Raw genomic sequence first — 121,896 nt, 5'->3', positions numbered from 1 at the left:
GACAGCGAGGGAAGTACTGTCTAAACTCTTTAGACCAATTTTTTAAGTAGTTTCAAAGAATCTCCGGAACTTCCTTTGTTTTGGTTTTGAAGTTTTAGTTTGAAAGAATCTCTAGGAACCCTTTTATTTTCTTTTTGAAGTAGTTTGAAAAAATCTCGGGCACCTCTTCTGTCGGTTTTTCAAGTCGTTTGAAGGAGTCGTAGAGACCCGTTGTGCTTTGTTTTCGAGGGAACTCCTCTTGTTTTTGAAGTAATTAGAAAAAAACTCAATGTGTCTACTAGTGTTGGAGGCAAATTGAAAGAATCTCGTAATCACATGACGAGGAAGAACGGGATAGCAAATGCAGCATGGATTTATGGAACGGAAGGGATGATATACAACGCATGTGAAAGTATGGAAGGGATTTCTCCGAAACAGAAGAGACGACATAATATGTCCTAAATTTGACATAAATGACATTAAAAATTTTCCAAGGATCACCTTGAGATGAAGTAAAGGGCTATTTTACCCAATGGACAACGGTAGGAGTACGTATTGCATCACTTTAGTGAATACAAAATGAGGTTTTGTTGTATTATATATTTAATTTCACTTTGTTTAATATTTTTATCTCTTATCTCTCCTCAGCCTGTAGTTACAAGTCATCTTCATACAGAAACTACAAACGACTTAAAAAAAAATACACGGATCTATCGAAACATCTCGTTATCTTGAAATTCGCCCCAACCGCAGCCCTCGGCGCTCGTGCACCAGCACTCCTTCGTGGTAAATGAAGATGCAAAAGCCAGAACTTAATATGCGGCAGAAACGGCCTCGGTAAATTGTCTCGGTCTGGATTATTGATCTTTTAATGACCCGCACAGCGGCTATACCCATCTTATCAGGCAGACCCCTATTATAATAAAATGCATGGCTGTTCTTGCACGCTGTGTGCAAAGGACAAGATTCGAGTGGAAGAAGAGATTGTCGGTGTCGTGGTCGTTTTGGACAACTTTCGCTTTCGGTTGCAGTGTGATACGCCGAAGAGGTCACTCGCAGTGTCAGCCTGGTTATCAGGTGCACTCTGCTGCGATGGGTGCAAAGTTAAGAAACGATGATTAGTGACTCAAAATTTTCGGAAAAAATTCCACCGACTGGTGGAGACAAGGACCCCCAGCGGCGCCCGGGCCAAATAAACCCATTATAAATTTCGGCGATTTACGCGTCCACGATTTATCGGCTCCGATCGGCGCAAGTGACCCCCGACCTGCCGCCAATTAACGGCGATTGGGGGAAAGCCGATCGGGCACCGGCAGTCAGCGCCAGAAGTCTGATGGTCGTCGAGCGGCGCAGCAACAGCTCTGGTCAAGATTAGTCGGTGTTTGTGCTTCGGACGAGAGTGAATCGATAGGCGAGCGATGTGTCGAGTGTAGGATCGGTGATGAACTAAATCCGGGACACTTGGTGGACGTCTGCAATGTGGCTGCACACCGTTCTGTCCTTCGGGTGTCTGCTCGTCGCGGCTTCTTGCACGGTGAGGCTACTTCGGCACTGGAAAATCGGCCAAATTCTCGGGGGCCAGTTCTGCAACATGCTAATCGCGATGCTAGGAATGCTCGGAATTTTTAACTTAAACACGTGGAAAAAAGAGAGGACGGGCGGCGGGTCGGGTTGGCGGCGCGGCCGACCAGGAATTTCGGATTTTGGGAGAGGAGCGGTTTTTAATGATGTTGTTCGCTACTGGTCGAAAAGGACGAATTCCTGAAAATTTTTCACAATTCGCGGATTTTGATAACTGTTAACTTGTAAGTTATATATCTAGAATGTCAGTCTTCTTTTAACATAAATTATTGTTTATTGTCAAAACTGGCTGGTCGTAAATTCATTGAAAAACTTGTAAGGTCCGATTGGCTCTATTATGAGCAGTAGCACTATCGTGTTGGTTTATCAGTTTTTTGATTCAATATGTTGCCATTCTGGAGCAATAAAGCTAACATTTATTGGCCGTATTTTATCGAAGGGACGTGGAATCGGCCTAATAAAGCCGGAAATATATGTCTTGGTAAATATTGACTCTTGCCGCAAATTTCCCTTACAAAGAACTTCATCAGATTAAGCTCGGCACTAAATTAATGGCTGACCGCAAAATAGCTTTCCCGCAACCATATTTATTTAAGCTAATAGCAGGTGTTTAATCATCGTGGTCCAACTCCAGGGACTAATCCGTCAGAAGTCTAAAGTGAGATTACCGTTTTTTTTGGTTTTGTTGTCGGAAGTGAACTAAAGAGTGGTTTCGGACGACGTTTGTACTGGGTAATAGTCAACGACAATTTGGAGTCAACTTGTTTCTCTAAAATATCCAGTTTCGATTAATTTATGACATTATTTTGAGACGAATTCATAATTTAATTTCATAAATTAAAACGTTTTTTTTTCAAAAAATTTACTAAAACATGCAAAAATATACAATGTTGAGTCAAAATTTGCACAAAATGCAAATACGAGGCGCCAACTGCTCTTAATTATTTCAATTCATGCAGCTCCTAAATGACTCGACTGCCACATTAATATTAATGGTTATGCAAGTTGTGTATTTCAGACTTTGTTAAAAACAAATTGTTGTTGAAGTAGATTGTACAACAAAAGTTTGAATCAAATTTACAACATTTTTTGTTTGTTTTTGTTTTCACACGTCAAATTGTGATGAATTAAAAACGTCTTCAAGTTGGCGTTCGACGAACAGACTATTTTTCACATCCTCGTTGTACGTTATAGATAGACAGTGAGAAAGAAAATTTACGTACTTAGCACCAGCTTATTTTGTTGTATAATAGTAAATACAGCTTCTTTCGTTTTTTATAGTAGCTCTACTACGTTTCGTTTCAAGTGCTGAAAAAATCCCCGTTACTCCTCTGTTTTTCATTTTTAGAAGTAATATAATACAACTTGTTTTACGTGAAAAAATCTCGGGTGGCTATTTGTGTTTCGTTTTTTCGTACGTAGAAGAAATCTTGGGGTGCGATTTTGTTTCTCGATCGAAGTGATAAATTATCACTTGCGATAAATGTCATTGCGTCGCTTTTAAATGAAAAAGTTTGCATTTATTCTTTGCATATAAGCTTATTAAATGCTCAAAAGTTTGCAATTACCTTAATTTTAAGAACTTATAACTCAGAATTACAATTTTGAACTTCTATTTTGACATAAATTTCGAGGTTATGTCTCTAAAATTTATCACTCAGAGCTATCGACAAAATATCACTCCATGAAGACTTGATTTCGTGACAGAATCGAGAAATGTGACAGAAATGTAGCATCTCAACCAGTCAGCAAACGAGATTTTATCGCTATCGAGTTTTTTTCGATCGAGAAACAAGATCGCATCCTTGGTGTCTACTGTGTTTCATTTTTAGAAGTAATATAATTCGGTTTAGTTCAAGCGCTGAAAGAATCTTGGATACTTATTCGTGTTTTGTTTTTAGAAGTAGTAGTAACACGATTCGTTTCAGCTGCTGAAAAATCGTCGTTACCTATTTGTGTGTCTGTCACTTTTGGAAGTAATTTAATGCAACTTGTTTTACGTGCTGAAAAAAATTGTAACAATCCGTGTTTCATTTTTAGAAGTAGTATAATTCACCTTAGTTCAAGCGCTGAAAGAATCTTGATTACCTATTCGTGTTTGTTTTTAGAAGTAGAGAAGTAAATACAGCTTTTTTCGTTTTTTTATAGTAGCACTACTACGTTTCGTTTCAAGCGCTGAAAAAATCCCCGTTAACCCCTGTATTTCATTTTTAGAAGTAGTTTAATGCAACTTGACTTATGCGCTGAAGAAAGGTCGTGTAACAACCCATGTTTCATTTTTAGAAGTAATATAAAACAGTTTGTTTTACGTGAAAAAATCTCGGCAATTTGTGTTTAGTTTTTCTGTACGCTGAAGAAATCTTGCTGTCTACTGTGTTTCATTTTTAGAAGTAATATAATTCGGTTTAGTTCAAGCGCTGAAAGAATCTTAGATACTTACGTGTTTTTTGTTTTAGAAGTAGTAGTAACACGATTCGTTTCAACCGCTGAAAAATCATCGTTACCTACTTGTGTGTCTTTCATTTTTAAAAGTAATTTAATGCAACTTATTTTACGCGCTGAAAAAATTGTGGTAACAATCCGTGTTTCATTTTTAGAAGTAGTATAATAAAAATCTGGTACAACATAATCTGTTTTGCGTGAAAAACTCTCGGACGCTACTTTTAATTCGTTCTTCCGTATGCTGAAAAAGTCTTGACCTCTACCGTGTTTCATTTTTAGAAGTAATATAATTCGATTTAGTTCAAGTGCTGAAAAGAATCTTGGGAACTTTTTCGTGTCTTGTTTTTAGAAGCAGAGTGGTAAATACAGTTGCTTTCGTTTTTAGAAGTAGTAATACGATTCGTTTCAATTACTGAAAAAAATCTCCTTTACTCATCTGAGTTTCATTTTTAGAAGTAGTTTAATTCAGTTGATAAACGCCCCGAAAAAACTTCGTCCAGCAAACTGTGTTTCGTTTTTAGAAGTGACATAATACATGTTCCATGTTCTGAAAAATTCTCGAGTGCCTACCTGTGTTTCATTTTTAGAAGCAGTATAATTCGTCATAGTTGAAGCGCCGAAATAATCTGGTACAACATAATCTGTTTTACGTGAAAAACTGTCGGCTGGCTACATTAATTCCGTTTTTCTCGATGCTGAAAAAATCTTGGCCTCTACCGTGTTTCATTTTTAGAAGTAATATAATTCGATTTAGTTCATTTGCTGAAAAGAATCTTGGGAACTTTTTCGTGTCTTGTTTTTTTTGGAAGCAGAGTAGTAAATACAGTTGATTTCGTCTTTAGAAGTAGTAATACGATTCGTTTGAATTACTGAAAAAATCTCCTTTGGTCATCAGAGTTTCATTTTTAGAAGTAGTTTAATTCGATTGATGAACGGGCCGTAAAAACCTCGTCCACTAACCTGTGTTTCGTTTTTAGAAGTGACATAATGTTTCATGTTCTGAAAAATTCTGGAGTGCTTACCCGTGTTTCATTTTTAGAAGTAGTATAATTCGCCTTAGTTGAAGCGCCGAAAAAATCTGGTACAACAAAATTTTACGTGAAAAACTCTCGGACGCTACTTTTATTTCGTTCATCCGTATGCTGAAAAAGTCTTGGCCTCTACCGTGTTTCATTTTTAGAAGTAGTAAATGCGACTTGATTTACGCACTGAAAAAAGCTCGCGCAACAACTCTTATTTCGTTTTTAGAAGTAACATATTACATGTCTCATGTGCTAAAAAATTTTCAAGTGCCTAACTGTGTTTTGTTTTTAGAAGTAGTATAATACAACATGTTTTACTGAAAAAATCTCAGGGGGCTAGCGGCTATTCGTATTTCGTTTTGCGTACGCTGAAAAAATTCTTGGTGTTTCATTTTTAGAAGTAGTATAATTCGACTTAGTTGAAGCGCCGAAATAATCTGTTACAACATAATCTATTTTACTTGAAAAACTCTCGGCTGGCTACTTTTATTTCGTGTTTCCGTATGTTGAAAAAATCTTGGCCTCTACCGTGCTTCATTTTTAGAAGTAATATAATTCGATTTAGTTCAAGTGCTGAAAAGAATCTCGGGAACTTCTACGTGTCTTGTTTTTAGAAGCAAGGTAGTAAATACAGCTGCTTTCGTTTTTAGGACTAGTAATACGATTCGTTTCAATTATTGAAAAAATCTCCTTTGCCCATCTGAGTTTCATTTTTAGAAGTAGTTTAATTCAAATAATTAACGCCCCGAAAAAACCTCGTCTAACAATCGGTGTTTCGTATTCAGAAGTGACATAATGCTTCATGTGCAAAAAAATTCTCGGGTGCCTACTCGTGTTTCATTTTTAGAAGTAGTATAATTCGACGTAGTTGAAGCACCGAAATAATTTAGTACAACATAGTTTTACGTGAAAAAATCTCGGATGACTACTTCTATTTCGTTTTTCTGTATGCTGAAAAAATCATGTGCAAAAAAATTCTCGGGTGCCTACTCGTGTTTCATTTTTAGAAATAGTATAATTCCGCTTAAGTTGAAGCTCTGAAAGCATCTAGTATAACATAATTTGTTTTAGGTGAAAAAATCTCGGGTGACTATTATTTATGTTTCGTTTTTTTGTACGCTGAAAAAATCTTGGTGTCTACTGTGTTTCATTTTTAGAAGTAGTATAATTCAGCTTAGTTCAAGCGCTTAAAGAATCTTGAGCACTTTTCGTATTTTTTTTTGTAGAAGTAGAGTAGTAAACACAGCTTATTTCGTTTCTAGAAGTAGCAATAATACGCTTCCTTTCAAGTGCTGAAAAAAATCTTCATTACCTACCTGTGCTTCATTTTTAGAAGTAGTGTAATACAGCTTGTTTTACGTGAAAAATCTCGAGTTGCTATTTGTAATTCGTTTTTCCGTACGCTGAACAAATCTTGGTATCTACTGTGTTTCATTTTTAGAAGTACTTTAATTCAACTGATTAACACGCTGAAAAACCTCGTGTTTCATTTTTAGAAGTAACTAAATGCAACTTGATACACGCACTGAAAAAAGTTCGGTCAACAACCCGTGCTTCATTTTTAGAAGTAGTATAATTTGGCTTAGTTAAAGCTCTGAAAGAATCTAGTATAACATAATTTGTTTTACGTGAAAAAATCTCGGGTGGCTATTTATGTTTCGTTTTTCCGTACCCTGAAAAAATCTTGGTATCTACTGTGTTTCATTTTTAGAAGTAGTATTATTCGGCTTAGTTCAAGCGCTTAAAAAATCTTGAGCACTTTTCGTGTTTTGTTTGTAGAAGTAGAGTAGTAAACACAGCTTATTTCGTTTTTAGAAGTAGCAATAATACGCTTCGTTTCAAGTGCTGAAAAAATATCTTCGTTACCTACCTGTGCTTCATTTTTAGAAGTAGTGTAATACAGATTGTTTTACGTGGAAAAACTCGGGTTGCTATTTGTGATTCGTTTTTCCGTACGGTGAAGAAATCTTGGTGTCTACTGTGTTTCATTTTTAGAAGTAATATAATTCGCTTTAGTTCAAGCGCTCAAAGATTTTTCTTGTTTTTAGAAGCAGAGTAGAAAATACAGCTTATTTCGTTTTTAGAAGTAGCCATAATACGACTTGTTTCAAATGCTGAAAAAAATCTTCATTACCTAATTGTGCTTCATTTTTAGAAGTAGTGTAATACAGCTTGTTTTACGTGGAAAATCTCGGGTTGCTATTTGTGATTCGTTTTTCCGTACGCTGAAGAAATCTTGGTGTCTACTGTGTTTAATTTTTATAAGTACTTTAATTCAACTGATCAACGCGCTGAAAAACCTCATGTTTCATTTTTAGAAGTAGCTAAATGCAACTTGTTACACGCACTGAAAAAAGTTCGGACAAAAACCCGTGTTTCATTTTTAGAAGTAGTATAATTTGGCGTAGTTGAAGCTCTGAAAGAATCTAGTATAACATAATTTGTTTTACGTGAAAAAATCTCGGGTGGCAATTTATGTTTCGTTTTTTTTGTACGCTGAAAAAATTTTGGTGTCTACTGTGTTTCATTTTTAGAAGCAGTATTATTCGGCTTAGTTCAAGCGCTTACAGAATCTTGAGCACTTTTCGTATTTTGTTTGTAGAAGTAGAGTAGTAAATACAGCTTATTTCGTTTTTAGAAGTAGCCATAATACGCTTCGTTTCAAGTGCTGAAAAAAATCTTCATTACCTACCTGTGCTTCATTTTTAGAAGTAATGTAATACAGCTTGTTTTACCTGAAAAATCTCTGGTTGCTATTTGTGATTCGTTTTTCCGTACGCTGAAGAAATCTTGGTATCTACTGTGTATCATTTTTAGAAGTACTTTAATTCAACTCATTAATACGCTAAAAAACCTCGTGTTTCATTTTTAGAAGTAGCTAAATGCAACTCGATACACGCACTGAAAAAAGTTCGGGCGAAAACCCGTGTTTCATTTTTAGAAGTAGTATAATTCGCCTTTGTTGAAGCTCTGAAAGAATCTAGTATAACATAATTTATTTTACATGAAAAAATCTCGGGTAACGTTTTTCCGTACGCTGAAAAAATCCTGGTATCTACTGTGTTTCATTTTTAGAAGTAGTATAATTCGGCTTAGTTCAAGCGCTTAAAGAATCTTGAGCAATTTTCGTATTTTGTTTGTAGAAGTAGAGTAGTAAACACAGCTTATTTCGTTTTTCGAAGTAGCTTCGTTTCAAGTGCTGGAAAAAATCTTCATTACCTAACTGTGCTTCATTTTTAGAAGTAGTGTAATACAGCTTGTTTTACGTGAAAAATCTCGGGCTACTATTTGTGTTTCGCTTTTTCGTACGCTGAAGAAATCTTGGTGTCTACGGTGTTTCATCTTTAGAAGTAATAGGATAATTCGATTTAGTACAAGCGCTCAAAGAATCTTGGGTACTTATTCGTGTAAATACAGCTGCTTCCGTTTTTAGGAGTTTCAATTACTGAAAAAATCTCCGTTACCCATCTGAGTTTCATTTATTGAAGTAGTTTAATTCAGCTGATTAACGTACCGAAAAAGCTCGTGTTTCGTTTTTAATTGTGACATAATACAGGTTTCATGTGCTAAAAAATTCTGAGGTGCCTACCGGTGTTTTATTTTTAGAAGTAGTATAATTCGACTAAGTTGAAAGAATCTAGTGGAACATAATTTGTTTTACGTGAAAAAAACTTAGGATTTACTGTGTTTCATTTTTAGAAGTCGAGTGGTAATACAGCTTCTTTCTTTATTAGAAACAGTAGTAATACGATGGGTCTCAATTACTGAAAAAATCTCTGTTACCCACCTGTGTTTCAATTGCAGAAGTAATTTAATGCAACTCGTTTTACGCCCTGAAAAAACTTGTGGTATCCTTGTTTCATTTTTAGAAGTAATTTAATACAGGTCCTTCATGCGCTAAAAGTCTCAAGATCCTACCCGTGTTTCGTCGCCTCAGACTTCGAAATAATCTTAGTGTCCAGCGTGTTTCATTTTTAGAAGTAGTAGTTAGGAGTAGCAGTATTACGATTCATTTCAAGTGCTGAAAAAATCTGTGTTATACCTAGCTATGTTTCATTTTTAGAAGTAATTTAATACAACTTATTAAGATTATCAAAACTGACCCTTATATAATTTTTAGAAACAAAAAAAAATAGAACCATTTTCATTCAGAAAAAAACCTAGAGTACTGACCCATATTTCAGAAGCAATACAGTGTGGCTCGCTTCGCTCGCTCAAAAATTTCCTAATCCGAGACGTAACTCATTTTAAAGATAAACACGATACAAATAAAACCGGCAAAAAACAAATCGTTGTATTTATACATGTGAATAATTACCCACGGAAGTTAGTTGCGGTTTGCTCTTTGTTGCCGTTTATTCGTAACCACACGCTTCAATCATCGAAAAGTTGAACCCGTGCTACGATGAAACAATTAAATTAAAATCGCTGTTTTGAGCACTCACTTTGAACAAATTTCCCTAAATGAATCAGCCAATTAAAAAAAAGGAGTGACCTTTTCAGAAACGAGATCCTTGAGTTAATATTACATCCTTTGAAATCTCTGGCCGCCTACGAATCAAAACGTTGTCGATCGAACCGTTGCAGTATGAATACAGATCGCTTCGTTAAATGTAATAAGGAACACGACTACAAGTACGCAGAGACTTTTGACTAAAATAACATATCTAGAAAATGGTTCTTTTTGTTAAAAACCACCATGGAAAAAACGAAAGCAATCGTGTGTCCATTTACGGATTTGCGGATTTACGTCCAGACTTGCTGTAAGCACTTTAACTGTATTTTTAAATTAAAACGAACGACAACAGTATTGTCTCTGTTACAGCTAATATCCGAAATCCGTTATTATGCATAATAACTAGACATTTTAGGAATTATGCGTAATAACTAAACTTATCAGTTATTATGCATAATAACCGGAAACATTAGGAATTATGCGTAATAACTGTAATTTTCAGTTATTATGCATAATAACGGAAATGTTTAGGTAATATTGATAATAACTAACAGAGGAAAAGGAATTATGCATAATATTTTCCAAAAAGCTACCCATGTAGGGAAATGTACACATGTACAGAAAAAGGGACCAATTACAGTTATATAAACGTCATATTCCCATTGCTTTTCATTGATCTATGAGAACCTGAATTGCTCATCTTGTCCCGTTTTTTTGAAATCAGCTGTTATAAGCCAGTGCCGAAGCCTTTGAAAATGGTAAAAAGTGAAAAAAAATAGAACAGGATGATACCCATTGGAAAAGGAAGAAAATATAACAAAAATAAAGTAAAAAATAATTTAGGGGCGATCTGAGGTCCAGAAGGGAAAGAGGGTGAGCTTTTAAGGGTAGAAAACGGTTTATCACGATTTCCGGCAAAACTACAAGTCCTATCGCAAAAAGTTAAATGGCAAAGTTGTAGGTAATAAAAAGATCTACAACTTTTATATTTACACTTTCTCTTGACATAACCTCAAAATTTATGCGAAAAATGCAAATATCCGAGTTTTTGGTTTTTTAATTTTTTTTTCCCACAAAAATTTTTTTTTGGCGAAATTTGGTGAAAACTTACCTATTTATGTCCCAAACTCACTGTAATTTTTTTGATTCGAAATATTTATTTTTTTCCCTTATTTTGATTTAATATCGAAAAACCACCCTAATTTTTAATCGAAAATTCTCACGTCAAAATATTTGCTTTTTTAAAAAAATCGGTCTGCTTTTGTTCGCTGAAATCTCTATTTTCTGAAGGTGCAAAAAAAAGTTATACATTACTATGGCAAATTTTCACAAGAAATGCAAAAAACGAAACAACTCGAATTCAAGAATTTGTTTTTAATTATTATGTAAAATTTCGAGCTAGTTATTATAATGTACACGTTAATTCCTCGAAAAACGTAATATTCCATGTTACATTGATAAATTAAAAAATTGCAAATCGAAATATACCTACTACTATAATTAACAACCAAATAAGTTAATACACTTAATGCTTTATAAGACATCTGCAATATTTTGTTATAAAGTTGTAGGACAATTTTTAAATTATATGCATAGGTGCCTATTTATTGCTATTTTAAGATAACTTACATATCTGAATGGCCTACGGAAAAGTTTAGCCCATCAGAAGAATGAACAACATCGTCTATAAAAATACATGTGCAGGCTGAGTTACTTGAAGAGAATCGTGACGAATTGACTTATTTAAAAGAAACTTTTGGAATCTACAGTCACAAGGATTTTCCTGTAAACAAGCAGAAGAAGATGTTGATGCTGACATCATTAAGATCTCGATAGAAACTGCCAGAGATACTAATAAAACTGTCATAGTTGCGGGTCAAGATATTTTGGTCCTTTTGAACCAATTGAATTCAAATAATTATGAGTTATGACGTTTATTTTCTCAAACCAGGTTCTGGAAATGTCAAAGATCTATTTTTCACGTTCAATAGTTTCAAATATGAATCTTTCAAAAATATCGTTCCATTTCTGTATTATTTTTCTGGTTGGGATACAACATCTGAGTTTGCCGGAAAAGGAAAGAAAAACATCGTCTTCTAATATATAAAATTCTCGTGTCACAGTGTGTGTAATCAAACTCTTCCGAAACGGTTTGATTAATTTTTATGAAATTTTCTGTCTATATTGGGTAGGTCTGAGAATAGGTCGTAAACTATTTTTTATACCCCTAGGTGCTAAGGGTGGCCCACCCAATTTTTTTTTTATTTTTCGGCCAAAATTTGTTATTTTTATTTTTTTAAGATTTGGCTTCAAAAAATACATATAACCCTAAATTTTCGTCCTTTTACCACCAACCCCCATTTTGTAGTAACGATATTAGTATCTTTACTTTCATCCACAGATACGCAAGATGGCTGTTGAATACAATCATTGTCGTACGATAAATTTTTATGTAAAATTTATAATTTAATTTAATTATAATTTATTTATTTATTTATTTTGATTTAATTTTTTATTTAACTACTAAAATATTCACTAGAAATAATTTACATTGCGAAACAACGTTTGCTGGGTCTGCTAGTTAGACGATAAAAATTTATCAAATTTGGCCAATTTTTTTTATAAAAAACATGCAAACAAAGAATATATCGCAAAAAATGGATTAAAATTAATCAAATATATTTATAAATGTAAAAATGACAATATAACACTGAATCAATTAAGATTTCGAAAATCAATTGGCAAGAATTAAATCGTCTTTCATATTGAGAAATCTCCCACCAACAGAAGGCGTTTGTTTCATGGATTTTAAATTTTTGAGTTTATCAGTGTAACATGGAATCTTACTTTTTTCGAGTAATTAAAGTGTAAATTTTAATAAATACCTCAAAATTTTACATGATTATAAAAAAATCGAATTCGAGTTTTTCGGTTTTTTGGATTTCCTGTGAAAATTTGCCATAGTAATGTATACTGTTTTTTTAAACCATTAGAAGGTAGAGATTTCAATGAACAAAAAGTACACCGATTTTTTTAAAAAAGCAAACATTTTGACGTGAGAATTTTCGATTGAAAATTAGGATGGTTTTTTGATATTAAATCAAAATAAGGGGGAAAATAAATATTTTGAATAAAAAAAATTACAGTGAGTTTGGGACATAAATAGGTAAGTTTTCACCAAATTTCGTGAAAAAAAACTTTTTTGTGGGAGATAAAAATAAAAAACCAAAAACTCGGTTATTTGCATTTTTCGCATAAATTTTGAGGTTATGTAAAAAAAGTCTAAATACAATAGTTGTAGATCCTTTTATTACCTAGAACTTTGCCGTTTAACTTTTTTCGATAGGCCTCGTAGTTTTGCCGGAAATCGTGATAAACCGTTTTCTACCCTTAAAAGCTCACCCTCTTCCACTTCCCGACCTTAGATCGCCCATAAATTATTTTTCCTTTTATTTTTATCATATTTTCTTCCTTTTCCAATGGGTATCATCCTGTCCTAAATTTTTTTGTTCTCAAAAATTATCGGCCCTTGCCTATTAGGCAATATATTTAATGACTAATGTTTCAGGTATTATGCATAATTCCTGTTCCTCTGTTAGTTATTATCAATATTAACTAAACGTTTCCGTTATTATGCATAATAACTGAAAATTTCAGTTATTACGCATAATTCCTAATGTTTCCGGTTATTATGCATAATAACTGACAAGTTTAGTTATTATGCATAATTCCTAAAATATCTAGTTATTATGCATAATAACGTATTTCGGATATTAGCTGTAACATCTCTAAGAAGCTTAACCTAATCCTTTTCGGGACGCATTGATGTTATCCTAAATCGATGACATCGGTGGAAACTTTCTAATCTAACAAAGCTTAATACTTTTTCCGTGCCAGTAATTTAATATTATTTACGAGTGCCGCAGCTGTCACCTTTTAAGGCAAAAGCGTAATTAAGTTTTATTGCATGCGAATAAATTCGTCTTTTTGGACATATTTAAGTACAGTTGGTGCAACTTTCATAAAAAAAATCGTTGACGTTGAAGCACGTGGAAACAGTGGCCTATATATTCACTAGGGGTTTGGATTGCAGAAAAACGGGTGCTGTGTGTTGGAAACCGCTCTGTAACGATTATTGCATATTAATATGTCGGAACAGGTGATTCATACGGCTAATTTATTTAACTACACCTATACACTGTTTATAATTTTTAAATACCGCTAAATAATAGCGTCATTATTTCGCGACAACACGAACGGTAAACACAAAATCGATCAGCTTCGTTATTTTATGTATAAAATGAATACTTGTAGGTATACATTACGCATTTTGATTATGTCGTTAAAATAAGCGCTGAATTCAAAGATATCTCGCAGGATAACAATCTCGACAGCGCACATAATTTAGCCAGGCTTTGAACATTTGGCTTAAAATATGAATTCATTAACCGAACACATCTGCAAATTTTTTTCACTACGTACGTATTACGAGTGTCCTTAACATTTTTCCACGTGTTTATACAAAGTAGTCCTAGAGCCGGTTTCAGCATTTAATTATTGTTGCGACCGCCTCCGTTTCGGACTTTCGACGGACTTAACGACTTCATTAGCCGAAAATCGAAGAAAATTTTCGCACAGACGCTCCTTGTTTTGCCGGAGTCGGTTTGGACCTTTTTAGAGTGCTTGACAGCCGAGTTTCGCGCATTGTTGTGATGCATATTTAATGAGATGCAACATTCCAATCCTGACTTTGAGAAATGTCACCGCGGACTCGGCTCGGTTTTTTCGGCTTCTACCCGGAATAATAATAATGTTGGTGTTTTATTAACGCTTGTCGTTAGGTGGGTGCTCAATTGCGTAAATTTCGGCGAAATTTTCCACCGGAACTAAGTAAATAAGTTATTGCCGGGTATAGGCAGGTAATTAATTTTTGCCACAACAGACTTACACTATGTGTAAGCAGCGAGTAATTTATAAAGCTTTACTTCGGGAGCTACCTAATAAATTAACGCGGATTAATCAGGTTGTGAGGTACGGCTTAGCGTGTGTCGGGATAAATTGGAGCGTTTTCTTTAACCTTGTTGCTGCGAAATTTATGACCCTCTCAAAAGTTACGGAAAAGCATGATTTTAGCTTCTTGTTCAGTGTGGCGTGAAAACGCTGAAAGAGCAATTAATTTCGATTACGTTGTTGTGTAGTTTCCGTGCGTCTGTCTGTCGTACGTCTGTACGATAATTTGATTTTTTGACATGTAGTCATTATCTCCCATTCGGGCGATAAACGCATTAAGCCTGATTGATATTCAGCGTATGTCACACTTCTTTATTAAATGAATTGTGTGCTATAATTTCAACGATCTATGGCTATAGTTCGAATCATTCTTCTTTCTGTTTATCGTAGCCTATAAATTATGTTATTTTAGGGCGTGCATAGGTAATTATAGATAACAGGCACACGCAAAGTTTAATACGACTATTATACTGGTAGGTGGTAAAGTGGGCATTTGTATATTTGTTCACGCTAAAGACATGTTAAATAAACCGATTCCACCGAGAGTTACTTATTCCAACATGCTAAAAGGATTTAGCACATGTTCAAATTTGTTTAGCATTAGTTCGGATGGACTGTATACCGTGGGTATGTTTTGGTGTTATTGTCATTGTTTAATGTTGTCGGTTTGGATTTCTCTAAACAGTGATATCTAATTACTATTACTATTAAAAGGAAACACACACGAAGAATTTTGTAGCTGTTCTAGATTAGGTTAATCGAAGATTCAGTAAATTTGTCTTCAAATCTGGTGCAATTAACCATTAACACGCTGTATTTTTGGAATCAGGACGTCGAAATCTAAATCCTAGAATTTTGTGTGGATTTTTGAAGAACTTTTTCAAAAACGAAATTTTTTAATATTTGCCCAGCTTTTATGAAAATTTCGACCTTTCCTCGACTATCTTTCAAAATTAACCAAAGAGATTTTGCTGCAAGTTTTGACCTCTCGATGCTACTTTCGGCTTTATTTTTATATTGCTCCAAGATACGCAATATTTTTGGAATCAGCACGTCGAACTCAATATTCAAAATTCTTTGTTGATTTTTAGACGACTTTTTCAAAAGGTCAATGTTTCAATATTCCATCTGCTTTGATGGAAATTTCGCTCTTTTCTCGATTAATTTTCAAAATTTTCTAAAGAGATTTTTCGGTAGATTTCGACCGCTCGATGCTATTTTCAGTTTTATTTTTTCGAAAATTGTATCAGAATCGTCTGATGAAATTTTTAGTAACAAAAAAATGAATTTCAAATCGAATATTTCTAAATATTTCCCCAGAACCATTAAAACGCTATATTTTTGGAATCAGGACGTCGAGATCTACATCCCAGAATTTTTTGTAAATTTTTGGACAACTTTTTCAAAAGCTCAATGTTTCAATATTCCGTCCGCATTTATGAAAATTTCGACCTTTTTTCGATCACTTTTCAAAAAGAACCAAAGATATTTTTTTGCAAATTTTGACCTCTCGGCTTTATTTTTTCGAAAACTTCTATCAGAATCGTCCAATGAAATTTTTAGTTCAAGAAAAAAAACCGAGATTTTAAAATTCAATTTTTCTAAAATATTGCTCCAAGGCACACTATTATTTGGAATTTTTGGAATCAGTACGTTGAACTCTATATTCCAGAATTTTTTCTTGATTTTTAGACAACTTTTTCAAATGGTCAATTTTTCAATGTTCCCTCTGCTTTTATGAAAATTTCGCTCTTTTCTCGATTAATTTTCAAAATTATCTAAAGACATTTTCGGTAGATTTCAACCGCTCGATGCTATTTTCAGTTTTATTTTTTCGAAAATTGTATCAGAATCGTCTGATGAAATTTTTAGTAATAAAAAAATGAATTTCAAATCGAATATTTCTCAAATATTTCCCCAGAACCATTAACACGCTATATTTTTGGAATCAGGACGTCGAGATCTACATCCCAGAATTTTTTGTAAATTTTTGGACAACTTTTTCAAAAGCTCAATGTTTCAATATTCCCTCCGCATTTATTAAAATTTCGACCTTTTTTCGATCACTTTTCAAAAAGAACCAAAGATATTATTTTTCTTGCAAATTTTGACCTCTCGGCTTTATTTTTTCGAAAACCTTTACCAGAATCGTGCAATGAAATTTTTAGTTCAAGAAAAAAAACGAGATTTTAAAATTGAATTTTTCTAAAATATTGCTCCAAGGCACACTATATTTTTGGAATTTTTGGAATCAGTACGTCAAACTCTATATTCCAGAATGTTTCCTTGATTTTGAGACAACTTTTTCAAAAGGTCAATTTTTCAATATTCCCTCTGCTTTTATGGAAATTTCGCTCTTTTCTCGATTAATTTTCAAAATTATCTAAAGAGATTTTCGGGAGATTTCGACTGCTCCATGCTATTTTCGTCTTTATTTTTTCGAAAACTTCTACCAGAATCGTCGAAAGAAATTTTTAGTTAAAAAAACAAAAACAAGATCTTAAAATCGATTTTTTTAAAATATTGCACCAAAGCACGCTATTTTTTTGGAATTTTTGGAATCCGCACGCCAAAATCTATATTCCAAAATTTCTTGTTGATTTTTAGACAATTTTTTCAAAAGGCCAATTTTTCATATTCCCTATGCTTTTATGAAAATTTCGGTCTTTTCTTGATTAATTTTGAAAATTACTTAAAAATATTTCGGTTTTATTTTTTCGAAAACTGCTTCCAGAATCGTCCAACTAGAGTTTTAATAAAAAAAAAAACAAACATTTTCAAAACGAATATCCCTAAAATATTGTTCTAGGACCATAAAGACGCTGTATTATCGAATCATCACGTCGAGATTTACATTCCAGAATTTTGTATGGATTTTTAGACAACTTTTCGAAAAGCTTAATTTTTCATTATTACTTCCCTCTGTTTTAGACTTAATCGTCTTCGGAAGTAGTATTAAAAAAAAAAGATTTTCAAACCGAATATTCCTGAAATTGCTTCAGGATCATAAATATGCCATATTTTTGAAGTCAGTATGTCAAAGTCCATCTTCCAGTTTTTTGTACATTTTTAGACAACTTTTCCAAAAGCTCAAATTTTCAATATTGTGAAAATTTAGATCTTGTTTTGACCACCTTTGAAATTTACCTTAAACATTTTTTTTTTCTAATTTTCGTTCTACAGAAGTTATTTCCGACTTCATTTCTTCGAAAACTACTGCCATTTTTCCAAAATCGCTCAACAAAATTTGACAATTTTTAACATTTTTTCAAACTGAATAATTTTTCGAAAACACGATGCGTTTTTCGATTCAGGTCGTCGAAATCTGTTTCCGAAAATTTTTTGGGAATTTTAGACAATAATTTTTGATTTTAGAAACACCGTCGAAATTACCAAAGAATTGTCTTTGTTTATTTCGACTTCCACAAGATTTTACGGCTCCATTTTTTCGAAAGATTGTTTTTCTCTAGATTTAGACCTTTTTTTGACTTTATTTCTTCGGAAACTCCTACCAGAATCGCCAAATGAAATTTGTAGTTAAAAAAAAAGATTTTCAAATCGAATACTCCTGAAATATTGCTTCAAGATCATAAACATGACATATTTTTGAAGTCAGTACGTCAAAATTTGTATCCCAAAGTTGTATGTAGATTTTTAGACAACTTTTTCAAAAGCTCAATTTTTCAGCACATATTATGAAAATTTCGATCTTTTCTTGACCACCTTTACAATTTTTTCTCTAGTTTTCGATTTCCAGAAGTTATTTTCGGCTTCATTTCTTCGAAAACTATCATTTTTCCAAACTCATTCAACAAAATTTGACAATTTTTAGAATTTTTTTGTTGATTTTCAAACCGAAGATTTCTAAAATACCGAATGACTATTAATGTAGGTATTTTTTTGTCAGGTTGGCAATTATTTTTCAAAAACACGATGTGTTTTTCGATCCAGGTCGTCGAAATGTGTTTTCGAAAATTTTTTTGGAATTTTTAGACAACTTCGCCAAAAACTCAATTTCTCGACGAAATTTTTTACTTTTTCCAAACACCGTTGAAATTACCACAGAATTTCCTTTGTTTATTTCGACTTTCAGAAGATTTTACGGCTGCATTTTTAGAGAGATTTTTTTTCTAGATTTAGGCCTCTTTTTGACTTTATTTCTTCGGAAACTCCTACCAGATTCGCCATCGATCTTTTCTTGAACACTTTTGAAAATTACATTTTTTTGTAGATTTCGACTTCCCGAAGCTATTTTCAGCTTTATTTCTTCAAAAAGTTTTATCTGAAATTTTTAGTATATAAAAAAAAGATTTTCAAACCGAATATTTCTAAAATATTGCTTCAAAACCAAATAAGACATATATTTTTAGAATCAGTACGTTAAAATGTATATCCCAGAATTTTTTCTAGATTTTTAGATACTTTTTCGAAAGCCCAATTTTTTTCCTCCGCTTTTATGAAAATTTGGCTCTTTTCTGGACAACTTTCAAAATTACCTAAAGAGATTTTTCTGTGGATTTCGACCTCTCGATGTTATTTTCGTTTTTTTTTTTCGAATCGTCAAATTTTTAGTTAAAAAAAAAAGATTTTCAAACCGAATACTTTTGAAATTTTGCTTCAGGACCATAAATACCCTGGATTTATCGAATCAGCACATCGAGATCTACTACATCCCAGAGTTTTTTATGGATTTTTGACCAACTTTTTCAAAAGCTTAATTTTTCATTGTTCCCTCCCGCTCTTACTAAAATTTCGATTTTTTTTAGATCACCTTTGAAAATTACCTGGAGAGAGTTTTTTTTTCATGATTTAGACCTCTTGAAGCTATTTTTGACTTTGTATCTTTGATTTCACTATTTTTCCATTTTTTTAAATTGATTTTCAAGCTGAATATTTCTTAAATACTGAATGACTACGATTTTTTTGTCAGGTTGGCAACATACTAAAAAACAAAACTCCAGGGACCACCAGATGATTTCAATATTTTTTAAAAATAAAACATCAAGAACCACGAGATTTTTTTAAATTCTTAAAAAAAAAACACCAGGGGCCTCAAGATTTTTTCAAATTTATCCTAAAACTGAACATCAGGGCCCTCCAGAATTTTTTAAATTATTAAGAAAGACAAAATACCTCGGGTGTTATTAATTTTTTGAAGGAAACTGAAACACCAGGGTCTTCAAAATTTCTTCAAATTCTTCCGAAAATAAGCACCAGGAAGTCTAGTTTTCGGAAATAAATTTTATAATTTTAATTTGAATTATAAAAATCATTTGATCAAAAATTTTCCTGGATGATGTCATCAATTTTTAGAGGAGACAAGTAAATAAAATTTTGTCAATTTTCAATAATAATTAATAAACGATAAATTCTATCATATAGTTTCCTTCATTAATGAATTGTGAATTTGGATTCTGCAAACATTATTTTCTAGAATCTAGAGGTGTGTCCTTCATAAAAAAACGGTAATTTTTAATGTTTAAAATACAAAAAATTGTATTACAAAACGTGACTTACTTGAGCATTGATTTTTCTTCTGATTTATTACTCAAAATTTAGTTGTCTTTTTATATTTTTAAAAATATTTCAATATTTACCACACTGATAGAGATATTTGAAAAATGAAGCTGTAAAAAATGTAAAAAAAAATTTCTGGCCGTTAGATTTTAACGGGTTGAATCGAAAAACATTTATCATTTTTGTTAGGAACATATTTATCGCAACTCTAGAACCACTGGGTGTTCAAAAATTATAACGACCGATTTTTAAAATATTCATCAGTATATACCATTTCATTTTGGCGATTCTGTACAACGGTAGGAATTTTCAAACCAACGAAGCTTTCGGCTATCTGATTAACTGCCATCTGGTTTAAAATACGACAGTACCAATCCATTTTAAAGCCGCATACCCCGTCCTCCGATTCGTTCCAGTTTTGCTAACCGTACCCATGAATGTAAACATGAAGGTAACCGCAAAACCAGATTCGCCGACATGCTACACAGAAAAACCACCCATCTCTCGTATTTTCCCCAATGAACCCATTTTGTTCAATGCCGGTACTACCATTCATTGTTCTCCGACGTTGCTAATTCGCTCCTTCGACCGAATCGCGTCTCGTGAGCATTTAACAGTCCGTCAAAAGGCCTTTAGCGGCCGATGTTGGTCGTGGGAAGGTGTCACGGTCGTAACAAGTGGCCCACACTTTCCAGGGCAATTCGGGTAAAAAACGGTGCGGCACGGTACCAAATAACGCATCCCGATTGCCCAGGTGTTCGACTGACTGGGTCTGCATTCCTGTTGCTATTGTGAACAGGTGTTCACTCCGTGCAGCTCTGCCATTGTATTCCACACCTGTATCATGTCATATCTCATCTACCTGCTAACCATAATCGCCGCCGCGCCGCCCTTTGCTATCTACACCCGTGCGACTCACGGAAGAGGGCCGAACGAGGAATTACCAGTTTCCAGAAAATAAGGGCCGAGATGAAGTGATTGTTATTATTTGGACAGGAAAACCGGTAGTCCGGATTTGCGGCTAAAGCTATGTTTAAACACGGAAAAAGAAGTAGGCCAGTAATCTTTTACGAGTTATGACATGAAGCAGAATCGTTCTTCTAGAGCAAGGTCTTACGGCTAAAAGTGGTTCTATACTATGTGATTTTATTATCGAAAGAGAATATCTCAAGTGCAGTCATATTTCGCAAAGATTTTTTATTTCCCGGCTAGTTCTATGTTCTCTCGTGTTTCGTGACTCCTAGACTGTGAAAAAGTAGGTCTTGCGGTGATCTTATTTGATCACGTCCAACAATTTTAATGACATCACTGCAAAATTTTGTTCAGGAAATCCTGTTTAAATTTTAAAAAACAAAATTTTTGGAACAAATTTCAAAATTTTATTGAACACAGAGTGGTTTTATTTTAACTTTCAATAAAATAAAATTGAAAATTGAAAAAACGTGGGGCTTTTGATGTTTTATTTTTGAAAGAATTTTAAAAAATCTCGACTTCCGATGTTTTCTTTTTGAAAAAGTTTGAAAGAATTTCTTAGGCTGGTGTTTTTTTTGCTTTTGAAAGATTTTGAAACTATTTGCGGCCCCTAGTATTTTTTTAGAATAGGAAAAGATCTTTGAGAATCCCAAAGAATTCGAGAAACGCAAAGGAATGTGGATAATCTGAAAAAATCCATGTTCCCAGAGAATCCGAGAGAATACGAGAAGAATGCGAAAATATCCTGAAACAGTACAAGCGAAAATCCGACCAAATTCCGACAGAATCGGAGAGAATCAGGAAGAATACGAAATATTCCGAGAAAATACGAGAGAATGTGAAAGAATCCGAGAAAATCCTATAGAATCCGACTGAATCAGGGAGAATTCGGAAATAATTTGAAATAACTTGATAGAATCCTAAATAGTATGCAAATAATCTAAAAGAGTACGGCACAGTACGAAAAAATCCGAGATCCGAGAAAATCCGAATGAATTCGTAAAGTATGCCAAGAAATACAAGAGGACCCGAAATAATACAAGAAAATATGAGAGAATCCGAACAAATCTGACAGAATCCAAAAGAATTCGAGAAATTCCGATATAATCCGGAAAAATTCGAGTGAATCAGAGAGAATTCGAAAGTAATGCGAGAAAATTCGACAGAATCCTAAATAATACGAAAAGAATACCAAGAAATATAAGAGAAGCCGGAAGAACGCTGGAGAATATGAGAGAATCTCACCAAATTCCCAAAGTATCAGAGAGTATCCAAAAGAATCCGAAAAAATGCGAGAAAATAGGAGACAATGTGAAAGAGTCCGGATGAATCTGAAAGAATTCGAAAGAATACAAGAAAACCGATAGAATCCGGAAGAATCCAAGTGAATTGGAGAGAACTCGTCAGCCTGTTCTGTGTTAAGAAGAATTTCAAAGAATCTTGAGCCACTTGGTGTTTTCTTTTTGAAAGAATTTTTAAAAATCTCGTGGCCCCTGATGTTTTATTTTTGAAAAATGTTGGAATAATCTCACCAAATAATTCAGGGTGTTTTGTTTTTGAAAGAATTTGAAAGATTCTTAGGGACCTCTGATGTTTTAAAAAATTGAAATAATCTGGTGGACCCTGATATTTTCTTTTTTAAAAAATTTGAAAAAATGTTGGGCGTTCTGTGTTCTATTTTTGAAAGACTTTCATTAAAAAATCTTGTGGACTTCGTTGTTTGGTTTTTGAAAAAAAATTGAAAGGATCCCGTACGCCCCTGGTGTTTTTTGCTTTTGACAGATTTTGAAAGAATCTTGCAGCCCCTAATATATTGTTTTTTTAAGAATTTGAAAAAATCCAGGAGGACTGTGATGTTCTTTGTTAAGGAGAATTTAAAAAAAAATCTTGGGGGGCTGTGGTATTTTGTTTTTGGAGAAATTTGAAAGAATCTTGAGCCTCTTGGTATTTTCTTTTCCAAACACTTTTTTAAAAATCTCGTAGCCCCTGATGTTTATTTAAAAAATATTGAAATAATCTAGTAGCCCCTGGTGTTTTGTTTTTTGAAGAATTTGAAAGAATTCTGGGGGCCTGTGGTGTTTTGTATTAAAAAAAATTGAAAAAATCTTGGGTCTACTGGTGTGCTATTTTTGAAATAAATTTAAAAAATTTCGTGGACCTCCCATGTTTTGTTTTTGAAAAAAAATTGAAAGAATCTCGTAGGCCCCTGTTTTTTTTTTGCTTTTGACAGATTTTGAAAGAATCTTGTTTTTTTAAGAATTTGAAAAAATCCAGGTGGACCCTGATGTTTTATGTTAAGAAGAATTTGAAAAAATCTGGGGGGGCTGTGATGTTTTGTTTTTGGAAAAATTCGAAAGAATTTTGGGTCCCCTTGGTGTTTTTTTAAGAGTTTTTAAAAATCTCGTAGCCTCTAATGTTTTAATTTTTAAAAAATATTGAAATAATCTGGTGGCCGCTTGTATTTTGTTTTTGAAAGAATTTGTAAGATTCTTGGTGGACCCTGGTAGTTCCTGTTTGAAAAAATTTTAAAGATTCTCATGGGCCCCTAATGTTTTATAAAATTGAAACAATCTAGTAGCCCCTGGTGTTTGTGTTTTTTGCTTTTGAAAGTTTTTGAAAGAACCTCGCGGCCCCTAGCATTTGGTTTTTTAAGAAGAAAAATATTAAAATAGTCTCCAGATGTTTTGTTTTTGAAAGAATTTGAAACTTGGTGGTTCTTTGAACGAATTTTAAAGATTCTCATGGGCTCCTGATGTTTTAAAAAATTAAAAATAATCGGGTTCTCCCTGGTGATTTGTTTTTTAAAGAATTTGAAAGAATCTTGGGAGCTTGTGGTGTTTGAGAATTTGAAACAATCTGAGCAGCCTCTGGTGTTTTATTTTTGAAGGAATTTTAAACAATATCGTGAGCCCCTGATGTTTCAAAAAATTGAAATAACCTTGTGGCCCGTGATGTTTTGTTTTTGAAAGAATTTGAAAGAATCTTGGGGACCTATGGTGTTTTAAATTTAAAGAAAAACACGAAAAAATTTTGGGTCTCTTGGTGTTCTATTTTTGAAAGAATTTAAAAATAATCCCGCGGACCCCCAGTGTTTTGTATTTGAAAAAATTTGAAAGGATTTCGTAGGTTCCCCGCATTTTTTGCTTTTGAAAGAATTTGAAAAAATCTTGCGGCCCCTAATATTTTGTTTGTTTAAGAATTTGAAAAAATCCAAGGGGACCCTGATGTTCTGTATTAAGAAGAATTTGAAAGAATCTTGAGCCCTTGGTGTTTTCTTTTTGTAAGAATTTTTAAAAATCTATTAGCCCTTGATGCTTTATTTTTGAAAAATATTGAAATAATCTGGTGGCTCCTGGTGTTTTGTTTTTTAAAGAATTTAAAAGAATCCTGGGTGATTATGTGTTTTGTGTTTGAAGAAACTGAAAAAATCTTGGGACCCGTGGTGTTCTATTTTTGAAAAAATTTTAAAAAATTTCGTGGACCCCCGATGTTTTGTTTTTGAAAAAAAAAAAAATTGAGAGGATCTCGTAGGCCTCTGGTGTTTTTTGCTTTTGACAGATTTTGATCCCTAATATTTTGTTTTTTAAATTTGAAAAATTCAGAAGAACCCAGATGTTCTGTGTTAAGAAGAATTTGAACAAATCTTGGGGAGCCGTGTTGTTCTGTTTTCGAAAAAATTTGTAAGATTTTGAGCCTCTAAGAATTTTTAAAAATGTCTAGCCTCTGATGCTTTATTTTGGAAAAATATTGAAATAATCTGGTGGCTCCAGGTGTTCTGTTTTTAAAAGAATTTGGAAGGCTCTTGGGTGACCTTTGTAGTCCCTTTTTGAAAGAATTTTCAAGATTTTCGTGGGGCTCTGATGTTTTAAAAAATGAAAATAATCTAGTGGCCTCTGGTGTTTTTTTTTTGTCAAAAAATTTGGACGAATTTTGAGGGCCTGGGTTCTATTTTTGAAAGAATTTTAAAAAATCTCGTGAACCTTCGATGTTTTGCTTTTGAAAAATATTAAACGTATTCGTAGGCTCCTGGTGTTTTTTGCTTTTGAAAGATTTTGAAAGAATCTTGTGGCTCCTAATATTTTGTTTTTTTATGAATATTGAAAAAATCCAGGAGAACCCTGATGTTCTGTGTGAAGAAAAATTTGAAAGAATCTTGGTGACCTGTGGTGTTTTTTGTGTTTTTTTTTTTGGAAGAATTTGAAAAAATCACGGGGGCTTGTGGTGTTTTGATTTGAAACAATCTTAGCGTCCTCTGGTGTTTAATTTTTTAAATAATTTTAAAGAATTTCCTGGTCTCCAGATGTTTTAAAAAACTGAAATAATCTGGTGGTCCCTGGTGTTATGAGAACTTTAAGAACTATTATAATCTTTAAAAACTTTCAGCCTTTTGAAATTTTGAAAACTTCGAAAATGTCGAGAATTTCAAAAATTTTAAAAACTTTAAAAACTAGTTATTAGAAGAAAATAAAATTTCTCATTTTATTACAATGTCCACAATCTTTTAGGACAACATTTTTTTAACTTCCAGAACTTAGAGAATTTCGAAACTGAAAATTTTGGGACAATTAATCACTTCAAAAACTTTATGGACTTTGAAAACTTTGAGAGCTGTAAGAACAACTGTAAGAACCTTAAAAACTTTGGATCTTTTGAGAACCTTGAGAACTTTAAGAGAAATCCGTGAATTTCGAAAATTTAAAAATCTTCAAAAACTTTAAAACGTTCAAAAGCTGTAAAACCTTTGACTTTGAGAACTTTGAGTAATTAAGAACAACTTGAAAATCTTAAGATTTTTAAGGACTTTAAAAATTAAAAACATTAGACCTTTGAGAACTTTGAGAATTCCGAAAACTGAGAATTTTTAAACTTATAAGAACTTCAAAACTAAAATCTTTTAGAATTTTAAGAACAATTTTAAGAAATTTGAGAACTTTGAGAACTGTAACAACAACTGTAAGAACCTTAAAAACTTAGGGAGATTAGAGGATCTTGAAAACGTTCGAAAATTGCAAAATTTTCAAAAAACTTAAGTTTAGAAGCTGTAAGAACCCTAAGGACTTTGAAAGCTTTGACAACTTTAAGAATCTTATACTATTTCAAAATTTCAAAGACTTTGAAATCTATAAGAAATATAAACATTTTAAGAACTGTAAGAAATTTAAGGATTTTAAACACTTCGAGAACTTTGAGAACTTCGAGACTTTTCGAAAATTTTGAGAATTCCGTAAGCTGAGAATTTTTAAACTTGTGAAAATTTCAAAACTAAAATCCTTAAGAATTTTAAGAACAATTTTAAGAAATTTGAGAATTTTGAAAACTGTAAGAACGTTAAAAACTTAGAGAGATTTGAGGATCTTGAGAACTTCGAAAATTTCAAAATCTTCAAAAATTTAAGTTTAAAAGCCGTAAGAGCCCTAAGGAGCTTTGACTTGTTTTTGAAAGAATTTGAAAGGATCTTGAGGGTGTGTGGTGTTTCGTTTTTGACAAAATTTGAAAGAATCTTGGGGCCTCTTGGTGTTTTCTTTTTGAAAGAATTTTTAAAAATCTCGTAGCCCCTGATGTTTTATTTTTTTTAAATATTGAAATAATCTGGTGGCTCCTGGTGCCTTATTTTTAAAAGAATCCTTGAGACTTGTGTGTTTTGTATTTGAAAAAAAATTGAGAAAAACTTGGAGACTCCTAATGCTTTAGTTTTTAAAGTCTGGTGAAGCCTTTATGTTTTGTTTTTTTTTTTTTTTAATTAAAGGATCTCGTAGGCCCCTGGTATTTTTAAAAATTTGAAAAAATCTAAGAAGACTATAGTGTTCTACCTTAAGAGCCTTGGGTGGTGTTTTGTTTTTGGAAGAATTTAAAAGAATCTTGGGGCCCCGGGTATTTTGCCTTTTTTAATTTGAAAAAACCCCGAAGAACCTTGGGTTTTGTTTTAAGAGGAGTTTGAAAGAATCTCAAGAGCCCCTGGTATATTCTTTTTAAAGAATCTCCTGGAACCCTGATGTCTCGTTTTTGAAAAAATAACAAAAATAAAAAATAATCCAGGAACTTTTTTTGTTATATTTTGAAAAAATTCTAAAAAAATCGGAGGCCTCCGGTGCTTTGTTTTTGAAAGAGTTTGAAAGAATCTTGGAACCCCTGGTATTTTTAAAAATTTGAAAAAATCTTGGAAACACTATAGTGTTCTATTTTAAGAGACTTGGGGACCTGTCGTGTTTTGTTTTTGGAAGAATTTAAAAGAATCTTGGTGTTTTCTCTGTGAAAGAATTTTAAAGGGGTTTCTGGTAGAGCGAATTTCAAAGAATCTCCAGGTTTCGGGTATTTTTTTTTTCTTTTTAATTTGAAAAAACTCCAGAGAACCTTGGGTTTTGTTTTAAGAGGAATTTGGAAGAATGTCAAGTGCTCCTGATATTTCGTTTTTGAAAAAATAACAAAAATAAAAAATAATCCGGGAACTTCTGGTGTTATATTTTGAAAAAAATTCTAAAAAAATCGGAGGCCTCTAGTGTTTTGTTTTTGAAAGAATTTGAAACAATCTCGGTGACCTCTGGTGTTTTCTTTATGAAAAAAAAAAAAAAGCAGGGGGCTCTGGTTTTGTAGTGGTTTAGAAATTGAAAAAATCCTCTAGGACTTGGTGCTCTGTTTTAAGAGGAATTGGAAAGAATTTTGGGGATCTCTGGTGAAAATATTGTATTTGAAAATATTTGAATTCAGACAAATATTAATTACAATTGTACGACGAATACGTTATCATGAAATAAAAGCAACAGTTAAAGTATATTCCGAAAGTTCTCGTAAGAAGACAAATTTATGAAATTTTTGAAAATCGTAATGTGCTTTGTAAAACCACGTTATTTGCAAGTGCACCGTAATAACCTTAATTCGGTCTCGAACGTCAAGATTTTAATACCTATAGATAATGAGCCCTCTTGCTTACACAGCTTATAACTAATTGTTATCTAACTTGTAAATCCTATATTTACTCTCAGTTTACACCGCTTGCGTATGTAGATCTGAAACACCGATGTTTGTAAACACACAAAGTGCTACACGATGTCCTACGTCAATATAATGGTGCAGTGTAATTTGTGACCCGAGTTCGGAACCCCTATGAGTGTAGAACAATACGAGCTTTTGTGATTGTTGAAAAAGTCAATGAACGAGGGAACGAAATTCACTGTCGTGCCAAGAACGTACCTACTATTAAAAAAGTGTTTGAAGCAGATGACACATTTCCCCTTTTAACGAAGGCACCTACGACACATGACACCGTGTAAACTGATTTCCATTGCACTCAAGTGGCGTTTGACTCCATATTGAACAAACAGATTGACGTAATGTCCATTTGATATGTTGAATACGAACAAAATAGCATGTTTCGAGCACAAAACGAGTGTAGTCTTCAGAGTTTACACATAAGTGGTGCGAGACAAGGTTGCCTCTTAATCGCGGCGCTTTTTTCCTGATACCTCAGTGATCTTAAAGCAAAAAAAAAAGTCCAAAATCGTGAAAATTTCTTACTACGTTAGTTAGTTTCATTCATACCTCCTCTTCCAATTTATTATTTCCAATAAAAACCCCATAATGACCATCCATTTGGAAGGATTATGACGGTGTTTACCTTCCCGCACAAAAAATAAGACGGATTGTTCCTCTAACAAGCAATGAAACGGCCATTAGACACACCTTAAGTGACCATCATTACCGGCTAGTTTTTCAAATTGACAGTTACCTGGCGCGTAAAAAAGCCCCGTCTGAGCCAACCTTAAACCATGACTTACGATTAACCGGACATCGAATGTGATACGTAATTATTTACCGCATATATAGAAAGCGGAAAAGAACGGTCCATGAATATCGCAGGCGACAATAATCCGTAGAGGCGTGTTGCGGAGCAGATGCACGGCACGCCGCGATGCACGAGTCGCCGGCCAACTGCGATGTGATGGACGAGCAGTTTGTCAAGTAAAAAGCGGATAATCAGTAATTGAACGCCTTCGAAATAAACAGCACTTGCATAAGTGTAATTATACGGCGCTGTTTTTAATTAGAGAGGCACACCAGCCTAAATATTAGTTCAACGAGGGCACCGGCGGCAATTCAATTTGCTGCTTTTCGCGGCGGCCAATTTAGCGAATTACGCAGTTCGGCGGTTTGGCGGGCGGCCAAGGCGCGCGGCCCGTGGCGGAATGGGGCACCTCTGCGAGAGTAAACAGTCAAACAATAATAAAAAATCGTGAAAAACAAGTTGTTCAAACTTCGTTTTTGACTTGTTTTGATCTTGACTGCATTTTGCATAAAATCTAAGCTGGAGCCGGCCCTGAATAGATAGCAAAACAAAAAAATTGGTCTAAAGAGTTTAGACAGTACTTCCCTCGCTGTCGGAAACTTGACGACTGCATGCCTATTGTGTTTTTTTTCTCATTACATTTTTGTAGCGGGAATTTAAAAAAAAATTGCGATGACGTCATCAACATTTTTGCAAGGACACGTATATCAGTTGGGATAGATGTAGTGTAATACTAAGAATAAAATTATTATATTCTCAAATTTTCGGGAAAATGAATTGGGTCGTTTTGAATATTGATTTGTAATAATCAATAAAATAACGAAACAATTTACTCACGTATACGTATCAGAGGCAACTGAAAATCGTGTATGTATAAACATTCTTAATTTAAGATGACAGGCGTAACAGCATACGTGAGAGTCAAACAGAGAAACTGTAAACAAAACGACCGTCGGTTTTATTGCTTCGACTTCCGCTTATTATATAAAACATTGGGTTTTATTTTAATTCTTGACGGTGAAATTCACAATTGGTTGATTACAAACATGTCTATTTCACATTCGCGGAACCAAGTGAACGCATAAAACAAATGCAGGTCTGTAATGTTAAAGTCGATGTAAATAAGCGTGCTACCCTTATGTTTCAACCGAGTTTTTCCTTTAACAAATTTTGTGTCTACCAAATTGGGTTGGTTGGGGTGTAATACTAATAATAAGTGTTGCCTTTAATTTAATCAATAAAATAAATTGACTTCATTAATTTTTTTGAACCACCTCTTAAGAAAATCTAAAAAATATGAATGGAATGATAAATCACAAGTACAAACTCATCATATTTTTTGCATTTTAGATAGGATTTATTCAGCAAAATTTAAGGGTGACGTCATCAATTTTTTTAGGAGGGATGAATAAATACATTTTGAACAAAAGCTTACCATGATTATAATAAATTTAAAATATTCCCAAGATTTCAAAGCATTCGGTTTTGTAATTCCTGATTAAATCGATAAAATAAAATAAATTCACGCCTTCATTAATTTTTTTGAGTCACCCTGCATATGCAAATCCAAAAATATGAATGGAATGATAAATCACAAGTACAGACTCATCATATTTTGTACATTTTAGATACGATTTATTCGGCAAACTTTTGAGCTGACGTCATCAGTTTTTTGTAGAAGATAACCAAATATATTTTGACTAAAAATTTATTATGCTCTTTATAACCTTAAAACATCTGCAAGATTTCAAAGCATTCGGTTTTGTAGTTCCTGATTAAATCAATAAAATAAATTTACGCATTCATTAATTTTTTTGAATCACCCTGTATATGCAAATCGAAAAAATTTGAATGGAATGATAAATCACAAGAAGAGACTCACCATATTTTGTACATTTTAGATAGGATTTATTCAGCAAAATTTTGTGGTGACGTCATAAATTTTTTAGGGGGGACGACCAAATACGTTTTGATCAAAAATTTACCATGCTTATGATAATTTTAAAATATCTTCAAGATTTCGAAGCATTCGGTTTTGTAGTTCCTGATTAAATCAGTAAAATAAATTTACGCTTTCATTTATTTTCTTGAATCACCCTGTATATGCAAATCCAAAAAATATGAATGGAGTGATAGATCACAAGTACAGACTGATCATATTTTGTACATTTTAGATATGATTTATTCGGCAAATTTTCGAGCTGACGTCATCAAGTTTTTGGAGGGGATAAGCAAATATATTTTGATTAAACATTTATTATGCTCTTTATAACCTTAAAACATCTGCAAGATGTCAGAGCATTCCGTTTTGTAGTTCCTGATTAAATCAATAAAACATATTTACGCATTCATTAATTTTTTTGTGTCACCCTGTATATGCAAATCCAAAAAATATGAATGGAGTGATAAATGACAAGTACAGGCTCATCATATTTTGTACATTTTAGATATGATTTATTCGGCAAACTTTCGAGCTGACGTCATCAAGTTTTTGGAGGGAATAAGCAAATATATTTTGACTAAACATTTATTATGCTCTTTATGACCTTAAAACATCTGCAAGATTTCAGAGCATTCGGTTTTGTAGTTCCTGATTAAATCAATAAAATATATTTACGCATTCATTAATTTTTTTGTGTCACCCTGTATATGCAAATCCAAAAAATATGAATGGAGTGATAGATCACAAGTACAGACTCATCATATTTTGTACATTTTAGATATGATTTATTCCACAAACTTTTGAGCTGACGTCATCAAGTTTTTGGAGGGGATAAGCAAATATTTTTTGACTAAAGATTTATGATGCTCTTTATAGCCTTAAAACATCTGCAACATTTCAAAGCATTCTGGTTAGCAGATTAAAAATTAAATTTCAAAATGTTGTTTTATAATTTTGATTTTTTTTCCAAAAATCTGGACGTTTCGGGTGAAAAGTCGATTCAGAGTTGTAAACTACATGTGTAGGACTATGTTATTTTATACAATTGAAAACCCATTTACTATGTACAATTTTGAAGTGACGTCATCGCATTAGTGGTGGGGATGATTAGACAAATTTTTGTTAGCGTTTTACCATCTACATGATATTCTTAATATAAGTACAAAATTTCACAACAATCGGTCGAGTACTTTCGGAGATTATCTGTCTAATAAAAATCCGGGACAACAGACGGACAGACGGACAGACGGACGGACAGACGGACGGACAGACGGACAGACAGACGGAAATGGGAGACCTATTTCTTCGTCTTCTAGAGGTCATGAAAGATCGAGAAAACGTAAAAGTAGAGAGTCGGCCGACGGACTCGATTACAATACTTCCTTTGCTTACGCTCGGGAAGTAAAAGTGTAAAACTAAGTGGGATTATTGACGAAGATTGTAAAAATTGGAAGGAAAAAGAGAAGTCCAAAGGAAGACAAAAGAGAAAAGAGGACAGGAAGAGCTAAAGGAGGAATGATAATGGGGTAAAACAAGAAAGAAAACATTTAAAAGTGAACTGTAGTGAGGATTAATGATGTGGACCATCATAATAAAAGTAAACAAATGACACATTGCAACGATATATAGTAAGAACATCACAATTAAAGAAAAAATAAAAGACAAAACAGAAATAAATGAAAATTTAGGCGGAAATTTCAATACAAGAATCGGAGAATATTGAATAGTTGAATTATGAAAAAGCAAACAATTTTCAAGAGAATATTATAAATATTTTGACACTGAAAAATAAAGTTCTATTTTAATTCATCGATTTAAGTAGTGACGAGGATTAAAAAAAATGTGTACAAAATAAGAATATTGTTTGAGAAGTGCCAAGAAGACAGTTTTTTACGCCAAACACAAATTGAAGAAAGTTTTCTCGGAAAATTCGCAAAATCAAATTTTATAAGTTTTCAAAAAGCTGGGTATGTTTTATTGTACTTCAGGGGGCGAGGCAATAATAATGAGAAAGAGGAAAAAATAGATAATAAAATTCCTTCAGTTAACTTATTATCTAATACAAAATTTTATGAAGTAAGATTTAAGATAGGCAATTCAAAATTATAAAACATTTTGCAATTTAATTTTAAATCTGCAACACGGAATTCTTTCAAATTTTGCAGATGTTTTGAATTTATGATAAGCATGATATATTTTTAATCAAAATATATTTGCATATTCCCTCCAAAAAATTGATGACGTCAACTCAAAATTTTGCTGAATAAATCCTATCTAAAATGTGCAAAATATGATCTAGAAATATGAAAATAAAGAAACGAAAAATTGAGGAATAACAATTTTAAAAATCCAAATACCGAAAAATCGAGAAATTCAAAATCAAGAAATCGAGAAATTTAAAATCCAGAAATCGAAAATTTAAGAACTTAGAATACAAAAACTCGAAAATTCGAAAAATCGAGAATCGAAAATTGAGAAATAGGGAAATTGGAAATCGAAAAATTGAGAATTGAAAATTCGAAGAATACAAACACCCAGCAAAAAAAATCGAGAACTAAGAATACGTAAAGTTGAAAATTCAAAAAATCTAGGATCCCTAAAATCGAAAAGTCGAAAAATTGAAAAAACGAGAATTGGAGCAATCGAGAAATCGAAATATTAAAAAGTCGAAACATCGGTAATCCTCCGTACATAAAGATTATTATTATTATTAAATCAGAAAATTGAAAAATCGAAACATCGAAAAATCGAGAAATCCATATTTCCGAAATATCGAGAAATCAAAAAATTGAGAAATTCTAACATCGAACAATCGAAAATTGAGAAATAGAGAAATTGAAAATCAAGAAATCGAAAAATCTAAAAACTGAAAAATTGAGATTTGATAATTTGAAAAATTGAAACACCGAAAAATCGAGAATTGAGAATATAAAAACTCAAAAATTCGAAAAATCGAAAATCGAAATATCAAAATATAATAAATTTTAAAAAATCGAAAATCGAGAAATCAAGAAATCGAAAAATTGAAAATTGACAATTCGAGAAATCGAATATTTCAAAATTTGAAAAATCGATAATCGAAAATCGAAAAACACGAAAAATTAAAACTTTAAATATTCGAAAATCCAAAATTCGGGAAACCTAGAAATCGAAAATTAAGAAATTAAAATTGAATAAATGGAAAAATTAAGAATTGAGAATGCAAAAACTCGAAAATTGAAAAAATCGAAAATCGAAAATTCGAAACTTGAATAATTCGAAAAATCGAAATTCGAGAAATCGCAAATTGAGAAATAGAGAAATTGGAAATCAAAAAATCGAAAAATTGAGAACTAAGAAACTAAGAAAATTCGAAAAAACGAAAAATTGAAAATCAGAAAAATCGAAAATCGAAAATACCAAAAAGCATATTTTGTAAATCGCGATTCGAAAAACCAGGAAATCGAAAATTGAGAAATCGAAAAACGAAAAATTGAGAAATATGAACTCCAAAAATCCAAACACCGGAAAACTGAAAACTCGAGAAATGAAAATACGAAAAATCGAAATTTGAGTAATCAAAAAATTACGATTTTTCAAATGCTCAATTCTGATTTTTTTGGTTTTTCAATTTTTCGATTTTTAGATTTCTTGATTGTCGATTTCTCGGCTTCTCAAATTTCGATTTCTCGATTTTTTATCTTTTAGTTTTTTGATGTCCGAGTTTTTGATTTAGTTAATTAATCAAGACATTAAAAATTTGAAAAATCAAAAATCGGAAGTCGAAAAATCGAGAATTCAAAAACATTAAAAATTCGAATAATTGTGAAATCGAGACTCGAAAAACCAGAAAATCGAAAACTGAGAAATCGAGAAACGAAAAATCAAAAAATTGAGAAATATGAATTCTAAAAATCCAAACACCAGAAAACTGAAAAATCGAGAAATGAAAATACGAAAAATCGACAATCGAACAAACGAAAAACTCGAAAAATCAAAACTTTAAATATTCGAAAAATCGAAAATCGAAATTGGAGAAACCGAGAAATCAAAAATTGAGAAATAGGGAAATTGGAAATCGAAAAAATGAAACATGGGACATTCGAAAAATTGAAAAATTTTAAATGGGAATTCGAAAAAGAGTCTAGAAATCGAAAATTAAAAACATTAAAAATTCTAAAAATCGAAATTTGAGAAGTCCAAAATTGAAAATCAAGAAATCGAAAAATTGAGAACTGAAAATTGGAAAAATACAAACACCTAAATATCAAAAAATCGAGAACTGAGAATACGAAGAAATCCAAAAATCAAAACATTAAAAATTAAAAAAATCGAAATTCGAGAAATCAAGAAATCGAAAAATTGAGAATGGAGAATTCGAAAAATCGAATATTTAAAAAATATAAAAATCGATAATCGAAAATCGAAAAACACGAAAAACAAAAAAAAACTTTAAATATTAGAAAAACCAAAATTCGGGAAACCTAGAAATCGAAAATTATGAAATTAAGAAATTAATAACCAAGAAATGAAAAAATTAAGAATTGAGAATTCAAAAACTCGAAACTGAGAAAATCGAAAATTGAGAAATAGAGAAATTGGAAATCAAAAAATCGAAAAATTGAGGATTCAGAATTCGTAAAATCGAACATTCGAAAAAACACTAAATTGAAAATCAGAAAAATCGGAAATACGAAAAATCATATTTTGTAAATCGAGAAATCGAAAATTCAAAACATTAAAAAATCAAAAAATCGAATTTTCGAATTCTCAGTTCTGATTTTTTGGTTTTTCAATTTTTCGATTTTTAGATTTCTTGATTGTCGATTTCTCGCTTTCTCGAATTTCGTTTTCTCAATTTTTTTATCTTTTAATTTTTTGATGTCCGAGTTTTTTATTTAGTTAATTAATCAAGACATTCAAAATTTGAAAAATCAAAAATCGAAAGTCGAAAAATCGAAAATTCTAAAACATTAAAAATTCGAATAACCGTGAAATCAAGATTCGAAAAACCAGGAAATCGAAAATTGAGAAATCGAGAAACGAAAAATCGAAAAATTGAGAAATATGAATTCTAAAAATCCAAACACTGGAAAACTGAAAAATCGAGATATGAAAATACGAAAAACTCGAAAAATCAAAACTTTAAATATTCCAAAAATCTAAGTACGAGAAACCGAGAAATCAAGAAATTGAAAATCAGGAAATCAAAAAATTAAGAATTGAGAATACAAAAACTCGAAAATTGAAAAAATCGAAAATCGAAAATTCAAAACATGAAAAATTCGAAAAATCGAAATTCGAGAAACCGAGAAATCGAAAATTGAGAAATAGAGAAATTGAAAATCAAAAAATCGAAAAATTGAAGATTGAGAATTCAAAAAATCAAACATTCGAAAAATCGAAACACTGAAACACCTAAAAGTTGAAAAATTGTAAATGAGAATTCAAAAAATCGAAAAGAGAAAAATTGAAAAATTTGTAAATCGAGAATTCGAAAATTCGAAACATTAAAAATTCTAGAAATCGAAAATCAAGAAATCGGAAAATCGAAAATTGAGAAGTAGAGAAATTGTAAAAAGTCGAAAATTCGAAAAATCGAAAATCTAAAAATCAAAACAAAAAAAAATTAAAAATCGTAATTCGAAAAAAGTATTTGGAATTCGAAAAATACAAACACCCAAACATCAAAAAATCCAGGAACCCTAAAATCGAAAAATCGAAAAATTGAAAAATCAAAAAATCGAGAATTCAGGGAACCGAGAAATCGAAATATTAAGAAATCCAAATATCGGAAAGGGGAAATTTTCTGTATTATTATTAATTACTCATCTTATTTAAAAATAATAATGTAAAATGAAACCTTTTATTATTATTATTATTAATAAATCAGAAAATTGAAAAATAGAAACATCGAAAAGTCGAGAAATCGAGAATTCCAAAATATTGAGAAATCCTAAAATCGAACAATCGAAAATCGGGAAACCGAGAAATCGAAAATTGAGAAGTATAAAAATTGTAAAAACTCGAAAATTCGAAAAATCAAAAAAAAAATTAAAAAATCGAAATTCGGGAAATCAAGAAATCGAAAAATTGAGAATTGAGAATTCGAAAAATCTAATAATCGAAGATCGAAAAACACGAAAAAGCAAAACTTCAAATATTCGAAAAACCGAAATTTGATAAACCTAGAAATCGAAAATTAAGAAATTAAGAAATTAAAAATCAAGAAATCGAAAAATTAAGAATTGAAATTACAAAACTCGGAAATTCAAACCATGAAAAATTCCAAAAATCAAAATTTGAGAAACCGAGGAATCGAAAATTGAAAAATAGAGGAAATTGGAAATCAAAAAATCGAAAAATTGAGAATGGAGAATTCGAAAAATCGAACATTCAAAAAAAACGAAAAATTGAAAATTCGAAAAATCAAAAATTCGAAACATGGAACATTCGAAAAATTGAAACACTGAAACATCGAAAAATTGAAAAAATGTTTATGAAAATTCGAAAAATAGAAGAATAAAAAAATTCAAAAGCCTGAAATTTAAAAATCGAAAAGTCGAAAACCGGGAAATCAAAATCGAAAATCCACAATTTAAGAAATCTAAAAATTGAAATATGGAAGGGAACACTGAAGAATCGAAAAACAGAAGAGTCTAGAAATCGAAAAATTCCAAAACTAAAATGGCGAAAAAGTGGAAAATCGAAAAATTGAAAAATTGAGAATTCGAGCAACCGAAAAATCGAAATATTAAAAAGTCCAAACATCATAAAGGGGAAATCTTTCGTATTGTTATTTATTACTCATCCTATTATAAAATAATAATGTAAAATTATTATTAAAACAGAAAATTAAAAAATCGGAACATCGAAAAGTCGAAAAATCGGGAAACCGAAAAATCGAAAATTCGAAAAATCAAAATCTGTAAATCAAGAAATCGATAATTCAAACATTAAAAATTCACCATCGAAATTTGAGAAATCTGAAAATTGAAAATCAGAAAACCGGAAAATTCAGAAATGAGAATTGGAAAAAAATGCCGAAACGAGAGTAGGAAAAATTGAAATTAAAAAAAATGACAGCGTCATTTCTAAATTTTGCGAAATAAATCTTGTAAACAAATAAATTTATAAGCAACTTTATAAATAAACAAATCTGACAAACCAATGTATAAACAAACACATTTTTACAAAATTTAAACAATACAAAACTTTTAAAAAAACAAATCTGTAAATAAATAAATAATTTCATTAACAAGATTATGAAAAAACAAATTCGTCAATAAAAAAATGCTCAACCAATTTCAAAACCAACAAATTTATAAATAAAACTAATAAGCGAACAAATTTATAAATAAACAAATTCATTAACAAATTTATGAATAAACAAATTATCACAAATTCTCTAAACAATAAATTTAACAAGAAATCGAGAAATCAAGAATTCAAAATCGAAATCTAAAAACTGAAAATCAAGAAATCGAAAAATTGAAAAATCAGAATTCGAAAAATTGAAAATTCAAAAAATCGACAATCGAAAAATGGAAAAATCGAGTAATCAAAAAAAGAAAAATTGAAAATTAGAAAATTCAAAAAATGAAAATTTGTAAATCTAGAAATCGAAAATTTTAACATTAAAAATTCTAAAAATCGAAATTTGAGCAACGGAAAATTGAAGAAATCTAAAAATTGAAAATCAATAAATAGAGCATTGAGAATTCCAAACACTGACAATTCAAAAAATCGACATTCGAAAAATTGAAAAATCAAAAAATCGAGAACTTTGTCTCGAAGAGTTTGGAAATGGCGACAGAGAAATAGAAAATAGAAAGCTCTGCTCATCACAATTTAATAGGTCACTAAAATCCAAGTAGTTACAAAAATACCGTTCTGACTATAGCAACGTCCAATTAAAAAGCACCCGCTTTATCCTTTTAATGGCTCTTTTGTCCCACCCAGTGCTATTACAAGACACATTGTTTGTAAAACGTGAATGGAAGCTCGTTTGTATCTTCCATGAAACATGTCTGCCGAAGAATATAATAACCTGTGATAAGCCCGCTGTTGACACTGCACGCTTCATCAGTTCCCCTGAAACCTGCTGTTGAATTTTCTCGACCAGTAATCACTATTAGAATTTACAGCGCTTTAGCAACACTAAATAATTTTAATGGAGAGGTTTAACGCAGCAACTTTCCTCGCAAATATTTAAAACCGAACAAAAAGTCGCGAATTTTTTACAATAATGGCACGGGTCAAGAAAGATTAAACTTTCAGATTGCGAAATGACTTATTAAAACTACAATAAAACCTCATTACATCCGAATGGAAACACAATAAAACGTCCGCTAATTGGAGTTTCGATAAATTGCCTCTAATTATTACTTTATCCAGTGAATTAGCGCCATTTGCATCCTCTCAATATTCAAATTAAAAACTAGTAAGACACAAGCGCTCGACAACACGAAATGCAAATTAAGAAACGGCGTATAATGCAATTTAAGTGTCTAATTTAAATTCAGATAACGAGAAGTGAATAGGTAAATAGACTAATCTAATTAGAAGACGGTATTGAGGGCTGACAAATTGGCTCGAAAATCGTAAAAAGCAAAGCCCGAGTCCTGTGCTAAGTTTATTACGGCGGCCCTTTCGTTCGGGACCAGAACGCAGCTCGCAGAGGTCGTAAAACTTTTATTACGCTTTCTGGCGGATTCTTGTTGCACTGTTTGTATTTCGGATTATAAAACTGTAGTCTTTCTTTTACAATTTTTCACACCTTTTAATCCGCGGCTGCTGCACTCGCAGTGGCGTGCGTACGAACCCACGACTTATTTCCACCAAACTAGGAGTAGGTAACCATCATCAGAAAAAAATTCTTTGAAAGCACAGAAACGTCTAAGGAAATAACTAAATCATGCAATGCATCAAGAATGCAACCCAATAAACCGAGACGGACGGAAATGCCTGGACAGAGTTTTGTCTTACCTCCCTCATGTTTGATGAGTCGCGTGTCTTTAAATATTCCATTTCTTCGAATTTAATTAAAATTTTCAAACAGATCACTGATTTTTTTTAAACACTAATTTATGGTATGCATATTCGCGATTTGCATGCAGATTTAAAATTTAAAAGAAATAAACTCGTGATTTTATGTGGCTCAAACTGAGAAAGTTTCGTGACTACTCTGCGTTAAGATAAAGATTAGATTTATTAAATAAAGGGCGGATTACGTGCTTTCTTACAAAAAAAGGTTGCATGCTTCTTGAACTTGAAAGTTTGCTTTCTAATTAGGAAAATTGTGGGGTATAACGTTTCGGGGATTTAAGATTTAGGTTGTCTATAAAGGCGATTGTTAGTGTATGTAATTTTAAAATAGATCGTCCTGGAATCTTAAATGTGCTTTGGAACGGTAGTTAATAATAAGTGCGGCAATTATTTCTCTTTAATTAATAAACCTGCTGTGAATTTGAAAAAATTGGTCTAAATTTAGCTAAGTATGAGAGAAATGGTCTACGGTTTTCGTCTGTCTGGCGTCTGTGCCAGTTTTTATTAGATATATAATCTCCGAAACTACTGGACCGATTGACTTTGTTCGCTAGAAACCCAAGTTTTTGGAAAAAATTACAAAAATGCCAAATCGAACGATCTGAAACCTCACAAACAAAAAATGATAACGTTTTGGACGAAACTTAAACAAATTTATTTTATTAACAAATTTAAACAATTTATAAACAAATTTATTTAAAGGGTATAAATTTATCAATACAAAACGTACAACGAAACAAATTTCTAAATAAACAAATTAACAAATTATGAATAAAAATGTATCGACAAATTTAACAATAACCAAATTTATTAATAAATTTAAAATTAGGAGATTCATAAAAACTTTATCAAAAAATTTATAAATAAACAGATTTATAAGGCAATTTATGAATAAACAAATTTATTAAAAAACTGATTTAAAAATAAAAAAATTATAAAGAATTTTATCTACAAGTAAACAATAGATACATTGTTATTATTAAATTTATAAATAAAAAACTAATAAATGAACAGTGTATAAACATACAAATTTGTGAATAAATAACAAAATTATGAATATCAAATTTATAAACACATTTATAAGCATTTTGTAAATTTGGAAATAAACAAATTCATTAACAAACTTATGAATAAACAAATTTATAATCAAGTTTACGAATGAACAAGTTTATAAAAACACTTTTTCAACAAATTTATGGATAAACAAATTTATAAGTAAATTAATTTACAAGTAAACAAATGTATGAATACATTTACAAATTACCAAACTTATCAACAAATTAAGCAACAAGTTTTTAAAAATGAAAAATTCTTACAAATGGACAAATTTATAAATAAATGTGATTAATACAAATTAATCGACAAATTTAACAGTAAAAAAATTATCAAGGTAATTTATAAATACAAAAATTTCAACTAATTTTTTTATAAACTAATTTAACAATAAACAAATTATAAATAAAAAATGGACAACAAATTTAAAAAGGAACAAATTTCCAAATAATTTTATTTACAAGAACCAAAATTTGCCTCAAATTTAATAATAAACAAATTAAGAAAACAATTTTATAAATAAATTTAAAAATAACAAATTTCTAATCAAATTTAAAAACAAACTAAATTTATATTCAAACAAATATATCAACAAATTAAAAAAACAATGCAATATTATTTACAGGTAAACAGATGTATGAATAGAAAGTTTTATGAACCAATGTTTAAACACAATTATGAACAAATTTATCGGCAAATTTAACAATAAACCAAATTTATAAACAATTAAATTCATTACAAATTTAACAATAAACAAGTTTCTAAACGATAAATTCATCAAGAAATTTATAAACAAATAAAAAAATATATTTATAAAGAAATTTAAAAACAATAAATTTCTAACCAAATGTAAAAACAAACTTAAGTTTATAAACAAACAAATTTATCAATAAATTAAAAAAAATAATTTATAATCAAATTTATTTATAAGTAAACAAATTTATGAGTAGAAAGTTTTATCGACAAATATAACAATAAACCAAATTTATAAATTTATCACAAATTTAACAATAAACAAGTTCACAAAAAAACACTTTTTCAACAAATTTCTACATAAACAAATTAACAATGAAAAAGTTTATGAACTATTTTAACAATAAACAAATTTATAAACAAATACATGAAAAAATTTAAATACTTATAAACATATTTATAAACAAATTAATCTACAATTTAACAAATGTATTTATGAATAAAAATTAGTTACAAATGGACAAATTTATAAATAAATCTGTAAACAAATTCATTTTCATATTTATGAATGAACAAATTAATCAACAAATTTAACAATAAACAAGTGTGTAACAAATTATCAAGAAATTTATAAAAAGACACATTTATAATCTAATTTTTGGATAACAAATTCGCAAAAAAATTCAGCTAATTTAAAAATGAATAAATTCATATAGAAACAAATATATCGCAAATTTTACAATAAATAAATGTAAAAAAAATATCAAGAAATTTATAAATGAACACGGTAATCAGCAAATTTGTGATTAATAAAAATTCGTAAATAAAGTTTCAACGAATAAGCAAATTAAAAATAATAAAGTGAACAACAAATTTAAAAAGAAACAAATTTATAAACAATTTTATTTACATAGTATCAAAATTTATCGCAAATTTAACAATAAACAAATGAATAAATAATCATCAAGAAATTTATAAATAACATTTATAAACAAATTAAAAAAACAAATTTAGAAACAAATTTAAAAATAACAAATTTACAACAAACTAAATTCATAAACAAATTTATAAACACAGTTATGAACAAATTTATCCACAAATTTAACAAACTAAATTTATAAATAAATTTATCAACAGATCTATATACAATTAAATTTATCACAAATTTAACAATAAACAATTTTAAAGTTAACTAATATGTGAATAAATTTAGAAATTACAAACTTATCAACAAATCAATGAACAAGTTTATAAATAAAAATTACTTAGAAATGGACAAATTTATAAATAAATCTGCAAACAAATTCATTTTCGAATTTATGAATGAACAAATTAATCAACAAATTTAACAATAAACAAATGTATAAAAAATTATCAAGAAATTTGTAAAGCAAATTTGTGATTAATAAAAGTTCGTAAATAAAAAAAATTCAACGAATTTTATAATAAATTTTTTTAGCAATAAACAAATTATAAATAAAAAGTGAACACTAAATTGAAAAAGAAACAAATTTATAAAAAAATTTATTTATGAGTACCAAACTTTATCGCAGATTAAACAATAAACAAATGAATAAAAAATCATCAAGAAATTTATAAATAACATTTATATGCAAATTTATAAACAAATTAAAAAATCAAATGTATAAACAAATTTAAAAATAACAAATTTCTAATAAAATCTAACAACAAACTACATTTATAAACAAACAAATTTATGAATAGAAAGTTTTATCAACAGATGTATAAACACAGCTGTGAACAAATTTATCGACAAATTTTACAAAAAACAATAAAAAATTATCAAGAAATTTATAAAAAGACACATTTATAAGCTAATTTCTGAATAACAAATTCGCAAAAAAAATTCAACTAATTTAAAAATGAACAAATTGCAAAACAAATAAATATATCGCAAATTTAACAATAAATAAATGTATACAAAATTAGTAAGAAATTTATAAATAAGCAAATTTGTGATTAATAAAAATTCGTAAATAAACAAAATTAACGAATTTTAAGAGAAACTATTTTATCAATAAACAAATTATAAATAAAAAGTCAACAAGAAATTTAAAAAGAAACTAATTTATAAACAATATTATTTACGAGTACCAAAATTTATCGCAAATTTAACAATAAATAAATGGAGAAAAAACAAATTTATAAACAAATTTATTAACAAATAAAAAAAACTAATTTATAAGCTAATTTATTTACAAGTAAACAAATTTATGAATAGAAAGTTTTTTCAACACATGTGTAAACACAGTTATGAACAAATTTATTGACAAATTTAACAATAAACCAAATTTATAAAGAAATTATCAACAAATTTATAAACAATTAAATTTATCAAAGTTTAACAATAAACAAGTTTCTAAACGACAAGTTTAGCAAGAAATTTATAAACAACATTTATAAGCAAATTTATAAACAAATAAAAACAAAATTTATAAAGAAATTTAAAAATAACTAATTTATGAACAAATAAAAAAACGAATTTATATTCAAATTTTCAAATAAGTAAACAAATTTATGAATAGAAAGTTTTATTGACAAATTTAACAATAAATCAAATTTATAACCAAATTTATGAACAAAGTTAACAATAAAAAATTTTTAAACAATTAATTTATCAAGAAATTTTAAATAACAAATTTATAAGCAAATTTATGAATGAACAAGTTCACAAGAAAAAATAGTTTTTCAACAAATTTATACATAAACAAATTTGTAAACAAATTTAGCATTGAACAAATTTATGAATAATTTTAACAATAAACAAAATTATAAACAAATTCATGAAAAAATTTAAATATTAGCAGATGTATAAGCAAATTAATTTACAAGTGAACAAATTAATACACAAGTTTATAAATGAAACATACCTACAGATGGACAAATTTATAAATAAATCTGTAAACAAATTCATTTTCAAATATATGAGTAAACAAATTAATCAACAAATTAAACAATAAACGAATGTATAAAAAAACTATGAAGAAATTTAGAGACACATTTAATGAACAAATTTATAAACAAACAAATTTATCGCAAATTTGATAATAAATAAATGTTTAAATGTTTAATGAAGGAATTTATGAATGAACAGTTACAAACCAATTTGTGATTAATAAGAAAATTTCATAAATAAAAAAATGTCTATATATATATATAATTTTAAAATAAACAAATTTATCGCAAAATTTAACAATAAATATGTATAAAAAAACTATCAAGAAATTTATAAATAACATTTATAAGCAAATTTCTAATCAAATTTAAGGAAAAACTAAATTTATAAACAAACAAATTTATCAACAAAATTAAAAAAAAAGAATTTATAAGGAAATTAATTCACAAGTAAACAAATTTACGAATAAATTTATAAATTAACAAATCTATCAACAAATTAATCGACAAAATTTAACAATAAACAATTGTATAAAAAATGATCAAGAAATTTATAAATAAACACATTTATTAGCCGATTTCTGAACAAACTAGCGAAAAACAATTTCAACTAATTTAAAATTGAACAAATATGTATGTAAACGAACAAATTCATCGCAAATTTAACAATAAATAAATGTATAAAAAATTGCAAGAAATTTATAAATGAACAAAGTTGCAAGCAAATGTGATTAATAAAAATTTGGAAGTAAAAAAATTTCAACTAATTTTTAAATATACTAATTTAACAATAAATTAATTAGAAATAACAAATTAACAACAAATTTAAAAATACAAAAACTAATAATTGAAAAATGTATAAACAAAAAATTTATCGCAAGTTTAACAATGAACAAATGAATAAAAAACTATCAAGAAATTTATAAATAACATTTATAAGCAAATTTATGAACAAATTTAAAACTGACAAATTTATTCTAATCAAATTTAACAACGTACTAAATTTACCTATAAACAAAAAAATGTTTCAACAAATTTAAAAATAAACAGATTCATAAGGCAATTTATGAATAAACAAATTTATTAAAAAAACTAATTTAAAAATAACAAATTATAAACAATTTTATTTACAAGTAAACAATAAATACATTATTATTATTATTAAATTTATAAATAAAAAACTAATAAGTGAACCTATCTATATCTATATATAAAGATACAAATTTGGGAATAAGTAACAAAATTATGAATAACAAATTTATAAAAAAGCACATTCATAAACAAATTCTCAACCAATTTCAAAATAAACAAATTTATAAATAAAAAATGAATAAGTGAAAAAAATCTATAAACATTAATAAACTTGTAAAAAAAATTTAAACAAATGTTTCAACAGATTTATAAAAATTAAATTTATAAATTAATTTAATAATAAACAAATTTTCAGAAAAACAATATAAATGAACAAATTTATTATAGATATAGCTATGAATAAATAAATTTAGAGACAAATTTAACAATAACCAAATTCAAAAAAAATTATCAACAAATTTAAAAACAAATAAATGTATGAACAATTTTAACTATAATCAAGTTTATTTAAAAATAAACAAATTTATATATAAAAAACTTATAAATAAACAAATTTATCACAAATTTAACAACAAAGAAATATTTGTCAACAGATTTATAAATAAACAAATATATAGGGTGATCAAAAAATGACGGGAAAGCTCGATAATCCGTTGTTAAGAAGACTCTGAAGAACTCGAAAAAAATTCCTGAACCATATTTTTGAAAATATTAAACTTCAAAGTTGAAAAATTAACTTCGTAATTCTGATATCTTTTAATGTGAATTTATTTGACAGCTTAAAATTCCAATAAAAATTGTGGAAACGATGTTGAGGATGATATTCTAGCAAATTATTAATAACTAATTATTTAACTGTCTATTAGACATGCAGTTCATTTTGTTAATAATTTTTTTCGAGTTCGAGTATAGATAGATTTTTTTAGGAGTAAATATACTTATGAACAAACAATTTTATCTATAAATTTAACAATAAACAAATTTATAAACCTTAAATCTGAAGAGATGCAACTCAGCTACTTGGTTTTTCCATAAAGAACAACAATTTCTAGCTTTAAATCACCCCCACGTGTACACATAAAACAAAGTGGCCCTTTACGACTAACCAACAATGGAAAATTGTGTTACAATAATTCGCAAACGACAAACACAATAATAAAAAGTCTGGAACATGCATCATATACATTGCTTTTATTGCGCTTTTACGAAGTCGTTAAATCCTTGACACTTCAACTCCTGCAAAGATACGGTTTAGTACTCAGGAAGCGCTGTATACTCAGATCGTTATTTTTGTGTCCATGAAAAAGTAGGTGTCGATACCTATATTATCGATACAAAAATAAAGTTCGTAGAATACACGATCAGAAATCTTCGCCGGTGGTTTACGTAACAAACTAATCTTTACATCTTCGTATTCTAGTACTTCATTATTATGAAAACGACTGTTTTACCGTCGTTAAAAATATTGTTACAGTTGCCTTCTGGGTGTAATAAATTTCCCGAGAGCACTGTATCTGATCGCAGTTATTATGTATTGTGCAAATTAGAGAAAACAGTGTTGCAACCTTTGACACCACATTTATACAATCACGCTACAAGACCTAATAACTTCCCGAAAACGTCGCCGCTTTTCCTCCAGCGGAACGAAACGGTCCCCGAAGATAGCACACCTGCAAGCTCCATCCTGTCGCTTTCAAAAGCCCCATTTCGCGCTCTTTCGCTTTAACGGCGCACGTAAATCATCCGAGGGCATTGTTTCCACGAAAACCGTGACACCATGCTTCTCGAGGCTCTTTGATTTCTCCCACCGAGTCCGTGGGATTTTTAAAGACAATTCTCGCCTCGGCCTCGCTACTAAACTATATTTACTCCAAATAAACATCACGACCCGGTTAAACGGGTTTAAACGGCACTGATCCCCCCAGCTCACTAATTATCCGCAATCATAATGGTGCTAAACCTCCAGACAATGGAATAGAGAGGAATTAATTGGACGGTTCTCAGGGCGTTTGGAAACTCTGCAGGAACTGCGCGCTTAATCAAATCAGACAGCATAATGTATACTAACAACAGTTTAATTAACTGTAAATTTGTATCGGTATTTTTTAATTCAAAACTCGAGGCCAAATAAATGATGTTTGTTTAGACGGATTTCGCAATTCGGTGCTGGGCAGCGGCGGAGGTTGGTTTCAGCAAGATGGGGCTACAGCGCGTTCGAATCTTCGCCGCTTATAATATGATAATAATAATAATGACGGTGATAAAAATGGCCGCATTGTTGTGGATAATGGACCGTCTGCTGATAACTCGCGAGTAATTTATCAAAAAGTGACACCATAATTACTATTTACGTTCGTGATTATACCTTGCCAGGTGAACCCATCAGAAACTTTGGCTTTTAATGCACCCATCATACGCTTTATGACTTGTTAATTACCGGCCAATAGACACTTGCCCCGTCGACCGGGTTCTGAGCGTTGAACCCTGGGTACCAAGATTTAATTGTGAGCGGTGCTAATAATTCCTGTAAAGTTTCACATTCTTTCGTGATGCAAATGACATTATTTGATATTCATCGCGTGTTGGAGATTTTAATGACGTGCCGAGCATGGTTGGGATTTTTTGCTTTTATCAGTCCTCTCCTTGAATAAAGTGAACTGGAAATTGAGACATTACTCTTTAGCTCGCCTAGGCGAGGAAAGTAATTGGTCCTTTTCGGAGCCGGCTGTGTTTGGTTGTTCGCAATTATTTACAAGGGCAACTAGTTGCAGAACCGTCATTAGCTGCCGAGTTAATTACGCTGATAAAAAGTGCACTTTTTTGGGCGCGAGTTCGGTAATAAGCGCCAAAAACGAATTTTCGACGCTCGACGCATATTTTTCGTCTGACCAATACTTCAATTTTAAAACGTGTTTATATTAAGTGCACGTGTTTTTAGATTTATGGCTATACCAAAAAATGTGACAGTTCCAACAGGTGTACATCAGGTATGCGTGTTCGAATACACACTTAAATCTAAATGATAATACCTCATAAATTATTCACTCATTAATGAATTAAGTAATATTGTTGTTGAAGGAGACGAAAATGTGAAGATGTTTGTTGTACCGGAAAAAAAAACACTGGATAACCTTACACGGCAGGCTTAATCAAAGCCAGCTAATAAAGGGAATAAAGGCAAAGGGTTTCGTATAATTAAATGAGCTAGGGCTCGCTGCAGGGTCGGGTAATGGATAACGTGTGTGATGTGTATTAACACCAATTTTATTATTAACCCAGCCCCATTATCCTATATTATTCCTATGACTCCTAAATAGACAAGTTCATTCCTCTTATGAATTTCAGCGCTGACGTCATTAACTTTCCACAGAGGATACAAATTCAAAACAAAGCAGAAACAGTACTAGAACAAATAAGTATCCCGAGAAACATAATAAAATCATTGCAAAACATATGTACATTTGTGCGACCTTCGATTCGCCTGACATCTCAGATTTTATCTTTATATTCAATGCAAACGGCGCCTCGTACGGACACAAACAAAACGCGAAATAGCAAAAATGCACCAGAGGCATTTTATCAAGACTAGTAAACTTTTATTCGTATCGAGGTCAGGTCGAAATCGATCCCATTTATTTAAACATTGCGAAGTAAGAATGAAGCGAAATTTGTAATCCACGATAAACCCGAGCGAATTTCAATAAATCACATTATGCGAGATTTTATCAACAGAGGAGCTTCTGTTTTAAAATAGCTCCGCGGATTATTCGCTGCAGTCAAGGTTGCGTTTTAGTGATGGTGATGACGGTGGTTTTTGGGTTTAGGGTTGGGGGTGCGGCAAGGGTGCGCTTTGGGTTGGTGTTGTTTTTATTTTTTGGTAGTGATGTTTTTGTTTATGCAAATGGGTCGAGCTTTTTCGAGATAAGACAGTCTTGAAATATGTGCATGTATATTCCACAATATTTATGTGAATTGTATTGCATTGTGTCTATGTAACGTTTTCGGCCGGTTATAGCACGCCTAAAACGGTGGAATGGCTTGTGCACCCACGAAGGTACAGGACCGTATCTCAAAATATTTCTAAAAATGTTTGTATCATTTATTACAAAATTATTTATTTGTTTATTTTATTCTACAAATGTCTACTATATTTGCTATTACTGACACTATTTTCTGGTAACGATTGTATTTTTTCTAAACACCGATACCACCACTCTTCATTTTTGTTGAGTCAAGTCTGTTATGGATCTCGATTTCTACTGAAATATAATTTTTGGACAAAAATTGCAGACCCCTCGGATTGTTTCAAATTCTTGGAAAAAAGGCACCTAGAACCCCCAAGATTGGTTCAAATTTTTCCAAAAATAAGACAGAAGGGGGCTCCGAAACTCTTTAAAATTTTTCCAAAAACAACACGGAAAGTGCCTGAGATTGTTTCAAATTTTTCCAAAACAAAACACCAAGGGCCTCCAACCTTACTTTAAATTTTTCACAAATAAGGTGCCAAGGTTCCCCAAAATTATTTAAAATTTTACCAAAAAGAGGACCAAAGCGACCCCGAGATTGTTTCAAAATTATCCGAAAATAAGACACAAGTAAGCCCTGAGATTGTTTAAAATTTTTTCCAAATCATAACACCAAGGGTCTCCAACATTGCCTCAAATTCTTTCAGATTGTTTAAAATTTTTCGAAAATCAACACTGAACAGGGCCCCGAGGTCGTTTCAAGTTCTTCCAAAAACTTGACACCACAGGCCCCCAAGATGGTTTAAATTGTTTCAAAAACAAGACACAAATCGTCCCCGAAATTGTTCCAAATTTTTTTTTTTTAATAATTCAAAAGAGACCCTCGATATGTTTTTAATTATTTTCAAAAAGAAAACAAACAATCAAATTGTTTCAAATTTTTTCACAAGTAAGATAGAAGGGGGCTCTGAAATTGTCTTAAATTTTTCCAAAAACAAGACATAAGGGACCCACGAGATTACTTCAATTTTTTTCCAAAACAAAACCCCAAAGGTCCTAGCATTGTTTCAAATTCTTTCAAAAATAAGGTATTAAAGGCCTCCAAGATTTTTTAAAATTTTTTCCAAAAGAAAACACAAGGAGCTTTCGAAATTGTCTTAAAATTTTCCGAAAACAAGACTCTAAAGGACTCCCGATTGATTTCAACAAATCAAAAGACCAAGGGCCCCTAACATTGCTTCAAATTCTTTCACAAATAAAGCACCAAGGGTCTCCAAAATTATTTAAATTTTTCCAAAAAGAAGACAAAGTGGAACCCGAAATTGTTAAAACGAAACACCAAGGGCCCCAACATTGCTTCAAATTCTTTCAAAAATAAGGTACCAAAATCCTTCAAGATTGTTTAAAACTTTTCCCAAAGGAGCTCCCGAGATTGTTTAAAATTTTCCGAAAACAAGACACTGAGGACCCCTAGAGCTTTTTAATTTTTTTTTCCAAAACAAAACACCAAGGGCCCCTAATATACTTCAAATTTTTCACAAATAAAGTGCCAAGCTTCCCCAAAATTATTCAAAATTTTTTCAAAAAGAGGACCGAAGCGACCCCGAGATTGTTTCAAAATTATCCGAAAATAAGACACAAGTGACTTCTGAGATCCTTTCAAATTCTTCCAAAAACTTGACACCACAGATTCCCAAGATGGTTAAATTTTTCCAAAACAAGACACAAATCGTCCCGAAATTGTTTAAAAATTTTTCAACAATAATTCAAAAGAGACCCCCGAGATTGTTACAATTTTTTTCAGAAAGAAAACAAGCGCTCCCCATGATTGTTTCAAATTCTTCCAAAAGTAAAACAGAAGGGGGCTTAGAAATTGCTTTCATTTTTTCCAAAAACAAGACAGAAGGGGACCCCGAGATTGTATCAGAATTTTCTGAAAACAAGACACAAGGGATCCCCGAGTTTATTTAATTTTTTTTTCCAAAGCAAAACACCAATGGCCCTAACATTGCTTCAAATTCTTTCAAAAATAAGGTACCAAAGGCCTCCAAGATTGTTTAAAATTTTTCCCAAAGGAAGACACAAGGAGCTCTGGAAATTATCTCAAAATTTTCCGAAAACAAAACACTAGGGACCCCAGAAGTCTTTTCAACTTTTTTCCAAATGAGAACACCGAAAGCCTCCAACATTTCTTCAAATTTGTCCAAAACAAAACACCAAAGCTTCTAAGATTCTTCAAAATTTTTCCAAATAAAAGATCGAAGAGATCCCGAGATTATTTCAAATTCTTCCAGAAACTTGACACGACAGGCCCCCAAGATGATTTAAATTTTTCCGAAAATAAGACACAGGGGACCCCTGCGATTGTTTCAAATTTTTTCCAAAATAAAACACCAAGGACCCCTAACATTTCTTCAAATTTATCCAAAATAAAACATCAAAAGCCTCCAAGATTGTTTAAAATTTTTTCAAAAAGAAGAGAGAAGGGACCCCGAAATTATTTAAAAATTTTTGGGAAACAAGACAGAATAAAGTCCATTAAAATCCAATTCTTCTAGAAACATTTCGCCACAGGTAGGTTGTTTCAAATTTTTCCAAAAACACAACAGAAGGAGCTTCCTAGATTGTCTCAAACTTTTTTCCGGAAACAAAACACAAAGGACCCTCGAGATTGTTTCAAAATTTTTCGAAAACAAGATACAAGGGACTCCCGACATTGTTTCAATTTTTTTCCAAAACAAAACCCCAAGGACTCCTAACATTGCTCCAGATTCTTTCATGTATAAGGTACCAAGGATCTCCAAAATTATTTAAATTTTTATTAAAAGAAGATCGAAGGGACCCCGAGATTGTTTCAAAATTTTTCGAAAACAAGACACACGGGACCCCCGAGATTGTTTCAAATTTTTTCCAAAATAAAACACCAAAGACCCTCTACATTTTTTCAAACTTTTTCAAAATATAACACCAAGGGCCTTCAAGATTTTTAAAATTTTTCCAAAAAGAAGATAGAAGGGACCCCGAGATTGTGTCAAAATTGTTCGGAAACAAGACACAAAGAATCTCCGAAATCGTTTCAAATTTTTTCCAAAACAGAACACCAAGGGCCCCCAATATTGCTTCAGATTCTTCCAAAAACAAGGTAAAAAGTACCGCCAAGATTGTTTAGAATTTTTTCAAAAGGAAGTCACAAGGGGTTCCCGAGATAGTTTAAAATTTTTCGAAAAACAACAGAAAAATTTTTCCAAAAAGACGACAGTGGGCTCCCTCGAGATGGTTTCAAATTTTCCCAAAAACAAGACACAAAGGTCTTCCGAGATTATTTCAAATTTTTCCGAAAATGAGACAGAAGGTACCCCCCAAATTATTTAAAAATTTTCCAGAAAGATGACACAAAAGGCCCCCGAGATTGTTTTAAATTTTTCTAAAAGCAAGTCTTGCACGAGATTGTTTTAAAATTTTTCGTGAACAAGATACAAGGAATCTTCAAGACTGTTTCAAATTTTTCCAAAAACAGGACAGAATGGGCCTCCTAGATTGTCTCAAAATTTTTTGAAAAAAAAAACACCAAGGACCTACGAGATTGTTTCAACTTTTTTCCAAAACATCACACCAAGGGCCCCCAACATTGTTTCAGATTCAAAAAGAGTTCCCGAGATAGTTTAAAATTTTTCGAAAAACAACACAGAACAATTTTTCCAAAAAGAAGACAGTAGGGTCCCTCGAGATTGTTTGAATTTTTTCCAAAAACAAGACAGAAGGGCCGCGCGAGATTGAAAGGTTTCCAAAAACAGACACAAAGGGCCCCCGAGATTGTTTCAAATTTTTCTAAAAAAAAGACAGAAGGGTCGCACTAGATTGTTTCAAATTTTTCTAAAAACAAAAGAGAAGACTCGCAAGAGATTGTTTCAAAGGTTTACAAAAACAATATAGTAAAGGCCTTTAGATTTTTTTTCAAATTTTTCCAAGAAAAGACAAGGAATCCCAGAGGTTGTTTCAAAGTTTTTTAAAAACAAGACAAAAAGGGCCCCCAAGATTATTTCAAAATTTTCCCAAAACAGACACAAGGGGTCCCTAAAATTGTTTCAAACTTTTTCCAAAAACACGACAGAACGGGTCTACTAGATTTTCTCAAAATTTTTCGAAAACAAAACACAAAGGACCCTCGAGTTTGCTTCAGTTTTCTTCCAAAACAGCACACCAAAGCCGTCCAATATTACTTCAGATTCTTTTAAAAACAAGGTACCAAAGGCCTTCGAGATTGTTTTAAATTTTCTAAAAAGAAAACAACCAGTTTTCAAGATTGTTTCAAAATTTTCCAAAAGCAAGAAAAAAGGCGGCTCCGAAATTGTTTTAAATTTATCTAAGAGAAGGCAAAAGGGGTTCCAGAGATTGTTTAAAATTTTTGGAAAAACAACAGACATTTTTTTCCAAAAAGAAGACAGTAGGGTCCCTCGAGATTGTTTCAAATTTTTCCAAAAATAAGACGGAAAGGTCTTCCGAGATTGTTTCAAATTTTTCTAAAAACAAGACAGAAGGGTCGCACGAGATAATTTCAAAGGTTTCTAAAAATAAGACAAGACTGGTACGAAATTGTTTCAAAGATTTCCAAAAACAATATAGAAAAGGCCTTGAGATTTTTTCAAATTTTTCCAAAAAAAGACAAGGAATTCCAGAGGTTGTTTCAAACTTTTCTAAAAAAAGGGCCCCGAAATTGTTTCAAATTCTTTCAAAAAGATGACATGAAGATTATTACAAATTTTTCGAAAACAAAATACAAAGGACCCTCGAGATTGTTTCAATGTTATACCAAAACAGCAGATCAAACGCCCCCAACATTCCTTCAAATTCTTTCAAAAACAAGGTACCAAGTGCTTCCAAAATGATTTAAAATTGTTTCAAAAAGAAGACAAAAGACACTCCGAGATTGTTTCCAAATTTTCCGAAAAGAAGGCACAAGAGATCGTCGAGATGTTTTTTTTTTGCAAAACAAAACACCAAGAGCCCCTAACATTACTTCAAATTCTTTCAAAAAGAAAGTACCAAAGACCTCCAAGATTGTGTAATTTTTTTCCAAATGGAAGACATAAGGGGTTCCCGAGATTGCTTAAAAAATTTTTGAAAAACAACACAGAAGAGGACCCCAAGATTGTTTCAAACTTTTCCAAAAACAGGGCACAAGGGACCCTCGAGATTGTTTCAATTTTTTACCAAAACACCACCCCAAACGCCGTCAAGATTGCTTCTAATTCTTTCAAAAGTAAGGTACCAAGGACTTTTAAAATGTTTTCAAAAAGAAGACAGAAGGAACCGCGAGATTGTTTCAAAATTTTTCGAAAACAAGACATAAGGGACTAGCAAGTTTCAAATTTTTTCCTAAACCAAACACACATTGTTTCAAATTCTTTCAAAATAAGGTACCAAGGGCCTGCAAAATTGTTTATCGAAAGAAGACAACGGAGACTGCGAAATTACTTCAAAATTTTCCAAAAAAAAAAGACAATGGGTACGCCAGCGATAGTTCCAAATTTCTTCCAAGGTCTTCAACATTGCTTCAGATTCTTTCAAAACAAGGTACCAAAGGCCTCCAAGATTGTTTTAATTTTTTTTTTAAGAAGACACAAGGGCTCCAGAGATTGTTTAAAATTTGTCAAAAAAGAAAAATTGTTACAATTTTTTTCAAAAAAAGGACAAGGAATCCCAGAGATTGTTTCAAAGTTTTCCAAAAACAAAACAGAAAGGACCTTGACATTGTTTCAAATTTTTTCAAAAACATGACACTACAGACCCCCAAGATTAATTCAAAATTTTCCCAAAACATGACACCACAGGCCCCCAAGATTATTTAAAATTTTTTCAGAAGCAAGACACAAGGGACCCCTCAAGAATGTTTTAAATTTTTCTAAACAAAATACCAGACGCTGCAAAATCATTTCAAATTCTTTCAAAAACAAGGTTCCAAAGGGCTACTTACAAGGTTATTTAAAATTTTCCCAAAACAAGACAGAAGGTGCCCCGAAATTCTTTCAAAAACATGACACCACAGACCCCCAAGATTATTTTAAAATTTTCTCTAAAACAAAACCCGAGGGATCCCCGAAATTATTTTAAAAAGTCTCAAAAATATAACAGGAAAGACCTCCGAGATTATTTAAATTTTTTTTTAAAACAAGACAACAGGAGCTTCCAAAACAAGATACAATGGGTTCCCGAAATTTTCTCAATTTTTCAAAAACAAGGCAGAAGGGCCCCCTAGGTTTGTTGCAATTTTTCCGAAAACAAGCCCTCGAAATTGCTTAAAATTTTTCCTAAAAGAAGGCACAAGGGGTATCCGATATTGTTTCAAAGTTTTCCAAAAACACTATAAAAAAGGCCTCGGAAATTGTTCCAAATTTTTTCAAAAACAAGACACGAGAGGTCCCCGAATTTGTTTCAAATTGCTTCAAAAACAAGGCAGAAGGGCCTCCAAGTTTGTTTCAAAGTTTTCCGAAAAGAAGACAGAAGGCGCCCCGAAATTGTTTCAAATTCTTTCAAAAACATTACACTACACGCCCCCAAGAGTATTTCAAAATTTTCCCAAAAACTTGACACCACAGGCTTCGAAAATTGTTTCAAATTTTTCCAAAAACAAAACAGAACGGGTCTCCGAAATTGTTTCAAATTTTTCTAAAAACAAGACAAAGGGCTCAAGAAATTGTTTCAAATTCTTTCAAAAACAAAAGACAAGCGAACCCCGAAATTTTTTCAGATTCTTTCAGAAAAATGACTCCACAGCTCCCCGAGAATGTTCCAAATTTTTCCAAAACCAAGACACAAGGGGTTCCCGAAATTGTTTCGAAGTTTCTCAAAAAGAATACAGAAGAGGCCCTCCAGATTGTTTCAAATTTTTTCAAAAACAAGGCAGAAGGGCCCCCCAAGTTTGTATGAAATTTTTCCGAAAACAAGACCTCGAAATTGCTTAAAATTTTTCCAAAAAAAGGCACAGGGGGTATTCGATATTGTTTCAAAGATTTCCAAAAACAATATAGAAAAGTCCTTTGAAATTGTTCCAAATTTTTTCAAAAACAAGACACCAGAAGTTCCCGAAATTGTTTCAAATTCTTTCAAAAACCTGACACTACAGGCCCCCAAGATTATTTCAAAATTTTCCCAAAACATGACACCACAGGCTCTCAAGATTGTTTCAAATTTTCCCAAAAACAAGGCAGAAGGGATCTCCGAGATTGTTTCAAAATTTTCCAAAAATAAAACAAAAATTTTCCCGAAACATGACACCACAGGACCTCAAGATTATTTCAAATTCTTTCAAAAACAAAAGACAAGGAACCTTCGAAATTGTTTAAAATGTTTCCAAAAAATGGCATAAGCGGACCCCGAATTTTTGTCAAATTCTTTCAGAAAAATTACATCACAGGCCCCCGAGATTGTTTCAAATTTTTCCAAACACTAGACTGAAGGGGGTGTCGAGGTTATTTCAAAGTATTACACAAAAACAAGACAGAAGAACCACCGGAGGTTATTTAAAATTTTTCCAAAAGCAAGATTTAATGAGCCCCCGAAATTAAAGTACTCCAAAAAATAAATAAAGCTACTAAAAATTCACATAAATATCGCTTTTTGTATATACCAACATATAAACTTAAAAATACACCTTGGTCACGAAATTTTTCCCTTTCCAGGAACCCCCCTGCAACCCCAAGGCGTGCAGCAAGGACATGGACGAGAAAAACGTGTGCGGCTCCGACGGCCTGACGTATCCGAATCGGTGTCACCTCGAGAAGGTCCGATGTGTCAACAAGAACTTAACCCTGACGAAACGCGGCCCCTGCCGGCAGCAGAAGGCCTGCCGCGACTGGGAGGTCTACAGGCACTCCAACCCCGACTACAAATTCCAGGCGAACTGCCGGCCCGACGGAAGCTACGCTGCCGCTCAATGCCACCCTGACACCGGATTTTGCTGGTGCGTCACCCCACAGGTGAGACATACCGATGGATCAAGTCAGGATTATTTATCGAGACCTGTTCACGGCTCTTTTATTAATTTCTTTGTCGCCGAACAAAGGAAAACAAACAATGGCGGAGGTGTGAATTATTGGCGGAGTTTGTGTCGAACAATGTCGGGTTTGTGCGGTGAAGTCAGACCGCGTGGCGGTTATTAATAGTTTATTTGTTATTAACAAAAAATAAATAGGAGTAAATAGGAGCGCGGATGAAAGAGGGGGTCGAGGTCGCTGGGCTTTGGAAACTTCGGTTGGTAGGGCTGCTCAGCTGTCAGAAAACATACTAATCGTATAATTCGTGTGCACGTCAATGTGACAGCTACATTTAACCTAAAAAAATTGGTCGGAGGTTATTTCGACAGAACTTTCGTCACTGCAAGGAATTCCGCTTCTTTAAAAAATTATAAAATTTGTTCAATTTTTTTTGTTTCTTCTATTTGCCGATTGTTCGATTTTTTGATTTTAAATTTCTCAAGTTTTCAATTGTTAATTTTTCAATTTTTTGATTTTTAATTTGCGAGTCTTGTGTCGCGAGTTTTTGGATTCTTCAATTTTTCATTTCTTCAAATTTTCGATTTGCAATTTTTCGTTTCGGTTTTTTATTTTCTTTATTTTTAGAAATTCCAAAGTTAATTTTTTTTAATTTTCCGTTTCTTCAATTCTTCGATTTGCAATTTTTCAGCTTTTCATTTTTTTGTTTCTTCAATTTAACGATATGAAACTCTTGGAGCTTTCATTTTTAGATTTTGTAATTTTTGATTTGCAGTTTCACGGGTTTTCAATTTTTAATTTTTCAGTTTTCATGTCTTCAATTTTTCTTTTGTTTTTTTTTATTTTTTAATTTTTCAGTTTTTCAATGCTGATTTTATAGGTCTCCTTTTTTTCAATGTGAAATTTTTCAATTTTTCGTTTTTTCAATTTTTCGATTTGCAATTTTCGGATTTACAATTTTTCCAATTTTTAAGTTGCAATATTTCTAGTTTTCATTTTAAATAAGTAATAGTGATTTTTCAAATTTTTCACTTTTCCAATTCTACGATTTTAGTATTTTTCCATTTTTCTTTTATTGGACTTTGGAAATTTTTTGACTCTTCAATTTTCTGTTTTTTTTAATTTTCGATCTGCAATTTTTCATCTTTTCATTTTTTTGTTTTTTCAATTTTACGATATCCAACTCTTCGAATTTCCATTATTAAATTTTTTGGTTTTTTGATTTTCCAACTTTTGGATGTTTCGGTTAGATTTAACAATTTTTCGATTTGCAGTTTCACGAGTTTTTAATTTTTCAATTTTTCTTTTTTCCAGTGTTTTGATTTTTTAATTATTCGGTTTTTCAATTTTAGATTTCATGACTTCAATTTTTGATCTGCAGTTTTTCTAGTTTTCATTTAAAATATGTAATAATTTTTAAAATTTTTGACTTTTTTAATTTTACGATTCTAGAATTTTTCCATTTTTTAATTACTGAATTTTAAAACTATTTCATTTATTCCACTTTTCGATTTTTCGATTTTTAACTTTTTTTTTAGATTTTTCAGTTTTTCATTTCTTCAAATTTTCCATTTGCAATTTTTCGTTCGGTTTTTTATTTTCTTTATTTTTACAATTTTTCAATTTTTCAATGTTCCTATTTTATAATGCCTCGTTTTTTCAATTTCAATTTTTTCAATTTTTCATTTTTTTTGTTTCTTCAATTTTATGACATGCAACTCTTCGAATTTTCATTTTAAATTTTTTGTCATTTTTTTTCAATTTTTCAACTTTGGATGTTTCAATTTTTAGATGTTGCGATTTTGAAATTTCACTACTTTTCAATTTAAAATTTTTCATTATTTCGATTTTTCAATTTTTCTTTTCTTCAATTGTTCAATTTTTCGGTTTTTCAGTGTTCTGATTTTATAATTTTTCCTTTTTTCAAAGTGAAATTTTTCAATTTTTGGATTCCTCAATTTTTTCACAACTTTCGGTTTTTAATTTTTCGTTTCTTCATTTTTTGATTTTTCTGCTTTTCATTTTAAATATGCAACAGTAATTACAGCTTTAAAAATTTTTCACTTTTTCAATTTTTGGATTTTAAAACTCTTTCATTTAGACGATTTTTAGATTTTTCAATTTTTCGATCCTTCAAGTTACAGTTTTTCGACTTGACAATTTTGACAACTCTATAATTTCTCGATTTTACAATTTTTAGATTTTCCAATTTTTAGATTTCATTTGTTTTTTCCTCTTTATATTTTTTCGATTCATTCATTTTTTTCGATTTTACGTTTGTCGATTTTTAGATTTTCAGTTATTTCAATTTTCATATTTTTCACTCTTTATTTAAATTTATAAATAATTTTTTCGGTTTTCCAACTTTTGGATGTTTCAATTTTTAGTTTTTGCAGTTTTTCGATTTGAAATTTCACTAGTTTCCAATTTTAAATTTTTCAATATTTCGATTTCTCAAATTTTTCGTTTCGGTATTTTATTTTCTTTAATTTATCAATTTTTCGGTTTTTCAATGTTCTAATTTTGTCATTTTTCTTTTTTTCAAAGGGAAATTTTTCAATTTTTGGATTTTAAAACGTTTATTTATTCGAATTTTCATATCTTCAGTTTTTCGATTTGAAATTTGTGGTTTCCTTTTTTGTTGTTTTTTTAAATTTTTGAGTTTTTCAGTATTTTTATTTTTTAATTGTTCCAATTTTAGATTTTTTAGTTTCATAATTCTTCAATTTTTCATTTCTTCAATTTTTGATTTGCAATTTTTCCAAATTTTGATTTTTAATATGTAATAATAATTTTTGAAATTTCTAACTTCTTCAATTTTACGATTTTAGAATTTTTCTATTTTTCAATTATTATATTTTAAAATTACATAATTCATTTATTCGATTTTTTCGTTTCTTCAATTTTTGATTTGTAATTTTTCACTTTTTCAAGTTTTGGATTTAAAAATTTTTCTTTGATATGATTTTTAGATTTTTTAATTTTTTGGATTTTGCTAGTTACAGTTTTTCAACTTTACAATTTGACGACTATATTTACTAAATTTCACAATTTTTGGATTTTCCAATTTTTCAATTAGATTTGTTTTCCTTCTTTTTAATTTTTCGATTCAATTTTTTCGATTTTTAGTTTTTTAATGTTCCAATTTTTCGTTTCTTCGATTTGTTAATTTTTCGGTATTCCACTTTTTCCTTTTTGCAATTTTTCATTTTTTCCGATATTTTAGTTTTTCAATTTTTTTCAATTTTACATTTTTTGTTTCTTCAATTTTATTTACAACAAGCAAATTTTCTAATTTTCATTTATAATTTTTTTTCGATTTTCCAACTTGTGGATCTTTAAGTTTTTACATTTTGAAATTTTTCGACTTAAAATTTCACTTGTTTTCAATTTTTATTTTTTTTAATGGTTCGATTTTTCAATGTTTCGATTTTCATTTTTTCGGTTTTTCAGTGTTCTGATATCATAATTTTTTCAATGTGAAAAGTTCCAAGAATTTTTGAATTTTAAAACTTTCGATTATATATACGATTTTTAAATTTTTCAATTTTTCGATCTTTCAAGCTATAGTTTTTCGACTTTACAATTTTGACGACTCTATAATTTCTCGATTTTACAATTTTTGGATTTTACAATTTTTCGATTTTTAGTCTTTGAATGTTCCAATTTTTCGTTTCTTCGATTTATTCATTTTTCGATATTCCACGTTTTCCTTTTTGCAATTTTTCGATTTTTCAATTTTTTCCGATTTTTTAGTTTTTCATTTTTCATTTTTTTTTGTTTCTTCAATGTTACGACATGCAACTCTTGGAATTTTCATTTTTTTTTTTTTTCGATTTTCCAACTTTTTTAGATTTAGCGACTTTTCGATTTGCAATTTCAAGAGGTTTCAATTTTTGATTTATCAATATGTCGATTTTTCAATTTTTCATTTCTTTAATTTTTCGATTTGTAATTTTTTGTTGTTTCGGTTCTTTATATTCTTTATTTTTTAAATTTTTTGGATTTTCAACGTCCTGATTTTATAATCTTTTTTTTTTCAATGTGAAATTTTTAAATTTTTGATTTGTAATTTTCCTAGTTTTCATTTTAAAAATGCGATAGTAATTACATTTTTTAGAATTTTTCACTTTCTTAATATTTGCATTTTAAAACTTTTTCATTTATTCGATTTCTGGAGTTAAAATTTTTCGATTTTTGGATTTTACAATTTTTTGATTCGATTCAGTTTTTTCTCCTCTCCAATTTTTGATTCATTCGTTTCTTTGATTTGTTAATTTTTCCATATTTCACTTTTTCGTTTTTGAAATTTTTCGATTTTTCAATTTTTTCCGATTTGTTAGTTTTTCAGTTTTTCATTTTTGTTGTTTCTTCAATGTTACGACATGCGGAATTTTCTTTTTTTTTTTTCGATTTTCCAACTTTTTTTTTGATGTAGCAATTTTTTGATTTGCAATTTCCCGAGTTTTCAATTTTTCATTTCTTCAATATTTCGATTTGCAATTTTTTGTTTCAGTTTTTTGTTTTTTTATTTTTCCAATTTTTCGATTTTTCAATGTTCTCATTTTATCATTTTTCTTTTTTTCAATGTAAAATTTTTTAATTTTTGTTTTGTAATTTCCCTAGTTTTCATTTTAAATTTGCAATAGTAATTGCAGTTTTTAGAATTTTTCGATTTTTTAATTTTACAACTTTTCGATTCGATTCGGTTTTTTAATTCATTCATTTTTTCGATTTTTAAGTTTCTCAAATTTTAGTTTTTCAATGCTCCAATTTTTTGTTTCTTGTTAATTTTTCGATGTCCCACTTTTTCGTTTTTGAAATTTTTCGATTTTTCAATTTTTTCTGATTTTTTAGTTTTCCAATTTTTTCAATTTTTCACTTTTTGTTGTTTCTTCAATGTTACGACATGCGACTCTGGAAATTGTCTTTTTTTTCTTTTTTTTTTCGATTTTCCAACTTTTTTTTAGATGTAGCAATTTTTTTGATTTGCACTTTCACGAGTTTTCAGTTTTTGATTTATCAATATTTCGATTTTTCAATTTTTCATTACTTCAGTTTTTCGATTTGCAATTTTTTGTTTCAGTTTTTATTTTTTTATTTGTTCAATTTTTCGATTTTTCAATGTTCTCATTTTATCATTTTTCTTTTTTTCAATGTAAAATTTTTTAATTTTTGATTTGTAATTTCCCTAGTTTTCATTTTAAATTTGCAATAGTTATTGCAGTTTTTAGAATTTTTCGATTTTTTAATTTTACAACTTTTCGATTCGATTCGGTTTTTTAATTCATTCATTTTTTCGATTTTTAAGTTTCTCAAATTTTAGTTTTTCAATGCTCCAATTTTTTGTTTCTTGTTAATTTTTCGATGTCCCACTTTTTCGTTTTTGAAATTTTTCGATTTTTCAATTTTTTCCGATTTTTTTGTTTTTTCAATTTTTTTTAATTTTTCATTTTTTTTTCTTATTTTTTTCGATTTTCCAACTTTTTTTTAGATTTAGCGACTTTTCGATTTGCAATTTCAAGAGGTTTCAATTTTTGATTTGTAATTTTTCTAGTTTTCATTTTAAATATGCAATAGTAATTACAGTGATGATCGCTTATAGCGAACCCGGTTAAAGTGAACTTCCTGATATAATGAACCAACTTGCAAAGTACGAACTGAAGTCCCATAAGATACGTGTTATTTTTTTCCGGTTATAACGAATCCGCTTATAGCGAACTTTCGGATAAAACGAACCGAATTTTTAATATTGAAGAAAAAAAAATCGTTTATTTTCAAACGTCATATAACTGACACTTATATGACGCTCTTACCGGGGTTTAAGTGTCATATCTATGACACCGTGTTTGAGCGGCGTATAAGTACTACTTATACTCCGCCGGCGTATAAATACAACATTTATACTCCGCCGGAGTATAAATATGTGAAAATCATAGTGGTTGTCAACCATAGTAACCATGGTAAGTGAAATCAAGGCAATTCCTTAATGAAGCAAGAAGATAGGAAATAATCATTTCAAAAGAAGATTAATCGTTTGAAAATAAAATATTGTATTTCATTCGGAGTTATGGACTTAATTCGCCTCGCTATCGCTCGGCGTTTAATCGTCCATACTCGACACATAAAGTATCACTTAAACTCCTAATAAAATAAATATCTATTACAACGAACTTTTTCACCAGTCAGCTTTATCTGCACTACAAAATTACAGCCTATAGATTAGGGTATAATAGATAGTCTAAAGAACAATTATCGACGACTTCTTCTTTCGAAAATGATTGATTCTATCGACAACGGTTAGGAACACTTGTGTGTGGATCTGTTAGATGCTGTCAATTTTATCAGTATGGCATGGCAAAAAGTATCAGAACAAACAATTGCTAACTGTTTTCGACATGCTGGGTTTCTACAGATGAAAAATTTGAACCAGCAGAAGACGAACTACTATTGGCTGAATGGCTGAGAAAACATGAAAGTAATTCTGACGATGGATTTGATATCGACTTCGAAGAATACGTCCATTTTGACGACATTTTAGTGAAGTCTGAAATTTTGGATGATGATATTGTTAAATCAGTTCAATGCAACATTCAAACAGAAGATGAGACTGAAGACGAAGAAGATAACGAAGAAGAAGAAAAAGAGGAAACGATCCCAAAACCCTCCCAAGCGGTTTAATACATTAGGGCCGTTCGTCATTTTCTTCAGGCGCGAAACACTCCACACGGTATTTTAAATAAATTAGGCGAAATAGAATTGTATATGAATGAAATTAATTTTTCTCACAAGAAGCAACGTAAAATTTGAGATTATTCTCAGTAACAACTTTTATTTTTAATCAACTTTTTATTAATCAAGTTTTTTTTCTTATATGTACTACTGTATTATTATCTTAACATGTTTATATTTTTGTAATACTTTTTAATGTTGTATACCGAAATACATAGTTAAGTTTATGAAAGTATATATTGATTTTTTTGAGATCATTTATAACGAACTTCGGATATAACGAACTACTTTTACCAGTCCCATGAGGTTCGTTATAACCGAACATTACTGTACATTTTTTGAGAATTTTCCATTTTTTTAATTTTTGGATTTTAAAACTTTCATTTATTGGACTTTTAGATTTTAAATTTTTTGATTTTTGAATTTAAAAGTTTTTTATTCGATTTGGTTTTTTCTTCTTTCCAATTTTTGATTCATTCATTTTTTCGATTTTTAAGTTTCTCAATTTTTAATTTTCCAATGTTCCAATTTTTCGTTTCTTCCATTAGTTCATTTTTCGATATTCCACTTTTTCGTTTTTGAAATTTTTCGATTTTTCAATTTTTCCTTTTTTTAGTTTTTCAATTTTTCATTTTTTTTGTTGTTTCTTCAATGTTACGACATGTAACTCTTGGAATTTTCTTTTTTTTCGATTTTCCAACTTTTTTTCTGATTTAGCAATTTTTTGATTTACAATTTCACGAGTTTTCAATTTTTCATTTCTTCAGTTTTTCGATTTGCAATTTTTGTTTTAGTTTTTTATTTTCTTCATTTTTTCAATTTTTCGGTTTTTCAATATTCTGATTTTAATATTTTTCTTTTTTCAATGTGAAATTTTTCAATTTTTTATTTGTAATTTTCCTAGTTTTCATTTTAAATATGCAATAGTAATTACAGTTTTTAAAATTTTTCACTTTCTTAGTATTTGCGTTTTAAAACTTTTTCATTTATTCGATTTTTGGATTTTAAATTTTTCGATTTTTGGATTTTACAATTTTTTGATTCGATTCAGTTTTTTCTTCTTTCCAATTTTTGATTCATTTATTTTTTCGATTTTTAAGTTCCTCAATTTTTAGTTTTTCAATGTTTCAATTTTTCGTTTCTTCGATTTGTTAATTTTTCGTTTCTTCGATTTGTTAATTTTTCGATATTCCACTTTTTTGTTTTTGAAATTTTTCGATTTTTCAATTTTTTCCGATTTTTTAGTTTTTCAATTTCTTCAATTTTCCATTTTTTGTTGTTTCTTCAATGTTACCACATGCGACTCTTGGAATTTTCTTTTTTTTTCGATTTTCCAAATTTTTTTTATTTCGCAATTTGTTGATTTGCAATTTCACGAGTTTTCAATTTTTGATTTATCAATATTTCGATTTTTCAATTTTTCATTTTTTCAGTTTTTCGATTTGCAATTTTTGTTTTTTTATTTTTTCATTTTTTCGGTTTTTCCATATTCTGATTTTAATGTTTTTCTTTTTTTCAATGTGAAATTTTTTAATTGCTGATTTGTAATTTTCCTAGTTTTCATTTTAATGTGCAATAGTAATTACAGTTTTTAGAATTTTTCACTTTCTTAGTATTTGCATTTTAAAACTTTTGCATTTATTCGATTTTTGGATTTTAAATTTTTCGATTTTTGGATTTTACAATTTTTCGATTCGATTCAGTTTTTTCTTCTCCCCAATTTTTGATTCATTCATTTTTTCGATTTTTAAGTTCCTCAATTTTTAGTTTATCAATGTTACAATTTTTCGTTTCTTTGATTTGTTCATTTTTCGATATTCCACTTCTTTGTTTTTGAAATTTTTCGATTTTTCAATTTTTTCCGATTATTTAGTTTTTCAGTTTTTTCAATTTTTCATTTTTTGTTATTTCTTCAATGTTAGTTACGACATGCGACTCATGGATTTTTTTTTCGATTTTCCATTTTTTTTATTTCGCAATTTGTTGATTTCCAATTTCACGAGTTTTCAATTTTTGATATATCAATATTTCGATCTTTCAATTGTTCATTCCATCAGTTTTTCGATTTGCAATTTTTGTTTTGATTTTTTATTTTCTTTATTTTTTGAATTTTCCGGTTTTTCAATATTATGATTTTAATATTTTTCTTTTTTTCAATGCGAAATTTTTTTATTTTTGATTTGTAATTTTTCTAGTTTTCATTTTAAATATGCGATAGTAATTACAGTTTTTAGAATTTTTCACTTTCTTAATAATTGCATTTTAAAACTTTTTCATTTATTCGATTTTTGGATTTTAAATTTTTCGATTTTTGAATTTTACATTTTTTCGATTTTTAAGTTCCTCAGTTTTTAGTTTTTCAATGTTCCAATTTTTCGTTTCTTTGATTTGTTAATTTTTCGATATTCCACTTTTTCGTTTTTGAAATTTTTCGATTTTTCAATTTTTTCCGATTTTTAGTTTTTCAATTTTTTCAATTTTTCATTTTTTGTTGTTTCTTCAATGTTACGACATGCGACTCTTGGCATTTTCTTTTTTCTTTTTTTTCGATTTTCCAACGTTTTTTTAGATTTAGCGACTTTTCGATTTCAAGAGTTTTCAATTTTTCATTTATCAATATTTTGATTTTTCAATTTTTCATTTCTTTAATTTTTCGATTTGTAATATTTTGTTTCGGTTCTTTATTTTCTTTATTTTTTCAGTTTTTTGGTTTTTCAATGTTCTGATTTTATAATTTTTTTTTCAATGTGAAATTTTTTAATTTTTGGATTGTAATTTTTCTAGTTTTTATTTTAAATATGCAATTTTCCACTTTTTTAATTTTTGGATTTTAACATTTTTGTATTCGATTCGGTTTTTTCTTTCCAATTTTTGATTTATTCATTTTTTCGATTTGTTAATTTTTCGGTATTCCACTTATTCGTTTTTGAAATTTTTCGATTTTTCAAGTTTTTCCGATTTTTTAGTTTTTCAATTTTTCATTTTTTGTTGTTCCTTCAATGTTACGACATGCGACTCTTACAATTTTCATTTTTTTCTTATTTTTTCCGAGTTTTCAATTTTTTATTTATCAATATTTCGATTTTTCAATTTTTCATTTCTCCAGTTTTTCGATTTGCAATTTTTGTTTCGGTTTTTTATTTTCTTTATTTTTTCAATTTTTGGATTTTTAAATTTTGCGATTCGCAATTTTCGGTTTTCAATTTTCAAAACAATGGAAAAATTGAAAAATCAAAAATGAAAAAACGAAAAAGTATAAAATGAAAACTAAACAATTGGAAATCAAGATCTTGAAAAATTGAAGAAACGAAAAATTCAAAAGATGAAAAATTGAGAAGCTTAAAAACGAAATATTGAAAAATTTAAAAATTGGAAAAACGGGGAATTGCAAATTCAAACATTGAAAATTTGAAAGATTGAATAAACGAAAAATGATGAAAGCGAAAGAAACATTGAAAAAATGAAGGGGAATGAAAAACGAAAAATTGTAATATAAAATTGTGAAAACGAAAATTAAAAAAATGAAAAATTTGTATGTGGAGAAATTGAAAATTTGAGAAAAGATTTGATTTTGCGAGTCGTGACGTCATAAATTTTTTGGGAGGGAATTACGTGTCTAAGAAAAACTGATACAGACGAAGACAGACAGACAGACGGACGGAAACAGGAGACCACTTTTTTCATTCTCTAGTTTACGCTCAGGAAGTTGTCGTTTATAATATAAACTTTATGTTCTACATAATTCCATCTAGCTCAAAACACTTCACAAGTCTTCGTGTTTTTTTAAGTAATTTCAATGATGGCCTTTTTATATTAATGAATTCATAGCGTAGCAATTCCGCAATTTGATTATTAAACACTTTATATTCATGTGCTTGTCATTATATTCGTCGGTTTTTGCACACTTCTTCATTCACTTTTTCCTGTATATACAAATATGGAACGTTAAATATTCATGAAATGGCGTAAAATTTAATGGGATAGAAAATTGCACATACGCGTACCAGTGCTTAGACTGTGAATGCTCCTTTTTTCTAAGAGTAGAAAGATAACTAAAAACACATTTTCTTCAGGGAGTGCCCCTTCCGTACACCTCCGTCCGGTGGAAAGCCAACACCAAGCCCCACTGCGGGCGCAAGAAGAAGTCCGCCCACCGACGCAGCCCCCGGGGCCCCAAGGGCCGCAACCGCGCCTGCAAGCAGCCCGACAAGGCCAAGTTCAACAACAACCTCATCAACATCTTCCACACCGAGTGGAGCCGCGACCACGGCGGCGTCGTCAAGCCGCACAACAACGAGACCGACCTGCTCGTCAACCAGTGGAAGTTCGGCACGATGGACGCCGACGGCAACGGCGTGCTGGACCGCAACGAGTACCGCGACCTGAAGCGCATCGCCAAGAAGGCGGTCAAGCCGAAGAAGTGCGCCAAGATGTTCCCGCGCTCCTGCGACGTCAACAGCGACACGCTGATCAGCCAGCAGGAGTGGGCCGAATGCCTCACCAGGGACGGCATGGACGGTAGGTGTGCTTCTAATGGTGTTAAGTAGAGTATCCGGCGAGCACTGGCCCCGCGCTTCCGCTCGCCCACTAATTCCCTTGTTTATTAAGAACTGGCATGCGCGTACCAAGTTTTGAACTTAAATAGTTTTTTTGCGTGTTTTTTCCTGGTTGGAACCAGATGGGGGCGGCGGAGCGAACGCGTCGCACGATAGGGTGGAGGATCAGGAGGACTACCCGGAGTCGTTCCCGTCGCACAGGCCCTTGCCGCACGGTAGGTAGATGAGAAGTGGAGGCGAGTGTCCAGGTGATGTGGTGCGAAAATAACGAAGCCGGTACTGGAAAACACGATAAAGAACTTTTTTCCAATGCTAGGTTTTTTATGTATTCTAGTTGGATTGGCAACACTGAAAAATGGTTTTTTTAAAGTTCTTTTGTTAGTGCAACTGCTTTCCTCTAAGTGTGAATGCCATATTTATGTCAATTAAGTAAGTGAGGTTATAAAAACATCCTATTTTTGTCGTTTTACAGACTGCCTCGTTATTTTCCGTGCACTCCTCGTATTTCGGGTTGGAATTTTCAAATTGCCACATTTAGTAGTTGAATTAGAATTAGAAACACACAAACTTATAGGTTAAAATAAAAATTTATCAAGGACACTTACCTACTAATTTTGACAGGCACTGATAAAACTAATAAGTGTCACGCTGTATAAGCAATTCTAAAATTTTAACGTTTTCATAAACCACAAGTGTATTCTGTACGTTTTAGATTTCGAGATGACGTCACCAAGTTTTTGCAGGGGATAAATCGTGCTTGCAATAACCTTAAGACGTTTGCATGATTTCAGAGCAACTAATTTTGCAGTTATTAATTTAATTGTAAAATGTTAGACAATTTTATTTATTTAGTGTTTTTTTTTTCAGAAAATCTGCATGTCCCAGGTAAAGCTGTAGAAGTATGGCAATTTATAAAAATGAAATAAGATTTACTATGCAAAATTTTAAAACGACGACATCGATTTTATTGGTCGGATTGACTATGTTTTTGAAGTAAAAAAAGGGATACCTTCACTGGTTTTTGAAAAAATTTGGAAGAATCTCGGGAATCTTTCTGTTTTGTTTCTGAAGTAATTTGAAAGGATCTCGGGGCCCCGTTTGTTTTGAGCTTGAACTAGTTTGAAAGAATCACGAGTACCACTTTTGGTTTGTTTTTGAAGTAGTTTGAAAGAATCTCGGGGTCCCCTTTTGTTTTGAATTTGAAGTAACTTGAAAGAATCTCGGGGACGCCTTTTGTTTTTAATTTGAAGTAGTTTAAAAGAATCTCGGGGGCTCCTTTTATTTTGTTTGGGAAGTAAATAATTTGAGAGAATTTTAAGGACATCTTGAATCTGGTATTTGAAGTAATTTGAAAGGATCTCAAGGCCCCCTTTTGTTATGATTTTGAAATAGTTTGAAAGAATCTCGGGTACCGCTTTTGTTTTGGATTTGAAGTAGTTTGAAAGAATCTCGGGCACCCCTTTTAGTTTTGATTTTGAAGTAGTTTGAAAGAATTTCGGGGGGCCTTTTTTAAATTTGAAGTAGTTTAACAGAATCTCGGGGGACCCCTTTTATTTTAATTTTAATGATAGTTTGAAAGAATCTCGGGGACCCCTTTTGTTTTGAATTTGAAGTAGCTTGAAAGAATCTCGGGGGCTCCTTTTGTTTTGTTTGTGAAGTAAATAATTTGAAAGAATTTTAAGGACATCTTGAATCTGGTATTTGAAGTAATTTGAAAGGATCTCAGGGCTCCCTTTTGTTCTGATTTCGAAGTAGTTTGAAAGAATCTCGAATACCACTTTTGGTTTATTTTTGAAGTCGTTTAAAAGAATCTCTGGTACCCCTTTTGCTTTATTTTTGAAGTAGCTTGAAAGAATCTCGGGGGCTCCTATTATTTTGTTTGTGAAGTAAATAATTTGAAATAATTTTAAGGAAATCTTGAATCTGGTATTTGAAGTAATTTGAAAGGATCCCAGGACCCCCTTTTGTTCTGATTTTGAAGCAGTTTGAAAGAATCTCGAATACCACTTTTGGTTTATTTTTGAAGTAGTTTAAAAGAATTTCTGGGACCCCTTTTGTTTTGAATTTGAAGTAGCTTGAAAGAATCTCAGGGGCTCCTTTTGTTTTGTTTGTGAAGTAATTTGAAAGGATCTCAGGGCCCCCTTTTGTTCTGATTTTGAAGTAGTTTGAAAGAATCTCGAGTACCACTTTTGGTTTATTTTTGAAGTAGTTTAAAAGAATCTCTGGGACACCTTTTGTTTTGAATTTGAAGTAGCTTGAAAGAATCTCGGTGGCTCCTTTTGTTTTGTTTGTGAAGTAAATAATTTGAAAGAATTTTAAGGACATCTTGAATCTGATATTTGAAGTAATTTGAAACGATCTCAGGCCCCACTTTTGTTCTGATTTTGAAGTAGTTTGAAAAAATCTCGTGGACCTCGTTTGGTTTGTTTTTGAAGTAGTTTGAAAGAATCTCGGGGACCCCTTTTGTTTTGAATTTGAAGTAGCTTGAAAGAATCTCGGGGTCCCCTTTTGTTTTGAATTTGAAGTAGCTTGAAAGAATCTCGGGGTCCCCTTTTGTTTTGAATTTGAAGTAGTTTGAAAGAATCTCGGGGACGGCTTTTGTTTTTAATTTTGAAGTAGTTTAACAGAATCTCGGGGGACCCCTTTTGTTTTGAATTTGAAGTAGTTTGAAAGAATCTCGGAGATTCCATTTGTTTTGTTTGTGAAGTAAATAATTTGAAAGAATTTTAAGGACATCTTGAATCTGGTATTTGAAGTAATTTGAAAGGATCTGAGGACCCCTTTTGTTCTGATTTTGAAGTAGTTTGAAAGAATCTCGAGTACCACTTTGGTTGTTTTTGAAGTTATTTGAAAGTATCTCGGGGGGCCTTTTTTATTTGAAGTAATTTAAAAGAATCTCGGGGACTTCTTTTGTTTTTGAAGTAGTTTGAAAGAACATTGAAAATTCGAGAAATTAAAAATCGCTAAACTGAAGAATTGGGAATTGAAAAATCGAAAAATTAAAATACAGGAAAAATAAAAAAAAATTGAAAAAAAACAAAAATTTTATCGAAAAATTTGAAAAAAAAGAAAACCTGGAAAATAAAAAAAACTGAAAATTGAAAGTGAAACATTCGAAAAATTGAAAATTGCAAAACTGGAACGTAGAAATTAGAAGATTCGAAAAAACTAAATCGGGAAACAAACAAAAATTAAAAAACGATAATCTGAAAAAACAAAATTATAAAACGTAAAATTGGAGACTCGAAAACTTGAATCGGAAAACCAAAAATCGAGAAAATAAAATTCACGAAACTGAAAAATGGAACTTTCGAAAAAACAAAAAAATGTATTAGGAAAAAAATTGAAATCTAGAAACTGAAATATCGGAAATTAAAAATCGGACAAATTAAAAAATGAAAAATGAAAACCCAATAATTAAAAAAATTAAAATTCAAAACTCGAAAAACTGAAAAATCGAGAAACTGAATGCTTTAAAAAATCAAAATTTAAAACTGGACACTAGAAAACTTGTAAATCGAAAAATCAAAGAAGTGAAGATAAAAATAGTGAAATTGAAAAGCTGAAAATTGAAAAAACAAAAAATCGAAGAACTGCGAGTCAAAAAATTTCAAAAAAGTCGAAAAATCGAAAAACTGAAAAATCCAATTAAAAGAAACGAAACTTTGAAAAACTGAGGAATTAAAAATAGACTAACTGAAAATTGAAAATTCCGAAAAACTATAATCGTAAAATTGAAGAAATGTAAATCGCAAAATTAAAAAAAATTCAAAAGTCGAAAAATCGAGAAATTAAAAAATTAAAAGTTGAATATTCCAAAAACCGACAGTCGAAAATTGAAAAAACCAAAAATTAAAAATCGGCAAATCTGAAAAATGAAAAATTGAAAATAAAGAAAAATTATAAAATCGGAAAACTCCAAAAAAGTCGAAAAATCGAAAATTGAAGAGATGAAAAGTTAATAGTATATCGAAAAATTAAAAGTCGGGAAAACTAAAAATTAAAAAAAACTGATAAAAGAAAAATTTAATTGAAGAATTACAAATACAAGAATTCGAAAAAATTCAAATTTGAAAAATCGAAAAATTTAATCCAAACTTATATTGAAAGGATCTTAAGGATATCTTCACTGGTTTTTGAAATAATTTGGAAAAATCTCGGGAACCACTTTTGTTTTAATTTTAATGTAGTTTGAAAGAATTTCGGGGGGTCCTTTTGTTTTGTTTTTGAAGTAAATAATTTGAAAGAATCTTAAAGACATCTTGAATCTGGTATTTGAAGTATTTTGAAAGGATCTCGGGGACCCCTTTTGTTCTGATTTTGAAATAGTTTGAAAGAATCTCGAGTACCACTTTTGGTTGTTTTTGAAGTAGTTTGAAAGAATCTCGGAGGCCCTTTTTTATTTGAAGTAGTTTAAAAGAATCTCGGGGACCCCTTTTCTTTTGTTTTTGAAGTGGTTTGAAAGAATGGCAACACTGAAAACTTAAGAAATTAAAAATCACGAAACTGAAAAATCGGGAATTGAAAAATCGAAAAATTAAGAAACAGGAAAAGCAAAAAAAAATTGAAAATTACAAAACTGGATTATACATATAACTAAACCTAGAAACTGAAGAATCGAAAAATCTAAATTGGGAAACATAAGAAACGAAAAATTAAAAAACGAAAATCTGAAAAACCAAAATTGAATAACGTAAAATCGAGAAATTTTAAATTAGATACCCGAAAACTTGAATCGAAAAAATAAAAATCACGGAACAGAAAAATCGTATATTGAAAAATTGACAAAACTGAAAAATGGAACTTTCGAAAACACAAAAATTGTACTCCTAAATAAAAAAATTGAAAAAATTAAAGTTGGATATTGCAAAATTGAAAATCGAAAACTGAAATATCGAAACATTTAAAGTCTAGAAACTAAAAGATCGGAAATTAAAAATTGGGCAACTTTGAAAAATTGAAAAAATTAAAATTCAAAACTCGAAAACCTGTGAATCGGAACACTGAAAACTCTAGAAATTAAAAATCGCGAAACTGAAAAATCGAAAAATTAAAAAACAGGAAAAATAAAAAAATTGAAAAAAAAAAATTTTATCGAAAAATTTGAAAAAAATCAAAAGCTGAAAAAGTTAAAAAATTGAAAATTGATGGTGAAATACTTATTCGAAATATTGAGAATTGAAAAACTGGAATATCGAAAATTTAAAAACGTAGAAACTGAAGAATCGAAAAAACTAAATCGGTAAACATAAGAAACGAAAAATTAAAAAACGAAAATCTGAAAAACCAAAATTGAAAAACGTAAAATTGAGAAATTTTAAATTAGCTATTCGAACTCTTGAATCGAAAGACTAAAAATCGAAAAAATAAAAATCACGAAACTGAAAAATCGTATATTGAAAAATTGACAAAACTGAAAAATGGAATTTTCGAAAACACAAAAAATTGTACTCCTAAATAAAAAAATTGAAAAAATTAAATTTGAATATTGAAACATTGAAAATCAAAAACTGAAATATCGAAACATTTAAAATCTAGAAACTAAAAGATCGGAAATTAAAAATTGGGCAACTTCGAAAAATGAAAAAATTAAAATTCAAAACTCAAAAACCTTTGAATCGGAACACTGAAAACTCGAAAAATTAAAAAACAGGAAAAATAAAAAAATTGAAAAAAAAAAAATTTTATCGAAAAATTTGAAAAAAATCAAAAGCTGAAAAGTGAAAAAATTAAAAACTGAAAGTGAAACATTCGAAATATTGAAAATTGAAAAACTGGAATACCGAAGATTTAAAATCCTAGAAACTGAAGAATTGAAAAAACTAAATTCGGAAACATAAGAAACGAAAAATTAAAACACGAAAATCTGAAAAAAGCAAAATTAAAAAACGTAAAATTGGAAAATTTAAAACTGGATACTGGAACTTGTAAATCGAAAAATCAAAGGAGTGAAAATCGAAGAACTGCAAATCAAAAAATTTGAAAAAATTCCGAAGTGGAAAAATCGAACAATTGAAAAATTTTAAGCTGAAAATCCGAAAAATTGAAAATAGCAAATTGTAAAATTGAAAAAAAGGAAAATTTAAAAATCAAAAAACTTTGTGAAAGATCCAACTGAAGGAAATGAAGCTTCGAAAAATCAAAAAAATTAAAATTCAAAACTCAAAAACCTTTGAATCGGAACACTGAAAACTCGAAAAATTAAAAAACAGGAAAAATAAAAAAATTGAAAGTGAAACACTCGAAATATTGAAAATTGAAAAACTGGAATACCGAAGATTTAAAATCCTAGAAACTAAATTGGGAAACATAAGAAACGAAAAATCAAAACACGAAAATCTGAAAAAAACAAAATTAAAAAACGTAAAATTGGAAAATTTAAAACTGGATACTGATACTGTAAATCGAAAAATCAAAGGTGTGAAAATCGAAGAACTGCAAATCAAAAAATTTGAAAAAAAGTGGAAAAATCGAACAATTGAAAAATTTAACGCTGAAAATCCGAAAAATTGAAAATAGAAATTGAAAAATTGGAAAAAAGGAAAATTGCAAAATCGTGCAACTGCAAATCGAAGAATTTGAAAAATTTCAAAATTTAAAGATCAAAAAATTGAAAATTTTGGATTTGAATATTTGAAAAATTGAAAATCGAAAAACTTTGTGAAAAATCCAACTGTAGGAAATGAAGCTTGAAATATTTAAAATTCGCACAACGTAAAACGTGAAATCGAAAAACTCTCAGTTTATAAAAATTGAGGAATTAAAAATCAACCAACTCGAGATTGAAAATTTGGAAAAACGATAACTGTAAAATTGATGAAATGTAAATCGCAAAATTCTAATTCGAAAAATCGAAAAATTTAAAAACTGAAAGTTGAACACTCAAAAACCGACAGCCGAAAATTGAAAAAACGAAAAATTAAAAATCAGGAAATATGAAAAATGAAAGAATTGAAAATAAAGAGAAATTATAAAATCAACAAACTTCAAAAAATTCTAAAGTCGAAAAATCGAAAAACTGAAAATCGAAAATTGAAAACATGAAAAGTTGGAATACCAAAAAAATTAAAAGTCGGGAAAACTGAAAATTGAAAAAATTGAAAAAAGAAAAATTAAGTTGAAAAATTACAAACGCAAGAATTCGAAAAAATTCAAATTTGAAAAATCGAAAAATTTAATCCAAACTTATATTGAGAGGATCTTGAGGATACCTTCACTGGTTTTTGAAATAATTTGAAAGAATCTCAGGGACCCCTTTTGTTTTGAATTTGAAGTAGTCATATTTACCAACTATTTTTGGGTATACGGTATTTTCTCGATGTCTGTACATTGTACAGCGTGGTAACAAAATAAAACACAATACTCCTATTCAAGCATTAATTTTCCACAGACTAAATGTTCAGTTAAAAAGAAAGTGATTAATTATATATGTAGTTTAATTATTCTAAGGTTGGCATTACAAAGTTTAACACGAATTGCCAATTTAGTGTTTACAAATCAAATTAAAAATGAAACCAAACTGTCAACGAAACATAACTTTAAATTATTTGACACTACAATAAATCACTAAACCGACACTGCCAACGTTACCAGTTGTATTTTCAAAGAAACTACGTTGTGGATTTTTATTATTGGAACAACAAACAATGATTTAAAGGAAGTTTCTTGAACACTTAACGCTTAAACCGTTATAAATAACTCCGATATTCAGACGAGAATAATTCACTGGTTAAAAACTTGTGACTTTGATTGAATCAAATTCTCGGAAAGAATTACGCAAAGCACAGTAACATAAATAATGTGATATTGATCTTTATAGAGAAAGTAAATAACGTTACTATAATTACAGTTGCTTTAATTAAGCACTTTATAATATTATAGCCGCAATTATATGGAAACAGATATACTTAAATGCCGTATTTATGGACTTTATTCGTGATTAAAATTAAAATTATATGCACAGTCATAGCACCTGTTGAATTTAAATAATAATTCTCTGATGGTGTTTGAGCGCGAAACTAGATGGCGCTGTTGATTATTTTTATGGCAGATATGTTTTGAAAATTCCAATCCGCTACGTCACCCACTACGTCTCCGTCATGTCATTTCATCGGTCACTTTCACTACCAGAATAATATTGTAAAATCTCTAGTTCAACTTTCAGCTTTGACTTACGACGAGGAGTCCTCCGAAATCCACGACGAAGACGAGCCCACCGACTGCCTGTCCGACCGGCAGGCGGCGCTGCTCGATGGCGGGGAATTCTACGTCCCCGAGTGTACGTCCGACGGCCGATATAAAAAGGTACAAAAAGTAGCACAATAGATAAGCCGCTGCATTTCAGCGACTGGTGTTTTGATTGTTCGTAATAAATAAGCTGACCTTTCTAGTTCCATGTTACATCAAAACGATAAGTAATTTTTATTGGTCTCTTTAGATTTATTTATAATTACAAGACGCCTTTTTATCTATAATTGAGCAATAAATTGTTTTAATGCATGACACGTTCTCTTGGAGCACATGTGCTGCGTGATGGCCGATGCCCATAAATCAGGAAAATCCCCGAGGGCGCGCACTTATCTCTAAGTAGACAAAAATGGGTTTTAATAAATCAGTTTTACGGCTGCGTGCCTTTGGGGCAGGTTGGGAAATGACTTAGAATGCTTCTGAGGGTTGGAAAGTGTTTACCTAACTGTTGTACAACGGAAACAATTCGCTTTCCGATTACTACTGGTTTCCTGGCCATAAAATCATAGATTAATATAGATGCGGCGCCTGAGAACTTGTTTGATCTACCGACCAGAGCGCGCTCAGGCCATTGTCGACTCTAAGCGTTCAGGAGCAATTTGGTTGGTTTGGACTATAATTTTTACGAGAAATAGTTGGTCGGTTTTTTATAACGACTAAGCGAATATTTTTGGTACATATTTAGACGATGTTACATACATATTTTGTTTAACTAAGAATTAATTCTTTATTTGTGTTTTATACTAGCAAAACGTTTTAAACTAAGAATATTGTTGAAATCGTAGTAACCCAGTGTATGATATCAACAGTGAGAAAACAAAATGAAAAATAAAAATAATCGAAAAATTGAGAAATCTAATAATAGAAAAATCGAAACCTTAAAAAATCGTAAAGCCGAAACATTGAAAAATCGAAATATCGAAGAACTGAAAATCGAAAAAATGTAAAATTCAAAAATCTAAAATTTAAAAACCGAATAACGAAAAATCGAGAAATCGAAACCCCCAAATTTACAAAATCGGATAACTGAAAAATCGAAACACCGAAAGACTGGAAAACCGAGAAACCGAAAAATCAATTTTTTCGATTTTCCATTTTCCGATTTTTCAATTTTCGGAGTTTTTCCTTTTCGATTTTTCGACTTTGCGATTTTCAATTTTTCTATTTTCGAATTTCCATTTTTCGATATCTTGGAGTTTTCCATTTTTTTCCTTTTGGATTTTTCCATTTCCGAATTTTCGGTTTTTTGATATAGGAATTTTTTCGATTTTCCATTTACCGACTTTTCAATTTTCGTTTTCAAATTTTTAATATTGTTCCGTTTCGAATTTTCGATTTTTCGAATTTCCATTTTTCGATACATTCGAATTTTCCATTTTTTTTTCTTTTCGATGTTTGTATTTCCTAATTTTCGGTTTTTCGATATCAGAATTTTCAATCTTTCAACTACATTTTACAACTTTTTCACTTTCCGAAATATTTTTAAATTTTTTCGTTTTTCGATTTTTTGTTTTTTCATTATTTTTTAGACATTTCATCTTGTATTTTTCGAGTTTCCGATATTCGAATTCCCAATTTTTTTATTTTTCGTTTTCCAAATTATTTAATTTGTCGATTCTTCGATATTCGAATTTTCAGTTTTTTTTCTTTTCGATTTTTCGACTTTGCGATTGTTTAATTTTTCGAATTTCCATTTTTGGATATTCGAATTTTCAATTTTTCGATATCCGAAATTTCAATGTTTAAAGTTTTAGATTTTTCAATTTCCCGATTTTTCGACTTTCCGCAAAGTTGTTCCATTGTTTCGATTTACCGATTTTTAGATTTTCCATTTTCGGATTTTACGAATTTCCATTTTTCGATATTTGAATTTCCCATTCTTTTACTTTTCGAGTTTTCGATATCCGAATTTTCGGTTTTTCAGTATCCGAATTTTCAATGTTTCAACTTCTGGATTTTTCAATTCTTCGATTTTTCGACTTTCTGAAAGATTTTTCTATTTTTTCAATTTTTCGGATTTTGGATTTTTCAATTTTTCGAATTTCCATTTTTTACTTTTAGTTTTTTTGATTTCCTGAATTTTCAGTTTCCTGTTGTTTTGAACCTTTTGGAAGATTGTTAATTTTTTCGATTTTCCATTTTCCGATTTTTCAATTTTCGGAGTTTTTCCTTTTCGATTTTTCGACTTTGCGATTTTCAATTTTTCTATTTTCGAATTTCCATTTTTCGATATCTTGGAGTTTTCCATTTTTTTCCTTTTGGATTTTTCCATTTCCGAATTTTCGGTTTTTTGATATAGGAATTTTTTCGATTTTCCATTTACCGACTTTTCAATTTTCGTTTTCAAATTTTTAATATTGTTCCGTTTCGAATTTTCGATTTTTCGAATTTCCATTTTTCGATACATTCGAATTTTCCATTTTTTTTTCTTTTCGATGTTTGTATTTCCTAATTTTCGGTTTTTCGATATCAGAATTTTCAATCTTTCAACTACATTTTACAACTTTTTCACTTTCCGAAATATTTTTAAATTTTTTCGTTTTTCGATTTTTTGTTTTTTCATTATTTTTTAGACATTTCATCTTGTATTTTTCGAGTTTCCGATATTCGAATTCCCAATTTTTTTATTTTTCGTTTTCCAAATTATTTAATTTGTCGATTCTTCGATATTCGAATTTTCAGTTTTTTTTCTTTTCGATTTTTCGACTTTGCGATTGTTTAATTTTTCGAATTTCCATTTTTGGATATTCGAATTTTCAATTTTTCGATATCCGAAATTTCAATGTTTAAAGTTTTAGATTTTTCAATTTCCCGATTTTTCGACTTTCCGCAAAGTTGTTCCATTGTTTCGATTTACCGATTTTTAGATTTTCCATTTTCGGATTTTACGAATTTCCATTTTTCGATATTTGAATTTCCCATTCTTTTACTTTTCGAGTTTTCGATATCCGAATTTTCGGTTTTTCAGTATCCGAATTTTCAATGTTTCAACTTCTGGATTTTTCAATTCTTCGATTTTTCGACTTTCTGAAAGATTTTTCTATTTTTTCAATTTTTCGGATTTTGGATTTTTCAATTTTTCGAATTTCCATTTTTTACTTTTAGTTTTTTTGATTTCCTGAATTTTCAGTTTCCTGTTGTTTTGAACCTTTTGGAAGATTGTTAATTTTTTCGATTTTCCATTTTCCGATTTTTCAATTTTCGGAGTTTTTCCTTTTCGATTTTTCGACTTTGCGATTTTCAATTTTTCTATTTTCGAATTTCCATTTTTCGATATCTTGGAGTTTTCCATTTTTTTTGCTTTTGGATTTTTCCATTTCCGAATTTTCGGTTTTTTGATATAGGAATTTTTTCGATTTTCCATTTACCGACTTTTCAATTTTAGTTTTCAAATTTTTAATATTGTTCCGTTTCGAATTTTCGATTTTTCGAATTTCCATTTTTCGATACATTCGAATTTTCCATTTTTTTTCTTTTCGTTGTTTGTATTTCCTAATTGTCGGTTTTTCGATATCAGAATTTTCAATCTTTCAACTACATTTTACAACTTTTTCACTTTCCGAAATATTTTTAAATTTTTTGTTTTTTCATTATTTTTTAGACATTTCATCTTGTATTTTTCGAGTTTCCGATATTCGAATTCCCAATTTTTTTATTTTTCGTTTTCCAAATTATTTAATTTGTCGATTCTTCGATATTCGAATTTTCAGTTTTTTTTCTTTTCGATTTATCGATTTTTTGATTTTCTATTTTTCGTCTGCGAATTTTCGATTTTTCAGTTTTTTGAGTTCCCATTTTAAAATTTTTCCACAATCGACTTTTCGCATTTTTACTTTTCGATTTTTCCATTTCTTGGTTATTTAATTCTTCAATTTTTCGATATTTGATTTTTCATTTTTTTTTGACCCAACGATTTCTCGACTTTTCTATTTTTCGACTCCGATTTTTCGATGTTCAAATTTTGAGCTTTTCATTTTTCAATTTTTCAATTTCCGAATTTTCGGGTTTTCGGTTTTTTCATTTTTATTCAATTTGTTTGATTTTTCGAGACTTCGATTTTTCTATTACCGAATTTTCAATCTTTCAACTTTTAGATTTTTCAATTTTTTCGATTTTCCATTTTTCGATTTTTCAATTTTAGGAGTTTCCAAATTTTCAATTATGTTCTTTTCGATTTTTCGACTTTGCGATTGTTTAATTTTTCGAATTTCCATTTTTGGATTTTCGAATTTTCAATTTTTCGATATCCGAAATTTCAATGTTTAAAGTTTTAGATTTTTCAATTTCCCGATTTCCCGCAAAGTTGTTCCATTTTTTCGATTTACCGATTTTTCGATTTTCCATTTTCGGATTTTACGAATTTCCATATTTTTACTTTTCGAGTTTTCGATTTCCGAATTTTCGGTTTTTCAGTATCCGAATTTTCAATCTTTCAACTTTTGGATTTTTCAATTCTTCGATTTTTCCACTTTCTGAAAGATTTTTCTATTTTTTCAATATTTCGAATTTTCAATCTTTCGATAATCGAATTTTCAATCTTTCAATTTTTAGATTTTTCAATTTACCGTTTTTCAACGTTTACACTTTGCGGAAGATTTTTCTATTTTTTCAATTTTCCAGCTTTTTTATTTTTCAATTTTTCGATTTTCAATTTTTTTACTTTTCGATTTTTTGATTTCCTAAATTTTCGATTTTCATATCCGAGTTTTAAATCTTTTTACTTTTAGAATTTTCAGTTTCCTGATTTTTCAATTTTTTACTTTCCGGAGGATTTTTCAATACATTCGATTTCCGAATTTTCGGTTTTTCAGTATCCGAATTTTCAATCTTTCAAATTTTAGATTTTAATTTCCCGTTTCTCAATGTTACCACTTTCCGAAAGATTTTTCTGATTTTTCGATTTTCGGATTTTTTTGATTTTTCGATTTCCGAATTTTCGGTTATTCCGATTTTTCGACATTCGAATTTTAATTTTTTTTTACTCTTTTCGGTTTTTCAATATTCGATTTATCATTGAACAGTTTTTAACATTTGATCTTCTAATAGTCGATTTTCCAATATTCGAATTTTAAATTTTTTTACTTTTTCATTTTTTGATTTCCCGACTTTTCGATTTTTATATCCGTGTTTCAAGTTCAGATTTTTCAGTTTTTCAACTTTCCGAAAGATTTTTCAATTTCGATTTTTCAATAAATATTTCGTTTTTCGAATTTCGGCTTTTCGATCTTTCCACATTCGAATTTAATTTTTTTTACTTTTCGATTTCGCGATTTACGATTTTTCAATTTATCCATTCTTCAGTTTTTCGATTTTTTTAGAATTTCCAATTTCTCGATTTTTTTATTTTTCAATTTACCGGAAAATTTTTCAATTTTCGATTTTTTGATTTTCCGATTATTCAGTTTTTCGAACTGTCGACGTTCAAATGTTATTTTTCGACTTTCCTATTTTCGATACTCAAATCTTCAATTTTTTACTTCTCGATTTTTTATTCCCGGAGTTTTCGATTCCTTGAATTTTCTATATCTGAATTTTTAATCTTTTTACTTTCATAATTTTCGAAGAAATGGGAAAATCAAAACATCGATTAATTGACAATTCGAAAAATTGAGAGTTCATGAAAAATTTGAAAAATTAAAAAATCGAAAATCTGACAAAATGACAATTGAAAAACAGAAAATCTAAAACCGGGAAGTCGAAACATCAAAAGATTAAGAAATCGAAACACTTAAAAAATTCGAAAACTTGAAAAATTGAAATATCGAAGAACTGAAATGAAAAATCGAATTTTAAGTATTGAAAAATTAAAATATCAAAAAACTGAAAAATCTAAAATTTAAAAATCGAAGAATTGAAAAACCGACAATTGAAAAACAGAAAACCTAAATCCGGGAATTAAAAATCGGGCAAATTGAAAAATGAAAAATGAAAGCCCAAAAATTGAACAAATTAAAATTCAAAACTCGAAAAACTGAAAAATCGAGAAACTGAATACTTTAAAAAATGAAAATTTAAAATTGGACACTAGAAAACTTGTAAATTGAAACAACAAAAAAACTGTAAAATCGAAGAACTGCAAGTCAAAAAATTTCAAAAAATTCCGAAGTCGAAAAATCGAACAATTGAAAATTTTTAAGCTGAACATCCGAAAAAGTGAAAAGGAAAATTGAAAAAATGAAAAATTGAAAAAAGCTAAACTGCAAACCGAAGAATTTGAAAAAATTAAAAATCAAAAAATTGAAACACCCAATTGAAAGAAACGAAACTTTGAAAAACTGAGGAATTGAAAATAGACTAACTGAAAATTGAAAATTTCGAAAAACGATAATTGTAAAATTGGAGAAATGTAAACCGCAAAATTAAAAAAAAATTCAAAAGCCGAAAAATCGAAGAATTAAAACTCAACAAATCTGAAAAATGAAAAAATTTAAAATAAAGAAAAATTTATAAAATTGGAAAACTTCAAAAAATTCCAAAGTCGAAAAATCGAAAATTGAAGAGATGAAAAGTTAAAATATCGAAAAACTAAAAGTCGGGAAAACTGAAAATTGAAAAAACTGAAAAAAGAAAAATTGAATTGAAGAATTACAAATGCAAGAATTCGAAAAAATTCAAATTTGAAAAATTGAAAAATTGAATCCAAACTTATATTGAAAAAATCCCAAAACTGAAATATCCAAAAACTGAGAATCCAAAGAATCGAAAAATTGAGAAATTGAAAAATCAAAAAAGTGAAGTCGAAATATCGAAACCTTAAAAAAAATCGAAAAATTGAACAATCAAAAACCTGCAAAATCGTAAGATCGAAAAATTAAATATCAAGTAAACTGAAAAATCCCAAAACTGAAATGTGCAAAAACTGAGAAATTAAAAAATTGAAAAATTGAGAAATTGAAGAATCAAAAATGTGAAGTTGAAAAATCAAAACAGAAAAATTGAAAAACCAAAAAACCTGAAAAATCAACTAATTGAAAAATCGAAATATTTAAAAATCGTAAAATTGAAGAGAAAAATTGAAAATCGAGAAATTGAAAAATTGAGAAATTGTAAAAACCAAAAATTGAATAATAAATAAACTGAAAAATTAAAAATTTGAAAAATTCAGAAATCGAAGAATCAAAAAAGTGAAGTTGAAAAAGCAAAATAGAAAAATTCAAAAACCAAAAAACCTGAAAAATCAATTAATTGAAAAATCGACAAATAAAGAGTTTATAAAAGTCAAAAATTGAAAAATCGAAATATTTAAAAATCGTAAAATTGAAGAGAAAAACTGAAAATCGAGAAATTGAAAAATTAAAAATTTGAAGAATTGAGAAATCGAAGAATCAAAAAAGTGAAGTTGAAAAATCAAAATAGAAAAATTGAAAAACCAGAAAGCCTGAAAAATCAATTAATTGAAAAATCGACAAATAAAGAGTTTATAAAAGTCAAAAATTGAAAAATCGAAATATTTAAAAATCGTAAAATTGAAGAGAAAAACTGAAAATCGAGAAATGGAAAAATGGAGAAATTGTAAAAACCAAAAGTTGAATAATAAATAAACTGAAAAATAAAAAAATTGAAAAATTGAGAAATCGAAGAATCAAAAAAGTGAAGTTGAAAAATCAAAATAGAAACATTGAAAAACCAAAAAACCTGAAAAATTAATTAATTGAAAAATCGACAAATAAAGAGTTTATAAAAGTCAAAAATTGAAAAATCGAAATATTTAAAAATTGTAAAATTGAAGAGAAAAACTGAAAACCGAGAAATTGAAAAATTGAGAAATTGTAAAAACCAAAAATTGAATAAAAATAAACTGAAAAATTAAAAATTTGAAAAATTGAGAAATCGAAGAATCAAAAAAGTGAAGTTGAAAAATCAAAATAGAAAAATTGAAAATCCAAAAAATCTGAAAAATCAATTAATTGAAAAATCGACAAATAGAGTTTATAAAAGTCAAAAATTGAAAAATCTAAATAATTAAAAATCGTAAAATTGAAGAGAAAAATTGAATAATAAATAAACTGAAAAATTAAAAATTTGAAAAATTGAGAAATCGAAGAATCAAAAAAGTGAAGTTGAAAAATCAAAATAGAAAAATTGAAAAACCAAAAAAAACTGAAAAATCAATTAACTGAAAAATCGACAAATAGAGTCTATAAAAGTCAAAAATTGAAAGATCGAAATATTTAAAAAATCGTAAAATTGAAGAGAAAAACTGAAAATAGAGAAATTGAAAAATTGAGAAATTGTAAAAACCAAAAATTGAATAATAAATAAACTGAAAAATAAAAAATTTGAAAAATTGAGAAATCGAAGAATCAAAAAAGTGAAGTTGAAAAATCAAAATAGAAAAATTGAAAATCCAAAAAATCTGAAAAATCAATTAATTGAAAAATCGAAATAATTAAAAATCGTAAGATTGAAGAGAAAAATTGAATAATAAATAAACTGAAAAATTAAAAATTTCAAAAATTGAGAAATCGAGGAATCAAAAAAGTTAAGTTGAAAAATCAAAATAGAAAAATTGAAAAACCAAAAAAACTGAAAAATCAATTAACTGAAAAGTCGACAAATAGAGTCTATAAAAGTCAAAAATTGAAAAATCGAAATATTTAAAAATCGTAAAATTGAAGAGAAAAACTGAAAATAGAGAAATTGAAAAATTGAGAAATTGTAAAAACCAAAAATTGAATAATAAGAATAATAAGAATTAAAAACTTGAAAAACTGAGAAATCGAAGAATCAAAAAAGTGAAGTTGAAAAATCAAAATAGAAAAATTGTAAAACCAAAAAACCTGAAAAATCAACTAATTGAAAAATCGACAAATAAAGAGTTCATAAAAGTTAAAAATTGAAAAATCGAAATATTTAAAAATCATAAAATTGAAGAGAAAAGCTGAAAATCGAGAAGTTGTAAAATTGAGAAATTGTAAACACCAAAAATTGAATAATAAATAAACTGAAAAATTAAAAATTTGAAAAATTGAGAAATCGAACAATCAAAAAAGTGAAGTTGAAAAATCAAAATAGAAAAATTGAAAAACCAAAAAACCTGAAAACTCAACTAATTGAAAAATCGTAAAATTGAAGAGAAAAACTGAAAATCGAGAAATTGAAAAATTGAGAAATTGTAAAAACCAAAAATTGAATAATAAATAAACTGAAAAATTAAAAATTTGAAAAATTGAGAAATCGAAGAATCAAAAAAGTGATCTTGAAAAATCAAAATAGAAAAATTGAAAAACCAAAAAAACCTGAAAAATTGAAAAATCGAAATATTTAAAAATCGTAAAATTGAAGAGAAAAACTGAAAACCGAGAAATTGTAACAACCAAAAATTGAATAATAAATAAACTGAAAAATTAAAAATTTGAAAAATTGAGAAATCGAAGAATCAAAAAAGTGAAGTTGAAAAATTAAAATAGAAAAATTGAAAAACCAAAAAACCTGAAAAATCAATTAATTGAAAAATCGACAAATAAAGAGTCTATAAAAGTCAAAAATTGAAAAATCGAAATATTTAAAAATCGTAAAATTGAAGAGAAAAACTGAAAATCGAGAAATTGAAAAATTAAGAAATTGTAAAAACCAAAAATTGAATAATAAATAAACTGAAAAATTAAAAATTTGAAAAATTGAGAATTCGAAGAATCAAAAAAGTGAAGTTGAAAAATCAAAATAGAAAAATTGAAAAACCAAAAAGCCTGAAAAATCAATTAACTGAAAAATCGACAAATAAAGTGTTTATAAAAGTCAGAAATTGAGAAATCGAAATATTTAAAAATCGTAAAATTGAAGAGAAAAACTGAAAATCGAGAAATTGAAAAATTGAGAAATTGTAACTACCAAAAATTGAATAATAAATAAACTGAAAAATAAAAAATTTGAAAAATTGAGAAATCGAAGAATCAAAAAAGTGAAGTTGAAAAATCAAAATAGAAAAATTGAAAAACCAAAAGGCCTGAAAAATCAATTAATTGAAAAATCGACAAATAAAGAGTTTATAAAAGTCAAAAATTGAAAAATTAAAAAATCGAAAAAACGAAGAAATTGTAAAATCCAAAAATTGAATAATAAATAGGAGTAAACGAAAAATCCCCAAACTAAAATTTCGAAAAACTGAGAATTCGAAAGTTGAAACCGCAAGAAATTATGATCGAAATCGGTTAGGATGTGTATCAGATCACGAATCATGGCTTATAAATCAAATCGTTTCCGAACGCTTAGAGTCGACATTGGCCTGAGTGCGCTGTGGTCTGTAGATCAAACGAGTTCTCAGACGACGAACTGTAATTCGTGTGACCTGAATTAAAGTGAAGGAAACAATAAGCAGCTTGTAAGATTCTGGTAAATCAAATGTCAATTTGTCGAAAGTAAAACGCATCGTTAAAAATATTGACATTTTATCTAGTTAATTTTATTCCTAGTTAGAAACAAACACTGTTGCCAACATAAGTCGAGGAGTCCTCAACCGTAATTTAGTTTAAACTATGACGCTTCTCTATGTTGTCTGATAAAATCTAGAGTACTGTTTTGACTCTTGAATAAAAATAAAAAAAAACAAATAAATAGAATTTATTAAATTTTCAGATTCAGTGTTACAAAGCGGCCGAATACTGCTTCTGCGTGCACGAAGACACCGGCCAGAACATCCCCGGCACCTCCGTGAAAAACGGCAAGCCCCAGTGCGACCAACCTCCGAACGTAAACCGCCCCATGAAGGGCTGTCCCTTCGAGAAAAAGACAATTTTCTTGCGGGACCTCCTGCAGTTCTTGCACGTGCGCATGAAGAAGAACAACGACACCAAGAACCTGAACAGTCTGCCGTGGATGTCCTCCAAGGAGGAGCAAGCGGCCACTTGGAGTTTCGTCGACTTCGACAAAAACAAGAACAAGCTGCTGGACAGAAACGAGTGGAAGCTTTTCAAAGAGGTTGTATCCAAGGAGAAGAGTCTGAGGAAGTGCGGGAAGAAGTTGCCCAGGTACTGTGATATAAACAAAGATCGACACATCAGTATGACGGAGTGGATGGACTGTCTGAATGTACAGAAGGGTAAGTGTATTTTTTGTTGTCGGGTTGGCAACATATTGAAAATTTCAGCATTGCCAACTTAAATTATTTGTGTTTTTGTTGCAGAAACGATTACAAGGCCCCCTATGTCTCCCAGAACCGGCAAGAAAAATCCGTTGGATGTGTTGATGGAAGACTAGTGATTTTGTGACGTAGTTGTTGACAGACTGGATGACCCAGCTTTATTCGGACCGGCGAAAGCCACGGCAACTCTTGTGATTATAGTGTAGTGTATAGCTTTCATCTTATCGTAATGCATCGTGCTTATTTATTCTCAAGTGTATTAACAACCTGGCAGTGGTTGTTAAGTGTTTTATCCAAATTTTATTGATCCTCTCGGAAAGCTTTGTTGATGGATTTTTAGTATAATTAAAAACCACTTTGTTATTGTCTGACTATTTAAGAAAAATAAAGAATGAATATTATTTACACTTTAATTCACCAATACAATTACGCTGTCCATTTGAGGCACCTAGTGTCCATATGGGTCTCCATACACTTAATACTACAGTACCTCATCCCACACGCCACACACGAGTAGTGTCCAAAGTACCCACAAACGGCACAAAAGTGCCTCGGAGGCAAACTTGACTCCTCTGAAGCTACGTCTATGTAAGACACCCGACCCGTCATCTCGGCTTCCACGCGGTCTTCGTCCACAAGTTGCTGAAAGTTCTTCCGAAACTTGGTTTGGTAATACTCGGCCGTGCGCTCCCTCTTCTTCGTCCTAGTCGATCTCTGCTCCAAGTTGTCTTCGAATTTGGGCACCTTCTTGCTCATTACTAGGTCGGCGTGGGGATCGTCTTGGTAGTTGTCGGACTCCAGGAGCTCCATGATTTTCCTGTGGCGACGCCGTCGTTGAGTTTCGTCAATCACTCTGCGTTTGTCGCCTTCTTTTATGCGGCTGGAGCCGCGTAGCTGCGACGGTTTGAGGGATTTCATCATGTTTGGGGCTGATTTTTAGCTTCACAGGTTAGTTGTTTACGGGTAAGATGTGAGGTTAGGTTAGTTGAATAGCAATGACAGGGCGGGAATTTTAAATTATGAAACATTGCAAGGCAAGGAAAGGCGAATAATAAATATACAAACGCAAATGAGCAAAAATTTAGTCTCAAAATTGAAGTTTTTCGTTGAAATTTGGGTAAAATTTCCTTTTGGGTTCAGAAAATCTCGAAAAAGGGAAAAATCACTCGGGTTGGTAATACTGTCAACATTATTGAAATGGTGAGAGGCAGAGGCGCCGACCTATAGAATTTTTAGGGGGCAAAATGTGATGATATTATGACAAATAAATCTTATTAGTATGTAGTACAATCGCACCCAAATGTTTTGAGCCTATGGGCGGATCGTTTTTGCCTGCCCTCACCGAAGAAGGCGGTCCAAATCCTTCAAGGGCAGAATTTGTAGGTAGGCTCAAACTACAACGAAATTCACATTTTACCCTATAAAATTTTATTGACAATAACGGGACGGACAGTAGTTACATATACATTTGGTAAGAAATATTTATGGCTCACACCAGTTCTCTGGAATTTGTCGGAGAAGATTTAGCAGGTAGTTGTTCCCATAAAATAATGGTCACTTTCGTTCGTGAGTAACCATGGTGCGGACATGAATTATTTTGCTTTCTAACATCTTTCGACCAATTGTTCCGTATAAAAAATTTCATCACTTTTTCAAATAAAATACTCTTAAAAAAAAACGATATTGTCGTTGAGTGACATGTAACCGGCATAATAATAAAAACGTGCCATTTTTGTTAACTGATATGTTTTTCATAAATGTCGCAAAATTATTAAATTTGTCTAATCATCCCCACCAATAATGTGATGACGTCACTTGAAATTTATGCATAGTAAATGGGTTTTAAATTGTATACAGTAACATAGTCCTACACATGTAGTTTATGACTCCGTGTTGAATTTTTATCCGAAACGTCCAGATTTTTGGAAAAAAAATTAAAATTATAAAACAATATTTTGCAATTTAATTTTGCATTTGCAAAATCGAATACTTTGAAATCTTGCAGATGTTTTAAAATGATGATAAACATGATACATTTTTAATTAAAATATATTTGCTTATCCCCTCTAAAAAAATTTTGACGTCACCTCAAAGTTTTGCAGAATAAATCCTATCTTAAATGTATAAAATATGATGAGTTTTATACTTGTGATTTATCACTGCATTAATATTTTTTAGATTTGGTTATACAGGCTGTCTCAAAAAAGTTAATGACTGAGTCAATTTATTTTATTGAAGAGATCAAGAATAGCAAAACTGAATACTTTGAAATATTGTAGATGTTTTGAAGTTTTTGTAAGCATGGTAAATTTTCGAAAATTTGATTAATCAAATATGCGCAAAATCAAAAATCGGAAAAACTGAAATTCACTAATGCAAAAAACAGAAAATCGAAAAATACAAATCGTAAAAATCGAAAATCTAAAAATGGCTAATCAAAAAATCGAAAATTCAATGAATCAAATACCTAGGTCGATCGAAAAGTGGAAATTCACAAACCTCAAAAATCGAAAAATCGAAAATTGAAAAACGGGAAAACCAAAAAATCGAAAAGTCAAAAATTTGTAATATTGAAAATTAAAAAAATCAAAAACAAAAATAAAAAAATCGGAAATTTAAATAATCAAAATATATAAAGTAAAAAAAATTTCAAAGCCTAAAAACTGAAACGAACAGAAAAATCGAAAAAGCAAAAAATTGGAAAAACAAAAATTCGAAAAATCTAAAATCGAAAAAGTGGAAAATCGATGAATTCAAAAATCGAAAATTCGACTACTCAAATTTTCTAAAAATCGAAAAATCATAAAACTGAAAAATCCAAAATTCTAATCATCGAAAGTCTGAAAACTGAAAATCGAAAATTCTGAAAAGCGGAAAATAGAATATCGAAAAATTTAAAAGAAAGAAAATTGAAGTCTAAAAACCGAAGAATGGAAAAATTAAAAATCAAAAATTCGAAAAATCAGAACCGAAAAATTCAAAGATTTAAAAAGAAAATCGAAAAATCAAAAATCTGAAAATTGAAACTCAAAAATTTGGAAAATCGAAAAGTAAAAAAATTGAAGTCTAAAAGCTGAAAAATGGAAAACTGAACAATCGAAAATTCGAAAATCAAATATCGAAAAATCGAAAAGCCGAAAAATTGAAAATTCAATGAATCTAATACGTAGGTCGATCGAAAAACTGGAAATTCACAAATCTGAAAAATCGAAAATTTGCAAGATTGAAAAACCGAGAATTGAAAAATCAAAAAACCGAAAATTCGAAAATTCATAATATTGAAAACTCTAAAAGTCGACAATTCAAAAATCAAAAAACTGGAAAGTAAAATAATCGAAAAATCGAAAAGTAAACAAATTGCAAAGCCTAAAAACTGACGAACAGAAAAATCGAAAAATCGAAAAATCAAAAAGTGGAAAATCGAAAACTGGAATTTGAAAAATCGAAGATTGGAAAATCGAAAAATCGAAAATCGGAATATCGATAATCGACAAATTAAAAAACCGAAAAATCGAAAGATTAAAAAATCGGAAATCGAAAAATGAAAAAAAAAACGTAAATTCAAAAATCGAATAATCCGAAACTAAAATAATAGAAAAGTGGAAAAGTAAAAATTGCAGTCTCAAAACTAACGAACAGAACAATCGAAAAATAAAAAAAAATCGAAAAATATTTAAACATGGAAAGTCGAAAAATCGAAAATCGGAAAATGGAAAAACCGAAAAATTGAAAATCGAAAATTCGATGAAACAAATACTCGAAAAAGCGAAAAGTAAAAAAATTGCAAGGCCTAAAAACTGAAAAATCAAAAAATCGAAAAAATGAAAATCGAAAAAACGACGATCGAAAAAAAATTAAAAAATCGAAAAGTGGAAAATCGGAAAGTAACAAAATTGAAATCTAAAAGCTGCAAATTGCAGAACCATAAAAACTGGAACAAACAGAAAAATCGAAAAACCACAAAAGCGGAAAAACCAAAATCGAAAAATCGTAAAATCAGAAAATGGAAAATCGAATGATCGAAAGTTGAAAAATCGAAGGTCGAAAAATAAAACAACCGAAAAATCGAAAAATTTTTGATTAATGGAAAATCGAAAAATCGAGAATAGAAGAATTAAAAAACGGGAAAATCGAAAAATCGAAAATCGAAGAATTAAAAACGTAAAATCGAGAATTCAAAAATCAAAAAAATCGAAAGTAAAATATAATCGAAAAATGCAAAAAAATTGCAAAGTCTAAAAACTGACGAACAGAAAAATCAAAAAATCTAAAAATGGAAAGACGAAAAATCGAAAATTGAAGGAATGGCAACTTAAAAAATCGAAGCATCGAAAAATCAAAAAAACGAAAAAACTGTCAACTCGAAAAATCAAAATACCGCAAATTTGAAAAATCAGAAAATTAGAAAGTAATAAAATCGAAAAGTTGATAGAAAAATGGAAACTGAAAAATCTAATTCGATGAAACTGTTGGTCGAAAAAACGAAAAATCGAAAATCGAAGTGACCTTTTTTGAGACAGGCTGTATAAGTAAATCTAAAAAATATTACTGCAATGATAAATCACAGGTATAGACTCATCATATCAAATTTTACGATGACGTCATGCATTTTTTGGCGAAGATAAGCAAATACATTTTGATCGTGGCTTTGAAAGTATTCTTCGACTTTCGTTCCATTTCAAAATTTACTCTTTGTATATGTCAGTGGTCACAACGAGTTCACTAACTACGCTGAAGTATGCAAAGATTAAATTTGTCACCGAAAAGATGTCGGAAGTGATAAATTATCCTATCGGTCGAAGAACGTTCGGTCTGGTGTTACACCTCGACCCAAGAGAGACCGCAGTAAAGGATAACAAATGGAACGGATAAAATAAAGCGTCAAATATGACTGATAAACTTTAAACCAAAATTATGAAGTTTATAAACTGAACATTTTTTTGCTTTTTGAAATGTAGTACACTTCAAAAAATGTCCGTGACTTACTTTAATGTGAATTTTATAACTATGGTCGGCACAATTAGACCTGATATTAGTGTGATTTTGAGCAAGTTCTCGATGTTATTAGAGCAGGACAGGTTTTTTTTTCTAACTAATTGACAAGATTTCAAAGTATTCAGTTTTGCAATTCTTGATTTCTTCAATAAAATAAATTGACTCAGTCATTTTTTTTTGAGTCACCTGTATGTATAAACAAATCCAAAAAATATTAATGGAATGGTAAATTACAAGTATAGACTCATCATATTCTAAACATTTTAGATAGGATATTTATAAAATTAAAACTAATTCAGGGTAAGAATTTGGTCAACACGTAAATTTCGTTGTAGTTTGAGCCTACCTACAAATTCTGCTCTTGGACGATTTGGACCGCCTCCTTCGGTGACGACCGGCAAAAATGATCCGCCCATAGGTTCAAAACATTTGCGTGCGATTGTACCATTTGATACTAACTGAATTTAAAATAAAATGCTTAATCCATGATTGCTTTGAGTTTGGCAATCTCATTTTGACAATTGTGGAAAAAGAGGTTACGCGCGTGTGCATGGTGGTACTGCAGCCAGTCGGAAATCTCCTCCGGCGCCGCTAATAAATTTTTCAGTGTGCCTCTTGATCTTTTGCAACCGATTAATCACGAGAAAATTATTTCTAAAAATTCCTTTTACGGAATTTTATTCAAAGGTTACAACACAAACTCAAGCAAGTAAGTAAATAATTTAACTACTAATCTGTTGAAAATGTTGGCATTTTGGGGGAATGCTACGGCTTTTTTGTAAATGGATGGCCGAAGAAGTCCAGAGGTTGCAGATTTGCACTTCGAAGAGGCTCACGGTGACGCAGAGATGGCGAATTAACACATGCACATTAGCGGCGAACAACATTGGTAGAGCACTTACGGCTTCAGTATAGCCCAGATTGATCTGACTGTATGTCATCGATCAAATGGGGCTCTAGAGGCGAGTCAACGATGAAAAAAAATGTTAAAAATTAATTAACGTCAAAGTGACACTGCCCAAGTCATGGATTAGGCATTTCATTTTAAATTTAGATAATATCAAGTGGTACAGGGTATTAGTATATTGGGTTGCGTTAAAAGAATTTTCAGAAGTAATTCTCTCGTGATTAACCCTGTATATACAATGCTATCGAAAAAACGCAAAATTGTACAAAGATGGAAAATCGAACAATTAAAAAGCAACTTGGAAAATCGCAAAAATAAAATATCTGCGAACTAAAAAATCGAAACACAAAAATTTTACTGAAAATTAAAAATCATAATGAAAATCGAGAAATCGAAAATGTAAAAACGAAATACGGAAAATCGAAACATTAACAATTAAAAAAAACAAAAATTTAAAAATCTCGAAAGGACAAACTTATTAAAAGTGAAATTTGAAAAAATCGAAAAATCGGAAAATTGTAAAATTGTAAAATTGAAAAATCCAAAAATTAAAAACTGAAAAATCGAAAAGAAACATTGAAAAACCGAACAGTTTAAAAATTGAGAAATCGAACAACTGCAAAAATACAGAAACTCAAAATCGAATAATTAAGAGGTCAACAATTGGAAAAAAAGACAGTTGATGAAAGATGAAATGAAAAGAGTCGGATTGAAATATCATCGTTAGAGATTGGCAATAGTTAACCTAAGTGTTAATGAATTTCAATAATTTTCTTCATCAATACCATCCATGCTTTTCAACGAACGTAATAACTATATCTAATCTCAAAATATATTTCTGAATGCCCCTGTTTCAGAATGCAATGATACACCACTGGTGTCTCCTTGTACCATGACAGGAGGAAGAAATTTAGTGCATATTTTGACAAATATTTCTCCATATAAATCCGACTTTAGACTGGTTGTTACCACATTTACTCAGATATGATAAGGATAGCAGTCTGTTAATTTATGTGTGTTAGTTAATATTGGATTTTGGAAAGTATAGTTCAAACCTCAAAATAAACCGCCAAATTCGGTTGAGTTTGTTCCTTAGGGACTTTCTGTTTATTACTAAATAGTGTTGGTGTGAGTGCTTGTTAAAATTATTCGATTCAAAATTACGAACAAAAAAGTGGTGTTTTTAAGTGCAAAAACCAGTTCCTGCCCAATATTCGAAGTGTTTTCAGGTACGACTTACGTTTATTATAGTTTTTACACATTTTTCTAACATAACCTCAACCACTTGGCAAAAATCAAACAACCGCTTCAGCGGCCCCAAGATCCGTATCCTCTCAAAATAAAACTCGTACAAATTATACAAAAATATATTTTTTGTTGAAGTTAAGACACATCAATAAGCTCAGAATTCTTTTTGCTGGCGTGAAATTTCGCCATTTCTCGCCTCGTTTTAACCAGAACCCTGTGACCAGCACAGTCTAGATTTTCAACGTAACACTTATTTTTACAACACTTCTTGCAAAGCTGATACACACATTTAGAGCCCTGGAACAAACCTCGCGTAAAAAACAAACTAAACAAACCGCCTGACTTACTAATGGGTTAACGCATTTTGCACATTTGAGCAGAGACCTTTCGGATTGCAAAGACTCGAGTTTTTGCGGTCTTCTACCGATTCTTCGCAGTTTCTTCATCCGCTTTCTACTGATCTGGTTACCTTCGCTGTCTTCATAGTGTCTTTTGGATTCCTGCTTCTAAAAATAATAAAATTAATTGAAAGCCTATTGAAGTTTTGGAATTTTACGTTTGAATTTTCTTCCATTTTCTTTAGGTGTTCTTCAGGGCATGCGCGCACGTATGGTTGGCATAACCACGGTGGAAGAACTAAATTTTCACAATTGGCCTCAGTGGTGTCGGTCCATAAGCTCTCTCCTTCGTGAAATGGCTCATACATGTCTTTAATAACATTGATAATTCGCCTAAATTCGCCCATGTTATTGGCAGCCCCTAACTGAATTCTCAAATTATTGTTACTTGGAATGGACAACCTACAACAATTGTGTGTTTTATTGTTTCATTCTGTCAAAATCATCTCTCACACATGATGGAACAATTTAAATAAATGCCCCCGGATGTATGACATAGGACAAGGATATTGATCCACGAGATCCAGATATTCTAAAGCAGGCACCCACGCTGGTGGATTCTGCCGCATAAATAAGGCTGGATTGTATAAATTCCCTTCGGCTGTCATCACAGCAACAGCGCCGGTTTCTTCAAGGCACCTATCCACATCTTCCATACACTGGATATTCCCATTAGAAATGACCGGAATATCAACAGCTTCCCTAAAATCTAATTTTATTCCAGAAAACTACTGATAATTTAAGTACCTCACTGCCTTTACATAGCCCCAATCAGCGAGCCCCGTCAAGGGTCCTTTTTGCTCCCTTGTCCTCCCATGGACCGTCAACATTTTACACCCAGCTGACACTAACATTTTAGCATAACTAACCGTCTTCTCCACACTCTCAAACCTTCTCACTTTACAAGTAATCGGTACTTTGACCTTAGAACTCAATAAACTAACTAGAAAAAAATCGTTTGGCATTACAACGTCAGTGTAAAAACGTTATTAGTGTTACCCATTTCGTGAAGCAAAGGCCATTCATCTTGCAAAAAAGCCCCATAGTGCCCCCTTTTTGCGATGGCCTGGGGGCACCCCAAATTAATATCGATCGCGCTGCAGTGGTCCTGGGCCAGTAAAGCCGCCTCCAGCATGATCTTGGGGTCGTTCCCACAAAACTACGCAATTATTTTTTGTTTTTAATTGTGAGTTAGTTGGTGTTACCTGAACAATTAAAGGTTTGTCTGAGTCACACGACGCTAAAGCCTCGTTCCGGTATTTGGAGTCCTTGGCGAAAATAGCACTGTGCAGCATGGGGGTGTAGCACAGCTGAGCCCCGTATTTTCGGCTGAGGAGTCTCCAAGGCAGTTCGCTGGCGTCCACCATGGGGGCTACTATTTTGGTGGGGGCCCCCAGGGTGTCTCGCCAGAAGTCCATGGCTGTGTTAAACTAAATTGTTTTGGTTGAGCACCACACGGTCTAGATAACCTCACATTGTTCAGGTGTTGAACTGTCAATGAAATGTCATTGGTCTGTGGACAGGGTGCCACTTTTGCGGACATGCGCTATACGTGTCCAGTTAAAATAATTTCCATTATAATTATTTCTAATTTCTAATATAAATAATAATAGTAATATAAGAAATATTGTTTGTTCATTTCATCTTCAATATTATTGTTTTCATTTGTGTGGTCAATTTTTTCAGGTTTCAATGTTATAATTTTTAGTTTCTGATTTTTTCGTTATCCGATTTTTTATTTTCGCTATTTTTGAAACATTTCGGTATTTCAATTTTTTTTATTGTTCAATGTTTAATTTTTTCAATTTTTCAGTTTTCGATTTCTAGAAAATTCTGTTTTCCGTATTTTTTTATTTCTGCATTTTTAATTAATCAGTTTTTCTATTTTACAGTTTCTTTTTTTTTCAATTTTTCAAATTTTCGGTGTTCCAAGTTTCGTTTTTTCTGTTTTTTAAATTTTCAGTTTTTTCATTTTTAAGGTTGCAATTTCCTTTCCAATTGTTGACCTCTTAATTATTCGATTTTGAGTTTCTTTATTTTTGCAGTTGTTCGATTTATCAATTTTTAAATTGTTCAGTTTTTCAGTGTTTCTTTTTCGATTTTTCAGTTTTTATTTTTTTGATTTTTCAGGCTTCAGTTTTACAATTTTCCGATTTTTTGATTTTTTAAAATTTCACTTTTAATAAGTTTGTCCTTTTTAATTTTTGTTTTTCTTTAATTGTTAATGTTTCGATTTTCCGTATTTCGTTTTTATATTTTCGATTTCTCGATTTTTTAGTTTTGCGATTTTCATTGTGATTTTTATTTAGGTATGTTCGATTTTTTAATTTGCAGAAATTTTATTTTTCCGATTTTCCAAGTCGCTTTTTAATTTTTCGATTTTCCATCTTTTTACAATTTTTCGTTTTTTCGATTTTTCAATTTGTCAATTTTTAAGGTTTCAGTGTTACAAATTTTCGATTTTACGTTCTTATTTTTTTTTTTTAATTTACAATTTTGTAATTGTTTCATTTTCAAATTTCTCGGTTTTTAAATTTTTCGGTTTTTCAGTGTTTCGTCTTTTCGATGTTACAATTTTACAATTTTTACATGTTTCTTTTTTACAATTTCTTAATTTATTGGTTTTCCGGTTTTTGTTTTAAAATTTTTGGATTGTGAAATCAATTTTTTTTTGTATTTTTGATTGTTTAATTTATAGAAGTTTTTGTTTTTCGTTTTTTCAATTTTTCACTATCTCGATTTTTAATTAATCAGGGTTTTCAGGTTCCAATATTACAATTTTGAGTTTCTTTATTTTTTCAATTCTTCGATATCTCAATTTTTAAATTGTTGGTCTTTCAGTGTTTCTTTTTAATTTTTTGATTTTTCAATTTTTCAGTGTTACAATTTTCAGATTTTTTGATTTTTTAAAATTTCAGTTTTAATAAATTTGTCCTTTTGTTGAAAAATTAAAAAATGAAAAATTGAGAAAGTAAAAAATTAAGTACTTTCAAGTAGGTAATTCCAAATTATTTTGTTTCTTCGATTTTTTGATTTTTCAATTTGAGATTTTTATATTTTTCGTTTTCTTAATTGATAATTTTTCGATTTTTCCGTATTTCGATTTCTCCATTTTTTAGTTTTTCGATTTTCATTATGAAATTGTTGCATTTTTCAGTAAAATTTTTGTATTTTTCGATTTTTTAATTTGTTTTTTAACTTTTCGATGTTCTATCTGTTGAATTTTACAATTTTTCGTTTTTTCGAATTTCAATTCCTGGATTTTTAATTTATCACTTTTTCAGGTTTCAATGTTACAAATTTTCGATTTTACAGTTTCTATCTTTTTTTCAGTTGTTCCCTTTTTTAATTGTTTTTTCGTTTCCCAATTTTCAGTTTGCCAATTTTTTCAATTTTTCGATTTTCAAGTTTGGTTTTTCAATTTTTGAATTTCAATTTTTCCATTTTTAAATTTGCCGATTTTTAATTTTTCACTTTTTTCAAATAATTATTAGAGTTTTTATTATTCCAGTTTTGGCTTTTCCATTTACCGATTTTTCAGTTTCAGTATTTTTTCAATTCTTCGATTTCTCAACTTTTAAAATTTTTCGGTTTTCAGTGTTTCGTTTTTTCGGTGTTACAATTTGTTAATTTTTCCATGTTTCGTTTTCACAATTTCTTAATTTTTTGGTTTTCCGGTTTTCATTTTAAAATTTTTGAATTTTGAAATTTTTTTTTTTTGCATTTTTGATTGTTTAATTTATAGAAGTGTTTGTTTTTCGTTTTTTTTTTCAATTTTTCACTTTCTCGATTTTTAATTAATTAGGGTTTTCAGGTTTCAGTATTACAATTTTTCGATTTTTCAATTTTTTTTCAATTATCCCATTGTTCAATGTCTCAATTTTTACTTCCCGAGCGTAAGCAAAGGAAGTATTGTAATCGAGTCCGTCGGCCAACTCTCTGCTTTTACGTTTTCTCGATCTTTCATGACCCCTAGAAGACGAAGAAATAGGTCTCCCATTTCCGTCTGTCTGTCCGTCCGTCTGTCCGTCCGTCTGTCCGTCTGCCGTCCCGGATTTTTATTAGACAGATAATCTCCGAAAGTACTCGACCGATTGTTGTCAAATTTTGTACTTATATTAAGAATATCATGTAGATGGTAAAACGCTAACCAAAATTTGTCGAATCATCCCCACCACTAATGCGATGACGTCACTTCAAAATTGTACATAGTAAATGGGTTTTCAATTGTATAAAATAACATAGTCCTACACATGTAGTTTACAACTCTGAATCGACTTTTCACCCGAAACGTCCAGATTTTTGGAAAAAAAATCAAAATTATAAAACAACATTTTGAAATTTAATTTTTAATCTGCTAACCAGAATGCTTTGAAATGTTGCAGATGTTTTAAGGCTATAAAGAGCATCATAAATCTTTAGTCAAAAAATATTTGCTTATCCCCTCCAAAAACTTGATGACGTCAGCTCAAAAGTTTGTGGAATAAATCATATCTAAAATGTACAAAATATGATGAGTCTGTACTTGTGATGTATCACTCCATTCATATTTTTTGGATTTGCATATACAGGGTGACTCAAAAAAATTAATGAATGCGTAAATTTATTTTACTGATTTACTCAGAAACTACAAAACCGAATGCTTTGAAATCTTGCAGATGTTTTAAGGTTATAAAGAGCATAATAAATGTTTAGTCAAAATATATTTGCTTATCCCCTCCAAAAAATTGATGACGTCAGCTCGAAAGTTTGCCGAACAAATCCTATCCAAACTGTAAAAATATGATGAGTCTGTACTTGTAATTTATCACTCCATTCATATTTTTTGGATTTGCATATACAGGGTGACTCAAAAAAATTAATGAATGCGTAAATATATTTTATTGATTTAATCAGGAACTACAAAACCGAATGCTCTGAAATCTTACACATGTTTTAAGGTTATAAAGAGCATAATAAATGTTTAGTTAAAATATATTTGCTTATCCCCTCCAAAAACTTGATGACGTCAGCTCGAAAGTTTGCCGAATAAATCATATCTAAAATGTACAAAATATGATGAGCCTGTACTTGTCATTTATCACTCCATTCATATTTTTTGGATTTGCATATACAGAGTGACTCAAAAAAATTAATGAATGCGTAAATATATTTTATTGATTTAATCAGGAACTACAAAACGGAATGCTCTGACATCTTGCAGATGCTTTAAGGTTATAAAGAGCATAATAAATGTTTAGTCAAAATATATTTGCTTATCCCCTCCAAAAACTTGATGACGTCAGCTCAAAAGTTTGCCGAATAAATCGTATCTAAAATGTACAAAATATGATGAGTCTGTACTTGTGATTTATCATTCCATTCATATTTTTGGATTTGCATATGCAGGGTGACTCAAAAAAATTAATGAAGGCGTGAATTTATTTTATCGATTTAATCAGGAATTACAAAACCGAATGCTTTGAAATCTTGGGAATATTTTAAAGTTATTATAAGCATGGTAAACTTTTGTTCAAAATGTATTTGTTCATCCCTCCTAAAAAAATTGATGACGTCACCCTTAAATTTTGCTGAATAAATCCTATCTAAAATGCAAAAAATATGATGAGTTTGTACTTGTGATTTATCATTCCATTCATATTTTTTAGATTTTCTTAAGAGGTGGTTCAAATAAATTAATGAAGTCAATTTATTTTATTGATTAAATTAAAGGCAACACTTATTATTAGTATTACACCCCAACCAACCCAATTTGGTAGACACAAAATTTGTTAAAGGAAAAACTCGGTTGAAACATAAGAGTAGTACGCTTATTTACATCGACTTTAACATTACAGACCTGCATTTGTTTTATGCGGTCACTTGGTTCCGCGAATGCGAAATAGACATGTTTATAAATTGTGAATTTCACCGTCAAGAATTAAAATAAAACCCAATGTTTTATATAATAAGCGGAAGTCGAAGCAATGAAACCGATGGTCGTTTTGTTTACAGTTTCTCTGTTTGGCTGTCACGTATGCTGTTACGCTTGTCATCTTAAATTAAGAATGTTTATACATAAACGATTTTCAGTTGCCCCTCATATTACTAGACAGCGGATTTCTGTCGGGCTACGTCACGGTTATAGGGGGGGACGTGCTGGATTCCATAAATATAATTAACGATTTATTAATCAAACGGCTAAGTAAATGAGAACGGGAATTAACAGCAGAGTGCAACGAAACAACGTTATTCTAATCTCAAATAAACGAAGTGCAGTCCGCAACGGCAATGAATTCGCATCCCGTGCGAGCCGTACCGAGTTTGGCCTTGCCTAGCCCGACAGAAATCCGCTCTCTAGATATTACACACCGGCGCCGTATACGTGAGTAAATTGTTTCGTTATTTTATTGATTATAAGAAATCAATATTCAAAACGACCCAATTCATTTTCCCGAAAATTTGGGAACACAATAATTTTATTCTGAGTATTACACTACATCTATCCCAACTGATATACGTGTCCTTGCAAAAATGTTGATGACGTCATCACAATTTTTTTTTAAATTCCCACTACAAAAATGTAATGAGAAAAAAAACATAATAGGCATGCAGTCGTCAAGTTTCCGACAGCGAGGGAAGTACTGTCTAAACTCTTTAGACCAATTTTTTAAATTGGTCCGTTTTCGACCGTTTTGGGGGTCATTTTACGCGGAATTTCCTCAGGATCACGATTCCGTATTCGTTTTTGACGTATCTCTTCAAATAAGCGAGAAAATGGCAAAAATTGGTATTTTCAAAATTGGTCCGTTTGCGACCGTTTTGGGCGTCATTTCATGCGGAATTTCCTCAGGATCACGATTCCGTATTCGTTTTTGACGTATCTCTTCAAATAAGCGAGAAAATGGCAAAAATTGGAATTTTCAAAATTGGTCCGTTTTCGACCGTGTTGGGTGTCATTTTACGCGGATTTTCCTCAGGATCACGATTCCGTATTCGTTTTTGACGTATCTCTTCAAATAAGCGAGAAAAATGCAAATTTTGGAATTTTTTAAATTGGTCCGTTTTCGACCGTTTTGGGTGTCATTTTACGCGGATTTTCCTCAGGATCACGATTCCGCATTCGTTTTTGACGTATCTCTTCAAATAAGCGAGAAAAATGCAAATTTTGGAATTTTTTAAATTGGTCCGTTTTCGTCCGTTTTGGGTGTCATTTTACGCGGATTTTCCTCAGGATCACGATTCCGCATTCGTTTTTGACGTATCTCTTCAAATAAGCGAGAAAAATGCAAATTTTGGAATTTTTTAAATTGGTCCGTTTTCGACCGTTTTGGGTGTCATTTCAAGCGGAATTTCCTCAGGATCACGATTCCGTATTCGTTTTTGACGTATCTCTTCAAATAAGCGAGAAAATGGCAAAAATTGAAATTTTCTAAATTGGTCCGTTTTCGACCGTTTTGGGGGTCATTTTACGCGGAATTTCCTCAGGATCACGATTCCGTATTCGTTTTTGACGTATCTCTTCAAATAAGCGAGAAAATGGCAAAAATTGGTATTTTCAAAATTGGTCCGTTTGCGACCGTTTTGGGCGTCATTTCATGCGGAATTTCCTCAGGATCACGATTCCGTATTCGTTTTTGACGTATCTCTTCAAATAAGCGAGAAAATGGCAAAAATTGGAATTTTCAAAATTGGTCCGTTTTCGACCGTGTTGGGTGTCATTTTACGCGGATTTTCCTCAGGATCACGATTCCGTATTCGTTTTTGACGTATCTCTTCAAATAAGCGAGAAAAATGCAAATTTTGGAATTTTTTAAATTGGTCCGTTTTCGACCGTTTTGGGTGTCATTTTACGCGGATTTTCCTCAGGATCACGATTCCGCATTCGTTTTTGACGTATCTCTTCAAATAAGCGAGAAAAATGCAAATTTTGGAATTTTTTAAATTGGTCCGTTTTCGTCAGTTTTGGGTGTCATTTTACGCGGATTTTCCTCAGGATCACGATTCCGCATTCGTTTTTGACGTATCTCTTCAAATAAGCGAGAAAAATGCAAATTTTGGAATTTTTTAAATTGGTCCGTTTTCGACCGTTTTGGGTGTCATTTCACGCGGAATTTCCTCAGGATCACGATTCCGTATTCGTTTTTGACGTATCTCTTCAAATAAGCGAGAAAATGGCAAAAATTGAAATTTTCTAAATTGGTCCGTTTTCGACCGTTTTGGGGGTCATTTTACGCGGAATTTCCTCAGGATCACGATTCCGTATTCGTTTTTGACGTATCTCTTCAAATAAGCGAGAAAATGGCAAAAATTGGTATTTTCAAAATTAGTCCGTTTTCGACCATTTTGGGGGTCATTTTACGCGGAATTTCCTCAGGATCACGATTCCGTATTCGTTTTTGACGTATCTCTTCAAATAACCGAGAAAATGGCAAAAATTGGAATTTTCAAAATTGGTCCGTTTTCGACCGTTTTGGGGGTCATTTTACGCGGAATTTCCTCAGGATCACGATTCCGTATTCGTGTTTGACGTATCTCTTCAAATAAGCGAGAAAATGGCAAAAATTGGAATTTTCAAAATTGGTCCGTTTTCGACCGTTTTGGGGGTCATTTTACGCGGAATTTCCTCAGGATCACGATTCCATATTCGTTTTTGACGTATCTCTTCAAATAAGCGAGAAAATGGCAAAAATTGGTATTTTCAAAATTGGTCCGTTTTCGACCGTTTTGGGGGTCATTTTACGCGGAATTTCCTCAGGATCACGATTCCGTATTCGTTTTTGACGTATCTCTTCAAATAAGCGAGAAAATGGCAAAAATTGGTATTTTCAAAATTGGTCCGTTTTCGACCGTTTTGGGGGTCATTTTACGCGGAATTTCTTCAGGATCACGATTCCGTATTCGTTTTTGACGTATCTCTTCAAATAAGCGAGAAAATGGCAAAAATTGGTATTTTCAAAATTGGTCCGTTTGCGACCGTTTTGGGCGTCATTTCATGCGGAATTTCCTCAGGATCACGATTCCGTATTCGTTTTTGACGTATCTCTTCAAATAAGCGAGAAAATGGCAAAAATTGGAATTTTCAAAATTGGTCCGTTTTCGACCGTGTTGGGTGTCATTTTACGCGGATTTTCCTCAGGATCACGATTCCGTATTCGTTTTTGACGTATCTCTTCAAATAAGCGAGAAAAATGCAAATTTTGGAATTTTTTAAATTGGTCCGTTTTCGACCGTTTTGGGTGTCATTTTACGCGGATTTTCCTCAGGATCACGATTCCGCATTCGTTTTTGACGTATCTCTTCAAATAAGCGAGAAAAATGCAAATTTTGGAATTTTTTAAATTGGTCCGTTTTCGTCCGTTTTGGGTGTCATTTTACGCGGATTTTCCTCAGGATCACGATTCCGCATTCGTTTTTGACGTATCTCTTCAAATAAGCGAGAAAAATGCAAATTTTGGAATTTTTTAAATTGGTCCGTTTTCGACCGTTTTGGGTGTCATTTCACGCGGAATTTCCTCAGGATCACGATTCCGTATTCGTTTTTGACGTATCTCTTCAAATAAGCGAGAAAATGGCAAAAATTGAAATTTTCTAAATTGGTCCGTTTTCGACCGTTTTGGGGGTCATTTTACGCGGAATTTCCTCAGGATCACGATTCCGTATTCGTTTTTGACGTATCTCTTCAAATAAGCGAGAAAATGGCAAAAATTGGTATTTTCAAAATTGGTCCGTTTGCGACCGTTTTGGGCGTCATTTCATGCGGAATTTCCTCAGGATCACGATTCCGTATTCGTTTTTGACGTATCTCTTCAAATAAGCGAGAAAATGGCAAAAATTGGAATTTTCAAAATTGGTCCGTTTTCGACCGTGTTGGGTGTCATTTTACGCGGATTTTCCTCAGGATCACGATTCCGTATTCGTTTTTGACGTATCTCTTCAAATAAGCGAGAAAAATGCAAATTTTGGAATTTTTTAAATTGGTCCGTTTTCGACCGTTTTGGGTGTCATTTTACGCGGATTTTCCTCAGGATCACGATTCCGCATTCGTTTTTGACGTATCTCTTCAAATAAGCGAGAAAAATGCAAATTTTGGAATTTTTTAAATTGGTCCGTTTTCGTCAGTTTTGGGTGTCATTTTACGCGGATTTTCCTCAGGATCACGATTCCGCATTCGTTTTTGACGTATCTCTTCAAATAAGCGAGAAAAATGCAAATTTTGGAATTTTTTAAATTGGTCCGTTTTCGACCGTTTTGGGTGTCATTTCACGCGGAATTTCCTCAGGATCACGATTCCGTATTCGTTTTTGACGTATCTCTTCAAATAAGCGAGAAAATGGCAAAAATTGGTATTTTCAAAATTGGTCCGTTTTCGACCGTTTTGGGGGTCATTTTACGCGGAATTTCCTCAGGATCACGATTCCATATTCGTTTTTGACGTATCTCTTCAAATAAGCGAGAAAATGGCAAAAATTGGTATTTTCAAAATTGGTCCGTTTGCGACCGTTTTGGGCGTCATTTCATGCGGAATTTCCTCAGGATCACGATTCCGTATTCGTTTTTGACGTATCTCTTCAAATAAGCGAGAAAATGGCAAAAATTGGAATTTTCAAAATTGGTCCGTTTTCGACCGTGTTGGGTGTCATTTTACGCGGATTTTCCTCAGGATCACGATTCCGTATTCGTTTTTGACGTATCTCTTCAAATAAGCGAGAAAAATGCAAATTTTGGAATTTTTTAAATTGGTCCGTTTTCGTCAGTTTTGGGTGTCATTTTACGCGGATTTTCCTCAGGATCACGATTCCGCATTCGTTTTTGACGTATCTCTTCAAATAAGCGAGAAAAATGCAAATTTTGGAATTTTTTAAATTGGTCCGTTTTCGACCGTTTTGGGTGTCATTTCACGCGGAATTTCCTCAGGATCACGATTCCGTATTCGTTTTTGACGTATCTCTTCAAATAAGCGAGAAAATGGCAAAAATTGAAATTTTCTAAATTGGTCCGTTTTCGACCGTTTTGGGGGTCATTTTACGCGGAATTTCCTCAGGATCACGATTCCGTATTCGTTTTTGACGTATCTCTTCAAATAAGCGAGAAAATGGCAAAAATTGGTATTTTCAAAATTGGTCCGTTTGCGACCGTTTTGGGCGTCATTTCATGCGGAATTTCCTCAGGATCACGATTCCGTATTCGTTTTTGACGTATCTCTTCAAATAAGCGAGAAAATGGCAAAAATTGGAATTTTCAAAATTGGTCCGTTTTCGACCGTGTTGGGTGTCATTTTACGCGGATTTTCCTCAGGATCACGATTCCGTATTCGTTTTTGACGTATCTCTTCAAATAAGCGAGAAAAATGCAAATTTTGGAATTTTTTAAATTGGTCCGTTTTCGACCGTTTTGGGTGTCATTTTACGCGGATTTTCCTCAGGATCACGATTCCGCATTCGTTTTTGACGTATCTCTTCAAATAAGCGAGAAAAATGCAAATTTTGGAATTTTTTAAATTGGTCCGTTTTCGTCAGTTTTGGGTGTCATTTTACGCGGATTTTCCTCAGGATCACGATTCCGCATTCGTTTTTGACGTATCTCTTCAAATAAGCGAGAAAAATGCAAATTTTGGAATTTTTTAAATTGGTCCGTTTTCGACCGTTTTGGGTGTCATTTCACGCGGAATTTCCTCAGGATCACGATTCCGTATTCGTTTTTGACGTATCTCTTCAAATAAGCGAGAAAATGGCAAAAATTGAAATTTTCTAAATTGGTCCGTTTTCGACCGTTTTGGGGGTCATTTTACGCGGAATTTCCTCAGGATCACGATTCCGTATTCGTTTTTGACGTATCTCTTCAAATAAGCGAGAAAATGGCAAAAATTGGTATTTTCAAAATTAGTCCGTTTTCGACCATTTTGGGGGTCATTTTACGCGGAATTTCCTCAGGATCACGATTCCGTATTCGTTTTTGACGTATCTCTTCAAATAACCGAGAAAATGGCAAAAATTGGAATTTTCAAAATTGGTCCGTTTTCGACCGTTTTGGGGGTCATTTTACGCGGAATTTCCTCAGGATCACGATTCCGTATTCGTGTTTGACGTATCTCTTCAAATAAGCGAGAAAATGGCAAAAATTGGAATTTTCAAAATTGGTCCGTTTTCGACCGTTTTGGGGGTCATTTTACGCGGAATTTCCTCAGGATCACGATTCCATATTCGTTTTTGACGTATCTCTTCAAATAAGCGAGAAAATGGCAAAAATTGGTATTTTCAAAATTGGTCCGTTTTCGACCGTTTTGGGGGTCATTTTACGCGGAATTTCCTCAGGATCACGATTCCGTATTCGTTTTTGACGTATCTCTTCAAATAAGCGAGAAAATGGCAAAAATTGGTATTTTCAAAATTGGTCCGTTTTCGACCGTTTTGGGGGTCATTTTACGCGGAATTTCTTCAGGATCACGATTCCGTATTCGTTTTTGACGTATCTCTTCAAATAAGCGAGAAAATGGCAAAAATTGGTATTTTCAAAATTGGTCCGTTTGCGACCGTTTTGGGCGTCATTTCATGCGGAATTTCCTCAGGATCACGATTCCGTATTCGTTTTTGACGTATCTCTTCAAATAAGCGAGAAAATGGCAAAAATTGGAATTTTCAAAATTGGTCCGTTTTCGACCGTGTTGGGTGTCATTTTACGCGGATTTTCCTCAGGATCACGATTCCGTATTCGTTTTTGACGTATCTCTTCAAATAAGCGAGAAAAATGCAAATTTTGGAATTTTTTAAATTGGTCCGTTTTCGACCGTTTTGGGTGTCATTTTACGCGGATTTTCCTCAGGATCACGATTCCGCATTCGTTTTTGACGTATCTCTTCAAATAAGCGAGAAAAATGCAAATTTTGGAATTTTTTAAATTGGTCCGTTTTCGTCCGTTTTGGGTGTCATTTTACGCGGATTTTCCTCAGGATCACGATTCCGCATTCGTTTTTGACGTATCTCTTCAAATAAGCGAGAAAAATGCAAATTTTGGAATTTTTTAAATTGGTCCGTTTTCGACCGTTTTGGGTGTCATTTCACGCGGAATTTCCTCAGGATCACGATTCCGTATTCGTTTTTGACGTATCTCTTCAAATAAGCGAGAAAATGGCAAAAATTGAAATTTTCTAAATTGGTCCGTTTTCGACCGTTTTGGGGGTCATTTTACGCGGAATTTCCTCAGGATCACGATTCCGTATTCGTTTTTGACGTATCTCTTCAAATAAGCGAGAAAATGGCAAAAATTGGTATTTTCAAAATTGGTCCGTTTGCGACCGTTTTGGGCGTCATTTCATGCGGAATTTCCTCAGGATCACGATTCCGTATTCGTTTTTGACGTATCTCTTCAAATAAGCGAGAAAATGGCAAAAATTGGAATTTTCAAAATTGGTCCGTTTTCGACCGTGTTGGGTGTCATTTTACGCGGATTTTCCTCAGGATCACGATTCCGTATTCGTTTTTGACGTATCTCTTCAAATAAGCGAGAAAAATGCAAATTTTGGAATTTTTTAAATTGGTCCGTTTTCGACCGTTTTGGGTGTCATTTTACGCGGATTTTCCTCAGGATCACGATTCCGCATTCGTTTTTGACGTATCTCTTCAAATAAGCGAGAAAAATGCAAATTTTGGAATTTTTTAAATTGGTCCGTTTTCGTCAGTTTTGGGTGTCATTTTACGCGGATTTTCCTCAGGATCACGATTCCGCATTCGTTTTTGACGTATCTCTTCAAATAAGCGAGAAAAATGCAAATTTTGGAATTTTTTAAATTGGTCCGTTTTCGACCGTTTTGGGTGTCATTTCACGCGGAATTTCCTCAGGATCACGATTCCGTATTCGTTTTTGACGTATCTCTTCAAATAAGCGAGAAAATGGCAAAAATTGGTATTTTCAAAATTGGTCCGTTTTCGACCGTTTTGGGGGTCATTTTACGCGGAATTTCCTCAGGATCACGATTCCATATTCGTTTTTGACGTATCTCTTCAAATAAGCGAGAAAATGGCAAAAATTGGTATTTTCAAAATTGGTCCGTTTGCGACCGTTTTGGGCGTCATTTCATGCGGAATTTCCTCAGGATCACGATTCCGTATTCGTTTTTGACGTATCTCTTCAAATAAGCGAGAAAATGGCAAAAATTGGAATTTTCAAAATTGGTCCGTTTTCGACCGTGTTGGGTGTCATTTTACGCGGATTTTCCTCAGGATCACGATTCCGTATTCGTTTTTGACGTATCTCTTCAAATAAGCGAGAAAAATGCAAATTTTGGAATTTTTTAAATTGGTCCGTTTTCGTCAGTTTTGGGTGTCATTTTACGCGGATTTTCCTCAGGATCACGATTCCGCATTCGTTTTTGACGTATCTCTTCAAATAAGCGAGAAAAATGCAAATTTTGGAATTTTTTAAATTGGTCCGTTTTCGACCGTTTTGGGTGTCATTTCACGCGGAATTTCCTCAGGATCACGATTCCGTATTCGTTTTTGACGTATCTCTTCAAATAAGCGAGAAAATGGCAAAAATTGAAATTTTCTAAATTGGTCCGTTTTCGACCGTTTTGGGGGTCATTTTACGCGGAATTTCCTCAGGATCACGATTCCGTATTCGTTTTTGACGTATCTCTTCAAATAAGCGAGAAAAATGCAAATTTTGGAATTTTTTAAATTGGTCCGTTTTCGACCGTTTTGGGTGTCATTTCACGCGGAATTTCCTCAGGATCACGATTCCGTATTCGTTTTTGACGTATCTCTTCAAATAAGCGAGAAAATGGCAAAAATTGAAATTTTCTAAATTGGTCCGTTTTCGACCGTTTTGGGGGTCATTTTACGCGGAATTTCCTCAGGATCACGATTCCGTATTCGTTTTTGACGTATCTCTTCAAATAAGCGAGAAAATGGCAAAAATTGGTATTTTCAAAATTAGTCCGTTTTCGACCATTTTGGGGGTCATTTTACGCGGAATTTCCTCAGGATCACGATTCCGTATTCGTTTTTGACGTATCTCTTCAAATAAGCGAGAAAATGGCAAAAATTGGAATTTTCAAAATTGGTCCGTTTTCGACCGTTTTGGGGGTCATTTTACGCGGAATTTCCTCAGGATCACGATTCCGTATTCGTTTTTGACGTATCTCTTCAAATAAGCGAGAAAATGGCAAAAATTGGTATTTTCAAAATTGGTCCGTTTTCGACCGTTTTGGGGGTCATTTTACGCGGAATTTCCTCAGGATCACGATTCCGTATTCGTTTTTGACGTATCTCTTCAAATAAGCGAGAAAATGGCAAAAATTGGTATTTTCAAAATTGGTCCGTTTTCGACCGTTTTGGGGGTCATTTTACGCGGAATTTCCTCAGGATCACGATTCCATATTCGTTTTTGACGTATCTCTTCAAATAAGCGAGAAAATGGCAAAAATTGGTATTTTCAAAATTGGTCCGTTTTCGACCGTTTTGGGGGTCATTTTACGCGGAATTTCCTCAGGATCACGATTCCGTATTCGTTTTTGACGTATCTCTTCAAATAAGCGAGAAAAATGCAAATTTTGGAATTTTTTAAATTGGTCCGTTTTCGTCAGTTTTGGGTGTCATTTTACGCGGATTTTCCTCAGGATCACGATTCCGCATTCGTTTTTGACGTATCTCTTCAAATAAGCGAGAAAAATGCAAATTTTGGAATTTTTTAAATTGGTCCGTTTTCGACCGTTTTGGGTGTCATTTCACGCGGAATTTCCTCAGGATCACGATTCCGTATTCGTTTTTGACGTATCTCTTCAAATAAGCGAGAAAATGGCAAAAATTGAAATTTTCTAAATTGGTCCGTTTTCGACCGTTTTGGGGGTCATTTTACGCGGAATTTCCTCAGGATCACGATTCCGTATTCGTTTTTGACGTATCTCTTCAAATAAGCGAGAAAATGGCAAAAATTGGTATTTTCAAAATTAGTCCGTTTTCGACCATTTTGGGGGTCATTTTACGCGGAATTTCCTCAGGATCACGATTCCGTATTCGTTTTTGACGTATCTCTTCAAATAACCGAGAAAATGGCAAAAATTGGAATTTTCCAAATTGGTTCGTTTTCGACCGTTTTGGGTGTCATTTCACGCGGAATTTCCTCAGGATCACGATTCCGTATTCGTTTTTGACGTATCTCTTCAAATAAGCGAGAAAATGGCAAAAATTGAAATTTTCTAAATTGGTCCGTTTTCGACCGTTTTGGGGGTCATTTTACGCGGAATTTCCTCAGGATCACGATTCCGTATTCGTTTTTGACGTATCTCTTCAAATAAGCGAGAAAATGGCAAAAATTGGTATTTTCAAAATTAGTCCGTTTTCGACCATTTTGGGGGTCATTTTACGCGGAATTTCCTCAGGATCACGATTCCGTATTCGTTTTTGACGTATCTCTTCAAATAAGCGAGAAAATGGCAAAAATTGGTATTTTCAAAATTGGTCCGTTTTCGACCGTTTTGGGGGTCATTTTACGCGGAATTTCCTCAGGATCACGATTCCGTATTCGTTTTTGACGTATCTCTTCAAATAAGCGAGAAAATGGCAAAAATTGGTATTTTCAAAATTGGTCCGTTTTCGACCGTTTTGGGGGTCATTTTACGCGGAATTTCCTCAGGATCACGATTCCGTATTCGTTTTTGACGTATCTCTTCAAATAACCGAGAAAATGGCAAAAATTGGAATTTTCAAAATTGGTCCGTTTTCGACCGTTTTGGGGGTCATTTTACGCGGAATTTCCTCAGGATCACGATTCCGTATTCGTTTTTGACGTATCTCTTCAAATAAGCGAGAAAATGGCAAAAATTGGAATTTTCCAAATTGGTTCGTTTTCGACCGTTTTGGGGGTCATTTTACGCGGAATTTCCTCAGGATCACGATTCCGTATTCGTTTTTGACGTATCTCTTCAAATAAGCGAGAAAATGGCAAAAATTGGTATTTTCAAAATTAGTCCGTTTTCGACCATTTTGGGGGTCATTTTACGCGGAATTTCCTCAGGATCACGATTCCGTATTCGTTTTTGACGTATCTCTTCAAATAACCGAGAAAATGGCAAAAATTGGAATTTTCAAAATTGGTCCGTTTTCGACCGTTTTGGGGGTCATTTTACGCGGAATTTCCTCAGGATCACGATTCCGTATTCGTTTTTGACGTATCTCTTCAAATAAGCGAGAAAATGGCAAAAATTGGAATTTTCAAAATTGGTCCGTTTTCGACCGTTTTGGGGGTCATTTTACGCGGAATTTCCTCAGGATCACGATTCCGTATTCGTTTTTGACGTATCTCTTCAAATAAGCGAGAAAATGGCAAAAATTGAAATTTTCTAAATTGGTCCGTTTTCGACCGTTTTGGGGGTCATTTTACGCGGAATTTCCTCAGGATCACGATTCCGTATTCGTTTTTGACGTATCTCTTCAAATAAGCGAGAAAATGGCAAAAATTGGTATTTTCAAAATTAGTCCGTTTTCGACCATTTTGGGGGTCATTTTACGCGGAATTTCCTCAGGATCACGATTCCGTATTCGTTTTTGACGTATCTCTTCAAATAACCGAGAAAATGGCAAAAATTGGAATTTTCAAAATTGGTCCGTTTTCGACCGTTTTGGGGGTCATTTTACGCGGAATTTCCTCAGGATCACGATTCCGTATTCGTTTTTGACGTATCTCTTCAAATAAGCGAGAAAATGGCAAAAATTGGTATTTTCAAAATTGGTCCGTTTTCGACCGTTTTGGGGGTCATTTTACGCGGAATTTCTTCAGGATCACGATTCCGTATTCGTTTTTGACGTATCTCTTCAAATAAGCGAGAAAATGGCAAAAATTGGTATTTTCAAAATTGGTCCGTTTTCGACCGTTTTGGGGGTCATTTTACGCGGAATTTCCTCAGGATCACGATTCCGTATTCGTTTTTGACGTATCTCTTCAAATAAGCGAGAAAATGGCAAAAATTGGTATTTTCAAAATTGGTCCGTTTTTGACCGTTTTGGGGGTCATTTTACGCGGAATTTCCTCAGGATCACGATTCCGTATTCGTTTTTGACGTATCTCTTCAAATAAGCGAGAAAATGGCAAAAATTGGAATTTTCAAAATTGGTCCGTTTTCGAACGTTTTGGGGGTCATTTTACGCGGAATTTCCTCAGGATCACGATTCCGTATTCGTTTTTGACGTATCTCTTCAAATAACCGAGAAAATGGCAAAAATTGGTATTTTCAAAATTGGTCCGTTTTCGACCATTTTGGGGGTCATTTTACGCGGAATTTCCTCAGGATCACGATTCCGTATTCGTTTTTGACGTATCTCTTCAAATAAGCGAGAAAATGGCAAAAATTGGTATTTTCAAAATTGGTCCGTTTTCGACCGTTTTGGGGGTCATTTTACGCGGAATTTCCTCAGGATCACGATTCCGTATTCGTTTTTGACGTATCTCTTCAAATAACCGAGAAAATGGCAAAAATTGGTATTTTCAAAATTGGTCCGTTTTCGACCGTTTTGGGGGTCATTTTACGCGGAATTTCCTCAGGATCACGATTCCGTATTCGTTTTTGACGTATCTCTTCAAATAACCGAGAAAATGGCAAAAATTGGAATTTTCAAAATTGGTCCGTTTTCGACCGTTTTGGGGGTCATTTTACGCGGAATTTCCTCAGGATCACGATTCCGTATTCGTTTTTGACGTATCTCTTCAAATAAGCGAGAAAATGGCAAAAATTGGAATTTTCCAAATTGGTTCGTTTTCGACCGTTTTGGGGGTCATTTTACGCGGAATTTCCTCAGGATCACGATTCCGTATTCGTTTTTGACGTATCTCTTCAAATAAGCGAGAAAATGGCAAAAATTGGTATTTTCAAAATTAGTCCGTTTTCGACCATTTTGGGGGTCATTTTACGCGGAATTTCCTCAGGATCACGATTCCGTATTCGTTTTTGACGTATCTCTTCAAATAAGCGAGAAAATGGCAAAAATTGGTATTTTCAAAATTGGTCCGTTTTCGACCATTTTGGGGGTCATTTTACGCGGAATTTCCTCAGGATCACGATTCCGTATTCGTTTTTGACGTATCTCTTCAAATAAGCGAGAAAATGGCAAAAATTGGTATTTTCAAAATTGGTCCGTTTTCGACCGTTTTGGGGGTCATTTTACGCGGAATTTCCTCAGGATCACGATTCCGTATTCGTTTTTGACGTATCTCTTCAAATAACCGAGAAAATGGCAAAAATTGGAATTTTCAAAATTGGTCCGTTTTCGACCGTTTTGGGGGTCATTTTACGCGGAATTTCCTCAGGATCACGATTCCGTATTCGTTTTTGACGTATCTCTTCAAATAAGCGAGAAAATGGCAAAAATTGGTATTTTCAAAATTGGTCCGTTTTCGACCGTTTTGGGGGTCATTTTACGCGGAATTTCTTCAGGATCACGATTCCGTATTCGTTTTTGACGTATCTCTTCAAATAAGCGAGAAAATGGCAAAAATTGGTATTTTCAAAATTGGTCCGTTTTCGACCGTTTTGGGGGTCATTTTACGCGGAATTTCCTCAGGATCACGATTCCGTATTCGTTTTTGACGTATCTCTTCAAATAACCGAGAAAATGGCAAAAATTGGAATTTTCAAAATTGGTCCGTTTTCGACCGTTTTGGGGGTCATTTTACGCGGAATTTCCTCAGGATCACGATTCCGTATTCGTTTTTGACGTATCTCTTCAAATAAGCGAGAAAATGGCAAAAATTGGAATTTTCCAAATTGGTTCGTTTTCGACCGTTTTGGGGGTCATTTTACGCGGAATTTCCTCAGGATCACGATTCCGTATTCGTTTTTGACGTATCTCTTCAAATAAGCGAGAAAATGGCAAAAATTGGTATTTTCAAAATTAGTCCGTTTTCGACCATTTTGGGGGTCATTTTACGCGGAATTTCCTCAGGATCACGATTCCGTATTCGTTTTTGACGTATCTCTTCAAATAACCGAGAAAATGGCAAAAATTGGAATTTTCAAAATTGGTCCGTTTTCGACCGTTTTGGGGGTCATTTTACGCGGAATTTCCTCAGGATCACGATTCCGTATTCGTTTTTGACGTATCTCTTCAAATAAGCGAGAAAATGGCAAAAATTGGTATTTTCAAAATTGGTCCGTTTTCGACCGTTTTGGGGGTCATTTTACGCGGAATTTCTTCAGGATCACGATTCCGTATTCGTTTTTGACGTATCTCTTCAAATAAGCGAGAAAATGGCAAAAATTGGTATTTTCAAAATTGGTCCGTTTTCGACCGTTTTGGGGGTCATTTTACGCGGAATTTCCTCAGGATCACGATTCCGTATTCGTTTTTGACGTATCTCTTCAAATAAGCGAGAAAATGGCAAAAATTGGTATTTTCAAAATTGGTCCGTTTTTGACCGTTTTGGGGGTCATTTTACGCGGAATTTCCTCAGGATCACGATTCCGTATTCGTTTTTGACGTATCTCTTCAAATAAGCGAGAAAATGGCAAAAATTGGTATTTTCAAAATTAGTCCGTTTTCGACCATTTTGGGGGTCATTTTACGCGGAATTTCCTCAGGATCACGATTCCGTATTCGTTTTTGACGTATCTCTTCAAATAAGCGAGAAAATGGCAAAAATTGGAATTTTCAAAATTGGTCCGTTTTCGACCGTTTTGGGGGTCATTTTACGCGGAATTTCCTCAGGATCACGATTCCATATTCGTTTTTGACGTATCTCTTCAAATAACCGAGAAAATGGCAAAAATTGGAATTTTCAAAATTGGTCCGTTTTCGACCGTTTTGGGGGTCATTTTACGCGGAATTTCCTCAGGATCACGATTCCGTATTCGTTTTTGACGTATCTCTTCAAATAACCGAGAAAATGGCAAAAATTGGAATTTTCAAAATTGGTCCGTTTTCGACCGTTTTGGGGGTCATTTTACGCGGAATTTCCTCAGGATCACGATTCCGTATTCGTTTTTGACGTATCTCTTCAAATAAGCGAGAAAATGGCAAAAATTGCTATTTTCAAAATTGGTCCGTTTTCGACCGTTTTGGGGGTCATTTTACGCGGAATTTCCTCAGGATCACGATTCCGTATTCGTTTTTGACGTATCTCTTCAAATAACCGAGAAAATGGCAAAAATTGGAATTTTCAAAATTGGTCCGTTTTCGACCGTTTTGGGGGTCATTTTACGCGGAATTTCCTCAGGATCACGATTCCGTATTCGTTTTTGACGTATCTCTTCAAATAAGCGAGAAAATGGCAAAAATTGGAATTTTCCAAATTGGTTCGTTTTCGACCGTTTTGGGGGTCATTTTACGCGGAATTTCCTCAGGATCACGATTCCGTTTTCGTTTTTGACGTATCTCTTCAAATAAGCGAGAAAATGGCAAAAATTGGTATTTTCAAAATTAGTCCGTTTTCGACCATTTTGGGGGTCATTTTACGCGGAATTTCCTCAGGATCACGATTCCGTATTCGTTTTTGACGTATCTCTTCAAATAACCGAGAAAATGACAAAAATTGGAATTTTCAAAATTGGTCCGTTTTCGACCGTTTTGGGGGTCATTTTACGCGGAATTTCCTCAGGATCACGATTCCGTATTCGTTTTTGACGTATCTCTTCAAATAAGCGAGAAAATGGCAAAAATTGGTATTTTCAAAATTGGTCCGTTTTCGACCGTTTTGGGGGTCATTTTACGCGGAATTTCCTCAGGATCACGATTCCGTATTCGTTTTTGACGTATCTCTTCAAATAAGCGAGAAAATGGCAAAAATTGGTATTTTCAAAATTGGTCCGTTTTTGATCGTTTTGGGGGTCATTTTACGCGGAATTTCCTCAGGATCACGATTCCGTATTCGTTTTTGACGTATCTCTTCAAATAACCGAGAAAATGGCAAAAATTGGAATTTTCAAAATTGGTCCGTTTTCGACCGTTTTGGGGGTCATTTTACGCGGAATTTCCTCAGGATCACGATTCCGTATTCGTTTTTGACGTATCTCTTCAAATAAGCGAGAAAATGGCAAAAATTGGTATTTTCAAAATTGGTCCGTTTTCGACCGTTTTGGGGGTCATTTTACGCGGAATTTCCTCAGGATCACGATTCCGTATTCGTTTTTGACGTATCTCTTCAAATAAGCGAGAAAATGGCAAAAATTGGTATTTTCAAAATTGGTCCGTTTTCGACCGTTTTGGGGGTCATTTTACGCGGAATTTCCTCAGGATCACGATTCCGTATTCGTTTTTGACGTATCTCTTCAAATAAGCGAGAAAATGGCAAAAATTGGAATTTTCAAAATTGGTCCGTTTTCGACCGTTTTGGGGGTCATTTTACGCGGAATTTCCTCAGGATCACGATTCCGTATTCGTTTTTGACGTATCTCTTCAAATAAGCGAGAAAATGGCAAAAATTGGAATTTTCAAAATTGGTCCGTTTTCGACCGTTTTGGGGGTCATTTTACGCGGAATTTCCTCAGGATCACGATTCCGTATTCTTTTTTGACGTATCTCTTCAAATAAGCGAGAAAATGGCAAAAATTGGTATTTTCAAAATTGGTCCGTTTTCGACCGTTTTGGGGGTCATTTTACGCGGAATTTCCTCAGGATCACGATTCCGTATTCGTTTTTGACGTATCTCTTCAAATAACCGAGAAAATGGCAAAAATTGGAATTTTCAAAATTGGTCCGTTTTCGAACGTTTTGGGGGTCATTTTACGCGGAATTTCCTCAGGATCACGATTCCGTATTCGTTTTTGACGTATCTCTTCAAATAAGCGAGAAAATGGCAAAAATTGGAATTTTCAAAATTGGTCCGTTTTCGACCGTTTTGGGGGTCATTTTACGCGGAATTTCCTCAGGATCACGATTCCGTATTCTTTTTTGACGTATCTCTTCTGTACGTGTTGTACGCGAAATTACGAAGCCGACAGGTAACGAAACCCCCACTATCGTTTGTGGACCTACCTGGGCTCGATGGATTAAGGTGCGTTGAATTCGTTGCTTCGGGGATCCCCTGGCGAAGTGACGTGTAGTAGTGATCGTGGAGAAAACCGCACAAAACAAGAATAAAGTGTTGTAAGCACTCGCACCGGTAGCTCCGAGATGTTATTACGGCCGAATACCGTAGGCTACTGGCTTCTCCCCATATGGTTAGCCCTCTGGGGGTGGTCCAAACCGATATGGGGACTCTTAAGTTTAAGCTACATAAGTTCGCGAATACCGAACATCCCGCCCACCAAAATACGCATAAGCGATATTTTTGAACCTATGACTAAAGAATCTATATCTACATCTAATGAACTATTCTACGAAAAAGAAAAGGAAATTGTAAAAAGAATAAGAACTAATCTACAGAGATGCAGTAAAGTTAGGACTCTACTGGCAGTGGGCACAATTTTGAAATTGGTCGTTTTAGTAGACCCAGGGAAGTTTTAATAGTGGCGACTCTATGAACTCCGTCTGCACCGGGGTGGAGTTCCACAATTCGCCCTAACCGCCACTGCAGCGGGGGGGCATTATCGTTCCTTATCACAACTACTGAATTGATCTGCGGGCCCTGTTCCACCTTGCACCACTTTGTCCTTTGCTGCAAAGTGTGAAGGTACTCTGTTTGATACCGCTTCCAAAAATCGCGTTGACAACGTTGGATTAATTGCCAGCGATTGAGGCGATTGAGTTTTAGAGTACTGACGTCTTCATCTGGCGGACTAGATAAAGGTTCTAATACTAAAAAGTGGCCAGGTGTTAAAGCATTCAAATCGTTGGGATCAGGGCTAGCAGAGAATAGTGGGCGAGAGTTCAAGACCGCTTCGATTTGCACTAGCAGGGTGTAGTACTCTTCGAAGGTAAGTGATTGGGCACCGATTACCCGAACGATGTGAGTTTTCACGGACCGCACCCCTGCTTCCCAGAGACCCCCGAAATTTGGGGCATTCGGAGGATTAAAATGCCATTTTAATTCTAGTGAGCTTGCTGCATTTTTGGCATACTGTAGCAGCACTTTATTTGCTCCAACAAAGTTAGTGCCACAGTCACTGTATAAGTCTGTACATCTACCACGACGAGCTATGAAGCGTCGAAATGCTCCAATAAAGGCGTCCGAAGTTAAATCAGATACTAACTCGAGATGTACCGCCTTTACCGACATACACACAAAAATGCAAATGTATGCCTTCGTCGTTCGCGTTCCTCGATATTTGCCCATTGTCAGACTAATAGGACCGGCAAAATCCACCCCACTATGCAAAAAGGGTTTGAGGTGGTTGACTCTGGCATAAGGTAAGTTTCCCATGAGTGGTGTAATTGACGTCGGACGGGTGCGAAAGCATCGAATACACCGTGATACAACCGATCTAATGGCGCGCTTCGCTGAGAGGATCCAGAACTGCTGGCGCAACAAGAAGAATAGCGTTTGGTGTCCTACATGTAAATATCGCACGTGAAATTGTTCTATTAGCAGCTCAGTTAATCGGTGTTTTGAAGGAAGAAGCAAGGGATGTTTTGCGTCGAAGGGAAGTTGCGGATGTTGAAGACGGCCGCCCACCCTAAGAAAACCGCGGTTATCTAGAAACGGATTGAGCCGTTGAAGTGCCTTTGACAGTTGTTGATTGCGTCGTAGCTTCGCGATTTCATCCTCAAAACAACTGGCTTGAACATGTTGAATAACAACTAACAGAGCTCTGTGAAGTTCCTCTGCAGTTAAGTGGCCACTGACTCGTTGCTCTTTGTTTCGCGCGTTGCGGGTGAATCGAATAAGAATTGCTATCACTCGTTGCACACTCCGTAGAGAGGAATATCGATTCAACAAAATGTCAATAATATGATCTCGAGATGTGACCACATTCAGGACCACCTTTTTTTTCTCCGTCATGACCGCGAGCGATTGATTTGGTTCGTTTGAATCTCCGAGATTCCATTCTATCTCCGGGAGCTGCAACCACGTGGGGCCCGCCCACCATAAGGAATGGTGCACCAGCTCCGATGGGAGCAAACCGCGTGAAGCACAGTCTGCAGGGTTCTGCTCGGAACGAATATGTTTCCAACTAGAAGGGAGTATCAAATCTTGAATCTGTGCGACTCGGTTCGCTACAAAGCATTTCCACCGATGTGGTGATGATTTGATCCAAGATAACGCAACGGTGGAGTCGCTCCACGCAAAGATCTTTTGGAATTTGAAACAATTCTGATATGTTTTGCAGACCCGAGATATCAGTTTAGCAAGTAGTAGGGCGCCGCAAAGTTCCAATCGAGGCAACGTGACCCGCTTTAGTGGGGCGACTTTAGTCTTAGCGCAAACTAATTTCGTAATTATTTGACCGTCCGCCATTTCGTACCGGAAGTAAGCAGCTCCACTAAATCCCGATTCGGAAGCATCACAAAATCCGTGCAACGGCAATGCACTGTAAGAATCTGAATTCAAGTGACGAGGGATCTCTAATCGCGTTAATAAGAGAAGCTCTTCCGAGTACTTCTGCCATTTGTCAACTATGGGTTCAGGAGGTTCGTCATCCCATTGTAACCCGAGTGTCCATAAGTTTTGAATTAGACACTTTGCAAAGAAAGTTAACGGCGCTAAAAATCCGAGAGGATCGAAGATGCGTGCCAAGTCTGATAAGATGGTACGCTTAGTGCAAGTACGATTCAATGGTTTTACGATGTATGAGAAACTGTCCTTCTGCGCGTGCCAACTTAGGCCTAAAATTTTTTGAAACGACTCACTATCAAACGTGTGTGTGTCGTCCTCGTGCGAATCCCGATTACATGGCACTAATTCGGGGCAGTTGCTCGACCATTTATGGAGATGAAACCCGGCCGAGCCTAACAATGTTTCGAGTTCGGTCCGAAGTTGTTGACCATCCGCCACAGAGTTTGTGCCCGTAACGATATCATCGACGTAAGTGTGTTTCGATAACGCTCGCGAAGCCAACGGGAACTGATCTTGGCCGATGTTTGCTAATTCTGCCAAGGTGCGAAGCGCTAAAAAGGATGCTGAAGCTACACCGTAGGTCACCGTGTTTAGACGGAATTCACGAATGGGTTCATCCGGGTGAAACCGCCACAGAATTCGTTGATAGTCGCGGTGGTGCGGAACTACCAGATTCTGCCTATACATTTGTTTAATGTCGCCAATTATTACGAACCGATGTGGCCGATTGGCAGGTGGGTTAACTACAGGCATGTCTTCAAAAATCTTTTTTATTACCATCGCCGAAACCGAAAGACGTGGTGTTTCGCGGAAGTATGGTTGTACGATGCACGATACCATACTACCAGCTTTCGATTCTATTCCGTTAAGCCCAATGATAGGGGTATGGGATTG

General features: G+C 31.8%; 4 protein-coding genes across 7 annotated transcripts in view; 1 reads left to right on the top strand and 3 right to left on the bottom strand.

Moving 5' to 3' along the window:
• The first annotated feature begins 1,279 nt into the window (after window positions 1-1,279).
• On the top strand, window positions 1,280-88,454 carry Magu (magu). Of its 4 annotated transcripts, none has more exons than XM_064058999.1 (8): window positions 1,280-1,513; window positions 57,127-57,423; window positions 68,244-68,688; window positions 68,816-68,941; window positions 69,594-69,611; window positions 76,891-77,030; window positions 87,549-88,011; window positions 88,096-88,454. In XM_064058999.1, exons 1-8 carry the CDS (start codon window positions 1,457-1,459, stop codon window positions 88,167-88,169), a joined length of 1,620 nt encoding a protein of 539 aa, XP_063915069.1. In that variant the 5' UTR covers window positions 1,280-1,456; the 3' UTR covers window positions 88,170-88,454. The 4 variants fall into 4 exon arrangements, with proteins under 4 accessions (XP_063915069.1, XP_063915071.1, XP_063915070.1 ...); XM_064059002.1 differs by having other exon boundaries at window positions 1,281-1,513; window positions 68,849-68,941; XM_064059001.1 differs by lacking the exon at window positions 69,594-69,611.
• Window positions 88,446-89,032, bottom strand: LOC135131329 (zinc finger HIT domain-containing protein 1). The gene has a single exon (XM_064059003.1). The coding sequence runs from the start codon at window positions 88,972-88,974 to the stop codon at window positions 88,480-88,482; it is 495 nt and encodes a 164-aa protein (XP_063915073.1). The 5' UTR covers window positions 88,975-89,032; the 3' UTR covers window positions 88,446-88,479.
• A 6,276-nt stretch (window positions 89,033-95,308) lies between these two features.
• On the bottom strand, window positions 95,309-97,108 carry LOC135131319 (tRNA-dihydrouridine(16/17) synthase [NAD(P)(+)]-like). Its single transcript, XM_064058988.1, has 7 exons — window positions 96,807-97,108; window positions 96,601-96,760; window positions 96,349-96,544; window positions 96,055-96,303; window positions 95,760-96,003; window positions 95,551-95,709; window positions 95,309-95,500 (listed from the first exon to the last, which is right to left on the bottom strand). The coding sequence occupies exons 1-7, from the start codon at window positions 97,017-97,019 to the stop codon at window positions 95,339-95,341; spliced, it is 1,383 nt and encodes a 460-aa protein (XP_063915058.1). The 5' UTR covers window positions 97,020-97,108; the 3' UTR covers window positions 95,309-95,338.
• Window positions 97,109-118,944: 21,836 nt separating this feature from the next.
• The window catches only part of LOC135131281 (uncharacterized), a 5,645-nt gene continuing 2,693 nt past the window's right edge, over window positions 118,945-121,896 (bottom strand). The window contains exon 5 of the mRNA XM_064058951.1: window positions 118,945-121,896. This exon is cut by the window's right edge and continues 104 nt beyond it. Within this exon, the coding sequence (XP_063915021.1) occupies window positions 118,945-121,896 (2,952 nt within the window).

The sequence above is a fragment of the Zophobas morio genome, unplaced genomic scaffold (genome assembly GCF_036711695.1).
Source record: "Zophobas morio isolate AGI-343-1 ecotype UQ-CSIRO unplaced genomic scaffold, CSIRO_AGI_Zmor_V1 ptg000020l, whole genome shotgun sequence".
Classification (NCBI taxonomy): domain Eukaryota; kingdom Metazoa; phylum Arthropoda; class Insecta; order Coleoptera; family Tenebrionidae; genus Zophobas; species Zophobas morio.
This window is presented reverse-complemented; position numbering and strand designations above follow the sequence as displayed.

Excerpts from the sequence above, each read along its gene's own strand:
- Magu (XM_064058999.1), top strand. The coding sequence starts at position 1,457 with ATGTGGCTGCACACCGTTCTGTCCTTCGGGTGTCTGCTCGTCGCGGCT. Across the intron at positions 68,689-68,815 it reads CACCAGGGACGGCATGGACG|TTTTTTTGCGTGTTTTTTCC; the intron begins GTAGGTGTGCTT and ends GAACTTAAATAG. Across the intron at positions 77,031-87,548 it reads CCGACGGCCGATATAAAAAG|ATTCAGTGTTACAAAGCGGC; the intron begins GTACAAAAAGTA and ends TTAAATTTTCAG.
- LOC135131329 (XM_064059003.1), bottom strand. The coding sequence starts at position 88,974 with ATGATGAAATCCCTCAAACCGTCGCAGCTACGCGGCTCCAGCCGCATA.
- LOC135131319 (XM_064058988.1), bottom strand. The coding sequence starts at position 97,019 with ATGGACTTCTGGCGAGACACCCTGGGGGCCCCCACCAAAATAGTAGCC. Across the intron at positions 96,004-96,054 it reads TTTAAATTGTTCCATCATGT|GTTGTCCATTCCAAGTAACA; the intron begins GTGAGAGATGAT and ends CAATTGTTGTAG. Across the intron at positions 95,710-95,759 it reads AAATGGAAGAAAATTCAAAC|AAGCAGGAATCCAAAAGACA; the intron begins GTAAAATTCCAA and ends TATTATTTTTAG.